This window comes from Azolla caroliniana, unplaced genomic scaffold (genome assembly GCF_043228905.1).
Source record: "Azolla caroliniana isolate FFs.n. ecotype wild unplaced genomic scaffold, voAzoCaro1.0.p SCAF_16, whole genome shotgun sequence".
NCBI classification, from domain to species: Eukaryota; Viridiplantae; Streptophyta; class Polypodiopsida; order Salviniales; family Salviniaceae; genus Azolla; species Azolla caroliniana.
In genome coordinates this window covers 2706325-2850010 of record NW_028230451.1, presented here as the reverse complement: position 1 = coordinate 2850010, position 143686 = coordinate 2706325, and the positions used below count along the sequence as shown (strand labels likewise).

General features: G+C 41.9%; 11 protein-coding genes across 13 annotated transcripts; 6 read left to right on the top strand and 5 right to left on the bottom strand.

Moving 5' to 3' along the window:
- The first annotated feature begins 33897 nt into the window (after window positions 1–33897).
- Window positions 33898–45883, top strand: LOC147853584 (PH, RCC1 and FYVE domains-containing protein 1-like). 2 transcript variants are annotated; one of them, XM_087332056.1, is made up of 11 exons: window positions 33898–35445; window positions 35559–36337; window positions 36935–37021; window positions 37141–37230; window positions 37370–37450; window positions 37586–37780; window positions 37925–40042; window positions 42753–42899; window positions 44820–45280; window positions 45360–45499; window positions 45598–45883. In XM_087332056.1, exons 2-11 carry the CDS (start codon window positions 36290–36292, stop codon window positions 45603–45605), a joined length of 3375 nt encoding a protein of 1124 aa, XP_087188182.1. In that variant the 5' UTR covers window positions 33898–35445; window positions 35559–36289; the 3' UTR covers window positions 45606–45883. The 2 variants fall into 2 exon arrangements, with proteins under 2 accessions (XP_087188182.1, XP_087188181.1); XM_087332055.1 differs by having other exon boundaries at window positions 33898–36337.
- Window positions 45884–49508: 3625 nt separating this feature from the next.
- On the bottom strand, window positions 49509–55604 carry RID3 (Transducin/WD40 repeat-like superfamily protein). The gene is made up of 9 exons (XM_087332416.1): window positions 55569–55604; window positions 54835–55086; window positions 53783–53896; window positions 52297–52430; window positions 51633–51795; window positions 51130–51332; window positions 50764–50891; window positions 50235–50530; window positions 49509–50140 (listed from the first exon to the last, which is right to left on the bottom strand). The coding sequence occupies exons 1-9, from the start codon at window positions 55602–55604 to the stop codon at window positions 49898–49900; spliced, it is 1569 nt and encodes a 522-aa protein (XP_087188542.1). The 3' UTR covers window positions 49509–49897.
- Window positions 55605–57050: 1446 nt separating this feature from the next.
- Window positions 57051–66385, bottom strand: LOC147853582 (DNA polymerase V family). Its single transcript, XM_087332008.1, has 7 exons — window positions 65890–66385; window positions 64455–64580; window positions 64181–64375; window positions 62071–62298; window positions 59334–60461; window positions 58976–59248; window positions 57051–58756 (listed from the first exon to the last, which is right to left on the bottom strand). The coding sequence occupies exons 1-7, from the start codon at window positions 66307–66309 to the stop codon at window positions 57290–57292; spliced, it is 3837 nt and encodes a 1278-aa protein (XP_087188134.1). The 5' UTR covers window positions 66310–66385; the 3' UTR covers window positions 57051–57289.
- Window positions 66386–68768: 2383 nt separating this feature from the next.
- Window positions 68769–70282, top strand: LOC147853581 (uncharacterized). The gene is made up of 2 exons (XM_087331867.1): window positions 68769–69012; window positions 69688–70282. Exons 1-2 carry the CDS (start codon window positions 68815–68817, stop codon window positions 69859–69861), a joined length of 372 nt encoding a protein of 123 aa, XP_087187993.1. The 5' UTR covers window positions 68769–68814; the 3' UTR covers window positions 69862–70282.
- Window positions 70283–71803: 1521 nt separating this feature from the next.
- LOC147853580 (uncharacterized) lies at window positions 71804–76384 on the bottom strand. 2 transcript variants are annotated; one of them, XM_087332207.1, is made up of 8 exons: window positions 76022–76384; window positions 75508–75603; window positions 75017–75127; window positions 74629–74938; window positions 73812–73902; window positions 73348–73699; window positions 73010–73158; window positions 71804–72806 (listed from the first exon to the last, which is right to left on the bottom strand). In XM_087332207.1, exons 1-8 carry the CDS (start codon window positions 76349–76351, stop codon window positions 72299–72301), a joined length of 1947 nt encoding a protein of 648 aa, XP_087188333.1. In that variant the 5' UTR covers window positions 76352–76384; the 3' UTR covers window positions 71804–72298. The 2 variants fall into 2 exon arrangements, with proteins under 2 accessions (XP_087188333.1, XP_087188332.1); XM_087332206.1 differs by having other exon boundaries at window positions 74629–75127.
- A 5914-nt stretch (window positions 76385–82298) lies between these two features.
- On the top strand, window positions 82299–108871 carry LOC147853579 (alpha,alpha-trehalose-phosphate synthase [UDP-forming] 1-like). Its single transcript, XM_087332599.1, has 17 exons — window positions 82299–83072; window positions 86025–86122; window positions 87261–87649; window positions 88847–88967; window positions 89637–89738; window positions 89880–90030; window positions 95431–95519; window positions 99324–99372; window positions 102297–102397; window positions 102506–102693; window positions 104739–104856; window positions 104970–105140; window positions 105369–105491; window positions 106798–106885; window positions 106970–107100; window positions 108026–108124; window positions 108214–108871. The coding sequence occupies exons 1-17, from the start codon at window positions 82346–82348 to the stop codon at window positions 108661–108663; spliced, it is 3195 nt and encodes a 1064-aa protein (XP_087188725.1). The 5' UTR covers window positions 82299–82345; the 3' UTR covers window positions 108664–108871.
- Window positions 108872–110929: 2058 nt separating this feature from the next.
- Window positions 110930–112594, top strand: LOC147853578 (pentatricopeptide repeat-containing protein At4g39530-like). The gene has a single exon (XM_087332415.1). It carries the CDS (start codon window positions 110930–110932, stop codon window positions 112592–112594), a length of 1665 nt encoding a protein of 554 aa, XP_087188541.1.
- Window positions 112595–113651: 1057 nt separating this feature from the next.
- LOC147853577 (pentatricopeptide repeat-containing protein At2g33680-like) lies at window positions 113652–116479 on the bottom strand. Its single transcript, XM_087332600.1, has 2 exons — window positions 116301–116479; window positions 113652–116202 (listed from the first exon to the last, which is right to left on the bottom strand). Exons 1-2 carry the CDS (start codon window positions 116379–116381, stop codon window positions 114160–114162), a joined length of 2124 nt encoding a protein of 707 aa, XP_087188726.1. The 5' UTR covers window positions 116382–116479; the 3' UTR covers window positions 113652–114159.
- A 688-nt stretch (window positions 116480–117167) lies between these two features.
- Window positions 117168–118421, top strand: LOC147853576 (aspartyl protease AED1-like). The gene has a single exon (XM_087332414.1). It carries the CDS (start codon window positions 117168–117170, stop codon window positions 118419–118421), a length of 1254 nt encoding a protein of 417 aa, XP_087188540.1.
- A 1801-nt stretch (window positions 118422–120222) lies between these two features.
- LOC147853575 (serine/threonine-protein kinase Aurora-2-like) lies at window positions 120223–121529 on the bottom strand. The gene has a single exon (XM_087332601.1). The coding sequence runs from the start codon at window positions 121515–121517 to the stop codon at window positions 120288–120290; it is 1230 nt and encodes a 409-aa protein (XP_087188727.1). The 5' UTR covers window positions 121518–121529; the 3' UTR covers window positions 120223–120287.
- A 6269-nt stretch (window positions 121530–127798) lies between these two features.
- LOC147853574 (hydroxycinnamoyltransferase-like) lies at window positions 127799–129505 on the top strand. Its single transcript, XM_087331937.1, has 2 exons — window positions 127799–128313; window positions 128449–129505. The coding sequence occupies exons 1-2, from the start codon at window positions 127843–127845 to the stop codon at window positions 129400–129402; spliced, it is 1425 nt and encodes a 474-aa protein (XP_087188063.1). The 5' UTR covers window positions 127799–127842; the 3' UTR covers window positions 129403–129505.
- Window positions 129506–143686: the final 14181 nt, after the last annotated feature.

Sequence of the window (143686 nt, the reverse complement as noted above, 5' to 3'; positions counted from 1 at the left end):
AAAGTGGAGCTGTCACTGAGGGAAGTGCTCGGAATCGCCAAGAAGGAGTTCCACGACTCCATTGTGGACTTGGTGAAGCGGAAAAGGCTTTTGACAGAGCCGGAGCTAGAGAAGTCGGTGGAGGTGAGAACGACGCACCCAGAAGACATGGCTCTAGAAGACGAGTTGGCGGAGAGCCACTATTCAAGGCCACACTGGACCAGAGCAACCACGGAGACCCCTGTTAAGATCGGAGATGTTCAGGAGCCCGTGGTGGCGTTGGTTGACCACAGTTCAGAAATCAACTTGATGTCCACAGACTTCTACAAGAAGGGGAAGTGGCCGATCAACACCAAGCATGGGTGGAAAATACGGGCAGCAACACGCGCCACAGAAGAGCTGCATGGAGACTGCCCGAATGTACGAGTGAAAATCGGCGATGTCGAGATCGATCACCACTTCTTCATGCAGGAGACGTCCTCGCATCCAGTGATACTCGGGGAACCGTACATCACGGCGGCACGGATGGAGAGAAAGGTGTTGGATGACGGTTCGGGATATGCACGAGTCAAGAGCCAGGATGGGTGTCACTCGGTCCAGTTCCTGACAGTGCAACCGAACCATGAGCGTAACCGCGAGACTCTCGGTGGCGAAAACCGAGGGGATTTTTAGAGAGGGCTATCAAGGCGTGGGGCCGCGATAGTTTGGACACCCCGGAAAAACCCCACAGATGTACTATAGGCAAAAAGACTTGTACCATAGGTAGGAAATTTTGGTTCTCCAATAGCAGAGGTTGTACGATAGCCGGCATAGTTGGCCGGGAAAAGAAGCAGGCGGAGGAGCGACTTCGGGCATGCGGAGTCCTCGGCCCTGAAGAGGAAATCAACGGAGCCGTGGAAGCGGTCTCTTTCGATGACACCTTAGGGAAGTTACGGGAGGTGTTCGGAGAAGGCCTTAATGAATACCAGACGATTCTGGTAAGTTCAGAAAGGATGTACGAAGTCATCGCCTACTTCGGTAAGGGACTCGAGTCGGATCGGACGGCCCGAGTGGATACGAGGTAGAAGACTGTGGACCGGAAGGTGAGGCTAGTCGCGGCACCCTTGCCGGAGGGCAGCGAGTTACGGATAAAGGGGGTCGCGTGGGACGCGTGGGACCCAAGTTTGCAAGATCCGGCCAGCATAGGACACACGTTGACCGACATAACGCTACGGGAGCTCAAGATAGGTGGGGTTGGCTTTCTACTGTCGGCGGAAGAGGACCGGTTTCGGAGAATGCTCGGGAGGCACGGGAAGGCTTTCGCATTCTCACCGGACGAGATCGGGTGCGTAGACCCGACGGTTGTGGAACCAATGGTGATCTTCACGGTACTGCATGTGTCGTGGAATCTCAAACCGATTCCGGCACCCAGAGCTCACATCCCGACGTTGATGGAGCTGTTGAAACAGAAGGTGGAGATGGGCATCCTCGAACCGTCGAGTGCCCCATACTCGAATCGGTGGTTTACCATGCCAAAGAAGAACCCATACAGGACCTGCAGCCGGTCAACAAGGTGACCATTCGAAACACAGGTATCGGATCAACCATTGATGAGTTCGCGGAGGCCTTAGGAGGGAGGTCGATCTACTCGGTCGGGGATCTATACTCAGGGTACGATCAGTTCCAACTAGTCGTAGAGAGCAAGCATATCACGACGATGCGGACTTCTCTCGGCCTAGTTCGGATGTGTACCCTACCGCAAGGGGGAACGAACTCACTGGCGCACATGGTGAACGCAATGAACAAAGTGTTGAAGGATTGTATCCCGGACATCACCATGCCATTCTTGGACGACATCCCGATCAAAGGATGCCCGATGGAGGAAAAGGACGAGACAATCGGACCGGTTGGATGTTGGAAATTCGTGGTGGCTCACGTCGATGACTGCGAGAAGGTACTGCAAAGACTAGAAGGCACAAGGCTCACCTTCTCCAGGGAAAAATCGGCCTTCGGGCGATCGGAGATCATGGTCATCGGACACCTATGCGGGCCATACGGTCGGAAACCGTCTCCGGCCAAGGTTGAGGCCATCTCCGCGATGAAGCAAGACTGCAATTCGGTTACGGAGGTTCGGAGATTCTTGGGAGCATGTGCATTCTACCATATCTGGATCCCGCATTACACCCACGTTGCGGAGCCGCTCTATGGGTTGCTGATGAAAGGGCGTAAATTCGAGTGGAGAGACGAGCATAAGGAATCGGTCCGGAAGATGAAAGAAGCACTTGCCGCAGTTGTCTATAGCAAAGACACTCAGATTTACGTTGTCGCGATTTTACGCAAGTGCGTGTGGAAACGAGGCGGGACCGCGGGGGTCTCGAACCAAAGAGCAAGCGAGGGAGGATAAAGAGGGAGAACCGGCTACGCAGGACCGGGGGGTACACAGGGACACGGCCCTTCAGCACGGAGAACGCGAACGGACACCGACACAGACAGATGCGAATGACTAAATATGTATATTAAGAAAAATGGCTAGCACGACTACAACCCCCGGTGGGGCACAGGTTGGTTACAACCGAACAGGCCGGCGAACAGATGCCGATGCCTGTTCGCTTCAACGCACGAAGGGGGGTAGCAGGTCGGAGGTGCTGCCGGAAGCACTCGGGCGTTCCTCGAAACAGCGCGAGCCTCCTCGGAACCCTGCACAGAGAAGCTATGGAGCTCAAGAAGGAAGGAAACAGAGAGAGAAGCGTCCAGAAACGGTCCGACAGCACTCTCTCCTCTCTGCGCGATCCCCCGTCCCTTTCTTTCCTGCTCCTTATATATATCTCGACGAGCAGGCCGTCATGTCAGCTTTATCCCCTGTCCCTTTCGAACAGGGATCCGCCCCGTTCTTCACGCATAAGCGTAGTTACGCCGCCGACTCGTGCCGTCCCTTAGCTCGCGCGCGCGACCGAAAAGACTGTTCGCGCGGTCTTTGTCTCCACTCGTGTTAGGGCCCGTTCCTGCCGGTTATCCTCCTAACTCGCTTCTATGTTCGACTTGGAGCGTGCGCGCGTGAGGAACCGGTTCCCACGCCTCGGTCTGCCGATTTCGCTTATGGACGGTTTTCTTCACGACATCCGCCCCCACCTAACCGCGCATCCTCCGGTATGCGCCAAGAGAGTTGGGACGGAGAAAACCGGCCCGTCTTCATTCCTCGCCCGTCGGTTCTTCCTCGTTTTCGGATCGTTCGTCACTGCTGACCAGGAGAGCCGGGTCTGGCTCGTCGTCGTGTCGCTTCTTGAACGCTTTGATCCGCTTCCCTGCAACCGGTATCGCCATTCTCGTGCCGTCGAGTTCCGCCAGGTGATATGTCCCGTTGTCATTGGCGCTCCGTACCACGTAAGGCCCGAACCACCTTCGTGCGAACTTCCGTGTAGCTCGGTGCTGGTTATCGAGGCTGCTGTCGTAGACGAGCACCCAGTCACCTTCTTCGATTTTCTTCGGTCTGAGCCGGTGCGTTCGGTCGAACCTGGCTTTGTTCTTTTTCCTCGCCACCCGGAGCTTCTCCGCAGCCAGTTCCACGTCCTCCGGTCTCCGCTCGAGCTGTCGTATGCGCGCGGCCAACAACTCCTCCCGGCTCATCTCGTCCCTCCAGTCGACCGTTGCCCACGAGGAGATCGTCCGTTCCATCGGCATGATCGGCTTCTGGCCGAACATGAGCTCCGTCGGCATGTACCCGGTTACCGAACTGTGCGTGGTCCGGTCTGCCCACAAAGCATAAGGTAGCAGCCGCGGCCAGTCACCGACTCGGCCTCCGCATGCCCGAACCAACGCCTTGACGATCGGTCCGTGTCCGCGCTCCACCTTTCCATTCGCCTCCGGATTGTACGCAGTGGTGAGCGAGAGCTTGACTCCCAGCCGGTCGAACAGCTCCGCGGCCTCTTCGGCGTCCAACTCCCCTCGGTCAGCCACGATCTTCCCGACGCACCCGTACCGGCATATCACGTCCTCGATTAGGAACCGGCATACGGCCGCGGTCGTTTTGTTCGTAAGGGCCCGGCCTTCCACCTGGTTCGTCAGATCCTCCCGCGCTAGGACCAGGTACCGCATCTGTCCTACCCCCATTGGCATCGTCACCAGATCTACCATCCATTTGAAGTGGATGGTCGGAGGGTACGTGGGGTGAAGCTTGTCCCGATGTCGGACTATGGAGTGCATCTGACAGCTCTCGCAAGTTGTCACGAACCGATGCACGTCCCGGTACTGCCCCGGCCACCAATACTTCCCCTTCAGTTTCTCAAACGTAGCCCATGTTCCACGGTGTCCAGCCCAAGGGCTGTCGTGGTAGGCCGTCAGCAGCTCCTCCTGTTCTTCCTTCATCGCCACCACCCGGAGCGGAGCGCCGTCCCTCTTCTTCGGGTGCTTCCATAGATAGCCATCCCGGAGAAAGAACTGGTACGCTTTCTTCCGGATCCGGTTGGCCTCGTCCTTCGTCCATGACGCATTGGGCGTCATTGTCTTCAAAAACCCACCGATCTGCAGCCACTCCCCGTCGTACTTGCTCGCGTCGAAGTCGTTAAGCGCCGGAGTGCTTGTTCCGTCGGTTGTTACATACGCAGTCTCGAAGAAGTCCACGCCGACCTCTTCGTCCTCCGAAACCATGCCGCCCTCGTCATCGAATCTCGCCCTTGAAAGCATGTCGGCCATGGCGTTGTCTTTCCCGGAAATGTGTCGTATTTCCGGGTTCAGGGACTTGATGTACGCTATCCACCTGAGCATTGCCAGGTCCGGCGTCGCGCATCCGGAAACCATGCCGAGAATCGGCATGCAATCCGTCTCTATGATTACCTCTGTCCCGATCAGATAGTCCTTGTCGGCCTTCACCGCCGAAACGATACCCCAGAGTTCGCGTTTAACCTGGGCGTATCCTCGCTGCCGTTCGTTGAGGACCTTCGCGCCGAATCGGATCGGAAACCGATTGCCGTCCCCGTCTTCTTGGTTGACGACCCACCCGATTCCGGTCGGACTCGTGTCAACCGTTATGTACATTGGGGTGCCCTTCCCGTAGACGGCCTTTCGGAGCGCCGGTGCTGCCGAAAGAGCCTCCTTCAGCTTCCAGACCGACTCCGTGTGCTTGTCTAGCCATTCGAACCTTCGCCCTTTCTTCAATAATCCGTACAGCGGCTCCGCGACGTGCGCGTAATGCGGGATCCATATGTGGTAGAAGGCGCATGCCCCCAAGAATCTTCGTACTTCCGTGACCGAGCTGCAATCAGGCTTCATCGCGGAGATGGCTTCTATCTTTGCCGGAGACGGTCTCCGGCCATATGGTCCACATAAATGTCCGACCACCATGATTTCCGACTGCCCGAAGGCTGACTTCTCCCCCGAGAAGGTGAGCCTCGCATCCTCTAGCCTTTGTAGCACCTTCTCGCAGTCGTCGATGTGCGTTACCACGAATCGCCGGCATCCGTCCGGCCCGATCGTCTCGTCCTTCTCTTCTACCGGGCATCCCTTGATCGGGATGTCGTCTAGAAACGGCATGGTGATGTCCGGGATGCAGTCCCTCAGCACCTTGTTCATTGCATTCACCATGTGGGCCACCGAGTTGGTCCCTCCTTGCGGCAGCGTACACATCCGCACTAGGCCGAGGGGAGTTCGCATCGTCGTAATGTCTCTGCTCTCCACGGCTAGCTGGAACTGGTCGTACCCTGAATATAGATCACCGACCGAGTAAATCGACCTTCCGGCGAAGGCCTCCGCGAACTCGTCTATGGTCGGTCCGATCCCTACGTTCCGAATGGTCACCCTATTGACCGGTTGCAGATCCTGAATGAAGCGCAATGATCTGTTTTTCTTTGGTACGGTAAACCACCGGTTCGAGTACGGGGCGCTCGACGGCTCGAGAATGCCCATATCAACTTTCTGCTTCAACAGCTCCATCAACTTCGGGATGTGAGCTCTCGGAACCGGAATTGGCTTGAGATTCCACGGTACATGCGGTACCGTGAATATCACCATCGGCTCTACGATCGTCGGGTCTACGCACCCGATTTCCTCCGGTGAGAATGTGAAGGCTTTCCCGTGCCTTCCGAGCATCCTCCGAAACCGGCCTTCTTCCACCGGCAGCAGGAACCCGCCCCCACCGATCTTCAGCTCGCGGAGCGTCTCGTTGGTGAAGGTGTGTCCTATGCAGGCCGGATCCCGTAAGCTGGGGTCCGATGCACCCCCTTTGATTCGGGATTCGCTGCCCTCCGGTAAGGGCGCCGCAACTGGCCTCACCTTCCGGTCCACAGTCTTGTACTTGGTGCTAACTCGGGCCGTCCGTTCCGACTCGAGCCCTCGACCGAAGTCCGCGATGACTTCGTACATTTCTTCGGAACATACCGGTATCGTCCGGTCCTCGATAAGGTCTTCTTCGACTACCCTCCCCAGCATTCCCAAGGTGTCGTCGAAGGAGACTGCCTCCACGGCTCCGTTGATTTCTTCGTCAGGGCCGAGAACTCCGCACGCCCGAAGTCTCCCCTCCGTCTTTGTTTTCTCTCGGCCGGTGATACCGACCAACGTACATGCTCCGCTGTCAGAGAAGCAAAATTTCCTACCTATTGTACACGGTTTTATCGTACAGATGTGGGGTCTTCCCGGAGCATCCGGACTGTCGCGGCCCCACGCCTTGGCAGTCCTCTCTAAAAATCCTCTCGGTTTTCGGAACCGAGGGAGTCGCGGTTACGTTCGTGGTTCGGCCGTACCGTCAGAAACTGGACCGAATGGCGCCCGTCTTGGCTTTTGACCCTCGCATAGGCCGAACCGTTGTCCAGCACCTTGGTCTCCATCCGCGCCGCCGTGATGTACGGCTCTCCCAGTATGACCGGATGCGAAGATGTCTCCTGCACGAAGAAGTGCTGGTCAATCTCGACGTCGCCGATCTTGACCCGCACATTCGGACAGGCCCCGTGCAGCTCCTCGGTGGCGCGCGTTGCCGCCCTTATTTTCCACCCGTGCTTGGTGTTGATCGGCCATTTGCCCTTCTTATAGAAGTCCATGGACATCAAGTTGATCTCCGATCCGTGGTCCACCAAAGCTATCACCGGTTCCTGGACATCGCCGATCTTCATCGGGGTTTCCGTGGTCGCTCGGGCCCAGTGTGGTCTCGAATAGTGGCTTTCCGCCCACTCGTCTCCCAGCGCCATGTCGTCTAGGTGCGTCGTCCGCACTTCCACCGGTCTTTCCGGTTCTGTCTCTGTCGACAGCCTCTTCCGTTTCACCAAGTCCACGATGGAGTCGTGGAACTCCTTCTTGGCGATTCCCAGCACCTCTCGTAACGACAGCTCCACCTTGCTGTCGAGGATCCGTTCCTCCAGGACCTTTCGTAAGTCCGTGGTCCTTTCTATCTCCGTCCCCAGACGGTACCCGCCCTTCTGGGGTTTATCTTTCGTACCGGCCCCGCCGGCTTCGTCCCGTCGTGGCCCGGACCGGTTCTCGTATCGTTGTGAGGGCCCGGTCGTCCCGGGTTTCCCCACCCGCTTCTCTTCTACCAGAGCCTCGTAGTTCTGGCAAGCGGCTTCCACGAAGCCCGTCCTCTCCTCGACCGGGTCGCTCCACCCGGTTATCTCCCGTACCCGTTTCTCCGCGCGGTCCGATTCCTCCCCTTTAAGCCTTGCACCGGCAAGGCCTCCCAGCATCGTCGGCCAGAATCCGGCTTTGCTTTCCCTTCGGGCCTCGCCGCCCCCGACTCGAATGCCGGCCGACGCCGAGTAGTGGACGGTTTCCGCGTGTCGGGCCGCCGCCTCTTCCATCAACCTTTTCATACCGCCTCGCTCGTCGTTTCGGCTCAGGGCCCTTCGGGTGTCGCTGGCATGCACCCGCCCTTCCCACAGGTACACCACCCTGTCCCTTAGCGCCTCCGCGAAGTCGCCGCAGTCCTTCCGAATGTGGCCGACTTCATCGCACCACATGCACCTGTTTCCTGCCGCCGGCCGTCGGTCACGAGCCGGTTCGCCACCTTCCCCTCGGGCTTGCGCGATTTGGAGGTCCTTTACCGCCCTCGTCAACTCCTCCAGCGCCGCTCCTCCGGTTGAGCCTCTGACTACGCCGGTCGAAGCCGAACCGGTTTCCAACCACTCTCGGGTCTCTTCCTTTCGCACCTGTGGCGCTGGTTCGAACTTCCTTGCTGCGACCGAGCCCGACCCGGTTACCCCGTTATCCGCCCATTCTCGCCGTTTGTCGAAACGGCCACAGACCTTCTTGACAGCCGCCCAGTCGGTAGTGAGCCCGTCTTCGGTTTCCAGCAAGAGGCCCACTTGCTCCCGATCCCGCTCGTCGACCGACTTGACAAACAGCAAGACCCGGCTCGTGTCCAGGATGGTTCGGTCGAGCGCCGAAAGGCGCGCAAAGTTTTCCTCGAACTCCCGGAGGAGTGCCGACGCGTTTCTTCCCTTCCCCGGGGACTCCACCCATTCCATGAACCTTCGCTTCGAAAGCCGGAGCGCGTCGTCCAGCCCGTATTTCTCTAGGAGCCGACCTTCGAACTCCTCCCAGGTACGGCTCTCCGCCCGCACCTCGAGCACCTCCGCATGGATGCTCGGCATTGCCACTCGGGGAAATCCGGCAAGACGCCTTTCTTCCGGAATGTCCCGCATCAACATTTCTGCACCGTAGGACGCCAGATACTTCGTGGCGTCCCTCCCATCGAACCGGCCGATCGTGCCGACGACCGCCTCAATAGCTCTGTCGAGGGCACCGGTGCCCTCGCGCGCGTTTACAATCCGATCCACGGCCGAAGCCATGGCCTCTGCAAGATCCGACCCCCTCATCTTCTGCTCTTCTGCCGCCTCTTTCACGTCGGGTTCACCAAAGATGTCGCGATTTTACGCAAGTGCGTGTGGAAACGAGGCGGGACCGCGGGGGTCTCGAACCAAAGAGCAAGCGAGGGAGGATAAAGAGGGAGAACCGGCTACGCAGGACCGGGGGGTACACAGGGACACGGCCCTTCAGCACGGAGAACGCGAACGGACACCGACACAGACAGATGCGAATGACTAAATATGTATATTAACAAAAATGGCTAGCACGACTACAACCCCCGGTGGGGCACAGGTTGGTTACAACCGAACAGGCCGGCGAACAGATGCCGATGCCTGTTCGCTTCAACGCACGAAGGGGGGTAGCAGGTCGGAGGTGCTGCCGGAAGCACTCGGGCGTTCCTCGAAACAGCGCGAGCCTCCTCGGAACCCTGCACAGAGAAGCTATGGAGCTCAAGAAGGAAGGAAACAGAGAGAGAAGCGTCCAGAAACGGTCCGACAGCACTCTCTCCTCTCTGCGCGATCCCCCGTCCCTTTCTTTCCTGCTCCTTATATATATCTCGACGAGTAGGCCGTCATGTCAGCTTTATCCCCTGTCCCTTTCGAACAGGGATCCGCCCCGTTCTTCACGCATACGCGTAGTTACGCCGCCGACTCGTGCCGTCCCTTAGCTCGCGCGCGCGACCGAAAAGACTGTTCGCGCGGTCTTTGTCTCCACTCGTGTTAGGGCCCGTTCCTGCCGGTTATCCTCCTAACTCGCTTCTATGTTCGACTTGGAGCGTGCGCGCGTGAGGAACCGGTTCCCACGCCTCGGTCTGCCGATTCCGCTTATGGACGGTTTTCTTCACGACAACGTGACCGTAGACACGAGTCCGACCGGGATCGGATGGGTGATCAACCAAGAGGATGACAATGGTGCGAGGTTCCCCATCCGGTTCGGCGTGAAAGTTCTCAATGAGCGACAACGAGGATATGCCCAGGTTAAATGCGAACTCTGGGGTATCGTTTCGGCGGTTAAGGCCGATAAAGACTACCTGATCGGGACAGAGGTGATAATCGAGACGAACTGCCTGCCGATTCTTGGCATGGTTTCCGGATGCGCGACGCCGGACCTGGCAATGCTCAGGTGGATAGCGTACATCAAGTCCCTGAATCCGGAAATACGACACATTTTCGTGAAGGACAATGCCATGGCCGACATGCTTTCGAGAGCGAGGTTCGATGACGAGGATGGCATGGTTTCGGAGGACGAAGAAGTCAGTGTGGACTTCTTTGAGACAACTTACGTAACAATAGGGAAGGGGAGCACTCCGGCGCTTAACGAGTTCGACGAGAGCAAGTACGACGAGGAGTGGCTCCAGATCGGCAGGTTCCTAACGACAATGACACCAGACGCGGTGTGGACGAGGGAAGAGAGCAACCAGATTCGAAAGAAAGCGTACCGATTCTTTCTACGAGACGGGAGCATATGGAAGCACCCGAAGAAGAGAGACGACATCCCGCTCCGAGTGGTGGCGAAGAAAGAGGAATAGGAAGAATTGTTGACGACGTACCACGAGAGTCCCTGGGCCGGACACCGCGAGACGTGGGCCACATTGGAGAAACTAAAGGGGAAGTACTGGTGGTCGGAACTATACCGGGACGTGCATCAGTTCATGACAACTTGCGAAAGCTGTCAGATGCACTCCATAGTCCGACATTGGGATGAGCTCCACCCGACCTACCCTCCGACCATCCACTTCAAGTGGATGGTGGATCTGGTAACGATGCCGATGGGGGTAGGGCAGATGCGATATCTGGTGCTGGCTCGGGAGGACCTGACGAACCAGGCGGAAGGCCGAGTGTTGCAGAGCAAAACAACCGCGGTCGTGTGCCGATTTCTGATCGAAGAAGTGGTATGCCGGTACGGGTGCATAGGTAAGATCATGGCCGACCGCGGAGAATTGGACGCGCAAGAGGTGGAGGAGTTGTTTGACCAGCTAGGGATTAAACTCTCTCTCAACACAGCGTACAATCCGAAGGCTAACAGGAAGGTGGAACGTGGACAGGGGCCGATCGTCAAACCGTTAGTACGGGCGTGTGGAGGCCAAGTCAGGAATTGGCCGCGGCTCTTACCCTATGCGTTGTGGGCAGACCGAACTATGCACAATTCGGTAACCGGGTTCATGCCAGTTGAGCTAATGTACGAGCAAAAGCCGATCATGCCAACGGAGCAGACAATCTCCTCATGGGCCATGGTGGACTGGAAAGATGAGATGAGCCGGGAGGAGCTGTTAGCGGCACGGATTCAGCAGTTGGAGCGAAGACCGAAGGACGTGGATCGAGCCACGGAGAAGCTACGAGTGGCGAGGGTAAAGAACAAAGGATGGTTCGAACGGACCCACCGACTGAGACCGAAGAAGATCGAGGAAGGCGATTGGGTTCTAGTGTATGACAATAGCCTCAACAACCAGCATAGGGTAATGCGGAAGTTTGCATGAAGGTGGTTCGGGCCTTATGTGGTGACAAGCGCCAACGACAATGGGACCTACCATCTCGCGGAGCTCGATGGGACAAGGATGGGGGTACCGATGGCGGGGAAAAGGATCAGAGCAATCAAAAAGCGGCACGAGGCGAAACCGGACCCAGACGACCTAGATAGCGACAACGATCGGCTCAGAACGGATGTCGATCCGGAAGACGAAGGATAAGCTTGGGCTGGTCTTCTCCGGCAAGAGTCTAATTTTGGCGCATACCGGTGGATGCGCGGTGTCGAGATATTACGCAAGTGCGTGTGGAAACGAGGCGGGACCGCGGGGGTCTCGAACCAAAGAGCAAGCGGGGGAGGAGAAGGAGAGAGAAGCGGCTACGCAGGACCGGGAATACACAGGGACACGGCCCTTCAGCACGGAGAACGCGAACAGACACCGACACAGACAGATGCGAATGACTAAATATGTATATTAACAAAAATGGCTAACACGACTACAACCCTCGATGGGGCACAGGTTGTCTACAACCGAACAGGCCGGCGAACAGATGCCGATGCCTGTTCGCTTCGACGCACAAAGGGGGGGGGTAGCAGGTCGGAGGTGCTGCCGGAAGCACTCGGGCGTTCCTCGAAAACAGCGCGAGCCTCCTCGGAACCCTGCACAGAAAGCTATGGAGCTCAAGAAGGAAGGAAACAGAGAGAGAAGCGTCCAGAAACGATCCGACAGCACTTCGTCCTCTCTGCGCGAGATGCCTGCAACAGCTCTTTCCTGCTCCTTATATAGGCCGACGAGCAGGCCGTCATGTCAGCTTTATTCCCTGTCCCTTTTGGACAGGGATCCGCTCCGCCCTTCACGCATCCGCGTAGTTACGCCGCCGACTCGTACCGTTCCTTCGCTCGCGCGCGCGACCGAAAAGACTGTTCGCGCGGTCTTTGTCTCCACTTGTGTTAGGGCCCGTTCCTGCCGATTATCCTCCTAATTCGCTTCTATGTACAACTTGGAGCGTGCACGCGTGAAGAACCGGTTCCCACGCCTTGGTGCGCCGATTCCGCCTATGGACGGTTTTCTTCACGACATCCGCCCCCACCTAACCGCGCATCCTCCGGTATGCGCCAAGAGAGTTGGGACGGAGAAAACCGGCCCGTCTTCATTCCTCGCCCGTCGGTTCTTCCTCGTTTTCGGATCGTTCGTCACTGCTGACTAGGAGAGCCGGGTCTGGCTCGTCGTCGTGTCGCTTCTTGAACGCTTTGATCCGCTTCCCTGCAACCGGTATCGCCATTCTCGTGTCGTCGAGTTCCGCCAGGTGATATGTCCCGTTGTCATTGGCGCTCCGCACCACGTAAGGCCCGAACCACCTTCGTGCGAACTTCCGTGTAGCTCGGTGCTGGTTGTCGAGGCTGCTGTCGTAGACGAGCACCCAGTCACCTTCGTCGATTTTCTTCGGTCTGAGCCGGTGCGTTCGGTCGAACCTGGCTTTGTTCTTTGTCCTCGCCACCCGGAGCTTCTCCGCAGCCAGTTCCACGTCCTCCGGTCTTCGCTCGAGCTGTCGTATACGCGCGGCCAACAACTCCTCCCGGCTCATCTCGTCCCTCCAGTCGACCGTTGCCCACGAGGAGATCGTCCGTTCTATCGGCATGATCGGCTTCTGGCCGAACATGAGCTCCGTCGGCATGTACCCGGTTACCGAACTGTGCGTGGTCCGGTCTGCCCACAAAGCATAAGGTAGCAGCCGCGGCCAGTTACCGACTTGGCCTCCGCATGCTCGAACCAGCGCCTTGACGATCAGTCCGTGTCCGCGCTCCACCTTTCCATTCGCCTCCGGATTGTACGCAGTGGTGAGCGAGAGCTTGACTCCCAGCCGGTCGAACAGCTCCGCGGCTTCTTCGGCGTCCAACTCCCCTCGGTCAGCCACGATCTTCCCGACGCACCCGTACCGGCATATCACGTCCTCGATTAGGAACCGACATACGGCCGCGGTCGTTTTGTTCGGAAGGGCCCGGCCTTCCACCTGGTTCGTCAGATCCTCCCGCGCTAGGACCAGGTACCGCATCTGTCCTACCCCCATTGGCATCGTCACCAGATCTACCATCCATTTGAAGTGGATGGTCGGAGGGTACGTAGGGTGAAGCTCGTCCCGGTGTCGGACCACGGAGTGCATCTGACAGCTCTCGCAAGTTGTCACTAATCGATGCACGTCCCGGTACAGTCCCGGCCACCAGTACTTCTCCTTTATCTTCTCGAACGTGGCCCAAGTTCCACGGTGTCCGGCCCAAGGGCTGTCGTGGTAGGCCGTCAGCAGCTCCTCATGTTCTTCCTTCATCGCCACCACCCGGAGCGGAGTGCCGTCCCTCTTCTTCGGGTGCTTCCATAGATAGCCATCCCGGAGAAAGAACCGGTACGCTTTCTTCCGGATCCGATTGGCCTCGTCTTTCGTCCATGACGCATCCGGCGCCATTGTCCTCAAGAACCCGCCGATCCGCAGCCACTCCCCGTCGTACTTGCTCGCGTCGAAGTCGTTAAGCGCCGGAGTGCTCGTCCCGCCGGTTGTTACGTATGCTGCCTCGAAGAAGTCCACGCCGACCTCTTCGTCCTCCGAAACCATGCCGCCCTCGTCATCGAATCTCGCCCTTGAAAGCATGTCGGCCATGGCGTTGTCTTTCCCGAAAATGTGTCGTATTTCCGGGTCCAGGGACTTGATGTACGCTATCCACCTGAGCATTGCCAGGTCCGGCGTCGCGCATCCGGAAACCATGCCGAGAATCGGCATGCAATCCGTCTCTATGATTACCTCTGTCCCGATCAGATAGTCCTTGTCGGCCTTCACCGCCGAAACGATACCCCAGAGTTCGCGTTTAACCTGGGCGTATCCTCGCTGCCGCTCACTGAGGACCTTCGCGCCGAATCGGATCGGGAACCGATTGCCGTCCTCGTCTTCTTGGTTGACGACCCACCCGATTCCGGTCGGACTCGTGTCAACCGTTATGTACACTGGGGTGCCCTTCCTGTAGACGGCCTTTCGGAGCGCCGGTGCTGCCGAAAGAGCCTCCTTCAGCTTCCGGACCGACTCCGCGTGCTTGTCTAGCCATTCGAATCTTCGCCCTTTCTTCAATAATCCGTACAGCGGCTCCGCGACATGCGCGTAATGCGGGATCCATATGTGGTAGAAGGCGCATGCTCCCAAGAATCTTCGTACTTCCGTGACCGAGCTGCAATCAGGCTTCATCGCGGAGATGGCTTCTACCTTTGCCGGAGACGGTTTCCGGCCATATGGTCCACATAAATGTCCGACCACCATGATTTCCGACTGCCCGAAGGCTGATTTCTCCCCCGAGAAGGTGAGCCTCACAGCCTCTAGCCTCTGCAGCACCTTCTCGCAGTCGTCGATGTGCGTCGCCACGAATCGCCGGCATCCGTCCGGCCCGATCGTCTCGTCCTTTTCTGCTACAGGGCATCCCTGTTGGGAATCAGCGCTTGGATTCACCTTCTTCAGTCGGCCACAACCGATTAATCGCGGATCAATGTAGCAGAAAATAGGAAGTACAGAAAAAGACGCGATACACACGGATTAACGTGGAAAACCCTATACGGGAAAAAACCACGGGAGTGCGAGACTCCAAACCAAACTATGCACAGAGAAATATACAATGGCGAGCTGCAAGGCAACGACCTTGAGCTCGCTGTCCTCGCCACAGGCGGCGGAAATACACAGAGGCGTCTACCTCTTCGTCTCTCTCTCGCGCTCTATATCTCTCTCTCTCTCACGGCTGCTCTCTCTTCACTCCTCTTGAGTGAAAAACAGAAAAATGAGTAGCAACACCAAAACAGTTTGCCCTAAGTCATATTTATACTTATATGACTTTGGGCTATTTACAACTATAGCCTCAGGGGCCCATAGCGAACATATTACGGGTATGTCCCTGCATCCGAATCGCTCTCCGGGTACATTCGTCATCCGGCACCGAAACCGGGGTCTTCGTCATCCGGATCCGAAACCGAAACCGGGCTCGTCGTCATTCATCTCCGACTTCCGACCATCCCATCCGAAGGGACCGTAATCCCAACAAACTCCCCCTTCACTTCGGCATGGGATGTCTTTCCAATCCGATCCTCTTCCGGCATGCTTCGAGCTTGTCGGGTGTGAGCACCTTGGTCAGCATATCCGACCCGTTCTCGTCCGTGTGGATCTTCGTCAGCACGAACTCCTGGTCTTCTATCCTTTCCCGGATCCAGTGATATCTTCGCTGGATGTGCTTCGTCCGGGAGTGATAGGCCGCGTTCTTCGCAAGGTGGATGGCACTCTGACTGTCGCAGTAGAGTCAGTACTCCTCCTGCCGGATACCGAGCTCTCTAATGAAGTCCTTCATCCATATCATTTCCTTGCCGGCTTCAACAGCTGCCATGTACTCAGCCTCCGTGGTTGACAACGCAACTGTCTTCTGCAGCCTCGACTGCCACGAAACAGCTCCCCCTGCATACGTCATCACATACCCTGATGTGGACCGGCTGGTATCTGCATCAGCCGACATATCCGAATCGGTGAAACCGTCGAGTTCGGGTTTGCCGGAGCCGAATCGGAGGCACACATTCGTTGTGCCCTTCAGGTATCGGAGTATCCACTTGACCGCGTTCCAATGCTCTTTGCCGGGATTGCTCATGTATCGGCTCACCACTCCGACTGCATATCCGATGTCCGGTCTCGTACACACCATGGCGTACATCAAGCTCCCGACGGCTGAGGCATACGGCACTTTCATCATATCCTCCTTTTCAGCCTTTGTCTTGGGACTTTGCTTGCTGGACAGCTTGCAGTTTGCCGGGAGGGTCGATCCGACCGGTCTTGCCTCCGACATGTTGAACCGGTGAAGCACCTTCGTCACGTACTTCTCCTGTGACAGCCACAACTGCTTCTTCTTCCGGTCCCGGATGATGTGCATCCCTAGTATTTGCCTCGCCGGACCCAAGTCCTTCATTGAGAAGGTTCGGTGAAGAGCCTTCTTCAGCATTCGTATCTTGACCTGGTCCCGTCCGACGATCAACATGTCGTCCACGTACAGGAGGAGTATTAGGAAGTCTCCTCCTTCGAACTTCTTCACAAACACGCAGTGGTCGGACTGCGTTTTGAGGTACCCTTCGTCGGTCATGAAGGAGTCGAACTTCCGGTACCATTGCCGGGGAGCCTGCTTCAGTCCGTAAAGGCTCTTCTTCAACCGGCATACCAGGTGCTCCTTCCCTTTCTTCTCGAATCCTTCCGGCTGCTGCATGTAGATCTCTTCATCGAGGTCACCGTGAAGGAATGCCGTCTTCACGTCCATCTGTTCTACCTCGAGGTCCATGCTTGCCGCTATGCTCAGCACCGTCCGGATGGAGGTCATCTTCACTACCGGGGCAAATATCTCGTCGAAGTCGACGCCCTTCTTCTGCTGAAACCCCTTCACCACGATCCTGGCTTTGTATCTCGTGGGGTTTCCGGCATCTCCCGGTTTCAGCTTGAACACCCACTTGTTTCGAAGTGCCCGCTTTCCTTTCGGCAACTCCACAAGTTCATATGTGTGGTTCTCATGCAGGGAATCCATCTCGTCCTGCATGGCACTCAACCACCTGCGGCTCTGGGTGTCGTGCTTTGCTTCTTCAAAGCTCTCCGGCTCCCCCTCGTCGGTTAGCAGCACGTGCTCTGGATCCGGAAATCTCCGGGGGGCCCTCCTCTCTCTTAGAGGATATCTCCGTTCGGGAGCTTCGGTAACCGGTTCTTCCGATTCTTCTTCATCCGAATCCATTTCGGGATCGGGGCCGGTTCCGGTATCGTTTTCATCTTCTTCGGCCGGTTCTGTTTCTTCACCGTCTTCGGCCGGATCCTCGACTGCTAACCGGTCCCTTGCCGGTCGGGACTGCTCCTCGTAGAGTTGATCCTCACCGGTCGACTTGGAGCTCTTCATCTTCTTCTCCGACTCCCAGTCGGCGAGTGTCTTGTCCTCCATGAAGATGATGTCTCGACTCCTGAATATCTTCTTGTCGACCGGGTCCCATACTCGGTAGCCGAACTCGTCGTCACCGTAACCGAGGAATATGCATGGCCGGGTCTTTGGATCTAGCTTTCCTCTCCGGTCCTTTGCCACATGCACGTATGCGAGACACCCGAACACCTTCAGATGCCGGTAGGACACTTCCTTACCGGTCCACACTTTCTGCGGCGTGTCTCCGTCCAAAGGTACTGAGGGTGATCTGTTTATCACGTATGTCGCCGTCGACATTGCCTCAGCCCAAAACCCCTTGGGTAATTTCGCATGCGCCAGCATACTCCGGACCCTCTCCATTATGGTCCGGTTCATCCTCTCGGCCAGCCCGTTCAGTTCCGGCGTCTTCGGCACAGTAAACTCGAGCCGGATTCCCTTCGAGCGACAGTACTCCTGGAACTGCCCCCGGTATTCCCCTCCGTTATCCGCTCGTATCGCTTTCAGCTTCTTGCCGGATTCCCTTTCCACTCTCGCGTGGAGTTCTTTGAAGACGCACAACACTTGGTCCTTTGTCTTCAGCGGTGCCGTCCACAGCTTTCGGCTATGATCATCGATGAATGTTACGAAGTACTGGGCTCCGCCATGTGACTTCGTTTCTACCTGACACACGTCAGTGTGCACCAACTCCAATGGTGCGCTACGTCTCGTCGGTGGCCTTGAGTGGAAGGAGGTTCGGTTCTGCTTACCGGCCAGGCAATCGGTGCACTTCTCCAGGTGCACATGCTTCACTGGGATAAGGTTGTCTTCTGCAAGCCTCTTCATCCCCTTCTCACTCATGTGGCACAGTCTTTTGTGCCACAGCTCACCGGCAGTGTCGGCTGCCACATTCAACTCTTCCGGACATAACCGGGCATTCATCAGGTACAGTGTGTTGTCCTTCCGGGCCCGAGCCACTATCAGGTTCCCCTTGCTGAACTTCATGACACCGTTCCGGATGCTACCCGTGTAGCCTTCATCATCTAGCCTCCCGGCTGAAATCAGGTTCAGTCGGACCTCCAGAACGTGTCGGACATTCTTCAGCAGCATTTTGCATCCGGTCGGGGTTGTCAACCACACGTCTCCTATGCCGGCAATCCGGCACGTACCTTCATTTCCCATCCGAACACAGCCATGCTGACCGGCTGTGTAGGATGAGAAGTATCTTCTCTCCGGGGTCAGGTGGAACGATGCTCCGGAATCGACCACCCAGGTCGTCTCGTCGCCGGCAACGTTTAGCTCCCCTTCTTCGGTGATGAGCATCATTTCTTCCTCACTTGCCGCTAGTGCCGTTGTTCCTTTCCGGTCCTGCCCTCGCCGATCCGAACCTCTCCGGTCCGTGGCTCCCCGGTATGCACCGTTTCTCTCTGGTGACTTCTTCGAGTCGGTGTCGTCGGCTCCGTTGTCTTTTCGGTAATGCCGACAATTCTTTCGGAAGTGCCCCGGCTTCCCACAGTGGAAGCATGTGGGTCTTCCTCTTGACTGCGACCGGGTCCCCGACTTCTCCCGTCTTTGCGGACTCCGGTTCCATTGTCTTCCCCGATCCGATTCGGTAAACAGCATCTTCGGGTCGGAGGCCGGTTCCTTATCTCTCCGACGCGCTTCTTCATTCAGAATACTTGTCTTTACAGTTTGTAAGGACAAGTTATCTTCGGTGCACGAGGTGCTGAGAGTCACCACCAAGTTCTCCCAGCTTTCCGGCAATGTACACATCAGGATGATGGCTTGCATTGCATCCTCCAACGGGAACTTGATCGCCGCAAGCTGATTCACGAATCCCATGAACGTGCTTACGTGTTCCACCATACTCTCGCCGTCCCGGTACTTGAGATTCACTATCTTCCTCATCAGGGAGGTCCGGTTCAACGCATTCTTCCTCTCATAGAGGCCCGACAGCTTCTTCCACATCTCGTATGCGTTGGTGTCGTTCGCCACATGTTGTAGGACGCTTACATCGACGTATTGTCGGATCGTCGCTACGGCTTTCCGGTTCAGGAGCTTCCACTCCGACTCAAGTACCCCTTTCGGTATTTCCGACCTGTCAATCGGTTCGTACAGGTCCCGAACAATCAGAAGATCCTCCATCTTGATCTTCCAGTCGGCGTAATTCTGTGCATTCAGCACCATCATCATCGGCTGCCCGCTGCCGCCGCCTTCCATTTTCTGCAACAGTTGCTCTGATACCAGTTTGTTGGGAATCAGCGCTTGGATTCACCTTCTTCAGTCGGCCACAACCGATTAATCGCGGATCAATGTAGCAGAAAATAGGAAGTACAGAAAAAGACGCGATACACAGGGATTAACGTGGAAAACCCTATACGGGAAAAAACCACGGGAGTGCGAGACTCCAAACCAAACTATGCACAGAGAAATATACAATGGCGAGCTGCAAGGCAACGACCTTGAGCTCGCTGTCCTCGCCACAGGCGGCGGAAATACACAGAGGCGTCTACCTCTTCGTCTCTCTCTCGCGCTCTATATCTCTCTCTCTCTCACGGCTGCTCTCTCTTCACTCCTCTTGAGTGAAAAACAGAAAAATGAGTAGCAACACCAAAACAGTTTGCCCTAAGTCATATTTATACTTATATGACTTTGGGCTATTTACAACTATAGCCTCAGGGGCCCATAGCGAACATATTACGGGTATGTCCCTGCATCCGAATCGCTCTCCGGGTACATTCGTCATCCGGCACCGAAACCGGGGTCTTCGTCATCCGGATCCGAAACCGAAACCGGGCTCGTCGTCATTCATCTCCGACTTCCGACCATCCCATCCGAAGGGACCGTAATCCCAACAATCCCTTGATCGGGATGTCGTCCAGAAACGGTATGGTGATGTCCGAGATGCAGTCCCTCAGAACCTTGTTCATCGCATTCACCATGTGGGCCACCGAGTTGGTCCCTCCTTGCGGCAGCGTACACATCCGCACTAGGCCGAGGGGAGTTCGCATCGTCGTAATGTCTCTGCTCTCCACGGCTAGCTGGAACTGGTCGTACCCTGAGTATAGATCACCGACCGAGTAAATCGACCTTCCGGCGAAGGCCTCCGCGAACTCGTCTATGGTCGGTCCAATCCCTGCGTTCCGAATGGTCACCCTATTGACCGGTTGCAGGTCCTGAATGAAGCGCAATGATCCGTTTTTCTTTGGTACGGTAAACCATCGGTTTGAATACGGGGCGCTCGACGGCTCGAGAATGCCCATATCAACTTTCTGCTTCAACAGCTCCATCAACTTCGGGATGTGAGCTCTCGGAACCGGAATTGGCTTGAGATTCCACGGTACATGCGGTACCGTGAATATCACCATCGGCTCTACGATCGTCGGGTTTACGCACCCGATTTCCTCCGGTGAGAATGCGAAGGCTTTCCCGTGCCTTCCGAGCATTCTCCGAAACCGGTCTTCCTCCGCCGGTAGTAGGAACCCACCCCCACCGATTTTGAGCTCCCGGAGCGTCTCGTTGGTGAAGGTGTGTCCTATACAGGCCAGATCTCGTAAGCTGGGGTCCGATGCAACCCCTTTGATTCGCGACTCGCTGCCCTCCGGTAACGGTACCGCGACTGGCCTTACCTTCCGGTCCACAGTCTTGTACCTGGTGCTTACTCGGGCCGTCCGATCCGACTCGAGCCCCCGACCAAAGTCCGCGATGACTTCGTACATTTCTTCGAAACATACCGGTATCGTCCGGTCTTCGTTAAGGTCTTCTTCGACTACCTTCCCCAGCATTCCCAAGGTGTCGTCGAAGGAGACCGCCTCCACGGCGCCACTGATTTCTTCGTCAGGGCCGAGAACTCCGCACGCTCGAAGTCTCCCCTCTGTCTTTGTTTTCTCTCGGCCGGCGATGCCGACCATCGTACATGCTCCGCTGTCGGAGAAGCAAAATTTCCTACCTATTGTACACGGTTTTATCGTACAGATGTGGGGTTTTCCCGGAGCATCCGGACTGTCGCGGCCCCACGCCTTGGCAGTCCTCTCTAAAAATCCTCTCGGTTTTCGGAACCGAGGGAGTCGCGGTTACGTTCGTGGTTCGGCCGTACCGTCAAAAACTGGACCGAATGGCGCCCGTCTTGGCTTTTGACCCTCGCGTAGGCCGAACCATTGTCCAGCACCTTGGTCTCCATTCGCGCCGCCGTGATGTACGGCTCTCCCAGTATGACCGGATGCGAAGACGTCTCCTGCACGAAGAAGTGCTGGTCAATCTCGACGTCGCCGATCTTGACTCGCACATTCGGACAGGCCCCGTGCAGTTCCTCGGTGGCGCGCGTTGCTGCCCTTATTTTCCACCCGTGCTTGGTGTTGATCGGCCATTTGCCCTTCTTATAGAAGTCCATGGACATCAAATTGATCTCCGATCCGTGGTCCACCAAAGCTATCACCGGTTCCTGGACATCGCCGATCTTCACCGGGGTTTCCGTGGTCGCTCGGGCCCAGTGTGGTCTCGAATAGTGGCTTTCCGCCCACTCGTCTCCCAGTGCCATGTCGTCTAGGTGCGTCGTCCGCACTTCCACCGGTCTTTCCGGTTCTGTCTCCGTTGACAGCCTCTTCCGTTTCACCAAGTCCACGATGGAGTCGTGGAACTCCTTCTTGGCGATTCCCAGCACCTCTCGTAACGACAGCTCCACCTTGCTGTCGAGGATCCGTTCCTCCAGGACCTTTCGTAAGTCCGTGGTCCTTTCTATCTCCGTCCCCAGACGGTACCCACCCTTCTGGGGTTTATCTTGCGTACCGGCCCCACCGGCTTCGTCCCGTCGTGGCCCGGACCGGGTCTCGTATCGTTGTGAGGGCCCGGACGTCCCGGGTTTCCCCACCCGCTTCTCTTCTACCAGAGCCTCGTAGTTTTGGCAAGCGGCTTCCACGAAGCCCGTCCTTTCCTCGACCGGGTCGCTCCACCCGGTCATCTCCCGTACCCGTTTCTCCGCACGGTCCGATTCCTCCCTTTTAAACCTTGCACCGGCAAGGCCTTCCAGCATCGTCGGCCAGAATCCGGCTTTGCTTTCCCTTCGGGCCTCGCCGCCCCCGACTCGAATGCCGGCCGACGCCGAGTAGTGGACGGTTTCCGCGTGTCGGGCCGCCGCCTCTTCCATCAACCCTTTCATACCACCTCGCCCGTCGTTTCGGCTCAGGGCCCTTCGGGTGTCGCTGGCATGCACCCGTCCTTCCCACAGGTACACCACCCTGTTCCTCAGCGCCTCCGCGAAGTCGCCGCAGTCCTTCCGAATGTGGCCGACTTCATCGCACCACATGCACCTGTTTCCTGCCGCCGGCCGTCGGTCACGAGCCGGTTCGCCTCCTTCCCTTCGGGCCTGCGCGATTTGGAGGTCCTTTATCGCCTTCGTCAATTCCTCCAGCGCCGCTCCTCCGGTTGAGCCTCTGACTACGCCGGTCGAAGCCTAACCGGTTTCCAACCACTCTCGGGTCTCTTCCTTTCGCACCTGTGGCGCTGGTTCGAGCTTCCTTGCTGCGACCGAGCCCGACCCGGTTTCCCCGTTATCCGCCCATTCTCGCCGTTTGTCGAAACGGCCACAGACCTTCTTGACAGCCGCCCAGTCGGTAGTGAGCCCGTCTTCGGTTTCCAGCAAGAGGCCCACTTGCTCCCGATCCCGCTCGTCGACCGACTTGACAAACAGCAAGACCCGGCTCGTGTCCAGGATGGTTCGGTCGAGCGCCGAAAGGCGCGCAAAGTTTTCCTCGAACTCCCGGAGGAGTGCCGACGCGTTTCTTCCCTTCCCCGGGGACTCCACCCATTCCATGAACCTTCGCTTCGAAAGCCGGAGCGCGTCGTCCAGCCCGTATTTCTCTAGGAGCCGACCTTCGAACTCCTCCCAGGTACGGCTCTCCGCCCGCACCTCGAGCACCTCCGCATGGATGCTCGGCATCCCCACTCGGGGAAATCCGGCAAGACGCCTTTCTTCCGGAATGTCCCGCATCAGCATCTCTGCACCGTAGGACGCCAAATACTTCGTGGCATCCTTCCCATCGAACCGGCCGATCGTGCCGACGACCGCCTCAATGGCTCTATCGAGGGCACCGGTGCCCTCGCGCGCGTTTACAATCCGGTCCACGGCCGAAGCCATGGCCTCTGCAAGATCCGACCCCCTCATCTTCTGCTCTTCTGCCGCCTCTTTCACGTCGGGTTCACCAAAGATGTCGAGATATTACGCAAGTGCGTGTGGAAACGAGGCGGGACCGCGGGGGTCTCGAACCAAAGAGCAAGCGGGGGAGGAGAAGGAGAGAGAAGCGGCTACGCAGGACCGGGAATACACAGGGACACGGCCCTTCAGCACGGAGAACACGAACAGACACCGACACAGACAGATGCGAATGACTAAATATGTATATTAACAAAAATGGCTAACACGACTACAACCCTCGATGGGGCACAGGTTGTCTACAACCGAACAGGCCGGCGAACAGATGCCGATGCCTGTTCGCTTCGACGCACAAAGGGGAGGGGTAGCAGGTCGGAGGTGCTGCCGGAAGCACTCGGGCGTTCCTCGAAAACAACGCGAACCTCCTCGGAACCCTGCACAGAAAGCTATGGAGCTCAAGAAGGAAGGAAACAGAGAGAGAAGCGTCCAGAAACGGTCCGACAGCACTTCGTCCTCTCTGCGCGAGATGCCTGCAACAGCTCTTTCCTGCTCCTTATATAGGCCGACGAGCAGGCCGTCATGTCAGCTTTATTCCCTGTCCCTTTTGGACAGGGATCCGCTCCGCCCTTCACGCATCCGCGTAGTTACGCCGCCGACTCGTACCGTTCCTTCGCTCGCGCGCGCGACCGAAAAGACTGTTCGCGCGGTCTTTGTCTCCACTTGTGTTAGGGCCCGTTCCTGCTGATTATCCTCCTAATTCGCTTCTATGTACAACTTGGAGTGTGCGCGCGTGAAGAACCGGTTCCCACGCCTTGGTGCGCCGATTCCGCCTATGGACGGTTTTCTTCACGACAACGGTTAGGTGGGGGCGGATGTCGTGGAGAAAACCGTTCCTAGGCGGAAACCGGGTATAACGTGCATAAACCGGGCCTTACACGTGGGCACAAGTTTTGTTGTATAGTAAGTAGATAGGTACAAGTCAGCTGAGGTGAAATCCTAGGTAGCACGCATTCATTGGGGAGAAAATCGAGGCGTAACATGATGTAACGGGTGGTAACGGCCTCCCTCCTTGGGCTATAAAGGAGAGGGAGAGGTATTGTAAAGGGGTTGCGTTTTGTGGAGGACGAAGTGTTGTCAGACTGGAACCAAGCTCTTCTCCTCTGTCTTCTCCATAGTCGTTTTGTGCAGGTTTTCGGGAGGCTGACTCTGCTCCGTAGAACGCCCGAGTGCTTCCGGCAGAGTCTCCATCTCGCGATGTGTGTGTGTGTGCGTGTGCATGTGTGCAAGCGTCGGAGCCTATCACTCGCCGGCTTGCCGGTTGTAACTCCTTGATTTGAATATACATATACATTCGTTTTGTCTCCATTGTTCAGAGTTAGTTGCAACTCCTGTGAATCTGTGTGTATGTGCGCATGTGAAGTATATCGGTAGTTTCCTTCCCCTCTTCTCATTCGGTTATTTCTCGGTCCAAGGCCCCCGTGGTCCCGCCTCGTTCTCCATGCACGCACGTAACAACGCGACACCGCTCCGCCTAGTTCTCGTCCAGGTCCGTCCGTCATTCTCTGGATTGTCGAGTCTCATTCTCATGCCGCCACCATCAGTATCTTGGTCTTACGTCGAACCTGGTGCCGACCGTCGAAGTCTCTAGCCCAGTGTGAGGTGACCCATAGGACCGGTCTTCGCTCTCCTCTTCGTCCCTTGTACTTTTACCGGATTCGTCGTCACTCTCCTTGCTGCGTTCCCGCCTCCATCTTCCATCTCTTTCGGTCTCACGTTGCCACGCCGACCGAACTGCCGAAGTCTCCGGTCAAGATGTGGGGACACCGATTTCGTAACGACTCCCGATGACTCATCCGGGCCACCGACCCTGTTAGTGGTGTCGGTGGAAAGCATCCGCTCTATGATTGATCAAGCCCCACCTGGGCTCGATTCTCCAATGTCCGGAGTTTCGGCTCCGATGCCGATCCTGCTGGACTCATTCCGCACCCTCCATCATTTCCCTTTCGTTTCCCGACCTTCGCCTGGTCGGTCTTTCTCCCCATGTAAAAGAGGGTGGCTCGTTCCGCACCCTCCCCCATATCGGCACCTTCATGCCGATTCTGGCCCCAGTCGAACAATCCACGACTGGATCGCACTCCACCCGAATTGGAGCGTCGCGCGGTTCGGTCTCCGGTCGGGTCGTTTCTTGGATTCTTCATCGACCTTCTCGCGGGCCATTTCCCATCCCTCTTCGTTGGCATCGTGCAAGGACTCCTCAATACTGTCATCCATCTCCTCGGTCTCACGTGGGTGTAAGGGCCCGAATGCCGAGTTCTCCGGAATCGGTTCCGAGGGCTCTTGTCCGTTCCTTCCCCGTATCGTCTAGCCGATGATTCTCGGTCTCTCGCCGTCACCTTCCTCCTCTTGGGACTCACGTGGGCACCCGGGCCCGACTTCCATTGTCTCGGGAGCAAGTGTCGGAAGACGAGCAGAATCGCCCATCCTATTTACGCCCTTGTCCGTAGCCACCGGCTCCTCGTGGTTGGTGGTCGTCTTCTTACCGATCATGCAAGCCCCGCATGGCCTTGCTTCTCCAATGTCCGGAGTTTCGGGCTGACGTGCCCGAAACCGCTAGTCCCAACGTTCCGATTCTACGATCGGTATCTCGGCCTTGTCCTTGGCCGTTCTATCTTCGCAAGCCGAGAGGGCGTTTTGTTCCGCACCCTCTCCCGTGGTACCGTCGTACCGATCTTCCGCCATCTCGTGGGGCAAGTCCGTCTCCTCGGCGTCGGCTTGCGGCCTCGATCTTTCCTCTTCGTCGAGCATTGCCTTGAGAGTTGCATACGCCTCCGCAATCCTGGCCCCGAAGCCGAGCCTTGCTGACTCTCTTTGTCGTTCGGCCTCTTCCCGCTGTGATGGCACGCCGTCACACACCTTCCTCCTAGCCTTCTCAGCTCGCTCTTCATCTAGCCGTTGGCATACCCTTCCGACCTTCAACTAGTCCTCTATAAGGCCATTCGCTCCGTCCTCATCTTCGAGCTCAATCCCGATGGCCTCCCATTCCACTCGGTCGATTGACTTAACGAACAACATGACTTTGTCTATCCCCACCAAACCTTGTTCCCGCTCCGGGAGCCGAGCAAGTCGTCGCTCGAACTCTCAGAACGCCTTCGTTGCGCCTCAGTGGGTCTTCGTTGATGCCACCCACTGGTTGAAGCCGCGTTGTCCCCGCCTCTTCCGTCGTCCTCCATATGCCTGCAGGAGCGCCTCTTCGAAGGCCTCCCACGAACTATGAGCTTCTTGGAGCTCCTTCACTTCTGTGTGCATGCAAACGGTGACGACCCGACAGAAGAACTCTAGCCTCAACACCTCGTCTACGTCTCACTCCTCCATTTCCGCGTTGTAGGCTTCCAAGTAGAATGGGACTTTGTCCCCGTTGAAATGACCGACTCCTTCGACCACTCGCTCAACAGCTTGTTGCGTCGTCTCCCTTGTTGTTGTTGCTCGTCCAAACTCCCTCACCGCTTCGACAAAAAGTTGCGTGAAGTCGTCTTCTTCCAACTCCATTCTCCCTCGCTGCCCTTCACGTCGGGTTCACCAAATATGTCGCGGTATTCCGCGGGTACGTGTAGGAAGGGGCGGGACCACGGGGGTCTCGGACAAGGAAGAGATGGGTGTCGAGAAGCCAACTTCTCTCCAGTCCCGGCTGCACTGGTTGTGGCGCAAACCAGAGCGATTCCAGACGCGTACCGGCGGCTACCGAACACGAGAGAGACCACACGCGCAACACCTCCTATGTACAAGAAACAAAAGGGGTGGAAACATCCAACACTACCAGAGACGTGGATGTGCACAACCAAACATATTATATATATATATATATATATATTACAATGGAAGAGACAACCCCGGCTTCGAGCCGGACCAAGGTAGGGTAGGTTGCAACGGTAGTCCTCTACCAAGCCGCCGATCGGGGAGCTCTCGGGCTCGTCGCGTCGAGTGGGGTCTTGCACACGGGACCGAGCAGAAGCAAACCCTAAACAGACACGAACTCTCAACCCACACGACAACGAAGAAGAAGAAGAAGAAGAAAGAAACTACCTAACCCTAAATCTAACGGTATACCCTCCTAACTCAAAATGGGCAACCCCTCTACAAGGGACCATCCCTTCCTTTTATAGAACAAGGAGAGGGATGCGTTACAATGTGGGATAAATCCCGATTTACATGAGATTCTTTGTCCCGACTTGACTCCCACTCGGTGCCATAAAGGCACCCCTATTATTCACACGTTTATACAAGGGTGAGTGCACATGATGCACTCCACTGATTCTTCCGATATTCCCCGGTTTCTCACCATGGCCCGGAATCTTCACGACAACGTTCTTCCTTTCGTACAGACCCGACAACTTCTGCCACATCTCGTGGGCATTCCTGTCGTTTGCCACATGCTAAAGGACACTTACATCGACACATTGTCGGATAGTGGCCACCGCCTTTCTATTCAGAAGCTTCCAGTGTGACTCCAATACCCCCTTGGGTATTTCTGCTCTGTCGACTAGCTCGTACAGATCTTTCACTATGAGAAGGTCTTCCATCTTTATCTTCCAGTCTGCATAGTTCTATGAGTTCAAAACTATCATACCTAGGAAACCGCTAACACCTCCTTCCATGCTTGCACCTCAAGCTCTAGTACCAATTTGTTGAGAAATCGTTGCGGAATTTAAATCACAATAGACAGACAACGTTGAAATACGAATACACAAAAAAAACAAGATAAACAAATGTACACAGAGATTTACACGGAAACCCTAAAACAGGAAAACCACGGGTGAATAGATTTATTCACTATACGAAGTGGATATACAACACTGAGAGGAATACAACACTCTGTCGAGTGTATCAACCACACAGGGCTCTTCGTGTCTGCTGTTACTCACACAACTATGGCGCGGCTCACACTTCTCTCTCACTCTCACTCTTGCACAGAGTTTTCGACTACTTCTGTTCCTACATCTCACATACAACATGTTTGCCCTAGTTGCATTTATATACTTACGCAACTTTCTGGTTATTTACATACGTAGCCCTCATGGGGCGCACACTAAGACTATTTACAAATATAGTCTCTCGAGTTGGCTATTTACACGATTCCGGTTTCGGCTGAGGCCGAGTTCCTCATCAACTCGGCTCCTGTTTTCCGACTCTTCGATTGTCGACTTTCCGAACATTCGGATCATCCTCCCACTGGAGGGACATATTCCCAACATACAACACATTAGTGTATTGGGTCATCAGTGCTTTATGACAGTGTCTCCCTAGAGAGCATTGGCTTGAGCAAATCAAATCTATTTGTGATGGTGGCAACGCAATGATGTTGAGGTGTCAACCTCACATCATTGTGGTGTCATCTAGGCCAAATGTTATACTCCAGAGTGATTAAGATTGGAGTTTCGGATGACAAAACAAGGTTGTTGTGGCCAAATCATAAGGGAATGTCCAATGTCACGTCATATAATGCATTGTACATTCTTGAGAGTTAGAAATTGAAAAAGACATCAATGTTAATGTGCTAAAGTGAAATGTGAAAGCATTGCCTTTAGATATCATTGTTTAGACTCATTATATTACAACAATATGATTCAAGGTCCTAAAAACACATGTCTATATTAATAAGTTTGATACTGCATCATTCCAAAATACTTTGTATTTTTTGTTTGGATTTTTACACATGTAAGAGTTTGCCTAACTTTATAAATCAATCAAGAGGTTGAAAACAAGACATTACATGCACTATGTCAAAGCATTGTCTTTGTCTACTTATACATTAAAGGTTACATTGTTGAGATTCCAAATATTATATCTATAAAAATGATGTTGTAATTTTAAAGCTCGTGCATAGTAACTAAGAGTCACAAGCAAAGGACTTGATGCACTTCAAGAAACATAAAGAGCTAATCGACACGTTAACATCCTTTGATGTATATATGATTGAAATACTTGCAATATCTTAGATTTTCTATTGCTAGATTGTTTATTGATGGAGATGGCCTCTTTTCCACTATCTAAATTATTATTAAAAGCATTACCATAATATTGTTTGTCAACAAAGATTGACCCAAGGGATTTGATGTTTCGATTCATCATAGTATTTCTTCATCAATTTAGTTTATAATCATGTACATTACCATTTTGCTCCTAATTAATGAACTCGCAAAATCATAAGCCTCCATGTGGGCAATAGTGTTTTGAGGACGGAGAATGGTCTAGAACCAACCCTATATGTACATACAAAGTGCATTGGCCAAGAGGATACATAGAAACATGTTGTATAATAATAACAATATATGTGGATGGTACACCTACTATTTTCTCATTTTGGTTTGCAATTGTTCTCTTGAGTGAGTTCATCGATTAAAAATGTCTCTTTATAAAAAATTCGAGGAAAGAGAATCAAAACTCAAATTGGTATAGACTATATATTTCTTGAAAACCAAAAACAAAGGCCGGCAAAGGAGGATATTATGGAATCAAATGCCACAAAATATGAGTGGGCCACCAACTCGTTATAAGTTACATTTCATTTGGATGTTATGGGAACATTTTTAATGAAGCCTATAGTGTGAAAGCATTGCAGACGAAGCTTGGGTGAGGCCTAAACCTTGAGAGGGAGGGTAGGAATAAAATAGCCATATGGAATGCCACGTGACCATGAGTTGCATGCAATCAAATGTTGGTTTTCAATATAGAATTGACAACCCGAAGCCAAGTTTGAACAAATCTAAACTTTGGCTTTATATTCCGTACACTAAATTGTCGAAATGCATTTCGACAAAATGTTTCGAATCCATGTCATTAACATTTGAATTCTCAAGTTAATTGAAGCCTTGTGCCTATCTTATTATAGTTTGAAATATCATTGTTGCCATTAACTATAGTACTTACCTTGGCATTACATATTATAATGTCTCCGTTGTTATTGAGCACGTATTATTAATTAGATATTTGCCATAAGGTCTTCCTTGGTATTGCCTTGCATGTGTGTAAACTTCGTAGCCTTTTCAGTCAATGTTGCGTGCATGGCACATCAACCAAGTTTTTAGACATATCCAACCACTTGCACAAGTTTTCAAATATATAACCTCGTATTCTTGTGAATAGGATGGCAACTCACAGACCGATAGTTACCAACCTCCACTACCACTAACCCACAACAATAGAAGTAGAAGACAAAAGCATAGAATCTAGAAATACCATTGTTTAATCAAATTTGCATACCATTAGACGTATCCAAAATGTATAGATCCTAGAGCCCACATCATCTATATGTACCAAAATAGACCTTGCATTCTTTTCCCCCACTTCACATTGTGCATAAAGAATTGCCAAAAAGGGCACTAGGCCAAGATTCAATGCCATTTGCATTATTTTTCTAGCCCCACTTTGTAAAAAGAGAAGCATCCAATGTTCCCCACGATTCTAGATTCATGCTCTGGCTCTAACCTTGCCATGTTGCATCATCTCAAGTTAGAAAGAGTCGCCCATAACATGAATCCAATTACATATGCATATAAGCTTGTTTTCAATAAAATCTTTTTACTGTTCTTGTAGTCATGAATCCGCACTTTGTTGTGGGCACCCCCTGGGGTTTGAAGTGAGGAAATAACAAATGGTTAGAAAGTATGCCTGCTATAGCCCATGTTTATGAGGGATTGTAATTGTGCACCAAAGCCTTCCCATCACCCTCAAAGCATCTGTGAAATAAAGGTAACACCTCTCAATCAAGGCTACAAAAATGTTCCTGCGTTACAATTAAGATCAATGAATTGTAACGTTATAATCTTCATGAGTTGGGAATTATAATTGAAGCACGTACCTAATTTATGAATGACTTAAAATCGAAACACAATTTTACAACAACAATAAGGGATTTTATGCAAGGTTGATGGGTTTGGCAAGAGTCTTGTTGTCTCCCATGACTAAGTAGAGATTGCACAATTTTATTCCATCTCATTGTTGCAAATCTTCCCACCCCAACCCAAAAATGTGGAAAATGGTGAATTATAATGCTTAAGATGGTTTTAAAGATGTAGCATGTATTATTGGCACAATGATGTTGCCAAGAACGTAAAACACAAGATAATTTTATTGACTTTACGACCAATAAAGTCTAAGAAGGAGCTTAAGAGTTCTATCTTGGGCTTTGAGGTGGTCAAATGGAAGAGCTTGCTTCCTCCAATGTTGGTTTTGATACTCTATGCATACAATTCATTACTCGTGCATGTGGAAATGTTTTTGAGTATGTGTCAGTGTGTGTTCCGAGATAGAGTCACTCGCGTGCCTTGATCATGTTTGATGGTGCATTTATTTTGCACCTTGCACATACAATAGACATTCGGTTAAGTGTGCACTTTGAACACAAGGAAGAATTTCGCACTTAGGGGTTTTTGGAAATTTTTAGGGTTTTTTGAAATATTTTCCTTCTATGCTCTAATCATACAATTATTGATAAGAAAAGCGATCAATTTACGTGATATAATTGACCTAAAATATTTATGGTTTCAGCATACATACTCTTCAGTTTCTTTCTCGATTCTAGATTACGTTTAGTTTTCGCCGTTGTGCTACATTTGAGGAATACATCCATTATGCAACAAAACTAATGAACTTCCTTGGATGCGATGAGTTTTTTCTTGCATTTTCTTCCTAGTGGCGGCAGGTTTGAGGAATCGAAGTGCAAATGGAGGAGACAAGAAAAGAGAGCGAGGGAGCAATGGACAAATCACAGGCTGCAACTTTTGTCATCTTTGAGAAAGAACAAGATGCAAAAAAAGAGAGAGGGAGGGAGAGAGGCTTTCTTCATGCAGGAAAAGAGCACGCACACACGTGGCACAGACACACACAGAAAGAGAAGGACAATAGAGTTCACGTTCATGACCGAACTTGACTATTCACCATCATCAAGAATTGTTTGCCCTTCTTTGCTTATGTTCTTCAATCAAGAATAAAAAACACATACTCGTAATCGTAAACACACACGTGCACGTAGAACACATGACATACACATACACATACACACAGAAACTCCTTTTGTTGTTTCTGAATGTTTGGAACATAGTTTCAATTTGGTTTAATTTAATTTGGTCATGAAACAATCCAAACTTTTTGATCTGGATTTTGACCTCTATAAAAAAAAAACGCACTTAATAGAATGGTGCATTTAAGTGGCCACACACTTAACCAAATGTCTACTGTATATGAAGGTATACAACGTATATGCATGCATGTATGCTTGTATAGGTGAACGCCTACCTGTAGAGATATATGCGCGTGTGAAACATGAATGTGCACACTCTTTTCTCACAAATGGTTGTATGTAAGTGCATATGTACGCTTAAATGTGTGCATACCCATACACATACAAACATATGTTGTATGTGCAGACATATAATCTAAGAATAAATGTGACGATGATAGATGATACCACAATTGGTCTCCGTTGAACCTGAGTATGGATGATGATGCTATGTACCTCACTCAAATGGCACATCCACTTGGACATATGTGCATAAGACAAACATGTTTGGGACCGACAATGCAAACGTTTGAATGATTGACTTGTGTGGTTCTAAGGTTTTATTCCATCCCACACATTTTGGGTCATCTCCAACGCCTCTCTCGTGCACGCAAATTACGTGTCTTTTTGTTTTTTGTCTAGGTTTATACACAACACAAACCACTTCCCTCGAGAAGGTGGCTTGACTCTCTCAGACTCCCCAACCCTAGGCAAAGCCCATAGATTGAAGAGTTGGGGGGAGGAGGATAAGGTTTTGAGATGGTTCGTTCGTCCGTCTGTCAAGCCGAAGGTGTGTAATCAACGGGGCCGATCCCCGGGACCGAAGACGTAATTAGCCGTAAAAGATTCGATGAGTGCGGGGCCACTTACTAACCACGCCCTGAAGTTGTAATCCGTTGGCTTTAATCACAACCCGGAGGTGGGTGTCATTAGTGGCTAAAGCAAAGATTAGTGTATGCATGTGAGATTTAGCGGGGTTAATCACAGATTAGAGAGCATGTATGTGAGATTAGTGGGGCTAATCACAGATTTGGAGGGGTTAATTAGGGTCTTGATAGAAACCCTAACTATCCTGTTCTGTTCAATCCATTTTTGTATTTGTAACATTTGATTTTGGTTTGAATTGAATTGAATTGAATAAATGTGTCAGTTCCTTGTCTGCTTCCTGTTCCCGACAGTCCTTGGCGATGGCGATGGCTATGGCTATGGCGACGAAGACAGAAGAGAGAGAAGATATATATATATACATACATATATATATATATATGTCTCTGTTGTTAAGGCCGAGGTTCCTCTGGTCTGGGCCTACGAGACAAGCCTAAAGTTATAGAGCTCAGATTCCTTGCACAGACAGATCGACGCAGAGAGATAGAGAGAGATAGAGAGAGAGAGAACACAGAAGAAAGAGGAAAGAATCGAACAGAGAAGAAAGGAAGATAGAAATACTGTAGCTGTATCGTACCCCCTCAGAAACCCTAGCTGTGCTAAAGAATGGATAATATTGTATGGACTGATCTATTGATAGACAGAAAAGTAACAAAGGAAATACCGTGTTTTAGATATATATATATATATATTGTACGTCCAGGAATCAGAAACCCTGAACTGTGTTGAAGAATGTACATAACCCACTCAATCATTCGGGAACAGTTTTTTTTGTTTTTCTTTCGCTTTCCTTAGTCTGAAGTTCGCCATATCTCTGTCTCTGTCTCTGTCTCTATGAGGGTGCCTCCATAACGGTGGATTAAGAAGAAGAAGAAGACGGAAAAGTGTCAATTGAGTAAAAGAAGCAACATATAATAATTTAACTGAAAAGACAGGCAGGCAGCAGAAGAAGAAGGAAGGAAGAAGTAAAAGCAGAAGCTTTTTCTGTAAGATTCTTTGCACATTATTCTGTAAGAAGAAGAAGAAGAAGAAGAAAAAGATGAGCTTGACCCGCGTTTTATCACCATATCTTTAACCACATCGTTATTGATACATCGCTTCCTTCATAATCATCATCATCATCAAGTTTTCTATGTCTTCAGATCTGCTTAATAACAGATATTAGTCTGCTCAATATATGGATATTGGTTTGCTTAATCACACATTCTCTGCTGTTTATCGGGCAGTTTGGTCTGCTTGAGTGCTTAATAATGCATTGTTGTCTGCTTAGTCAGGCACGCCAATCTGTTTAATGATGCATTCCTTCCCCAACGCACGTATTTTGATCCGCTATCACTCATTCTCATCCCCTTGCATCTGAGTTCGATCCCCATACTCCCACATCCTGATCCGCTTAATCACATATATTGGTTTACTTAATTCTGATCTGCCTAATAATGCATTCTAGTCCCCTTAATCGAGCATTCTGATATGCTTAATCATGAGTTTCGATCCACTTAATTGTCTTTCTGGCTCTCTTAATAAAGCTTTTCTCTGTTCTAATAATGGTGCTTTTTTAATTCTTGATCTGTCTCTGACATGTGGTCACCTCTCTTTATAATTTAATTAATGGTGTCTCCTTCATCGTTGTCATCATACTTATCATCTCTGATCGGAGGTCTCAATCATCTATTTCTTCTTTACCAGGAAAAAGAATATCAGAAAAGTACGTTTCTTTCCTCTCAGTCGGTACTTTTCTTTTCTTCCTTCTCAGAAGGTTTAGTTATATGCCTCATTTGATCTCTCTCTCTCTCTCTCTCTCTCTCTCTCTCTCTCTCAGATAACCCTAAACTTCCTGCGGTCTGTTCTTTGATGTTCAGCTGTGATCAGGGAGCACAAGGTTTCCATCCCTCCCTCGTCTGTGTGTTAATCCTCTTCAGAAACTATTTCTGATTCTGCTTCTTCATACTCTAAGATTCCCATCGGTCTGTGTGTTTATTAACATTCTCTCAGCATCTCACAGCAAACGATCAGCACTTGATTACTTCTTCTTCATTTTATAATCCATTCTTCTCTAAGCTTTCCATCTCAGCATCTCATAGCAAAAGACAGTTTCTTCTTTTCTGTTTCTGATATATCCGATAAGGTTACCATCGCTGTGTATGTACCAAATTTCGCAGCATCACAGCGAATGCTGGGCATGACTTCTGCTTCTGCTTCTGATCCATCATTCTTTACAGTTTCTATAGATCTATGAGATCCGTCTGTACTTTCCTCAGCATCAGCGATTACTTCGTCTTCTGATTCATACTCTCGAAGCTTTCCATCTCTCCGTGTGTCTATTTCTGTAAGGACTACACAGCATAGTCCAGCGATTGCTTCTGCCTCTGATCCATTAAGCTCTAAACATTCACACGATCACGAAACAAAATGCCACTGCTTATTTTCTCCGTGTGATCCATCCACTTCAGGTTTCCATTGCTCTATGCGTTCTTTCTCTTTCTCTGCATCACAACTAACGACAGGGCCATTAATCCTCCAGTTTTGTTTAAAGTTTCCATGGATCTCTGCTGAACTAATACTCCTTGCTCCACACAACGAAGGCTAGACGTTGCGTTTTCTACTTCGTCATTCTCTGAGAAGAAGTCTCCATCATTCTCCTGGTATTCTTTTATTAATTTTGTCTTCTAGCTTCACTATATGACAATATGTTCCCCATCCTTGCCAAAAGATCAGATGTCTGCAAGCTTTACAAACTTGCAAATCTATTCATGTCATCTCTGTTAACAAGAAGTTCTCTTTCTGCGAAAAGCTATGTATATATATCCACTTCTTTCGGTGAAAATCATGGCCTTTTGGAATGCAAGACGGATTTCTGCAACCTCTGAACTTGTGTAGCTATTCTGTCTCAATCTCTGTTGACAAGTTCTTTGTTGGGATTTGGATACATATATATTGGTTCTGGAAGTTGAAGTCTTTTAAAAGGCAAAAAAAGACGTTTTTCTACAGAGATAGGTCTCCTGATGCGGAATATGGATATAGATCATCGAGCTATAGTACCTTAAGCTATTTGGATTTCGTAAATGGCAGATCAATTGCGCATCCTTCCAGTAGAACGTGATGTTGAACAGGTATTCTTATTGGATTACCTATTTTATATCGTCTGTTGATTTCTTTTATTCAGGCTCAGCTTCTGTTGTAATTTGCTTGCCCTTGTGTGCCTTAGGGAGTATTTAAGAAAATAGCCTCTGAGGTAGAGGCGCTGTCATAGAAGAGAGTTTGCTTAATCTGAGTAAACCTTATTGATCAAATCTAGGTCTCATCCTGATGAAAAGCCTTCAGAAAACTACCATCTCATGGTGACTTTTGGATAGGATAAAAAATGATGTAAAGAACAAGAATCTCACATGATGAGAACACTGTAGTGTCTGTGTTAACAGGTTCGACATAGGCATGGATTGCCCCTCCTGATGTAGACTTCATAGAGACATAATTCCATTTTCACCATTGAAATAGCTGTTGCTGCTAATCCTCAAACTCTCTTGATCATGTGCATTATTTTAAGGTTGAAACCAGTTGCTCCCTTTATATATACCCAAATTATGAGCATTCAATTAATACACAGAACTCGTGACTGCAGGCATGTGACATTGTTTGATCCTCAATTGTGTTTGTTCGATTTTTGCTCAATGATGATCTTCTCTTTTGCTTTTGATGTTCTGTTAAAGGCAATAACTGCTCTGAAGAAAGGAGCATACTTGCTTAAGTATGGACGTAGGGGGAAGCCTAAATTTTGCCCATTCAGGCTTTCAAATGTGAGTACAAAATGAGCAACTGTAGCAGTTTGACTTTCAGATGAGATTGTGCATGTTTAGAATTTTGATTTTCTGTACGGATTAGATTTTCAACTTCTAAATGCGTAGTTGTATTTCAGGATGAAACATCTTTGATTTGGTACTCAGGGAAAGAAGAGAAGCAACTTAAGTTGAGCTCAGTATCTAGAATTGTACCAGGGCAACGAACGGTGTGTATCCTAGGATAAATTTCATATTACTGAAATTTCTTCAACTTTTAGGCTTTTTTGTACCTTTTGTGAGTGTAGACAATACAAATATTCTCTTGCAACATTTGTAAAAGTTTTTGTTTTCTTTTTGGGATTGTAGGCTATTTTCCAGAGATATCCTCGACCTGAGAAAGAGTATCAGTCCTTCTCCTTGATTTGTGAAGATCGCTCCCTTGATTTGGTATGGGTTATCATCAGGCTTTATCGGCATTACCTTTTCTTTCTCTATGCAAATTCTTTTAAGTAAGAAATTAAGATTCATGCACAGTGGCAGATACCAAAGACAATGGGTCACTCAAGCTGATTTTCGTGACAGATTTGCAAAGACAAAGAAGAAGCTGAAGTTTGGTTCACTGGTCTCAGGGCACGGATATCTCGCAATCAAAACCGGAGGTGGAAGTTTGATGCCAAAAGTGATGCAGCATCATCAGATGCCAACAGCCCAGTTGGTCATACCAAGAGGAATTCACCATTTAGTTCTCCCTTTGGGAGTACTGACAGCTTGACCCAGGTGCATGCAAATTTCTTCCCTTCAGTTTGGAATGTTGTATATAATAACAATATTTGTTTCTTCTTTGAGTTGTTTTCATTCCTATTGCTATCATGGGTGTACTGTGATACAGTGCCTTTAGCTATGGTTGACATTTAATTGCAGGATATTGGAGAGACACAATGTAACCCGAGTCCCTACGGTTCACCCCCCCGCCCTGGTCTGGGAAAACCTTTTCTGGAGGATGATTTGCCGTCAAATCCTAAGGCATTCTATGAATGCAACTATGCTGCTAGCTCGATACACTCTGTTGGTTCGGATGTATGCTCAGATAGTGTGCATTCACAAATGCGTGGAACATCAGTTGATATTTTCAGAGTAAGCATGTCAAGTGCTGTAAGCTCATCAAGTCAGGGTTCAGGACAAGATGATACGGATCCCTTAGGGGATGTTTATATGTGGGGGGAAGGTATTGGAGATGGAATATTGGGTGGTGGAATCTATAGAGTAGGTCAAACTTTAGGAGCTAAGATTGATGCTCTTTTACCAAAGGCCATGGAAGCAACAGTTGTTTTAGATGTAGTCCAGGTTGCATGTGGTAGTAGGCATGCTTCTTTGGTTACGAAGCATGGGGAAGTATTCTGTTGGGGTGAAGAAGCTGGAGGTCGTCTCGGTCATGGAGTTGATGCCGATGTATTACATCCACAACTGGTGGAAGCACTTGCTTATACGAGCGTAGAACATGTTGCTTGTGGTGAGTATCATTCTTGTGCTGTGACCTTCTCTGGTGAACTCTTCACATGGGGTGATGGGACCCATAAAGTTGGTCTTTTAGGACATGGTAATGATGTGAGTCATTGGACGCCTAAAAGAGTAAATGGTCCACTTGAAGGTTTGCGTGTTGCTTTGGTTTCATGTGGTCCATGGCATACTGCATTAGCTACTACTTCTGGGCAACTTTTCACTTTTGGTGATGGGACCTTTGGGGTGCTTGGTCATGGTGACAAGTCTAGCACGTCCATTCCTAGGGAAGTAGAGTCTTTGAAGGGTTTGCGAACTACCAAGGTATCCTGTGGAGTTTGGCATACAGCCGCAGTGGTAGAAGTGATGTTTGGATCTGTTGGTGCTACTATTTGTTCTGCTGCGAAACTGTTCACATGGGGTGATGGTGACAAAGGCCGTCTTGGACATGGAAACAAGGAACAAAAGCTAGTTCCAACTTGTGTAGCTTCCCTTGTTGAACAAAATTTCCGCCAAGTAGCTTGTGGTCACAGTCTTACTGTGGCACTCACTGTTTCAGGACATGTCTTGACCATGGGCAGCACAGTTTACGGGCAGCTTGGAGATCCGCATGCAGATGGAAAGATTCCTAGACGTGTTGAAGGTAAGATTAAAGACACATTTGTGGAAGAGATTGCATCAGGTGCATTCCATGTTGCACTGTTAACTTCAAAGAGTGAAGTCTATACATGGGGTAAAGGTGCCAATGGACGGTTGGGACATGGAGATTATGAGGATAGGAAGGTTCCAACACTAGTGGAAGCGCTGAAAGATAAGCAAGTGAAAAGTATCGCCTGTGGTTCTAATTTCACTGCTGCTGTTTGCCTTCATAAGTGGGTATCTGGAGCTGACCATTCTCTCTGTTCTGGATGTAGACAACCTTTTGGGTTCACTAGAAAGCGGCACAACTGCTACAACTGCGGGCTAGTGTACTGTCATTCTTGCAGTTCCAAAAAGGCATTAAAAGCATCCATGGCACCAAACCCTAAAAAACCTTATCGTGTATGTGATCCATGCTACATCAAGTTGAAAAAAACAGCAGAAACAGGCATGAATTATACTGGTCTTGGAAACAGAAAAGTGGGAACCATGAAACCCCCTCTTGATAATAAACAAGCCAAGGGGGATCCAAGAGTGCCTCGATCTCATCCAACTGCTTCCAAACTTGCAGCCCTAGAACAGTTTAAGATTAATGAATTCAAATCGTATACAAAGCGGAATAGGAAGTCAGAATCATCAAGTAATCGGGTTTCTCCTGTTAGAAATGGTTCATCCCAGCATCCAGGTTTTGGGCATTCTAGAAAATTAGTTTCTGCTTCAGTTCCACACTCTAGGATAGTCTCAAGAGCCACTTCTCCTATCCTTTCCAGACGGTCAAGTCCTCCTCGTTCAACTACCCCCACTCCAACTATGATGGGTCTTGCATTACCCAAGTTAATTGAAGATGATACAAGGAAGACAAATGAGAGTCTTACACACGAAATTGTAAAGTTAAAGACACAGGTAAGGTGCTTCTATAATAAGGTATTCTTTTGAGAGTTTGGAGAGCTTGTTTCAAATTTGCGAAATTGAATATTCAACAAATATCTGAATTGCCCATCGTGTTTATTTATTTATTTCATAAGATATAGTATGATGCTGATGTTGGAAATAATTCAGAAGCACCTAAATATAGGGCCTAGATTTTTGAAATATGAACAGAAAACTAGGAACTTAGTGTCAAACATAAGATATTTTGGTAAATTTTCTTTTCTGGTTAAAGTATATCCTACCGTACTTTCACTGATTCTTTGTCCTTGGGTGTACTAGCAAGCAGTTAACCTAAATGTTTATGTTGACTTGCATGCTTCTGCTCTGTATGCTTTGCATTTGATATTCAAGAGAAAATTTATGCTTCTCCTTTTCATGTGAATATAAATGTGACTTTCAATGAGATTTCTCAGATATAGTTGGGGTGAAATCTTACTTACTGTCTCATCTATAACATTAGTTCCTTTCATGTTTTGGGTTTGGTGCATTGGCGAAGCTCAAAACATCTTACACAGAGACTTCTCATATCTGTGAGAGTGACATATTGTTATCTATAGCATTATGATTTCTTTTATGCTTGGGGTTCAGCACACCGAAATAGAGAGCTGACTTTTATTAAATCTTCCATCAAGTGACAATGATACTCTGTGGGTCTTGTTATATGTTTTCAGCAAGTGCCATAGTTCCAACCACTAAAATAGCTCCAAATGGCATGTGGTAAAGATGGACCAAGTTCAAAACATGAAAACTCTCTTTTAATCTCTCTTTATACTGAAGTTAACTTGATAACTTTATTATTTATTAGCTTAATCCAAGAAACCTAAGATCTGACCAAAGAAACCTCTATGATCTATGAAGTATCATAGATTAGAAATTTCATTGGTCAGAGATTAACACTAATAACATACTGATGATGCATAGCACAATAGAAGAGCAATGCAAGTATAAATGCAATAGAATAGTTGTTGTAATTTGATGAGGGTGCACATTATTATACAGGCCACAGATAAATGGAGTTCATTGGCTTTCAATGTGTCTGTTTATATTCCTTCTAGTAGTGCTAAAATTACAACATTGACATTGTGATTAGTGCTTTAGCTATTAGATAGAAGAGGTGTTAAGTTAACTGAAGGCGGATACAGCCAAATGGTTGAAAACGAGGGGCGTTAATCTATGCGAGGGTGTAGATTTATAGGGTCCTATTAAGCTACAAGATGTTTAAGTCACCTCTAATTATAATTGATTGATCCACACTGTACTAAGGGTTTCTACTAAACTCTTGCCCAAGGATTTCTTGTTTCTATTGTTGTAATCTTGTTTGTTACTGTTCTCTCCTGGTCCAAAACCTCAGCGGTTCCACTTTGGCATGCATGAATCCTTATCAACTTCCTTTGTGACAACGGCTTGAAGACTTCCTGTATGACTATTGTGGCTGCTCTCAACTCAGCTCTATCTCATGTAATACCGACGTTTTCCCCTTATGATGCAGCTAATCATCATATTAATGACCTTCCGATATTTACAATCACTATTTTGTCTCCATGGATTGCCCAATTTTACTTTTTCCTTGCTTGAAGCTCGGTGGTATCTGCTCTCTATGGTGAACCATTTTTGCCCGTATAAGATCCTCATCAAGTATAGTTTTTCTTCCTTGCATTTTCCTTTTAGACAGAAAAGCCATGTTTTACTCCATGTTTCGAAACATAAGATGACTGCTTTTCTTAGTGATCTATTGTTTTCTGCGTGCCATTCTGACGCAATGGGTATTTCTGATGGCCAAAACTTCATTCCCAATGATTTTGCATCAGCTAGTGCAGTTCCCTTTTCTTACTATATAATAACTCTGATGTGAAGGTTAGAGGAATTCCTTTTAGCCTCCCTTTTCTTACTATCCAATAACTCTGATGTGAAGGTTAGAGGAATTCCTTTTGGCCTCTTATTCCTATGTTCCATTCATCACTTTCTGGTCCATTGTGCTTCTTAATTACTCCCATTGAACTGAAATTTTTTGAGAGAGACACTAGTAGAACTTATTGTAGCTAGAGAGAGAGAGTGGTATGCACTAAATGGTGCATAGTTAAAAATATTCATATTAATGCATGTTTCTCAACATTTGATCCAATTCAAAATTTGAATTAGGCACAAACTTTATCAATCAGTATGAGTTCTTTCATTGGATCAACAGAAGGTCAACTCCATGAAATGAATATGTAGATTCCATTATTGGCCTTTCATACTCGGACATCCTTAAGCATGTTGCCAGAATATCCTGTTTAGAATTCTCTGGAAGACACTTCACTCATGATGGTAAGTTTAGGAAGTTCAAGTGTCTTACCATTGTTGTGTAATCTGACCCTAGTAGGACATTGTGAAGTTTTATTCGTATACCTTTCTCTTGCATAGAAAGAGAAAATGTTAAACCAATGAGATGATTGTTAACGTGTCCACTCATTGATTTCAAACTCTCAATCACAAATCCATAGTGTTAATTGCACACATCGGTAAGAATGACTGAAGTGACTGCTATGAAAATACCAAGGTCTCGATGCTAAAGCAGTCATTTCTGTCATTATTTGCCTCTACTTGATTTCTGTTCTAGCATCAAGACTGTAAAAAGTATTCCTTCAGTAGAAATGGGAACACTACTGCCATCAGCTTCATCTCTATTGACTTTCTTTATCAGGTTGAAAATTTAACGCGGCGTTGCCAGCTTCAAGATGCAGAGTTGAAACACTCAGCAAAACAACTTCAAGAATCTCTTAGGATAGCTGGAGAAGAATCGGCAAAATGTAAAGCTGCAAAAGATGTGATCAAGTCACTGACAACACAGGTTAGTATACCTGCTTTATATGCGGTGCACTATATTTACAGATATAAGATGTCAGAATATCTTGTAAGTAGAAGAATAGAGATTGTACATATCATCCTCAAATGTGTTTTTTCTATATCATGGTGGCTTCTCTCAATACTTATACATGGTATAGAATCTTTGGGTTCTTTTAGCATATATTTTTCTCTGTTGTCAGCTCTTTATAAATTTAGAAGACACCATTATATCTCTTTTGTTCTACTGTTTCAAATAAAATCTTAAAAATGTTAATATTTCTTTCTTTCTTTCTTTCTCAAGTTTAGCATACTCTCTGCACTTGCTTTCAAGTTTAGCCCTTGATGCCACTAATTCCTATGGATCTTATCAGAAGGAACATGACAACATCTCTGGACATTTGATTTTCAGAAGTTTAGATAGTTCCAGTGCATTTGGTTTTGTATTGCATATGGCTTATTTAGTGAATTGCAGGCGGTTGAAACCATTTATAGTACAAAGAAGAAGATTCAAGTCCTCAATCCTATGAAGCTCATAGTTTGTTGACCTGGATTCTGTCTTACATCTGCAGGGAGTTGCCCTTTCAATGTTCTGCTTGTAAAGGAAATGCAACTGTGAATGTGTTTTTACTGAAGGGACTAGTATGTGAAATTAGTAGCAATTTCACCACTGGGGAAATCTCATACAAATGAATAACCAACTCAAGAGTTTGGGCTTAGTAAGACTTAGGGTTTCTCCAGGAAGCTGGATTTCTCCTAGACATAGTAAGACTTAGTAAATTGGCACCCTGATAGCCCAATAGATTGGCTTCCCTTATGGTACTTTTTTTTACTGATAATTAATTGAAAAGGCTTCTGTAAGAGAAACCATCCCCTAGAAGCACATTCAACAGTTTACAACTATTTCAGCAACGAAAATGCACAGTATTCTCTCCTTAAGCACAGTAGAGCTTCTACAGTGTTCTCCACTGAGCGTAGTACAGAAAGAGAGCAAATAAGCTATGAGATCGTTAGGTTTTTCGGCAATCTAAAATAACTCTATATCAGCTGTAAAGCAGAATTTTCAAATTCTACATCAAAACAGGTTTATTTGAAAATTTCTGGCTCGTGCTGCCAAGTGTCACCTCTGCAAACAATATTGTAGCAATATCTTATGCACAACTTTTTGTGACTTTGTGGGTCCAAACATAAAGTGTCTTTATGAGGTGCAACTTCTGACTAGACGCATTAACCGCACCTCATATAGTGTTCAGCCAGTTGATCAGGAAAATCTGGGGTATGCTGCCAAGTGTTGGCTTGACCCACTCGCTCGCAATTTTGAAGTAGCATTATGGACTTATCCTAAAGTGACATTATATGGCACAACTTTAAATTAGAGAAGCCCCCAACCCCCCTCCATAAACATCAGAATATAATTAATGCAACTAGCATGACCAACCACAAGCTTACCCTGGTCCTGTCAGTATTCTGGTCTAGGAACCATTGGCCCTCTCATTCCACTGTCCATGCAAAGTTGTCTTGCATGATTCAAGATATTCAAGGAACCACGTAGAACAAAGAAAGAAACGAATAAAGCTATTAAACAATGGCAAAAAATGAAGTACAAGAATAATGCATCCTGTTGACTGTCATTGTATGAACAAGAAAACTAAAGTAATGAGATGATGTTCTAAATGAATGATCTTTCATCTTTACATTTAATGCAGCTAAATGTGATGAAATATTTGATGGAATCTGTGATAACACAGAAGTCTAACAAATACACAGTAGCCCCACATCTGTAACTATTTCTGAGAGGTTTAGGTATAAGCAAGGAAAAACCTAGATCAACTTAACCTTAGTGTATCTGGAGTCTGTTCACCATCTGAAATCATTTTCCTATCCTTTTAAAGTAAAATTAAATGAATTTATTTTACTATGCACACAGCTGAAAGGTATGACAGAATGGATGCCTGGAGATATGCATCGTTATGGCAGATCTGCAACAGTATGCAGTTCTCAGACAGATCTGTCATCCTTGTCACAAATTCCAGCACATCCTTATGTTTCAACATCACCACACATTCATGGGAACAATCCGCAACATAATCAGAAAAGTGGTTCGCCTGTGTTAAATGCAATGACTAATGGTACCACCCCCTACTTAGTTGATGATCGACGAATCCATCATGCCAACGGAAGAGGTATGCCAACTCCAAACAGACTAACACAGGAAAGTAATGATAGCCATTCTAGAATCGGGGAACGGTCTCAATCAGGGAATACTGTGACAATAGAAGGCGAGTGTGAACCAGATGTAGAATGGGTTGAGCAGGATGAGCAAGGAGTATACATAACACTGGTGTCTCTACCAGGTGGCGCAAGAGATCTCAAAAGAGTTAGATTCAGGTAAATTTTTGAAATCCCCTACTGAAAGCTTATTGTACTACTCTGATGGCATCTAACTATTATTTTGTTGAATTTTCAGTAGGAAACGCTTTAGTGAGAAGCAAGCTGAACTATGGTGGCAACGAAATAAGGCTAGAGTTCATGAACAATATAATGTGCGTGTTGCACACAGGCCAACAACTGGGTCATCTGCTCCATCAAGCATAGGAGAAGGTGAACCTTAGGTGTTGGTTTGGTAAGAAGTGTGTTGATGATTTGGTCCCAAATCCAAATATATTTTACTGTTTTGCAACTAAAGAGGTCTCTACAAATGTCACCATATTGAATACAAAACAGGGCAGAAACGTCTGGATAACAGATACATATTATGACTTTGTGGAGGAGTAGAGTACTCTGCTCCTGTGATCACAATAACCCCCACCCAAACCATAGTCCATGGAGCCATTGTATGTATAGCGGAAAATGTCTTTCAGTTAAAAAGGCCTAGCCTTTGGAAAATGTCCACAAGCAACAGTTTTTCTTTGTGATCAGGTACACTCTACTTTGTGTAGTTACATTACACACTTCCTAGCCACGTATATATGATACTTCTTTTTTCCTTTTTTTTGACATCGTAGTACTTACTGAAGGTGTCGTACATTAATAAATTTGAGGACGCTTTGTTATATTTTCTCATGAATTCAAGCAGTGCAAAACAGTTGTAGGGACAAACATAAAAGAAGCTTATTTATAGTATAGCATATTTTCGAATGCGACTTGGGATCAATGGTTGGAGATTGTAAAAGAATTGATTCATTCCGTCATGTCTGTAAGAAATCCAAAACTAGATTTAAACTAACTGAGCTAACATAACTCAAAGTTATTGAAGTGTTTCTATATCCCTCATATGGATACCATTATGTAAAATGGGGTATTGTTTTGCCTTCTCAATGGACTTATGAATCAAAGAGATTTTGTAAGAGTCAGGATATATTCACTTTTAAATTATCCACTTATTCACTTTTGTGAGGTTCAGGATCAGGACATGGACATGAACAATTATAAATTCTCTTTCATTTTTTGTACAAATAAGGTTGTGCTCTAAAAGTAAGTAATGTTTCATCCAAGAAATGGAGCACATCCCCATTGCAGAGATTTATCGATTAAGTAGAGCATAAGGAAAGGGTTATTAGATGTATTTGAAGGTAAACCAAGATAGACAATTATAAACTTCAGTTTATTGGGTTGCTACATGATGGTGGATGAATCGAAGGTTGGGATGTGCAAGAAGTATTAGCCAAAGAAGAAAAACGGAATAAACTCAAAGACCGATAAATAGAGTTTATGAGGCTCTTCTTTTGATTACCTATGAGATCCACGCTCCATCGGAACATCTTGCCCTTAATTCTGGAATAAAAAGGAACAAATCCAAGTTCATTAACAAGGTTGGTGCTGTCGGGCAAGCTTCCTTTGTGATGGAGGAGGTTAAAACTGTGGGAGTCATTAATAAACTGTTGTCTTCATTACTAATTTTTCCATCTATGCTTGAAGGAGATGACAGAAACGCTGTGAGAGTAGTTTCCATGCCTCAATCAAGTATTCAATAAGTGGAATTTATGAAAGCATCGCTCATTTTACATGAAATTTCTAAAAGGTCCTTATGGTGAAGAGAATTGCCAAATTCCTATCATTGTAACTACCGAATTATACAAGTTCAATTATCACAAGTACAGGTCTATAATGATTAGAAAGCATTTGCATATACTCTTGCCAAGGGAAATGTCTTTTACTAGTTTCCAGTATAAACTTTTTGCAACTCTAAAATATCCTCCTTTTTTAGACAGTAGGGTATTTTATCACTTCATAAGGAGAATTGAACATTGTTCCCACCCTTATTATTTGGTATGGATTGCCTAATGCTATTGAATCTTAGTGGGATGCCATTACTATAATTAGTTTACTCTATTTATTGCCATATCCATTCAAGTAAATCTTCTCGCAAACTTATCAAGGTTGTCTCACATCAATTGTGATTTGTTGTATCCACATGAGAGAAATTAACTTATGCTAACATATCAACAAATCATGATTACAAATATGGGGCATCCATACTTGATTAGAATAAAACCACTTAATGCATGTGGTGGAATGATTCTAGAGATGGTTTACAAGCTTGATGTGCGTAACTACTATGTATGGGTTGATAGTTGTGGTTGGACATTGTATCCAAGGTTGATTGCTTCAGTGGAATGAACTTATGAAGACATGAACAATGTGCAATTCAATGAACCTTAGTGCATCAAGCAAGTCAAATAATGATCTCCAATGTCCATTATCAATGTATAATTTCTATTGCAACCCATACGTTTTAAGCGTTTCCAATTGAGGGTGGTAGGCAACTACACAAAATGTTCCTTTTTCTCAATAAACAATTTGTGCCTCGGTGGACATCACACACTTTGAAACTTTGATCTCCACGAGTAGGATGTTTTGTTCGTTCATTTTCAAGAGTATATGGTATCAGAAAGGTTGGCAAGTTCTTGATGTCGATGCTAAGAATTCATCACCAATAAGTAGTGCAATCATTTTGTAATTCTTTGAGATGGCATGGTTTGGATTAGATTGATGGGGGGGTGCAAGCAATTCAATTTGGATGATTGGGTTGGTCTTCACAAGTGATGTTAGCACATTGAGTAGTTTCTAAAGAGTGGCATTGTGGATTCACAAGGTGGTGCTTGTGATGACCTCAAATTGTCGCTTTGGCTGTTAAGTTTGTCCCAACACTCTTTTATATTGTGCATATATCTCCAACCGAGTCCTTATGGGAGACATTCCCTTGGTATAATATCTACAAAGCATCCACACAAATAACTTCTTTTGTGCCTATCTTTGTAATCCTATGTGGTCAAATGAGTCCCCGTGTGGGAAGAAATTGGATGGGGGTGAAGATAGTAGTGGTAGTGGGGCAAGATGCTATTGATCGTGTCATTGGAGTTTCTACATAAGAATGTCATAGTTTTTACTCATGATTGGCATAGTTTCTACTCATGATGAGGTGGTATAAATCCCAAAGTTGTTCTTCATCATAGGTGCATCTTTTGGTATGAATGGGTTCTCATTTTCTTACATGCCATACGTTATGTAATATCCCCTTGGCTTACATTCACTCGAAGTTGCAAATGTGTCTCATTACATTCCTTGTGATACCAATTATTTTGAGGATGCTATTGGAAAAAGCAAAAGATTTTCTTCATTTGGATGGTGTAGTTGTTTCTTAGGCGAATCTACAAAATCTCAAACACAAGGGTTTTCTCTTTGAAAAGAGAGATTATTTGCTTTCATAAATGTTCCGTATTTGATAATTCAAAATGATAGATGTTGGTATCACACAAACTGGACTTACAATTTGAGTGTACATTCATCATTATAACAAATATAATATAACAAACATATAGTGTACATTCTCCATTAAGAGAGACTTTAATATGTGACCATTGAGATGATTGGTGTTGGGCATGCACTTGACACCAAATATTTGTATAGGCCTCTCATCTCACAATGTTTATGAGAGCCTTTGTGTGATTTTGGACTAGACATATTAAATTTCTATTAAAAGTAACCAAATGCATGATTCACAAATGATGGTTGTGAAATTATTTCATTGGAAGTACAATTCATCGCGTGTTTGCATTGGATATGTGAAGCAAAAGTGTTTGGTCCATCATAACAAAGCAATGTTTAGGTTAACTCACATGTGCATGAATGGCCATATAAGAATTTTGCCGATCTTTAACAAGTTGAAACCATGGTTTGCATTGGATATGTGAAGCAAAAGTGTTTGGTCCATCATAACAAAGAAATGTTTAGGTTAACTCACATGTGCATGAAGGGGCATATAAGAATTTTGCCAATCTTTAACAAGTTGAAACCATGGATATCTGCATTATGAGATACATTGTCATAATATCCTCTCAACCTCAAGTAATATACCAAGGCTTGGGGACCAGCACAATATCCAAATATTTTGTTATCATTATTGATCAATTTTAGCGAATAACTTGGATATATATATATATCGAGGAATATAAGAGTGATGTGTCGCACAGCACAGTGCTCAAAAGTTGGAGTCACTGAACAACTACACTGTTGGGTTAGAGGATCATTGTGCAACAATTACTTCTACATGACAATGGTTTTGGATATGAGAGGTTTGTGGACAACTTTATACAACAGATGCTATACAAGGATAAAAAAAACACAAAAAATGTTTTATGAACTTCCATTACATGTTAGGCTTCTTCTCATTGGCATTGCTTTCTCTCGAACCCTCCTTTGAGAGACCTTTACAAAATTACCAAAATATTTGAGGCAGGAGAAAGCTTCCCCAAAAAAGAGTTCTATGCATTTTGAGACTCTTTTGTAACTATTTCGGCCGTAATTGCCATGCGGCATTTTTGCTCATATTAATCATTTAAAGAAAGCTAATAAGTTGCTTTTTTGTTGTCAGTTGTTTTGCTTTTTTATCCTACCCTAAACAAAATCCAAGAAAATCAATAATTTATGTTCATCTTACATGTGATGCCGGCACTTCATCTTTCACAAGACGCCAACAGCTTCACGATTTTCCCTTCTTTATTTTCATCGTGGCTTCACAGTGACTACTTTATTATTCCGCCCTTTCTTCCCCTTCTCTCGTTCTCTTTCTTTCTCATTATCATCCTCTCCTTCTCTTTCCCTCTTGCCACCCATCAACTCTTCCACACAAAAATAGTAGAGATCCTGGTGAACCTGCTGCCACTGCTGGATCATGATGAGGGCACGACGACGATCTGACCGCAGCCTCTCCAGCTCCAATTGCATCGCAGCCGTTGATCCTTGTTGCTATGACAAAAAAACCCGACAAGTAATACCTATAATAATGCTCTGGCAGTACCAACATATTAAAGGGAAAAATATATATAGTGCCAGTGCACACCTCGAATTCTTTGATTTGATTTTCCATTGCTTTCAGACTATGTGTGAGTTGATCCAAATCAGTGTTTCTGTCCCGATTATTGCAATCTGATGGAAGAGCCACGATTGGTCCCTTGTATGAAGCAGATGAAGAATGTGTCATTAAATCTGTGGATGCCGAATCAGCTGCAATATACTTGTTTAATGGTGCGATCACAAACGATGAGCGTTTATTCGCAAAATTAGTTTGTGAATCGACAATCAATCCTTGTTGTAAACTTGAGGGTCTCGGTAAAATTAGCAAGCTGCTTAAAGGTCCTACAAAAAATCAAAACTACGAATCTGTCAACTCATATATTATGAAAAGGAAAAATAATAACTATACATGAGAATTTGGGATTTTCAACGGGTCTATATAGAGAACCCTTTGCTCTCATTCTATTAAATGACCTAGCTCTAATATGCTCTGGGAGACATTTTTAGAGAATTTGGTTTTCTTGAACTGGTGCGTTAATAAACAAGATGTATCAAAAAAGAAAGGAAAAAAATACCTTTGTTATGTTTAAAAACACGAAGTGTTTGGCAGCTAGCAGTATCCCAAAGACATACTGTGCAATCTTCTGATGCTGAAGCTAAAGAAAGTCCATCCATGCTGAAAGCAAGTGCCGTTACAGGACCACTATTGCAACACAAATTAACAAAAAAATGAAATAGAGAAACAAACCCACCCTAAAGCCTATTTAAAAACTATAACACATAACACAAATCTACAATCAACTCTACACAGTAAGTACTCTTTGATATAATCTATACATGCATACAACAAGCATGATTCACAAGTCAGTATATGATGGATATGAGCAAAAGACTATTAAAGACAAAGAAACAAATCAAAGAAAGGAGAAATAATCCATTACCTATGGCCAACAAGGAAGGAGACCATGCCATCTGGACTGATCCCTGAGGCAGATGGTACCCCAAAATTTAGAGCAGTTACAAATATCCTGCCATCACTACTGCCTGCATATAACGAATATTCGCCTGGATCAAGAATAACAGTGTTAATTGCACTGGGAAACTTGATGGTCCGGAGGAGACTTCCCAATGCTAAACTCCATACCTGAACAAATCACAGCAATATTTCACATCTATAAAATAATAGACTTATATAAATACAATACTAGATCTTCAAAACTTCAAAAACACATCTACAAATACACTACCAGAACTTTACAAATCCAGAAGACCATCTATAAATAAATACACTAGTAGGTCTTCAAAACTCCAAACCACATCTCTAAATAAATACACTACTAGATAGACATTCAAAACCTACAAAAGCCCAAAAAAATATCATGATTATGTCTCATCCAGAAAAATGATTACAATAAGATATACATAAGCTAAAATTAATGTGTACCTTACAGAGAGTATCAAGCGAGCATGATACTACAATTGCACTGGATCCACCGCATCCACAAAACAACCCTGTTACTCCCAAGGTGTGACCTGACCATGTATACAGGTAATTAACTTGTGTTTTCCCTTGAGCCCCTCCTCCATCTTCTGAAATATCCAAGACCCTGATAAATGAATCATCATGTTCTTAAAACATGTATTAGGAGACAATTAAACAAGCACAAAACAAAAACAAACAAACATGAAGCACCCATTTCCTTTTTAAATTTCCTCCATCATCCAGAAGTGCCCGATTACCGAAACACCTATACTACTAACAGAGTTACCAACATCATATTACAATAAACTACACTTTCTGAACTTTCTCAGATGTGTCAAATGCTCTGAATATCATTTGCATATCATGTTTTACAATCGAAGTTTTAGATATTATAATGTGTAGGTCTCTTGAGTTTATACATATTCATCTCTCCATCAAACCATGCATATGTCATTTGCCTTTTCAATGTTTCATTTAAGTCTCCTCTACTAGAACTTTCTTTTTTCTAAATCATGATCTTCATGGTAGATGACAAATTTACAGCTTATGAAACAAACAAACCCTTTTAACATTACTATCAAATTGATTATTTGCGCTCTCTATGAACTTCCATTAAAATTCTTACCTTAACAGAGGCCATACATTTACAAACCCATCATCTGCTCCAGATATTAGCAAGGATTCATCCTCGGAAAAAACAAGACATGTCACAGGCTTATAATGAGCAGACCAAACTCTGAGAAGTCTCCCAGTTGAAACCTGAGCAAAACAAATGTTGGAAGCATAACCTATATAACCAAAAACATGTAGATGCCTGAAAATATCACACATTTGCACATGAAAACACTTAAGACTAGCTTTTAACATTTGCCTGCGTACTATGTTCTCACACTATCTATCGATATTAGCATATGGAAAAGAGATGTACTTAATCCATGACAAAGATATGGACTGTGATCTTTCTTGAATTTCCATAGACAATCACCATAGGAAGTAATTGGTAATTTGACTTGGTTTAACCATGTGAAATTAAAGAGCTTATACCAAGAGTTTTCTTGCCAATTCACACAAAGTACTCAAGAGTGGAAATGTTAACGTCTTCTGCATTAGTTAATACGTCAATGTTTTTCTACAATCATCAAGCCATTCCATTAATATTTAATCTTGCGTAAGTTATGCTTGTATTAATTTTCATCATTAAAATGAGAATCCTTTGAATCCCTATTCAAACTGCCTGGTGAGACTAAGTTCGCAATTCTGTCAATTCAGGGCCAATGCTTCTAAATAGAAGCTTATCAACTGAACCATGTTTTTCTAGATATAAATATTGATGAGGTTTAAAGGCAGGATCATGAATTCTACACCAATCAAAAACATGAAAGACAAACATGCTTTCATGTTTTTGATTTAATAAAATGAAGCTTCCTTGATATACTTCTAAATGCAACCATATAAATACCTGAAACAATAGTTCCTATAGATGTCAGAAGTCAGCCATTAACTTGACAAGGATAATGGATTTAAAGTTATCATCATAAATTCTACATGTAATCAATAAAAATTATACAGAGAGTGGCAATTTTCGTAGTATCAGTTTAAATGACTTGAGATTGCATTCACAATTTCAAACATCCACCTTCAAATAGTAATAAAATTGCATTTACATGCATTTTCCGTAATCCACACGGTAAACACATTTTCCAGCAGCATAGAACATCCTCTAATGACTTATTCAATCATCCAAAAACAACAGGAAACTTACAAAAAGTCCAAATAGGAATAGTTTATGCACTTATTACTAAAGAATTGAAAATTCATTGTAAAGCTTCCAGTGATGGGGACATTAACACACATGAAGCACACACAATCACTAAACACACATAATCATACATCAACGCAAAATATACACATTACACATAAGCACCACATGCATATATGTGCACACATACACATAAAATACATAGAATGCCCATCTAACAAGTCATCCTATTCAGCGACCATGAGAATGTTTTTTATCTACCATTTACTTTCACTATAACAAAAAGAGAGTTCCTAAAATATATTAAGCAATGATCAGAACTATATTTACGAAAAACAGATCTTGAAATTACCTCCCAGATATATATTCTTCCAGAAACACCTCCACCAACAATGTATGATCCATCACCTGTACATGCAAGAGGTCCTACAGGTTCCACAGGATAGCTTTTGAACTCAGGTTGTGGCTGCAAGAAAGAGCAGAGCTTAGTTCTTGCCACATATCCGCATTCATAAACAAACAAGGAACACAAAACGAATCCAAACTAAAATATCGTTGAATGGTATATAATTATCAGAATACTTCACATCCAATTTACTCAAATCTTTAAACATAAAAATTATAGTGTGACATCAGTGTGGCATATACCTTTTTGCTTCAAAATTCATATATCCGCAAGATAGTTTCAATACAAATAGGATAAAGAGATTTCTCAAAAATGCCTATATACAGATTTTAGGAAGTAAAAATGTTAAAATATAAAACATGCCTTAAATTCGTGTTCAAGGAAGCCCATTTAGCAAACTAAGGAGTATGGATGTCTGTCAATCTCTACCCAAATCATATCAGATTAAGTTTGCTGTCATCAACCACAAACTCAATGCATTAACCTTACGCTGGTGGAATGTTAACCCATTGATTCATCAAAAGCTTCTTCAATTGGGTTTTAAGATAAATGCAAATCTTCTCATATTCGGCCTTTAAAGTTGCATTCAAAGAATACACAAAATTTTCATCCAAATCCAATTTGATTGAGTGTTCAATAGCCTGTTTTACTTACTGCTTTATACATAGCATATAGATTTTCATTCAAATCCAATTTGATTGTCACTATCCGATAGCTAGTTCTACTTAATGCTCATAACAAACACAAAATTATACAGAATACAAAAACGGTTCATATCATCAAAATCCAATTTGATTGAGGGGATTCAAACAAGTAATGCCTACAAATGACTATTACGTCCGAGAAAAATAAACGTTAGTAATAAATGCATAAAATGCCTCCGATCATTCAACATAACCAAATGAAAATTCAACTAGATTGAGATAAATTGGATCACTAATGAAAGTTGTTATTCTGAATGCAAATTATGATTGATTGGAATAGAGAAAGAATGAAACCTTGTTCCAAGCCCAGAGGAAGATGGCACCACCGCCAGATGTTGAAGAAGAAGAGGAACCTGGTTGCTTGGAGACCTGAGAGGCGGCGATGAAAGAGTGTCCGACAGGGGCGAGGGCATTGCGATGAGAGGCGCATGACTTGAGATGTGCAACCTCGGCGCCTGAACCCAAGTCATAAATAGTGATTCCAGCATCCACAGGAGAAGAAACCACGACCACTTCTCCTCCTCCTGAAGAAGCCAGTTTTAATATCTATATATACTCTCAACCTCTCGCTCTCTTTGACACCTTCCCTGGTTCTACCTTGTTCTTTCTTCTTCTTCTTCTTCCTCTCTCTCTCTCTCTCTCTCTCTCTCTCTCTCTCTCTCTCTCTCTCTCTCTGTGACCTCTCCTGTTTCTTATTTTCTTGTACTGGGACCTCCTCTGTTTCTTTCTTCCTTTCTCTGCGGGTTCTAGGGGCCGTCTCTCTGTCTCTCTCCTTCCCTCTCCTGTGGCCTGCCTATGGGCCTGTGGGTGAGGGAGGAGGAGGATGAATAGAAGGCAGGCAGGTATAAAAGAAGGAAATGGGCGTTAGAAAAAAAGGAAGCACACCTTCAAAAACCCTCTTGTGTCCTGCCCTGCCTCTCTCTCTCTCTCTCTCTCTCTCTCTAGTGTGCCACACAAAGGTCTCCATATCACTCTCGCTTGCTTCCTTGTTCATGTGTGCATGTGCGTGTGCGTGTGATTGTGCAGACCTTGTGTAAAGATCGTTGCTCGTAACATATCGCCATCATGGTGCATTGATCTGGATGTTTTGCCCATCCGTATTACTCGCTTGCTTGATGCATGTGCAAGGAGGGGACAATGCATGTTAACTTACCATGGCTAGCTGAGCTAGCCAAGCCCCCCTACCACCCTAGCGTGCTCATATTTGTATGGAAACCGTAAAGTTCGGACTAATGGTTGTATTGCATTACCTGGTGGCCATTATTAGGTTCTTGAGTATGTTTGTACCTTATAATTCCTCCAATATGTGTGCTTTGTTATTTATTTGTGTGGAAACCTTTACGAGAACGGTCTAGTCTTTTTCAACATGGTCTTTTTCTAAGAACTTTGCCAATTGTATTGCAAATATTGATAGAGCATTGCTACATATTATTGGCCAAGAAGGGTCTCAAATCATTCCAACAATTATATCTATGAGTTTGGGGCCTTTATCCATTTTTCTCTATTTCAATATCTTTTGACACTTACTCACGACTTCAATGGTGCACCATTGAAGTTGAATGTCATGGTGCTAATGCTTGAAGTAGTGAACCAAATATGTATAGCAAGCCAAGCAACTAAAACATATATCTTCTTTAACAAACAACAAATTAGATTGATGGCAATTCCATAACAATTGTTCGTTATGGTTACTCTATGACATTTTTTTACCTTAACACTATGGTAGAATCAATGAGCAATACAGGTATCCAAAGTTTTGTTCATTTTCAAACCTTTTTTGTGGAACATGCCTTTGTTTTCTTAGAGCTACTAATATCTTCGTTGGAGTATTGTCACAACTTACAAGTCATCCAAAAGCAATGTCTTCCCTATTCACAGTATTAATGCAACTATTACTATATATAATCACAATATCTAGTAGTGCCCATTATGAGAATACTTTGCACCTTTTCACTTAGTGATAATTGGGGACATATCAACCCCTCAAATATAAGGGTAGACGAAAAGCATTATGCCATCACAATATTGAGTATACAACATACTCAATCAATTGGACAGCCACCTTCCAAAAAGGATGTATTTCTTGCAATTGGATAGACATATTAAACATGAATGATGAGCACAAATGCAATGATTCATTGTTGTGTAGCTCTTAGTATGATAATCCCAAAATTTCCCCTTAGTTCATGTTGATTATTTCATGTCACGTTAGCTGGAAATTTATAAAAATTGCACTGTCAAAATATGATGCATACAAAATATAGGGATAAGAAAATTGCCAACAATTAACCAATTAAAAATACCAAAAGCTCATAATAAATTGCTTAGCAAGCCACATGTAAGGTTATTTGGCTGCTGCCTTTATTTCGCATCGAGGAAAGAAATGACACATTGTAGATCATTTACCGATCTGTTGCATTCAAAATTGTCAACGGAAATATCACTAGTCTAAACACTCACAGACTGTCATGCAAAAACTACAAGAAAGCATCGCCATCCTACTGTGCGGCAATAATAACAGTTCGCATCATTTCTTTCTCAAATAAAAGATCTTCAAATTATGTGACCTCGAGAATATCCAGGAAAGTAAAAAATTCCAGAAAATATTACTGCAAAGTAATACGTACCTATGTGAGGACCAGGCTATTACAATTCTTACCAAAATTTTCTTGTAGAGAATGTTACAAGAGAGATTCCTAATCTCCGAGCAAAACTGCTTCTAAATGCTCCCTATAGAAAAAGAAAAAAATCATGCCTTTGATGTAAGATCTAACCGTCTCTTCTTGGATCGCTTCTTAGATGTATTCTTCTTAGATTGTTTTTCTGATCCAACCCCTGTTTTTTGTGGTTCTGATTGTGGCAATGACTTCAAAATGTTCTCCATGAACGGTGCGCCAAAATGATTTACACATAGATTATAAGCAGATTTTCCTATCACTTTCTTCATGGGTTTGTCTGGCAATATCCGTGAAATGACTCTCAAAAGAGTGTGGCAGAAGTGACGACCTTCAACTTTCCTCGCTCGTTTGTTAGGAGGCTTTTCTATCAGAGAGACCAGCAACTTGCTCAACATCTGTATGTGTTCCTTTAAGCATGCTTTGAATTGCTTGATCTCCTCCTTGCGACTGCTGTTGTGCTGCAAAACTGATGTCAATAAAACTATGGCTTGATGTTTAAGACATTCGGATCGTGAATCCTCACATCTTTCCAAAAGAAAACCCAGGCTAGATGACCCAAGGCCAGGAAACCGCATAAAAATCTCTTGGAAGAAAGATAACTTCAGAAAACTCTTTTTGTGATTGAAAAAATCATTCATAGATTCCTGAATTACTTTTCTCAAATCATCCACAGTTTTCTTTATGGTTCCTTCCATATTTACACTCCCTTCAGCTGTCTGAAATTGCTGGCTACTCAAAATTTTCATAAGCCAAAAGCTGCAAGCCTGAGCCAATTCTCTTACACTTTTGACCTTAGACCTTGATGACAACTTAAGACATTTTTGAAGCAAGGGTTCAAGAGTACTTTTATCCAGCTTTGGCCCTTTTGGGTATTTCTTTGATTTAAAAAGCTCGGTTTTGAGTATCAAACTGATCTTATCGGCAAGTTGTGTGCTTCCACCTACAGAAGAAGAGGCTACAAAAGCTTGAAGCAGGTGAGGCACTGCCATGACACATAAAGGATTATCACTTTCCTTGTGGAAAAAGAATTGTAAAAGTGAAAGCACTCGAAATTTAAAATGCATGAGCTGTGTCTGCGCATCCTTCCCTTCTCCCTTCTCCCCTATAGCTCCTTTCTGCTTTAACAGATTCACCAAATGTTTGTCAATTCTAAACATGGCCTCATCATCCATATCAGAATCGCTGCCACTGCCACTGTTTTCAGGATCATCTTCTGCTGCATCTGGCTTTTTCTTAGAAGACTTATCGGCAGTCAAATCTGAAACAGAGTGCTCTTTTCCTTGACTCTCATCTTCACTATCATCCGTACCATCATCATTGCCCTCAGTAGCTTTTTCGTCGTCGTCGTCGTCGTCGCCATTGTCATCGTCATCGTCGTCAGTTTCTTCAAGTTCAAGAATATCATTGACCTCATCTTCATTGCCCGTGTCTGGAATAATAGATGCATGTCTCCTAGCATATCCAAGCTGTTTTTCAACAACTCTTAACAGGTTCAGCATAGATGCCTCTGTTAAATCAGAGCAAAAACATCTAAAGACCTGCCAAATCAGGATTCACAAAGCTATTAATTCAGGTTACAAGCATATGTATTTGCATTGAGCTGAATGCAAGTGAGATGAAAGGTGAGCAGAAAACTATCAATTAGTATTCAACCTTCACAGATTCAAAATACCATATTTCTACAATTAAAAAATATTAGTGACAATTTCTATGTTATATTTTTAAAATAAAGATGAAAATGGAGAAAACATTCACACCTGCTCAGCAGCAGCTCGTATTGGCGCAGATGTTTCTGTCAATAAGGATAGTAAGATGTCAATCAGGACATCGATGAAGTTTGGAAGCTCTTCGCCATTATCGCTGCCCTCTGTGTCCACATCAATCAGATCCCCAAAAGCCCTTTTACAGCACATAATAAGATCTGCTGCAATTTCAACAACTTGAGAAGTGACAGAGCGTAAGAGAAGTTGCATGAGCAAGGAGCACATGGCTTCAATTTTTTTCACTTTCTCACGTTCACATTCCTTCACCTGTAAAACAATGTAAAAATTGTTTTTGTCACATGAATTTGACGAGGCTGATTGCCTCAGATCTAGACAGGATGACACAGCTTACCACGGCAAAGAGTTGGGATATACATGACTGAAGAGCATTAATCGCATCTCTATCATCTTTTGAAATGGGTTGAACTCGTGTGACACCTGGGATTTGTTCAAGCATATTACATAGCTCAAGAAAAAAGAATCTCAGATCAGAAGAATTAGGTACTTTCTTTAGGAGCAAATCTTCTGGATTCATTTTCTTGTCTCTTGATATAGATGCTGATGGTGAAACATCCACTAACAGACTTTGCAGACGAGCTAAACAGACATTCCTGATATCTTCAGATAAAGGTGCTGGTGGGAAAGTAACCTCTTCATCTAGCCCTTTAACTTTACATTTTGTTCCCGGAGAGCCAATGAAAAGTGCATTCACAGTTAGAAACTTCACGAGTTCTTTCTGTAAGGATAGCCGAACTGCCAATTCACCCTTCATTTGCTTGACAAAGACACAAAGCTGATCAAGAACCCAATGCTTTTTAGGTGTGTTAGGTTTCGGACCCTCAATTTTTGGCATTTTGCTTCCCTTCACATCATATAGCTCGCATCCACTTTCATCATTAGTCAGCCACATATCTTTTGCATTGAAAAGTTGTATTAGTTTCTCATATAGCAAGAACGATCCCTCTTCAGATTTCAACATATCCATGAGCTGCTTCACAGTTTGTGTCCTTGTGAGTGAATCAAATTTCCCATTGCTACAACACTGCAAAGACAGGATAACTGCAGGAATTCGCTTTTCATCAGCTTTAGCCCATTGACAAATGAAGTCTATGCATCTCTGTGCGGATTTATGGAGAAGGTTCCCCTTGGCTACAAGATTATCAATGAGGCAATGCACTAGTGTCTCTGACAAAATCCAGCGAGTAGAATGAGCAGAGGCTCTTGGGAGAACCAACTGAAGCAACTCCATTACCAAATACTTTCGCTCATGGGAAGATGGTAAGAGGGATTTATTAACCACAAGTTCCCAAAATGATGCTACTCTCTCTTCAACTGTTTTACCTAACCCATTTGCTTCTGTTTGTGGTCTCTTTTTCTTTTTCTTAGGTGTCTGCAGAGCCTGGCTGTTTGTTTCCATAAATAACAGATCTACTAAGATAGTCCAGACAGGGTGAACTCGAGGATGACAACTAGATGAATCCTACAATTTAACATTAAGAAAGTCAAATACTTAACATAAGAGGCAAACTTTCACACAGCTAAGTATAGAAGATAAATATTATGCAAAATATATGCATCAAGCTAAGATTTCTTTTTAATACTAGTATATACTCAAAGAAGGTACTAGAGAGGAAAATAAAAGACAACACTGAACATTAGCAGAGATGAAGAGATGTTACAAATCTCTACAAAAGCAAGCCTGATGAGACTCGAAGATTGTGCAGACATGTCAAAAGAGAATCCAGACAGCTTTTCAATAGTATCAGTTGAAAAAAGCAAGGTAGATATAATAAGACAAAATGATTCAAAGACAAAAAAATGATTAACATCCCAAACTTGGAACCATTAATTATCAATACCAGGTGCAACCAGATCATAAAAAGAACGAGCCAAAGCATTTAACACTAAACGTTTTTGGTGAATGTTTCTAGTAGTAATTCCTAAGCTATAAGTAGAATAGTGCCCAGCTATTGTATAAGCTGAAAGCCAGCGGTTCATTGCTGCTGTTTTCGTTCCGATATTGGACAGTGATGAGGCAAAATTCCAGCATAAAGATCACTTGTCAAAGCAAGACATCAACAATTTACAACATAATAGGAGGGGTTCAAATATCATATTGTGGTGTATATACAGACACATCGAATCTACATTTGATGACAAACTTTTATCTCCATTTTATTTCCATTACCAATACCTCTTAGTTTCTGCTAATTGCCATTGTAGCTAAGTGTAAAGCATAGAACTGGATAAATACCAAAATCTTGGACATGTAAGCTTGGTATTAAGTTTGAACCTTCGCAAATAGTCGAATATGAGATTTATCTTAATGATTATTGTTCATGTCGGCCTTCAGACTGTACAAACTATAGTGGCTTTTGCTAGATTTGATTTTCCTTTCTTAATGCGGGACAATCAAAAACATCATGTCATATGAAATACTACTTAGGATAATCAACTACAATGCTCACATTGTTGTGAAGCAATTGCCCCAGCAGTTCAACACATCGGGCACGAACTGTATGACACGTAAGCTTCTTTGCTTACAAAAGGTATCATTCATATGGGCTGAACGTGTTCAACAATTCATAAAGATATCATTGCCAGGAAAGGTCATTTTAACCCTAAATGGAAAGTAACCCTGTAAAATCATAGAAAGGAAAGTATACTCGTATTGGGAGAATGAGTACTCGATTGATGGGTGGTATGGCATCAATAGTTGTGCATGGACAAGTCAAAAGAACATAATAATGCAATTTGTGGAATTTGATAATTGACTTTGCCTTCATTCATTCCATGACAGTGTACTTGTTTGGTCATAATCATTTACATTGATGATTCTTCATTAGCCAGACAACAAAGGAAAATTATGTCCCCTGCCAGATCATCTGCAGAAATCCAGTTTGCTGAATCACTAAGTTCAGATTATATCAGTAAGACAAGTTCTTCGCATATTTCACATGTGATTTTGGAGAGACATGCAAACTAAAGGTTTCACGTACTAGAGGGAAGAAATCAAGTGCAATCCCCCGTGATAACAAAAAACCAATCTGGCAATAAATTTCCTTCTTAGATCATATTGCTCATCATACCTTCAAAACTGGAAGTAAAGAAAGCACATGATCTGGTTCAAATAATGCATCGATGCTATGTGAATTGGGTAATAGTGGACAAGAATCGCGAATAGATGTTGGAAGCTTTTCCCAAAGTCGTAAAGCCAATAACAATGCATCCGCATTCTGGTTCTCTGTATCTGCAGTAAGAACTTCTTGGAAGAGTGGACTGCAGAAAATAGTGTCTGGCAAACGACTTGACGCTAACTGCATTCAAAGATGGCCATCAATAAGCACATACTACATTGAAAACTCAATTGAACACAAACATGGCCTTTGCTCATAATTGTCTACACATTGTTTATTGCACCAATTTCTTTATAGAGTAAATAGCATTTTACTTTTGAGGCTCTGAAACTACCATTAAAACAAACAATAATCTGACCTTCCACATATGGCTAGCTTTAACACAAATTATAATGTTGTTCTGTGTTTGAATGCAAATGATTTCTACCAATGAAATGCCTTGTAGGTAAAACGTTAAGTAAAGATCTAATTTTGCTTATCCAGTATCCATATCAACGCATGCAGGTTGCCTCAAATTTTTAAGAAAATATAGCAAAAAACCAGAGTGCAACATCAAAATCAAGTAGGTTAAATCAGAAACATTTGTATTCCAAGATCAGAATGTATAAACAATTAAAAAGAAATCTTAAGACTCAAATGAAGATCCCAAGGGAAAATAACAACTGGAAGTAACAAAGAGGCAAAAAACCTTCCAAGGATACAACCATGAAGCTCAACTACTTCACCACTACATTGCCAAAATATGACTCTGATCCAAGGTCAGCATGCCAACTAAAGTCAAAGATTTATGTACATTCATAATATCAAGCCAAGAGTTATATATGATCATAAAAAGTAATGATAACCCCCACAAAAAAAAAGAGAGAAAAAGGAAAACAAAAAATACACAATGAATTTTTGTACATATGAACAGGGCAAATTTTTGATGGGTGTCATGCCCATCAAAGGCCATTTTGCCCGTTTAGTAAAAATGCCCGTCAAGTGACATACTAAAATTCTATTTTCCATGTCATATTATCATATAAATATATGTATGTACTATGAAGTGTATATAATAATATATTTATATTGTATATATTTTTATAACACACTTAAAATAATATCATCATCATGTAATAATGATATACATTTTCATTTACTAATAGTATTAATTAAAATTTGATTGAAATACTCTAAGAGTGTAAATTCTAGGTTTGATTTTAATGTTTTAAGTCAAGTTAAAACTTAAGTTTTTACTAACCTTTTTTTTCGATAAAATAACCATTTTTTTTTTAAAATTATCCATTTTTTGTAAGAAAATAACCACTTCTTTTCAAAAAAAAAACTCTGTTTTTTTCCAAAAAAAGCCTCTTTTTTCCAAAAACATTTCCTCTCTCTTTTTCCAAAAAAATAACCTTGTTTTCATACTTAATAGTAAAAACATTAACACGATATTTATTTTATGTATTTCATTATCGTTGTGAGGTAGTTATGTTGATTTGTGTTATAGTAATGACATCTATAACAATGTAGCATTATATATAGTTTTTCATTTAAAAAATTTGTATGTCAAATGTCAAATGTCATGTTAGTTTTTGCAATCTTATGTCATATGACATACATCTTTAAAAAATGCCCGTCAAAAAACTTTGATACTAACCCGTCAAATTTAGGCCCTGCATATGAACACAAAAACCATGTGTGCAATCTGCACCTCTAGCACGCCCACACCAAACAAGAATTGTGAGATTATCTACTTCATCATGAATAGCCTAGAAAAAAGGATTTCATCCGAGTTTTCATTACTCGGATAGGCATAGGTTCATTAATGACCTAGTGAACCTAGTTTCTGCTCAAATAAAAGGTAACAGCTCAGTCCAGCTGACAAAATCAAAGAGTTTAGAGCCTAGGTGATGCACCAATGACATCTACAGAGGATATTTATTCCCAAAGAATTAATCCTCAGAATGACCATACGCAGATGGAAATATGATAGTAAGTACATTGGCGTCCTGTACCAATACTTGCGACAAGTAACATAATTTTTCCATTTTAATTTGTCGACATAAAAGAATAAAAATACCTTGTCTATTAAATGTAGCAACACTGTGATGGCAGGTTCACGAAGGAACACCTTCTTTTTTGCCAAAGAAAGCAAGTGTTCCGTGATCTCCAAGGTTAGCTCTGTATTTTCTCTGGCTTCATCATCAACTGACACTTTCCCCGTTACAATAGCACTTAAGGCAAATAGTTGTCCAAGAAGACCGTCTCGCTTCTCCTGTATTCATTCATCATAAAAAAAAATTCAAGAGATGATCAGATTATAGACCTAGTTGTAAGGAAAGGCACATACTAACCTGCCCTTTCATAGATGATGTCACATCTAAATTCTTTTTCATGAGCTTCATGACAGATTTTACTGTGATACATGGAAGTGCTTCGAGTAAGGATGCCAAAGCCGTTGCAAACCCTTGCCGTGCACTCTGTAAATACGCATCACATAATTTCTCATTGTCGTCATCTTTGAGCAAAAACTTTAGCAACAAGTGGAATATGTGTGTACATCAGGAAAAGCTTACAAAACCATATTCTTTCCCAAGCAATAGGTAGTCATGGAGCATAATTTATACACATCAAAAAACACTTTATGACAAACTGTATACATTCCAGAGTAAAAAGCTTTGTTGCAAATCAGTGAGAATCACAGAAAAAGAATGGCGTAGAACTGAGATATAATTTATTCAAAGTTGATACAGAATACACAGAGGAATTGGCAAACACTTACTTAACATCTACCGTCATCATAAATGCAGCTATTAAATGTTATGAAAGAAACATATTCAGAAGGTAAATAAAACAAAACAATTTATTTGAGAGGACCACTATAAAATGTTTGAGGTGCTCTAAATACTTTGTAGGAAGGTGGTAGTACCAAATTAATGTCTATCCCAGTCTCAAGAATGAGTTCAAATTTTCAATTTCTTTTTTAGCATGTACAAAGCTGTTCCTTTTGCTAGTCTTGTGGGAAAACCCTAGATTGTGAAGGACAATAATCAATAGTGCCTTCATGATTAGATAAGTAAAAATATAACTATGTCTCGCTCATGTGCGAAGTAGCTTCACCTTGTGTTCAAGGTCCATTCTGGTGAGCAATGTAGCCTACAAATTTTCCACTTGAAATTTACACAAACACTTTCGACACTGAACCAACAATTATCCATCATGATGACAGAAATAGAAAGAACACTTTGTTTCAACTCATGGTCAAGACATATGCAATTTATGTAGGAAATATCTTCATCAGATGATCATCAAAAGCAATTAAATATAAACTTTTCCATAAAAAATAGCCACACAGATTCTGTCAAGGAAGAATACACAACTTTTCATCACAATTGCAGACTTAAAAGTAACATAATATCTGACTCTCTAATTCATGTATGGACTACCTAATGCACTTTATGGTCAATGAAATAAACAGAATTTCCATTCAGATTCTAAACATAATGAAAGACTGCCACGAATATGTACATAAAAGTTTTTCCCGGGAGACTTTTGTATGAACTTACAGTCAATGAAACATAAAAATCTTCAATTGAGATTTGACACAGAAAGAAAGACCTCCAAGGAGTGAATTACGGATGAAAAGAGAGAAGCAATGAAGCTTTCATATTTTTCATTACGCATGAGGACATCCAAGAACATGAATGTACAAGTCTTTCCACCAAAATCAATAAGCATACATACAGCGAATGCATCAAACAGAAAACAAAAGGCAAAAATAGAACATACCTCTCTAGAGGACCCGACACCTCGAACAAGGCGGCGGAGTGCATATCGTACAGAAGGAGCACAGTTCTGAAGTTCTTCTTCTTCTTCTTCATTTTCTTTCTCTTTCTCTTTATCTTGTGCTGCTCCGTCGTCATCATTGTCGTCATCTTCTTCTTTTTCATCTTCAGAAACATGAGCAGAAGGAGAAACTTGCTCGGCAACACGAATATGAGGAATGTGAGGGTTACCAAAACCATTTCCATTGACACTGCCATTGCCATGAATTACCTTAGGAATGTTGCCGCTACTGTTGTTGTTGCCGCTACTGTTGTTGTTGCCGTCGTACAGGGATTGAGCGAGCCTGAGGTCATTGACGAGGGAGAGAGATGCTTCTTCCCTGACAGAGGGGTCTCCTGAAGACAACCTGTAATAGACCTCCATCGCTAAGCTGTCGAATGGCAGCCCGCTCTGGCTGTTCCTGTTTGTTTCTGTCTCTCTCTCTCTCTCTCTCTCTCTCTCTCAGGGTAAGCAAGTATTTAGACCTCCTCAACAAAACACACATTCTTCCTGTGTTTTCAGATATTCGGCTCCATAGCCTCCCCTCTCAAGCTTGAGGTTTTGGATATTTACAATAAATACCCCTGTCTGTTTCTCATGCCTTCTTCCTTTGCTTGCTTCCTGCCTTCTCCCCCCCCCCCATCCCCATATCCCTCTAGGCTCTATCCCAGGGTTTCACGAGGAAACATCTCCATCATCGGTCGAGTTCCGCCCGGAACGGTGTTTACTCCTCGAACATTTCGGTTATGCCATGTGTAATTGGACATTCGGTCCTCTCTACCCTCTCGCCAACGTTACGATAATTACCCGTGTGCTTTTTGTCGTCCCCTCGATATAAGGAAAGGTTTATTCCTGCCGATTTTCTTTTCGAAATAATCTTGAGAGTGAGGGATGCTCCTCTGGTAAATATCCAGATACTCGCATGTGCCAGATTTAGCGAAAAAAAACTATTTTATTACAAATCTCCCGTTCATGACATGTTATTGGATGTGGTTGCAATCATCATGAGGCAAAAAAAGTCGCGTATGTTGCTTGCACGAAAGAGAAACGACGTTTAGCCAGCTTTGTGTCTTACGATGAGCTTTGTCCAAATTATAGCAAAGAGTCAATCAACTGACGTGTTTGAAGCTTTCAGGGTTTTGTGTATATATGAACTTGTTGACAGGGAGTTTGAATCTTTACAATGACTCATTGCAAGTTTGTCAATCCATCTATTGCAAAATGCCTCTACCATTCAGTTCCAATTTTCCAAATAGCTTCACACTTCACAATGTTCAAAACTAGGACTTTCTCCATTCAATGCATTGCCTAATCCTTGTTTTTTATTTGTTTGTTTATTCATAAGTTAGATTGCTTTCATGAGAAATTGGCCTTTCACTCTATATTGTCACAATCATAAAAGCATCCCCAATGCAGTCCTCTCTCAATTCTACCATCAACGATATTTCAACTGACAATTCTAAGGTTGGGGACCTTTAACTAGACAAAAACCAATACCTCCAAGCCAACAAGACATACATAGGTTGACCTTATAATACATCTCGAAAAGCTCAAAATGCATTGCTAAGCTTGATGACCCCAAACCTATGTACTGTCACTTCGGCAACTTGATTCTCCTTTATTTGCACCACAATCTCATTGGGTGATTTTGCTTGCTTGTTGTGTCACTGATGGGGGTACCTAAGCGGTTAACACATGGAAGCAGTAACAGAGAGGGACACTAGTAGTGGGGTTGAACCATATGGAAGAGGGGATTGATGTCTGTTGTTAGAGATGATGAGCCTAGATGGCTTCGATGAAGAAGAGATCAATCAAATGAGAAAGGGGCCTTTTTGGAAATAATGAAAATGTAGTTCTCTCGAGCTTTAGCAAAACCTCTCAAAGTTTAGAGATGAATTGAAGGAGAAAGTAGCAATGGGCACGGTTTTGGCTCAAACCAAACCAAACCGTTAACCCATGCTTTAATGGTTTGTTTTTGTTTGGATTTTCGATAAACTGTTTGGTTTTGGTTCGATTCTAAAACTCGGTTTATAGGTTTTTGGTTAACTTTTTTTTAACCTTAATAGTTTATTAATCTAATGGTTTAATTGACAGTTTTTTATTGATTTAATAAATTTAACTTAAATGCTTATTTAATTTAATGCATTTTTGTTTATTTAAATGTTTAATTAATTTGACTTAAATGATTAGGTTTAAATTTTTTATGAAATGGTTCGGTTTGGATTCAATTTTTCCCTAAACGGTTTGGGTTTAAATGGTTTAGTTTAAATACTTGAGACTCGCATAATACGTAAATTTCGTGTTCATCTAGTATAACATTCGTTTTCCTACGTTGGAAAACGAATGCAAAAGTTATCCAAACATTCTTGTGTTTTTTCCCCATTTTTTTAATGTTTTTTTTTTCATTTTTAGGCTTTTCTACCTACCTCATAATAAATAGTTAATCCAAAAGTATAGTATTTATCATTCTTGGAGGGTGTTTTTCTTTCGCAAATGATTGAACCATTCCCAAATGCGAATGCATGTATGTTGCGTATGGTTCATATTATGCTTGAGAGTTCATAAACGGTTTGGTTTGGTTTTTGTTTTATATCAACAGTTCGGTTCGGTTTCTTTTCCTTTTAAACCGAACCGAACCGTGCCCATAGGAGAATGGGGCATTTTTGGAAATAACGAGAACCTGGTTCTCTTATGCTTTAGCAAAACCTTAGCGAGTTTAGAGATGATGAATCGAAGGAGAAAGGGGCATTTTTCAAATAACGAAAAACATAGTTTTCTCATGCTCTAGCAAAAACCCTTAAGAGAGTTTAGAGAGTTGAGAGAGACAGAGAGAAAGAGAGAGAGAGAGAGAGTTGAGACTCGAGAGGGAGCGCTTTAGAATTATAGGAGATGTGGGCGACTGCTGTAAGGCTGTTTGCCAGAACAAACCCTAACCCTAATTTTAGAAGCAGAAGTAGTCTCGGAAGAAAGAAGGCAATAGACCCTAAAGTGCCTACTGAAGAAGCTTTTCGATTGGCTGATATACTCCATAACGTTCTCCACAACAATGGCCCTCTTACCGTCTCTGCTTGCTGGTCCCATGCCCAGGTGAGTAATTCCGAATTATCCCTGTGCAATGCTTCTAATACTCTCAAGAATTTGATACTAGAATGGTGCATTACGCAGTATCATTAGAAGTAAGTCCCATCAGAAATGGAGAGTGTAATGCCCAAATCTGAATTAATTAGATAGATCCCGAATTTAATTGGTTCTTTGATTACTTTAACAACGTGTAAAGATGGCGTTGTATCTATACATGTATCTACCTGTATCTTTGTGTGTATGTTGATTCATTAAGATACTAGACCAGCAGCGAAAAGGGAAAGAACTTCTAGGATATTCAAAGGTTGAAAGGTCGGCTATGTTTAATCAGAGAAAGAAGATGGCACTGACGTTATTCTCTGATAGAACTACAAAAGGCAAATTTTGGTGGATTCCACTTCAGATACTTTAAAAAAGGAAGACCTCACGCGTGATCGATTTGATGATCTGGAGAAAATTTTATTTAAACTTGTACGTTGGTTTTGCATGCTAAATTCAGTGTTTGCTGAATTAAAGTTTGAGATATTGGCTACTTATAAAAGATAGTGATGAGAAAACAGGAAAGAGTTCTCCAAGTGATGGTTGCAAATGTCTTAAATTAAACCATCACATAGTTTGTTGACGATTATATCCGACAAAGTGTTCATCATTTATACTAAGTTGAAAATGGATTCTTATCAGGATTTAGGTTTCAAGAGCAAAAAACATATGAAGGTCATGTTGAGGTGGATGAAAGAAAGACATCGGCTCAAAGTTCTTGGTACATACAAATGTAAAAAGGTTGACGACGAGGACTTTTTCAGATATGCCACAATATTTTACAATGAAGCTTCAGACAAGCTCGAAAAACCATGATACACAGACATGATGTACTCACTGCCATTGGAGTCTTGTGAATATACAGAGTAATCAATATACTCATATTGCACCTAGTCTTGAATGATGGCTAGACGTGTTTGAACATCAATTGGTATTATGTCCCTGGTGGAGTGATTCCATCCTTTTTAGTTCAGATAAATATTCTGTCTTGTGGAATGATTCCATCACCCATTAGTTCATAAATGTATAGGCTTTCTTGTGGGCATGTCCTATAACAACAGATATACCGTCCTTTCTGCATTTGATAGTTTATTCCATCTATGAATATGAATGTCTAACATGGATTGTCAGACTGAACCTCTCTCACCCCAATATTATGGAGCGTAAGTATTGTTCTTTCTGCATAATGGTGATACTAGTTGTATGTCTATTGTTATTGTCGTAACTAATCATTTTTTCAGTACTTTTGTTTCTACCCTTATGGATCAAATTGTAAATCAGATTTATCGGCCTCAACTAACCATCTTACACTCTAGCACACTTCTAACCTGATTATGCTTTCATTGAAAATCCATCAATTTGTGATATTCCCCGTGCTTATACGTCTTAGATAAATTGTTTAGTCCTTTATTTTTTGTGAATATCTTACAGGGCTTGTAGGAGAATCTGAGGAGCAATTATGTTGTACTCTTTGATTGCAAGTAAATTAGAATTCCCTAATTTGTTAGTAGAAAGCTTAAACACTACCATCCAAATTTTATAATGTCTGTATGTGCTCGAAAAACAAAAATGGGCCACTGGAAGTTGGATTGTATTGAAAAATGAAATGAGTGAATAATGTGAACACTTCCATGCTCTCCTCAAACTTATAGATTATGTGAACCTTTTATCAGGAAGTAAATAGCCATACATGAATTATTATCTATGGTGAATATGATGTACAAACAGGTAATATTCACATTTAAATCGTTATTCGCAAACAATCATGAATATGGAAAAAAATGGTTATTCGTAGAGAATGACGCTAACCTTTCATTATGGATAATTCAAATGTACTTAATACTCCATTCTTTCTCCAGTTAATGTGGTAACTTGATAGCCGATATATACATCTTTGTTTGGTTACCTCCTCCACACAAACTCAAACCACCCTTCCAATTTAGAGATTTTAAGTGCTTTTACAAACATTATTGATTTTGAAAAGGATTACTTAATAGGAAGGTGTTTTCCATAAATACATGGGTACGAGCATTATATGCCAATCACTTCTACAGACATTACTTTGATCAGTTTTGTGGCTCATGAAGCATAATATGCATAATGGATAGAAAAATGCACTTAAGTCAGTTCTTTCTCCAATTAATGTGGTAACTTGATAGTCAATATATACATCTTTGTTTTGGTTACCTCCACACGAACTCAACCACCCTTCCAAGTTGGAGATTTTTAAATGCTTTTATAAATATTATTGATTTTGAAAAGGATTACTTAATAGGAAAGTGTTTCCTTAGGAGCATTCTTTGCATACTACTACAAACAAACTTCAATCAGTTTGTGGCTCATGTTAGCCTATCCATGCACATTTTATATTTATGTTGATTCATCTCTTAGTATTCCAATGCATATTGCACCACAACACAAACATTCCCCTAATCATTGCAAGTCCTATTGGCCAAAATGCAGAGGAACCAATAGGTTCATGATATTGATTTTGAAGATGTTTTGTTCACTACTGTTGACGTTAGCTAAAAGCATAGGACACGATTGTTTAGCACAAGTTTACCATAAACTACACCTGCAACATGATAACAGACATTAAACTACATTGATTATTGACTAAAACAGATTATTTGATAGGTTAATGATACTGTAACTATTATAGAAAAATAGATTGAAATATGAAAGAGAAATGAATCATCTGAACATGGTTTTTTTCTAAAACTTTATTTCTTAAACAAATGTTGCAGAGAAGTCCATAGGGTAGAAAGAATATCTTCCTTTTTAGGTGGCTCAAAATGGTACAACAATTTCACTATTTATTACTGGCATTCTATCAGCAAAACAACCAAATAGCCATTTGCTTTGCTTTTGTTCGGCAGAAGCAATTCCTGACAATTCGAATCAAAATCTTATCACATCCAAGGATCACTTCAAGATTTACATGTTACAGAACTCAAAATCTGTTTCCCTGCCTATTCTCTCAACATAATGACCTAAAAGGTCTGCAGTTCGTTAAACATCATTTCTATATTCTATCATGTGTCCTCAGTATTAAGGCCCACAAACGTGCTGTTGAACAGTAAAACCAAGGAGAAATGAAACTTCTTAATCTAAACCTATTCCCCACCCCTCAAAAAACACATATTCATGGACCTTGCTGCAAAGCCCTGTCTGTATTCATTCCTTTAAAGAAATTGTCTTCATAACAAAAATGTGGAAATATGGTGGCCTCTGACGCATTCATACACTTTGATTAGCCACTGCCTTTTCCTGCTAGTATGTGTCTTTGTTGGTGTTCCTTGACTTTGTAATTGATTACTTCCATAAACAAGTCTGCATCTAACTCTGCTCTTTTGCTGCCATAGACAGCTCCTTGAACACTTGCTAAAGTTTTTGCTATCTCGCGCCCTGAAAATCCATCCATTTTTCTTGCAGCTTCCCGGATGATATTATCAGTTATGCCCTTTAACTCAATTTGGTCTGGTTTACCCCAGATATTTGAAGTCCAACTACCCTTTTCCTTGGTGTGAGCTTGTGTGATGTATCTATCTAGATAAAGCTTCAATAGTTTTACACGCTCATCTTCACCTGGTAATGGAAATTCAATCACCTCATCAATCCGGTCAGTAATAGCTGCATCAAGGTCACTCGGTCGATTAGTTGCTAAAACTAAAACAACATCTCTAGATTGGTCCCCAGTGCGATACAATAGGGCGTTAAGTGCACTCCTTTGAGCTTCACTAGTAGTTTTGTTACTTCGTCTAAAACAAATAAGAAAAGGCAGGATCAAAACAAGAAGGGTATACAAAAATGAAGGACTTAAAAACAGCTGTTCCACTATTTAAGACAGTTGTATTCCATAAAAATGCACAATGATTGCTTTGACATCAAAAGAATGCATGCATACATCTCAAAAATGTAAGAGGTCGTTTTCTAAGTACGGAACAATATATTTGTTACTTACTTGCAAAGAAAAGCATCTGCTTCATCAATAAAGAGAAGTAAGCCCTTTCTAGAACCTGCAGCCCAATTAAAAAGCTCGTGTATTTTAGTAACTGCCTGAGGTCCAAGAGGTGCAACATCACCACCAGTCATAAGAGCATATTCTAAACCCTGTCAAACAAAATCACTGCACTATCAAAGAGAACAAATCTATAGGAGAACAAAAAACTTCATGATCATTTTTTGTTATCAAAAGCAAATAAAATTCTTAGAGAAGGGGGAAAAATCACGTTATCCATTTTGTTACCAACAAAAACAATAATATTTATGAGGACGAAAAATCACAATCCATTTTGTTACCGATTTTCTAGCAAGTTGTTTAGCAGCCATTGTCTTTCCTGTGCCTGGTGGACCATAAAAGAGCATGTTACGGAAAGGAGCTTCATGTAATTTGGTGTTTGCTGTTGCTGCAGCAAGTTTTTGTATCCTCTTATGTAACGCTGGATGTAAAATCACATCCCCAAAGCCGTCTCCACCTTTCATCTTCTTTGCAGATTCACCTGCATTGTCTTTTCCAAAAAGAGAGGTCATGCGCTTTTTCATGTCAGCAACTAATGGTGACCACGGATATTTTCCTCTTGACGACTCCCTGATTAATGAGGGCTGCCCTAAAATCCGATCGATATAACTCCACATCACTCGAGAGCCTTCTCTGATTATTATATAAAAAACTATTAGAAACTAAATCAGAATTGCAGATTGCTGATTTGCAATGCTAAAAAATGCTAAAATTTCTTTCATACTACAACAGAGCAAATTCAGACCTTGTAGTATAAACACCTGCGGCAAGGGCTGTTACCCCACCTACAGCAATAATCAGCTTCTCACGATCTGTTACCAGGTCCTTTAATCCACCTGCATAGAAACCAGACAATTCATTTAATGATAGCTCTCAGACACATACATGGTAAGGTAGTTTAAATTCGTTTCAAAGCAGCTTCAGATACTTAGACAAACAGTTAAAAAGAAGCTATTACTTAAAGACAAGCAGAGATTGTTCAAAAACAATCAATCCATAAAATTAGATTTAAGAGTGGTCATGGTTAGAAAAGCTTCATAAAAAAGTACCCACTCCCAGATAATGTCGTCATATCCCTGCATTGAGCACATTCCCATTCCTAATCTCGTGCCTATACTCGCTACGTGACTTTGATATTCTTTGCAAAAATGATGATGTTTTTGCTTTTGACAGCCTCTACTTGACACGCAAACTCACCACTACTATACAATGAGCTCCATCTATGCGCATGCAGAAAAGAATCGAGTAATGTCACGACACAAAATTCAATATGTTGAGCTAATGAAGACCCTAATGCTCCTTTATTGACTTTCTCTGTAGGCACCTCATTATCCAAAACGCAGACCAAAATATCTCCAACTGCAGATTTATGCCTTATTAACAGAAACATTGGTGTAATCCTGGGGAATGCTGGTGACGAATTTTCGAGAGGCCCACAGCACTTTAATTTCATGCTTGTACCTCCTACTACATTAACTGCTGCTATAGCATACTTAATCATCTTTGTTCATCAAAATATGATTCAGGAAATCAGCATAAAAGATAAAAGATGAGAAACATACTTCCTATGTGACCAAATGTAGTATTAATGGCAGCCAGCCATTTGTCCTTTTCTAGATTTGCCTGCTGCACAAGCAATCTTCGGTTTACATTCTCTGCCAGTTTAGCTTCATGGGCCCTTCCCTCTGCCTCAGCCATTGCTCTGATTCTGACGGTCTCTCTTTCCATTTCCGCCCGCTCCTTTTCTGTCCGCCTTTGCTGAGCTTGAATTTGCTCCTCTGTTTGGCGCCTTAACTGCTCTTGCCGTGCTGCTGCCTCTTCTTGCATTTTCACTAGTTCTTGATCCCTTCCTCTTTGAGCTTCGTGTTCTGTCTGCGTAAGAAATCTTGTTGTTTTAAGGAATTCTTGTGAAGCATTGTGATGTAAGAATAGGAGAGACCAGAAATATACCTGCATACGTTTTCTCGCTAGATCATCTTCATAACGAGCCATTTGAGCCTTTGTTTGTGCTTGTTGCTCAATAAGTTTCCTTTGATCCTCATACATTGCTTGTTGCTTTTTCTGACAGCAAGATTACAGTTCCTACAGTAAGCATTCCTTGCATTCCACTATTGAAATGCCAGAAAAAGGCCAAAACACATGTAGCAAGATAACAGTTCCTACAGTAACCATTCCTTGCATTCCATATTTGAAATGGCAGAAAAGAGCTAAAAATAAACATGTGGATAATATCTAGAACTAGATGGATTCACGTGAAGAATTTGCTTAAGAAGTTCCTAAAGACAATGTCATCATGAAGTCATTTCCCCTGTTAAGGGTTTTTACTATTTCGAGCATGAATAGTACAATAGATATACGGACCAGTGCCAATATCCGAAGTACACATTTCTCAATTAACTGAATGAAGTAACATAGACAGAACAAATGCGTGGATCACTTACAATTTCCTGGTGAACCTGAAAAGCCGCATATTCTGCATTGCGAGTTGCTTGTTGTGCAAGACGGGTCTCCTCCTGTTTCCGCATCAAGTCGAAAACCTATAGTGCACAACAATATAAAGCTGTTGTAATCACCAGGTGTTCTATAAGATTCACATAGATATAACATTTTGTTTCATTGACATCTTTGGCCAATTGAAGATGTTAATATAACATTTCTCTCTAACTGAAGAAGAGATACTCAGTTTATGCTTTTGTACTAGCTAACTCATTCATGAAAATAGGATAAGCTTGTTTCTCTATATGTTCACAGACAAGCTTTTCTTGCACCTCTTTCATGTAACATTGGTCACATTCGGGAGACGATGAAATCATTTTAAATGCTCAAGTGGACCTAATTTTTATATGTCGATTGTCGGTTTCATAGGTCGTATTTGACCTCCCAAGGGGGGGAATAAGATCAATATGTACATCAATTTATCTGTCTAACTAGCTCAAAAAGGTAGAATATTGAAACCTTTTTGGAGTTCGCCGAGTTGTTTATTTCTCGGAGGACTCGGGCACCGCGTTCAAGTGCCTCGGGATCAAACGAGACCTTCGATTCCTCCTGCTCCGCCTTCTTAATATCTTGGGGTGGAGAGCGCGGCTGCTTGTTGCTGCTTCTGCTGCTCTTTCCTCCTACTCCCTCTTCGTCTCCGTCTTCTCTGCCTTCAGTTGGGGATGGCGTTCTTCTGTTGGAGAAGAAAGGGAAGAAGAAGGAAGAGGGTCCTTCAGCCTGACCCGTGGCAGAGTAGGCAAAGGCAGACAAGAACCCTCCCGCAGCCATGGCGGCTGTCCTGCCCATCATCGACCCCGACTGCTCTGCCTCTGCTCTTCCTCTGTACCTATACCTCTTCTTCTCTATTTGCTTTTTGCTTTCTTTCTTCACGAATATTATACTTTCATTTACCAATCAATCAAAGGGAGGGAGAGGAGGGGTTTTATTTAGGTTTTTGGCCCCAACGTCCCATGTCTCCATTGATTCTACTTCACCCTTTTGGACACCCAATGTCCCAAGCCTCCATTGCTTCTACTGCACGCCCTTTTGGACACCCAAAGTCCCTAGCCTCTCCATAGGTTGCACTGCACCCTTTTGGACACCCCAAGTCCCAAGCCTCTCCATAGGTTGCACTGCACCCTTTTGGACATCCCAAGTCCCAAGCCTCAATTGGTTCTATTGCACCCTTTTGGACACCCAATGTCCCAAGCCTCGAAAGGAGGGGGAGGAGGGGTTTTATTTAGGTTTTTGGCCCCAACATCCCATGTCTCCATTGATTCTACTGCACCCTTTTGGACACCCAATGTCCCAACCCTCTCCATAGGTTGCACTGCACCCTTTTGGACACCCCAAGTCCCAACCCTCTCCATAGGTTGCACTGCACCCTTTTGGACATCCCAAGTCCCAAGCCTCAATTGGTTCTATAGCACCCTTTTGGGCACCCAATGTCCCAAGCCTCAAAGGGAGGGGGAGGAGGGGTTTTATTTAGGTTTTTGGCCCCAACATCCCATGTCTCCATTGATTCTACTTCACCCTTTTGGACACCCAATGTCCCAAGCCTCCATTGCTTCTACTGCATGCCCTTTTGGACACCCAAAGTCCCAACCCTCTCCATAGGTTCCACTACACCCTTTTGGACACCCCAAGTCCCAAGCCTCTCCATAGGTTGCACTGCACCCTTTTGGACATCCCAAGTCCCAAGCCTCAATTGGTTCTATTGCACCCTTTTGGACACCCCAAATCCCAAGCCTCCATTGGTTTCTATTGCACCCTTTTGGACACCCCAAGGCCCAAGCCTCCATGGGTTCTACTACACCCTTTTGGACACCCAAAGTCCCAAGCCTCTCCATAGGTTGCACTGCACCCTTTTGGACACCCTAAGTCCCAAGCCTCCATAGGTTGCATTGCACCCTTTTGGACACCCAAAATCCCAACCCTCTCCGTAGGTTGCACTGCGCCCTTTTGGACACCCCAAGTCCCAAGCCTCCATCAATTCAATCGATTTGATACACTCCCGCATCGTTACTCCATACTTCTTGTCTCCTGTTCGGTTTTCTATCAAACTATCTTCATTAGAGTTTCTTATATTTGAGACAATTCGACTATGTCGTTGCTCTAATACTTCTCTCATCACCTCGTCGTTCCATGTTCGGTTTCTCATCATCCTACTATATTTCTACCAGCCAATCCACTTCCATCAAGGTCTTGTTTTCTTATTTTTTAAACCCTAACCCCTAAATCATCTCGATTATGTGATTATGACATTGTTGTCTAATACATTTCTCATGGGCTTTGTCGTCGTCCAATTTGTTGGGTTGTCATCACCAAAGAGAAACGCGCTTGGATTATCTCTCTAGATGGGGAATCTCATCCATTACATAACATGAATCCATGACATGGTAACATGAATCCCATTAATATCCTCTTCTTTTGTGTGTCATTATAATCTTCATTAGGATTTATACCTTTTGACAAATTTGTTGCGAATAACAACATTGTTCTTTGTTACATCTCATTGCCTACTTATTTCGACATGATTTGTCCATGTTTGGTAAAAATATCATCACTAGAATAATGGTATTGTTTTCAATGCTTTTGATACCCTCGTTGTTTTGTATGTTCTCTCGTTTGGTTTATACTAGCAATGTTATTCATCAAGTGTGTCGCAACAAAGCAATGTCTTTATTTCACACTCTCATTGCCCCCTTGTTTCGATTTTGACACATAATTGTCCCATCTACTATCATCACATATATTTTTGTGTGGCGTCAATATGGATTTATAGTTTTTGCTACATTCTTTGTGATGACATCATTATTCTATACAAATTGCAACCTATTTCATTGTTATTTTATCATTACCTCGCTTATTTGATCTTAACCATTATTGCAATTTGCAACATCATTGTCACTAAAGTTAAATACTCGTCAATTAGAAACTTGGGAATTTAGGTTTTAATGTATTCCGTAATAAGATAACATTGATATCAAACATATACGTTTTCTATCATTTGATATTTTGCAATATTGTCTGAAACATCTTTGTGATGCACAGTGTTATCATCATGTGATGGTCCTCATAGCTTCCTTGCTACACATAAGACAATGATGTTTCCGTAAGGAATATATAAGATACGACAAAAACAAAATGTGGTGGCATTACACCACAAAGTCAACAACATAATATAAACTAGAGCAAATACCCTAATAAATAATGCATCACACTAGAAGTTAAATATCGACATATCTCGTAGCTTACAACATGATGAAATTTCATAACCAAATTATGTCACAAAGAAAAACAAAGTTTGAAGCATGCTTCTCGAATCCCAACTATGCTAGAAGTGAAAACACAATTACCTAAAACATATTCGCAAACTCAAACATCTACCCATGACAAAGTATGTCGTCAAATTAAGAAGGGAATCTCGGGGTATAATTAAATTGTCATGGACATCATTGCAAGACTTGAACATGGGTGAAATAATCATTGAATAAGAGTTGCAACCAATCAATGGTGAGTACAGTATGGAGGCACCAAACTGACCTAAGTTTAGGATTGATGTGGATTTGATAAAGAAGACTATATTAGGTTGTTGGAAGGAGATTCATGTCGTGTATGGTTTGTTTGATTGCACTTCAACCAAATTCAATAATGTATAGAGCCAATTAGATTAACATAATGTATAGAGAGGTAGGGTGTTTTGTGAATGCATGCATATTTTAGCTAGATATTTTGTTTTGAGGAGACAAGTGCCAATGGTATGAGAGTGAGAATGAAAGAAGTATTGTAATAGATGCCTTGTGTTGCCAATTACGCACAAGCTTTAACCTACCATCATATATCACACATTCTTCCAAATGTGTCGACCATGAAGACTAGCTAAGAAGTTTATATCATGATTGTCCCCATGTCCTAAAATTTTCCCAAACATTGTGATTCCCGTTCTTTTAGTCGAGAAACTACACGATGATCCCTAAAGTTGTTGTACACGTGCATGGTGGTGTTGTACATGCATAACCTACTATAATAACCCTTCCAATTTTATTATCTAGATTTAAATCATGTTATCGCTTCAGAATATAAGAAGATCAAGAGGGAGTTTGAAGCAAAACAAAAGGAAACAAGTGTTTAAGAAGCTATGTATGAAATTGCATGATTGTTTGTTAAAGCTCGTTACCATCGCAATGGCAAATGATTGATAGAGAGTAACAATTACCAACAGTTCAATTTGATTTGAGAGGGTCAAAATTGAACTGTTTAAATTTTTTGAAACTTGAATTTTTTGAAACCGAACCGAACCACGAAACCGTTAACATTTTTAAAACTGTTAAACCATTAAAACCGCGGTTTCATGGTTCGGTTTTGGTTTTCAACTTAGGTCAAATTTAAAATTTAAAATATTTCATTATAAAATGTTAAGATGTTCCTAAAACGTGAGAATAAGGTCTAAAAATGGAAAATTATTTAAAAACAATTGTTAAATTGCGGTTTCTGACTATTGAAACCAAACCGAATCGTTTTAACCATTAAGTCGTTAAGCCGTGGTTTCGCGGTTCAGTTTAGTTGCCAATTGTTAATAGAGAGTTGACAACAATAAAATAGTTAGAAAACAAGTGTTTAGCAAGGCTCGTGCGAGTTGCATGATTGTTTGCTAAAGTTGATTCCCATGGCAAAAGAACTTCAAATATCTTTGTACGGTAAAGCTTTCGTTGGAATGGATGATACCATGAGGTCCCATTGCCAACACATTATATCGCCTTCTTATTAATAATATATTATTTTCACAAAGAATAAAACATACAACGATGCGTTATACCCATATCAAATCTACATCTAAACATGATTACATGCTTTTAAAAGGCATGCCCACTTCCAAATTTTTGTCGCTTGATGATTGCTTGATTTTCTTTAGCAAAAGAGAAAAAGGTGACTCATGTGAGCTAGTAAAAATCTTCATGTCGTGTATGAGTATGAGTAGCCTTGAACATTATCCAACGACACAAAAGTATAATTGATTGTATGTATGGTCATTCAACCTTATCCATACATTATGCACAAGAATAACTAGATTTAGTTTCTTGTTTTGAATTCTAACAAGGTAGCACAAACTTATAAATATCCTTAATGCTACACTTAAAAAGCATTATGTTGGAGAATGTTCTCATGGCAACTATTTTTAATTATGTGAAAGAGAAATTGGTAGTAATGAAAGAGACGCGCGGATTCACGTAATCCTTTCAAATATGAAACCCAAAGCCTTTGTTTAATCCATTTTCCGTTTATATTCCCCAAGGTGTATGGTGCAAGTAAAAGTTCTATGAGCAAGCATTGGCGAGCTAGAACATTATGGACCTTCCGTTAGCGAGAAGCACGAGGTTAAAAAGTGTAATACAAATGAATGACACATAAGCTCATTAGGATCGAAAAAAATATCCTTGAGAATCACTTAAGAGAATATCATACTATAATAGTTAATCAATCATGATCTCCAACATTTGTTCCACATGTGTCGAAGACTCAGTTGTAAACAAGTGTAATTGATGAGCAAAGCGAAAAATTAACCTTTCTGATCTTCTCACGTCGTTGAAATAACAATGCAATGAAGACTGCTTCAAATTTTTTTGTTTGTTTGTACAAATGTACTAAGAGAACAACTTTCCCTTTCATGCATATGAAATAATAGGAAAATTGATGAAATTTATGTCAAGCTTTGGTACCTTAGATAATATCTCGAGCTTAATGACTCCAAATTTTTGACATTGAACAAAGGGGTGTGGGGGGGGGGTGGTGGTATGCCTGCAATACCTTGCTACGTGGAGCAAATCGATGCATTCGACCCGTTCACAAAGTGGCATTAACTTGCATCATTTGTGAGAAAAAGCGATGGGCAGGCAAAACTAGCTAATGTTGTTGCACCCTCTTTCAAGACTTACTGTATTGCATCGAATAGAGGGGTAGGCCACAAAAGAACCGGAGGACAGAATAGAAGGCAAACAGGAGCGGAGAAGACACATACGTTAACATGCGTCCTCCACATGGAACAATGTGAACGGATCGTTGGTTCATGAAAATGGGGCGGGGGGGGGATGCCGATCAACAAAGAGAGTTTGGTCACGCCTTGACTATGGTGATCATGTCGGAGGGGGATGCCGATCAACAAAGAGAGTTTGGTCACGCCTTGACTATGGTGATCATGTCGGTGTTTCCTCCTCCTCCTCCTCATCCTGGGGACACATGCATCCATGAGAACATATTGATATGCTATGATTTGATGTATGAAATCATTATCATGTATGTATTATTATGTTGTGTTGAGTACACATATGTATAATGTAATATATACATACAAAATTTACAATATCTGTGTAAGCTTTAAAACAGAATGTCTTGTCTCCACTATCTCTCTCTCTCTCTCTCTCTCTCTTTACTCTGCCTTCTCTCTGCTTCTCCTCCTTTTCCACACACACACACACACACACACACACACACACACACACACACATATACATACATTATTACATACAAACATACATACATACATACATACATACATACATACATACATACATACATACATACATACATACATATATATATGTAGCTCCGCCATCTCCATTTCTCTCTGTGTGTAACCCACAGAAGGGAAACTGAAGGCACAGGAAGAGTGTAGGAAGACAACCTACATCATCAATATAAGCTAAAGCTCAATCACCATCTCTCCTCACCCAAGAAGAAAGAAAGAAGAAAGAAGAAAGAAGGAAGAAGGAAGAAGCTCCCCCCCTCCCTTTTCCTTCTTCCTCTATGACTTACTCTCTGTCTTTGAACAGGAAGAACTCATCCTCAGAGAATCAAAATAAAAGCAGAGAAGAACCTACTCAGCTTAATCTCCCTCACCATCCCCATCCTCCTCCTCCTCCTCCTGCACCTCATCGGCGTTTCTCTCTCTCCACACCCGAAGAGCTCCGCTCTTCATTATTACCTCCAAGTTTCCCTCAGCTTTCTTCATCTCTCTCTGATGAAGAATACATTGCGTCTGATCACCACCACCATCATAATCAATATGACGATGCCTTACGAAGCAACAATAGTATCCGCGAAGGATCTTCGGTTTCTTCTTCTCCGTCGATTTCGACTTCTCCTTCATCGTCAGCTACAACCATCCGATCCAATCGGGTAGCAAGGCTAGTTCGACAACAGGAGCTGAGCCGAACACGCCGATTCTTCCTCGACAACAAACTTGTGTTCCCGAGTGGGAAAAGCACCAGTGATTCACCACACCCAAGGAGCTATCTCGAAGAATGGATCCAAGAAGATACGAAGATACCCTCATCTAATGGCCTTTCTTCTACCAACACTGCTACTGCTGCTGCTACTACTAACATTATCCATCATGGTCCCGAAGATATCGTGAGAAGTAGTAGACAACGTTTGCTTGTTGTTGCAAATCGTCTTCCTGTCTCGGCCTCAAAGTGTGGTCCTGATTGGTCCCTCGAAGTCAGCGCTGGTGGTTTAGTCAGTGCTCTATTAGGTGAGTGTTTTTTTTCTCTTATCTCTCAGTTTTTTTTTGTGCCTAATTTACTACTCTACTTGGGTATTCTGTTTAACAGCAACTACAATTCACAAGAATCTTTACAAAATTTGTCATGAATGAACTTGTGTAGTCATTATAGGTGGTGTAATTAGTCCTCCATTGGGAGAGTTTTTTCTCTCTAATTTCTCTATTGTTTAAAAAGTTTTGCACATCCCGCGTCATGTATTATTATCACATTCAACATGATGAGCTTGGTGGCTTAGAGAGTTCTCTGTTAGGTGAGTTATTACCCGTTTAACCGTTGAAGTCCAATGATATCATTCTCAGTCCTCGTGTTATGGTAAAATTTCAATGTTGTGAAAAACCATTTTTTCAGGAGCAAGCTGATTGAGTGCATGGTCTCAAACCAAATTATGAAGGCTTTTGATACTCAATACGATTATAGTTCAAATCCATTCCTTAAAACATGGACTGGGCAAAGCACAGGCTTTACCACCATGCTGTCTTGCTTCTATATTTGAAATTCTGAATTTCAATAACGCAATATCCTGAATCTTTTAGTAATACCACCATGCTGGAAAAATCACACTTTCCCTACCGTGTTCAGTATGGTATGGGATTATGCTGGACAGAATCCACATGCCTAGCACCATGCAAGGCAGTGTGAATCAGAGATTTGTCTGTCCGCAAGGATTGCAGGTAAATAAATAGGGGATTTAGTGTAAAAAAGCAACGAGGATGCAATTATGCCTCAGTAAATATTCCCAAGTTAAGGCTCATTTGTTAGAACGAACACCTGGAACAGAAACTCCTTTGTGATATGACATGTACCAAAATTTACCTTCAAATGGTTGAATAGTAATTCCCTCGTTAAGTAAGTATTTCCTCACTTATCTTTCATGCCATATATCTAACAAGAGAAATACTTCATGATCATTTGATCTCTGAGAATGATGCCTGTCTAGTGGAATAGGAGCTGTAAAGGAGACTAGAGAATAAGGCATTCCAGTATTGGGAGTTATTGAGAGTGGAAGTGAATAGTGAGTCACATTTGTTACTCGAGGATTCCAGCATTAATCAGTACCCATCTAAAGTGGTCCAGCCCTATCAGTTCTGTTGGTGGCAAGCAAACAAAAAGGAGGAATCTCCTCATGTGATAAAGCACTAACCACCAGAGGCAACAATGTAGCTCACACTAAGCACTTGACAATGTCAGCTCAAGGTAAGTGCAGGCATGTTGATAGCAGGGAAGCTGGGCCAACTCTTACAAAATCAGTGAGAAGTTCAATGAGGCAGCAAAGGAGTGAAAGGAAAAATATGAGGTGAACTCCATGGCAATGTTGACAAGAAACTTTTGGTTGTTCGTTGGGAAAAATCTTGGACTATCTTGAACATTGCTGGAAGGTGTCAAGGTTCAAGGGAGGCACACATCAGCAGCTTATGTTCATGAGAACAAAAGGGATCTGCGCAATAACTCATTCAGCAAGAAAGCAACAGAGTGGTACTCACATTTCAAGAGGATTTAGTAAATAATTCATCCAACAAATTTGAGCGAGGAAATCCAACTGAGTTCTGTGAAAATTTTGAGGGTATATAGTAGGAAGATAGGAATGCTGAACAATATGCATCCAAAATGCTGGATTTGGACGAAGGGGGTCAAGGATTCCATGAAATTCTCCAACAAAGAATAAGATTGATTTTACAGGGTTAAATATAGTGTCTCACACAGCAGTCACCAGAAAGATCTGGAATAAAGGAGCTGACCTAGAAATATTTTCTAGAGAGGATGCTATGGCGTCTTTCTCAGAGGAATATTCCACAGTGCGGAACATGCAGATAAACAATGATGAGTATCATTGCAGAAGTAAGAGCCTTAATGGAAGGACTGGGCAAGGACAAAACAAAGAAAGGGAATGAACCAATGATAGTCTATATGCTGGCAAGGTGCAACCAGTATGCTATGTACTTCATGTATAACCATTTTGCTGCCAATTGCCAGTATAACTGACGGGTAGAACTGTACCAGCAAAAAGTGAAGCTGAAGACCCATGGTTTCTCACAGAGGTAGAGATGATGGATGGCCCAGAGCATGAAGACTGAGACCCAGGACAATGGGGATAGGATAAGGAAGGCACACCTGGTTGGAACATGGAACAAGATAACAAATGCTGCTATTGTAGGAGGGAAGCCAGTTTGCCAAAAAATGCACCATGAGGGCAGAGTACATGCCAAAGCTCAACAAGTGATCTATATTATTCAAAGCAATTTATTAGCAAAACATCATATCACTATTGAGGTGGGGGTGGTTATTGTGTAACAAAATCACTGTTTTGGGCTACTTGTGTAAAAGTGGAATTGGAGTTTGTCTTTTCATAATTGGCTATTATATTGTCAATTGGATAATATGCAAAACCCATTAGTCGTGTCTCAGATAATCTGGTGATGCAAATATTTTTGATTACACCAGATTTAGTTATATTTGTCTCTTGGTCTCCAAACATTCTAATTGCTACAATTATTTCCCTTCTTTGATTTGTGACACCTGATTCTACTACAGCTGATTCGATGATGTTCAAAACTGCTAAAATTCTCGATTTTATGTTTTGGTCCCTAATACATCATTCTCATCTTATGGTAGTCGACACTATAATACCAAAGTTGCTTAACTATAAAGAACTTGAGATGAACCTTTAAACTAATTTATTCTGTGTGTCTTCTAGTAAAACTCTCTTATGACAGTGGGCAACTTAATAATAAAATGGATGAGCCATCAAGAACCTGACATGAACTTTTAGGTTGACAGTTAATTTCACTTCTTATAAAAGCCTTTATCTTCAATTAGATATGTTAATTTTTTTATCTTTCAATCTTATTTTAGGTCCCATTTTCCCCATAAATTATTCATGTATATTGATAATGATTTGAATATTGCTGGTGTGTACTTTTCAGGGGTTCGACAATTTGAGACAAGGTGGATTGGTTGGGCAGGAGTAAATGTGACGGATGAAGCCGATCAAATTGCATTGACAAAAGCATTAGAAGAACAGGTTTGTTGATTTTATTTCTCATCAATTCAATGGAAGATTTTATTTTCATTTTAAAATTAACATATACAAGCACTACAGAGGTCCATGTCTTATGAAAGCTGTCAGGTTTGGAATTCAGGCAGGCCATTATATTATTTAAATCCATCGTATGGTTTAGTGTTAGGTTTAAAACACACTTCTATTGCTACATCGCACCATGCTATGGCATTCAGCAACAGTTTGGTTTGGTTTGGAATCTCAAACTCAAACCGTTTTAGAAGTTTGAAACTTAAACCAAACAGAACCAAATCGCGAAACCTTTGAACCGAAACTGTTCAAACAAACTGTTTGAGGGATTTCCAAGCTTAAACAAAATTGCTCAAGAGATTTCAAACCGTTTTATCTCTTAATCCATGGTTTCGAAGTTTGGTTTCAATGCAAACCAATATTTTGTTTTACCTTTTGCACATTCTTTTAACGAAAAGTTTTCCAACCAAATATTTCCTACATATAAACTGTTGAAAGAAGAAAATATTGGATCTCAAGTTTTTAACTTATTATCCTAATAGGCTATAGCTCGTAACTTTATAAAGTTAATTCATATTTAATAAATATTTCAAAAATATTGTAACCTCAACCTTTTAAGTGATCTAAGCTACTGTTTGAAGCCGTTCAACTGCAAACCATTAGGACAATAAAGGCTCAAACTGAACCCTTGAACCATTTCAACCATTAAGCTGTTAAGCTGCAGTTTTTGCGGTTTGGTTTGCATTGTCAATTGCTACCATGCTATTTAAATTCTAGAGGAATCAGGTAGAAAGTGCAAATATTGCACAATTACTGTCTGTCGGCTTCTATACTGTAGATAGGGTTGCTCTTGTATGTAATAAATATTATGGTTTGTGTTCATGGAGTCTCTGCCATGCCTAATTAGGATACTTCATGATGATAATATGAATAAACTTGTCGAGGAAATTCTTGGACATGGGGGCCAGCTACAGTAGAGTCTGAATCCTTGAGTATCTTTGGAGTTTGAAACTTTTCTCAGTTCCTTTTGCAATCCTGTTTGAATACCTACTCAAACGTTCATACCTAGATTAACAATTTCCTGTGTTGTTATGCTTATATTTGATGTTTCTGATAATTGTTTTTATACCAGAGATGTGTACCAGTATTTCTTGATGAAGAAACAGTGCATCAATACTACAATGGTTACTGCAATAACGTCCTCTGGCCACTCTTTCATTATCTTGGTCTGCCACAAGAAGACAGGCTTTCCGCAACTCGAAGCCTTGAAGATCAACTTAAAGCTTACAAAAGAGCAAACAGCATGTTTGCAGAGGTTGTCTATAGAATTTATAAAGAAGGAGATATTATATGGTGTCATGATTACCACTTGATGTTTCTTCCAAAATGCTTGAAGGATCTTGACAGTAAGATGAAAGTAGGATGGTTCCTTCACACGCCATTTCCATCATCTGAAATATACCGCACTTTACCTTCACGTTCAGAGTTGCTTAAGGCAGTCCTTTGTGCTGATTTGATTGGGTAAGTCATTTACGCCATTATGTGATGATTCATTCACATTAGATTGAAGCTTGGTTTCTAAAGTCTTGGATGATGGAAATTAATTAGTTTTTATGAACCCAAGAATAAAGAAATAAACTTACTTCTGTGTGCTTGGATGGCAGATTTATTTATATTTGTGGTGAATGGAGTGTAAATGTAGTACCCTCAGTAATCTAAAATAAGATTAGCCTACATGATAAATCTGTTATACTCCGATGCCTCTTGGCTACAGTATCTTGGAAAGGTAGACATTCAAACAAACCTGATCCTTATCTACAACTGTGAACCAATAATGACACAGTGCTTGTGCATACACGAGGCAGTGGGAACATATGGATGCAGGTCTATGCTTGTATGATACAAAATACAAATAAGTTAACTAGAGATCATCAAATTTCTTATGTTGGATATATGAGGGGAGGGGGGGTCCTGGGGGCCACACCCCGCACAATTTCTGGGCTTACTATATTATCTGGAGCTTAAAATTCTTATGTGTACCCTGTCTTATTGCTCTTTTTAGAGAGTAATAAGGTTCTGAAGGTTCCAAAATTTAGCTTGATTTTCCTAATGAACCATTGTGAAGTTTGCTATCATGTTTCCATGGGGTTTTGGAAGTTGGAACTACACAGCAAGCTCCTCAAGAAAGAAAAACAAATGATACATGAGACGTAAGAGGTGTATTATCATGATGGTGGTATATATAAAGTAAAAGCAAAAGATCTTATGAGCTAAACTGTAGATAAATTGTCAACTGAAAATACTAAAGATGGCTCTATCCTGAAACATAAGCCTTCCATTTGTGGTACTCAGGAATCCAAAAATCAAAGCAATTTTTTTTTTAACTATATTACAGATGAATTTGTTAGTTGGTTGAGTTTTGATAGGAATATCATTTTTAACTGAAGCTTGTGATCATTCCGCTGTAGATCTTAGCTGTAAAAGAGTGATTTTTTATTGCTTTATTTGTATAGTTTCTATTTGACTATAATCACATTATTATTTTCTGAAAAGACAGGCACTAATCCACCGTTACTTTTGCCTTATTTGATACTTGAGCTAAATAAGTGCATCACACACTGTTTTCATTTAATATTGATGAAGTAAATAAGTTGATGAAATATAGGTTATCAGGACTTCAATTGCCCAAGTGGAAACTCATTGCTTTATATTCTGCAGATTTCACACATATGATTATGCTAGACATTTTGTGAGTGCATGCACTCGTATACTCGGCCTAGAGGGTACTCCATCAGGAGTAGAAGATTATCCTTTAGGAAAGCTTACTCGAGTTGCTGCGGTACCAATTGAGCATTTGTTCTCATTGATATTTATTTTTAAAATCATATAAGTGAATTTAAATCTAAGCATCATCTTTTATAGCTCGTTTGCTTTCTCTTCCCCTCCCCTCTTAATTAGATTATATATTTCATGAGGATAATAATATATGCGGCATTGCTGGTTGGTACTTTATCTGTGCATCTTGACCATGTACTGATTGGATTCGTCTTGAATGTGGATGGGTTGCTTTAATGATACAGCACAATATCCTTTAAAAAGGAACCATTGTTACTCCATCCAAATATGGTGAAGATTATGCTATTTTCCTATTTCACTCTCGTCTCATAATACTGTGATTGTGGAGGCTCTTAGAGGCAATAAATCCATTGTTTCCACCACAAAATTTCACTTTAATTTCCTTATTGTTGATGAGGTGACCAATTGTAGAGTGCACTCGAAAGGCTATGGGAAACTGTAAGTTGCTTGGAACTCCGCTAGGCTATTGTTGACTGTTCACCAGTGTTGCTGGATGGACATAAGTGCTTTAATATATTTCAGAAATGATTAGTTTCTCAACGGTGAAGTGATTGTAAGCAATGTATTTGCATACAAAGTAGCTATTTATTTCTTCTGAATTCTCCATGCTTGTAGTGATCTTTTATAAAGTGATTATGATGGTTATTCACAGTTTCCTATTGGCATCGACCCTCAAAGATTCTTCAATGCACTTGAAACACCAGAGGTGCAGATGTATATCAAAGAACTACAGGATCAGTTTGCCGGGCGGAAGGTATTAGTTTTTTCTAATTGTGTAATCTGGAATCTCATATACAATGATTACCATTTTATCCAATCACATGTATTACAAATGTATACCATGTAATTAGGTGGTTGCTACAAGGTTCTCATAAATTCGATTTAATATATGCAGGTGATGCTTGGTGTGGATCGTTTAGACATGATCAAAGGAATCCCTCAGAAGCTACTTGCCTTCGAAAAATTTCTTGATGAAAATGCTCAATGGAGAGATAAAGTGCAGTTGGTGCAGATAGCAGTCCCAACTAGGACAGATGTGCATGATTGTATGCTTATATATTATCCTTTCTGTTCCAAAGATTTAAAACCTGTTTTTAAAAGTTTAAGATTTTATAATTTAGAGAAATGAAACAAAATTCTATATTAACATTTTCAAGAGGCCAAAGTCACCTATGGAACCAAAAGTTATATCCATGTGAATCTTATAGAAGTTTGGTAAAATAAATAAACGTTAAATACACCTAAACTAATTAGCTGTCCCGTGTCTCTAGGCCCTGATTAAACTACAAGTAATATGGAGGATTGTTAGAAATATTGAGAATAGACTAGATATGTATATAGAGTTACACTCACAGATGTATGTGTGAATAAACTTTCTACTACATATGAGAGTAGCTCATAATGGTAGTCCTTCTGTGCACTCACACCTTAGAGTGGGAATTGGCAACAATGCAATTTTGGGTTAACCAGTTTAGCATTACTCATGCTGAACTGGTGAAGCCTTAACTGATTTGGAGGAGTTCAAACTTGAACTGAACTGAACCAAACTGAATCATTGGGCTTAACCGGTTACAGATTTTTTTTGGTTCAAATTTTGCTTTCCTCTGATCAGGCAATAGCAATTTGTTGTGCACGTAGGCCCCGGCCCCATGGACCACAACCTCAACACCCTTGTCATCGACAGATAAAGGTCATTATCTCTCGCCATCTCAGGTGCTTCCCTCGCTTTGGAGACCTTTCCATTCTGGATCGACCTATGCTAGAGATCTTTCGAAGACAAAAGCTACAATATATCTAACTTGAGAATCTCACATGTCCTGAAAACCAGATTCCCTCGTCACTTTTTATCTTATTTACTTTTATATTTATGGAGTAATATTTATTTTATTTTGATTTGTTGTTCTCAAAGACGAGACAACACTTAATATATAATCTCTTGTTTGGTCTTATAGGCCATTTTGGCCTCTTAAAAGACGTTAATATATCTTTCTTTCTTTATCCCCCCCTCTCAATTTTTGAGAAAGTAGGAATGTCGCAACTTTATTTCTCACTCTCCCTCAATTTTTGGGACAGTGCAGGAACCACAGGGTGATCATGCAGCAATTTACATCATAAATAAGATAATTGCGTATCCTCAGGAAATTGGAATGAGCCGAGTGAGCAGCTTGGTCAAGCAATATACTTCAATGAGGTGTTAGTGCTGCTGGCTCTGAGGTATCTTGGTATGAACCTCTGAAGAAACGGGACATCTGCCTTTGTACAATTCACCTCGGAAAAGACTCGGAGTTTAGGATCTCTAATAAAGATTGTCCCAAACATCTTTTATCATAGAATTCTATGACTCAAGAGAATGGTCCAAATCCATCCTGAAGAGGCAGTGGAAGTGTAATTGGTTCCTATATTAAAATATGCAGCAAAGTGTCTATGATCTTGCTTTATGGTGCTGCTAATCTCTGAGTTAGTGTAAGAGACGGTGCATCCAAATAGTATTGGAAGGGCGGTGGTGTATCTATGAGGAAACCATGGAACTCAAACCATGATGCTATGTGGGCATATCAACATGAAGTATCTTCCTAAAATGCTAGATGCTCACAAACAGGGATCCTGTTTTTCTTAGGGATTTTCCATCTGCTTGATTTTTGGTGGCCTAAAATCGCTTGTCCTTTGGTCAAAACTACGAGTGATCTAAAATCACCTGTCTTTTGGCCAAAACTACGAGTGCTCTAAAATCACTATTTGAGATCAAAAGCTTTGATTTGTGAAAGGTTAGGATTTGTTACATCCTATTTCCCAAGAAATTTGACCATGTTTTGAAAGTGAGAAGCCAACTACTTTGACAAACCTTGCATGGTTGAAATTGAATAAGAAAGCCATTACACACATTCAAATGATTGTGATAGATGAAATCCTTTTGAACCTGAAGAATTGCGATACTGCTTATGAAGTTTAGCAAAAGCTAATAGCAACGTTGCTTGTAAATCAAGTATTAAATTGTCCAAGGGTAAGAATATCATTCCTTACAGGTGGGCATATTAAATTAAGATGGTGGATGGAAAAGCTAAGTATAGAGCAAGGTTGGTTGCAAAAGGCTATGTACAAGTAAAAGGTGTTGAATTTAAAGAGGTATTCTCCTTGGTAGTAGAAAGAAAGAAAGATATATTAACGTCTTTTAAAAGGCCAAAATGGCCTATAAGACCAAATAATAGATTACATCTTAAGTGTTGTCTCGTCTTTGAGAACAAATCAAAATAAAATAAATATTACACAGTAAATATAAAAGTAAATAACATGAAAAGAAAATTAATGAGGGAATCTGGTTTTTCGCACATGTGAGATCCTCAAGTTAGGTATATTGTAGCTTTTGTCTTCGAAAGATCTCTAGCATAGGTCGATCCAGAATGGAAATGTCTCTGAAGCGAGGGAAGCACCTACGATGGCGGGAGATAATGGCTTTTATTTGTCGATGACAAGGGTGTTGAGGTCGTGGTCCATGGGCCCGAGGCCTACGTGCACGGCAAATTGCCATTGCCCGATCAATTGTAACCCCTTTGTTATGTCCTGGTTTGAAGCCCATTTGTGTATCCCGGGGTTGACTTCTAGCATTAGGAGTGATGGGGCTAAAGAAAGTTGTGATTGTTCTTTGTGGATGAGCTTGTGTGGTTGTATTCTTCAACAACTTTTCCCGATGTCTCGTGAGCTCTAGCAAGAAAAGTCCTAGGCATCGTTGGTCCTCATATTCCATTACCTTGTGTAGTGGGCCAAAGCCTTGTTTAAAGAGGCAATGGTATCTCCCTCTGATTTCATAAAAGACACTACAATGACAAACATAGTGTTCTTCAGATTCCACTCCATGATGACACAATTGGCAAATTCATTCTTCTAGAGGTATTCGTGTATATCTGCCTACCTCAATCTGTAGCTGATGTGATGAAGTTCGCAGCTGCCCTATCACACTACGCAACGCATAGGATAGATGTATGTCCATATAAGGTGGCTTGATGACAAATCCATCCTCCAATGTACGTAAGAAGTGTGTCTTATAGTGGGCCATCTTTGTACCAAGTGGTATTTTGGGGCTGATCCATGTTATCTTGTTTTCTAAGTTAATAATATCAGTTCGGATCACTCTATTCTTTTCCACTTTGGTCATATTTAGATGGGGACAGTCCAAGCTATATTGGAACGGGGGTAGTGCATTTATACCCATTACTGCATTTCAGCATACCAACAATGAGTGTCTCTCTCCATTTTCAGCCAGTTATTTTGATGACATAAGTGCCAACCTTGGGTACCTTCGTTTAAGGAGCTCCCAAAGACATTGGATAAATGTCACTGATAGGAACAACGCCTCGGTTATTATAGGTGCTGCTCCCATATCTGCCCGGATTATATCGTGGGGCACTGATGCTTTGCTCCTTATCATGCGAGCAATCATTGACACTAAAGGTCTCTCTAAATCTTTCCAATGATTTGCCTTGTTAAGACTCGGTCTCCATGTCTTTACTCCATAGATGATCACCTTGCGGGCTTTGTTTGCTCTTACTGCAATTTAACTTGATGCTTTGCACTAATGGATGTAAAGAACTACATTGAAGACATCGAAGAACTACATATGCAAAGACCAAGATGGGTTTGCAATTTCTGGTAAGGAACATCCACTGTGAACACAGGAGGAGTCTATATACTCTGAAACAAGCTCCGAGATTGTAGTGCAGAAAGTTTGATAATTTTTTGTTATCACAGTGATTTAAAAGATGCCATACAGATAATTGTCCTTACACAAAAAGAGATGTGGATGGCTGCCCCATCATCTTGGTGCTTTATGTAGGTGATATTCTTATTGCTGAAGAAAAGAAAAGTACTATTCATGCACTGAAAGACCAGTTAAAATGAGCAGGTGCCATGAAAGATTTTGATTCAACTGAACATATCTCGGGTATGAGGATTAAGAGGGATAGGCAGCAGCAGAGGCTTCATCTTGTAGTTCTTTGATGTATACATGGTTGCTACAAGATGATATAGTGCACATGCAGTGAGTTGTTAGCAGGTCCATGGCTAATCCTAACAAGGTACATTTGGAGATATTTAAAGGAGGAGAATTACATGGATTCTGTGATGTTGGTATGGTGGGTGATGTGGATACATGCAAATTCACGAGTGGATATATGCTTACTCTTGGTGTTGGTGGGGTTTCATAGTATTCCAGATTGCAGAGGATTGTTGCAGTATCTACTACAGAGGCTGAATATATTTCAGCAACTGAGGTCTCAAAGAAGTCATATGTTTGGCTCATCTTGACAATGAGCTTGGTCCACCTGGGAAGACACTGGCCCTATATAGTGTTAGCCAAAGTATCATATGCTTGGCTACGAATGCCATGTTTCATGCATGCACATGGTATCACTTTATGAGGGAGGTGATAGAAGATGGACTCATCTTGTTGCATAAAATTAGCACTATACACAATCATAACCAACACACAACATTGTCTCCAGCTAGTGGGAGTTACATAGCGTAAAGGAGCCTCATTGGCACTCTTAAGTGGGAGGTTGTTGGGTATAAATGTTCAAGAACTCGCCGTTTGTGCAGTTATAAAGGCCATCTACACTTGGTCAGTGTGAACTGGTTCAACTTCCCTAAAATCACATTCTAGTAAAACCATTTACTTTTGCCCTTTAAAACGAATTATTAAGGGGAGCCAAGAACTTGTGCATGTCCCCTCCCTCTCTTTCAGTGTTTTCTCTGCACTTCAACTGTTCTCTACTTTTTTTTTATTTTCATTTGTTGTTCTCAAAGACGAGACAACACTTAAGATGTAATCTCTTGTTTGGTCTTATAGGCCATTTTGGCCTCTTAAAAGATATTAATATATCTTTCTCTCTCTCTCTCTCTCTCTCTCTCTCTCTCTCTCTCTCTCTCTCTCTCTCTCGCTCGCTCGCTCTCTATTGTTACTTCTGCTAAATCCACCATTACACATAGGTGGTACCAAAAAAAACCTCATGGCCTCCTCCTTTTACTTTTTAATTATGGAGGGAATGGAGTCAATCATAGTCACTTGGGATGCAAATTTGAATGGGCAGTTGGCTCGGGTATTTTACCCATTGTTAGTAATGTGTTTCTGATGTGTTCATAACCTGTTTTCAACTCGACACTATCAACTAGCTCTCCATGTTGATTATTTTGGTGTGCTCAAATCTAATGGAATTATCATTATATTGGCTAGTGTAAATTTTCTATATCAACACAAAAATCTTTCATGGTGTGCTATGGGTGGCTTCAATGGACATATACTGGACTGCTTTCTTTTTCTCAATATTTTAGCCATGTATGTATGCACTTGATTACATTCTACATTCCATTCCACCCAAAATCTTGGCAAACTAACAGTGAATAGGCGCTTATCAAACATAAACTGATCTATGGATGATTTTCTTTCATGGATACAGATCAGCGTCTTACGAGTCAGGTGCATGAAATTGTAGGCCGCATCAATGGTCGTTTTGGAACGCTGACTACAGTTCCAATCCATCACCTGGTATGTGTCTTTTTGCCTTTTTGTGGACTAGTTTGGATCTCAGATTGTTAAATACATGGAATTCAGCTTTCTGAAAGATAATATTTAGTGCATCATCAAGTAGCTTATATTTCAATCATACATTATGGACTTCAGGGATCGTGAAGGCTTTCTCTCAAGGTTGTCTTTTCTCTTTGACATGGTATGATTTTTGAGTCTTCAAGAGCATGGACATACACTGTCTCTTCTCCTTAAATATTAGATGTGTGATTGGCCACTTTTAGGGTCCAAGATTCCATAACTTTCATCACTATCTATTAACTCTTCAGAGAGGATGTTGAATACAAAGAAATACCCATGTCTCTGCCTAGTAAGGTAGAATATTTATATTCTTGTTCTTGAGATGGGCGCTCTGTAAAAATTGGTGATCAGAAGATCAGTTCTAGCTTGGACTCTACCTATAAAGACGTATAAACTTAGCTTGAACTTTAGAGACATATAAGATTAATATTGAAAAAGTTGAAGAGGCTGAGAGGCTCTATGGAGTTAGTTCCATTGCAGAAAACTCCTACTATGAAGATCTTCCACCGGCACTATAGAAAGTTAGAGTTTGTCAAAGGTGGATTCAATCACAGACGAGTTTCAGTGATTTGCTGGATATCATTCCCAGTTTTAAACAATGCCTCCCTGAGAGATACATCTATGCAATAATGATCAATCAGATCCACCATTTGATAGATATCTTTCCTCTTTGCTATGGACCTTGTCAACATAGTCTCTTTGGATCACATATTGACCCTCTGGGCCCTTATTGAGGAGGGCAGAGCCCATAATAAAAGGATTTAGTGCTGCTTTGTGGATTTCCGAAAAGCCTTTGACACTGTACCACGTGCTCGGCTGGTGTTCCTACAGATATGCAATCGGGACTCTATGCACTCTATGAATCTGTGTCAGGAAAAGTGCGATCTTCCAAGGGTTTGTCAGAGGCAGTGGCTAGCACAATCGGAGTGCAGCAAGGATGCCCACCATCACCCACTCTCTATATAGATGAGGTATCACATTACATAGAGAGATTTGGGGTTTCGGGAGCACGCCTAGCAGGTATAGATATACAAATATTACTATATGCTGATGATATTGTGCTGATTTCTGACTCTCCAGAGGGACTACAAAGACATCTAAATGCCTTAAAACTATTTTTTACGGACAAAGGTTTGTCAATCAACATGGATAAAACTAAAGTGATGGTGTTTAACACCACTCAAGGATGTGTAACAAGATCAGAACCAGAATTCTTCTTGGGAGAGGAAAAGGTGGAATACACACGCTCCTACACATACCTAGGAGTAACATTTACATGGGCTATGTTCTCCTTACGGGAGGCTGCGTGTGCCCGACTTTCTCATGGATGTGCAGCCCTTGATGCTCTTGAGAGACAATGTGCACATTTGCAGTTCTAAGAGCCACAAACTAAGCTATGGTTATTTGATACACTTGTAACACCAACTCTTCTCTATGGAGTAGAAACGTGGGGACTGAGTCTTAATAAGGAAAATCATTGGAAAGATTTAGAGAGACCTTTAGTGTCAATGATTGCCCGCATGATAAGGAGCAAAGCATCGGTGCCCCACGATATAATCCAGACAGAGATGAGAGCAACACCTATAATCACCGAGGCATTGTTCCGATCAGTGACATTTATCCAACGTCTTTGGGAGCTCCCTAAATGAAGGTACCAAGGTTGGCCCTTATGTCATCAAGACAACTAGTTGAAAATGGAGACATTCATTGTTGGTATGCTGAAATGCAGTAATGGTTCCAATCACATGGCATGAGTTTAGATGTACTACCCCTGTTCCAATATAGCTTGGACTGTCCCAATCTAAATATGACCAAAGTGGAAAAGAATAGAGTGATCCGAACTGAGATTATTAACTTGGAAAACAAGATAACATTGATCAGCCCCAAAATATCACTTGGTACGAAGATGGTCCACTATAAGACACACTTACACACATCGGAGGATTGATTCATCATCAGGCCACCTTATATGGACATACATCTATCCTATGCACTACGCAGTGTGATAGGGCAGCTGCGAACATCATCACATCAGTTACAGATTGAGGTAGGCAGATATACACGACTACCTCTAGAAGAATGAATTTGCCAATTGTGTCATCAAGGAGTGGAATCCGAAGAACACTATTTTTGTCACTGTAGTGTCTTTTATGAAATTACAGGGAGATACCATTGCCTCTTTAAACAAGGCTTTGGCCTGCTACACAAGGTAATGGAATATGAGGACCAACGGTGCCTAGGGCTTTGCTTGCTAGAGCTGAAGAGACATCGGGAAAAGTTGTTGAGGAATACAACCACACAAGCTCATCCACAAAGAACAATCACAACTTTCTTTAGCCCCATCACTCCTATTGATGCTACAAGTCAATCAAGGGATACACAAATGGGCTCTTGACCAGGACATAACAAAGGAGTTACAATTGATCGGGTAATAGCAATTTGTCGTGCACGTAGGCCCCGGCCCCATGGACCATGACCTCAACAACACCCTTTTCATTGATAGATAAAAGCCATAATCTCCCGCCATCGTAGGTGCTTCCCTCGCTTTGGAGACCTTTCCATTCTGGATCGACCTATGCTAGAGATCATTCGAAGACAAAAGTTATAATACATCTAACTTGAGAATCTCACATGTGCCAAAAACCAGTGTCCCTCATCTCTTTTTATCTTATTTACTTATATTTACGGAGTAATATTTATTTTATTTTGATTTGTTGTTCTCAAAGACGAGACAACACTTACGATGTAATCTCTTGTTTGGTCTTATAGGCCATTTTGGCCTCTTAAAAGACGTTAATATATCTTTCTTTCTTTTCCTTTGTCTCAAAATAAGCCATTTCTCTTTAGATACATGATTATTATGTCTCTGTTGATGTTGGGAAAATTGGGTCGACATGAGGGTTATCATCTACCCCCGAGGAAGGCGTCAATCTATCGGTGTGATGTATTACTTTTTGTGTGGATGGACTTGAGTGTACATGGCTGAAGGTTCTTTTGTCCCTAATGACCATGTCTATGTGTGCATGCCTATTCTGGCTAGCTGTAAATGAAAAAATGTTCGTATAGTTTTGAGGAACAAAAACAAAAATTGATGTGAATCAAAACTATTTATTTAATGTTTTTTATTTTTTTAAATCTTTTAATTTTCTGCTGGTCAATTTGTTTTGGTTATTCTTTGAAAATGCTACGTTAGAGACTATCACATATCTTTCTTTTGTTATATTTTTATTTCTTCTTTTCGGAACAGAAGCAGGAATGTTGATGTCAATCAGAATCTTTTGTGTTTTTGGATTTGTTGGATATCCTTTAAACTTTATGCATTTTAATGTTTTTGGTTTTCCTTTGCAGAATATTTTCTTTGAAGATTTTAATTTATCTTCATTTTGGAAGAATGCATATTTAAATAGTATTCCTATAGTCTGGATCATATTATTTCTACTCACGATGATAGTAATTAGGAGTTGCATAAAGTATGCTATGGTTTATATGAGATTAAGTTTCATTGCCAACATTTCTTCCCCAATGTCAAGGTTGAACATATCATATGGTTGCACATTATTTAAAATGCAAACATATCATTGCATATAGTGTCTACTTGCACTTTGTACATCTTTCTTTGTTTTTTTGTGGGTTTTCACTTCACGTTTGGGGTTTCTACTATTAATATGATTACTACTAAAAAATAATGTACACAAGCATTTTATAGTGTGATGGTTATTAATACTTTTTACATGTGGCATGCAGGATCGCTCACTTGATTTCCACAAACTGTGTGCTCTTTATGCTATTACAGGTACCTATTTTTAATTTCTATAATGTGCATGCCAAAGTCTGCACAATTAATGTGTCACATGTCTAAATGTAGTACTCTTTGCGAGGAATATAATCTTGTCTAGTGCATAGCCAGTGAGAAAGAGAAAGAAAGAAAGAAATAAAGAAGGAATGGAGGAAAGAAAGAAATCTATATTAATGTCTCTTAAGAGGCAAAAATGGACTATAAATCCGAACAAGAGACCACATCTTTAAATGTTCTCTCATCTTTGAGAATGAACCAAAATAAATATAAGCTTCTATTAAAGAATCTAGATATTGAAGAACTAAAATTCTGAACTTAGATTGACTGGAACTTTTGTGTTTGGAAAATATCTAATATGGGCTTCTCCAATAAAATTCTGAACTTAGATTGACTGGAACTTTTGTGTTTGGAAAATATCTAATATGGGCTTCTCCAATATAGAGAGATCTCTGAAGTGAGTGAAGCAAAATAATTATGGTCTATGTTCATGAAGAGATCTCTTTTGGCAAAGACTCCACTTTTGTAGTCCTTGATTGACTTGTAGGATGAGTGATGGAGCTAAAGAAAGTCATGATAGTTCTCTGTTGATGAGGTGTTGTGGTTAGTTTATTGTCGTTGTTTGTCATATTCCAGTACATTGTGTAGTGAGCCAAAACCTTATTTAAAGAGATAGTGTATCTCCCACTTATTTCATTAAAAAAAGCACAATGACAGACATAACGTTCTTCTGATCCAACCCCTGATGGTACAAATAGCAGATCTGTTCTTCCTTGGACTTGCTTGCATTTTTTGTCTATCTCAATTTCAGAACTGTATCTTGTGATTTATATATGATGATGATTGGAGGGAACGCATGAACTCCAGCTATTTGACAAGCGTCTGCTTATCTGATTGTATCCTCGAAACCCCATGTTACTTACATAAATATACTACTGAAATGGAGATCAAGGATGACAGTAAAAAAACTGGGGCTAATAACTTCCAAGAATAAAAGATCACTCACTACTAAACTTGGAGAAAGGCTAACCACGTTCTTAGCCTTTTGGTGGATTATAATTGCAGAAAGCATGTTAAAAATTATGGCGAAATGGGGTCAAATGGTCATTTATTTAGCATTTAAACAGTGCAACATTGTATTGTGGGTCTTATTCTGCAATAAATATGTTTTTAGAATTGTCATACTTGTAGTTTCAATTTTTGTAATTGCAGATTTTATATATGTGCATGTGTGTTTGCATGCGTCTAGTGACCAGATGGCATATCATGACCTCTTGGTTATTTGAATTGATTTATTTACAGTGAGGTTTCACCTCAAATTCAAGTTCCTTATAATCCATCAAGTATATAGTTGAACTGATAAACAAATTATGAATGGCTTGGTAGGAGGCATCCTATTTTTGATGAGAAATTGTGATTTATATACTGCTATAAGGCTAGAGGCGATGCCATCATGCATCCTCTTCTTTCAAATACCTATCTTTCATCCAGAGGTAATCCCAAACATAGTGGTGTCACATTTCACGTGCTTTGTTAGTGCACCATGGGTCACTGGATTCTTGGCATTCATTATGTGACCTTGACTATTATAGAAAATCCACATTGGCTCTCCCCTCCAAGGAGACTACCAGGTCTTCCAATACACATTGAAGCCTCTGCTTTGCATCCAAAAGCTCAGCACTTTATACCCTATTTCCATTATGGAAAACAAGATCATTGTCTGTGTTTGATGAATCCATATCCATCACATGTCGATTCTAACAGAGACACAGGAGTCAGATATTGACTTCTGGTTTTGCACATGTCAGGCCTTGGATCACATCTTAGCTTATGGGGATGACTCAGGTCTTAAGCCACTGCACAAATCATTGTTAAGACTCCATTGGAGTTATGATCACCACCTCAGAGTTTGACATCCTGAACACCTTGAGGGATTTTGGTGCATATTTTTGTTGAGATAAATCTCTTCCTGTGTCTGTGTGACACCTTCAGCCAAAAGCAATAGTGCACAGCCTTAGATCGGCCATCTCAAATTCTGCACTTTATCTCCCCTTCATCGCATGCAGATACTCCGCATAGGAACCCATGAGGAACAGATCATTGATATAGGTGTCTTCTTCCTTGACATACACGTCCATGTTAGGGACTTAGGGAAATATGAGTCTGACATTGGAGTTGATGAGGTTTAAGGGCAATACTGTCAACATAAGAATACATGAAACAGGAAAGCTTCATTCACGTTCTCAGAGGTAGTTGTGAGAACCGTTTCACTTCTTGTGGAGCCTTAAAATACATTTGTCTCAACTGACACAACCATCCATACATAGCTCCTTAGGCCCCACTTTATAAGCTTGTTCTAACATATTCTTTGAGAATAGTCAGTCTGCAATACATTGTCAAATCAATTGTAAACTGGATATCTTTTAGCATATTGAATGTAGGAGATGTGGATGTGCTGATGAAAGGGTGAAACTTTAGTTCATTCACGTTGAATGCCTCACGCACAGCCACCTTACACTGAGTTGATCGTCAGTTGCAACTGTGCTTTCCTGCACGTAAGGCTAGTGAGTGACTTATAACCGGAAACTACGATTTTTTCTTCCGTAAATGCATGTTGGTTTTCTGCCTATCTTTTTCACACGAGTCAGATTTTATGAACAATATGGACATTCCACAACCATATTCCATGGTCAACGTAGTTCCATATTCAGCAACGTTCTTGCCATTCTCCATGGTCAAAGCATCATGAGCCATATCAGTAGTTTCTAGTCCTTTTTTGTGTGACTTCCCCTTATTCTGAGGTTTCCTGTCAGTAAATTATGCATTGCCAGGGGAATAATTGTTGGTCAAACTTGCCAGGGTAGTATGATTATCGAAGGATTTCTGGTATATGATATATTTAAAAATATTTCCATATTTTGCAGACGTTGCACTAGTTACATCATTACGAGATGGGATGAACCTTGTTAGCTACGAATTTGTTGCATGTCAAAACATGAAGAAGGGTGTCCTTATTCTGAGTGAGGTATATATAAATAGCAAAACATAAGAAAAGATTGAAGGTCTTTACCGTATATCTTGCTAGTTTCCAAGATACGCATCAGAGTATTTTGTGTTTTTTTGTTAATGGCAGCTTGCTGGTGCAGCTCAATCTCTCGGTGCAGGTGCTATATTAGTCAATCCCTGGAACATAAGTGATGTTGCTGCTGCAATAAAGGATGCGTTAGATATGTCTGAAGATGTTAGGGAAGAATGCCATCGGCATAACTTTGACCATGTCTCTTCACATACTGCTCAGTCTTGGGCCGATACTTTTGTCAAGTAAATGCAATGTCCGGCTTTTCTAGATAATGTGATGCACAATTTGTTTCCTTCATTTACACTTCTTGTAATTAACTGTCGTTGGTAATTGCATTATGCTGTTTTTTCAATTGAAGAGAACATTTGACCACATGAAACAGATGAAACAACATGATGATCTCTTTAAATTACGATAATGTAGGTAAAACCAAATATTGAAATGCTATTCTTTTTTTGGGAGAAATGAAGATTCTATTAAATAAGGCTGGTTCAGGATAGAACCTAAAATACATGATGTACCCTTAGGGTGTGGAAAGATAACTACATGCCTCACCATTGGCTGGTTTTTCTCATGGCAGTGAGTGTTACTCAAGGAGCTCAATGAAATTCCAATTTGGAGGGTCGTGTTGTCAGGCAAATATAGTTTGAAAGGACAGACTTTTGGCCTTAAGGGCGACAAAGGTCTTTCTTCTGTGAGCCATACTTAACCATTATGAGTTTACAAATTGTTTGTTACATGTATCAGATACATGTTATCAACTACTTAAAGTTGTAAAAGCCAACACATCTCTTGCTTAAGAATCATTCATGTTAAGTCTTTTACAGTTTTAGAAGAAGACCCATTTTACGTGAAACGATATTAATTTCATGGAAACATGAGATGTCTTCGTCAAACATGTCTGGAAAAATGCACTATGTATGTTTGAACTTTGTTTGTATGCGTGAATACATTTGTATACCTATAGATATATAGCCAATGTCTAAGGTTAGCGTTGATATCATCAATTCACAGCCAGAAGGGTTTGAACCCAATAGGATTCATTTTTTTCATGTGGTTTATTTATGGATGGGACCTCTACGCAGAGTTTTGGCTATGATATAGTATTGTGGATAATATTGACTAGAGTATTTTTTTCCAGCATTCATTGGTTCATTCTCTTCCAGACCATGGGGACCAAATTTACGGAAATCACAAATGGGAATGGTTTTCCCATTTCTGGGTGGTAGGTACAGTTTTGAATCTTGGAAGATGGTCATCAGATGGTTTTACATTTCTTCCAAATGTTTTTTCCAAGGCATACCCTATTTCTTTCATAAGGCAGAATAACCTGACCAGGGATCTGGAAAAGTTTTTGGGACGTTTAGTTTGGTTTGCAATGGGTCCTTAACAGGGTTTGCATTGAGGATGAGAGTATAGAGTTGGCAAGTTAGTGTGCTTGATCGAATCCATGAGGTTGTAGTGTTTTCAGCTTGACCTAGTTACATAGAATGTCATAATGAGGTTGTAGTGTTTTAATTATAAATTAGATTAACAGTGGCTATGTTGTTGAGATATTAGAAGATCACAAGGGAGTCCTTTAATTGTAACTACTGAGGCCCTAGGTTAAAGGTTATTATTATAGAGGATAGTGCCATATGTTTGAATGGAAATGATGTAGATATAGAGAATGCTTAGGTGCCATTTTCCTACCATGTAAGATGTAATGGAGACGAACATGGATCTCAAATAGGTATTTTGAAGAATTGTGCCCAGAATTGAAGATTTTCCAGCGAACACCCAGCTGAGCAGGAGGATCTGTTTATTGAAGTTTGCTACCCTATAGAAAGTCAAAACGATAACATCATCGCAGGTGGAGATTGATATTGCACTTTGATGCACTCAAAACAGCTTGCCAGCCTAAAGGATTGTACACTTAAATGCACTCAAGACAGTATTGCAGCATTGACAGTAACTAACCATGGGAAGCACAATCACTAATTTTTACATCAGTATTGCGGTTTACCGTGTAGGACAACTAGGCAGATGTGAATTTATTACTTCAGCAGTGTTAAAGAAGCAGTGGGAAACCACATTAAGTTTCTTTACTGCTCATACATACTGTGTAAAGAAGCAGCAGTGGTGTGGAACCCATGTTAGGTTTCATACTGTTCATTCATACTCTTTTTTTTTTTTTTCTATTTCAATGGCGTCAAACTATAGAAAGAGTTCTTTAAACTATTTTCCATCATAAGTTATTTGTCCTTTTAAGAGTGCCATGATGATTTCCAAAAATGCAACTGTGCAGTGAGTTGAATGATACTATTCTAGAGGCACAGTTACGGATTTTGCGCATTCCTCCTCATCTTCCTGTGGGTGAAGCTGTTACAAATTATCATAAAGCTAACAATCGATTGTTGATTTTGGTTTGTATTTAACTTGACAAGTTTAGGTTTTTAAATCTCAATCTTGCAAGGATTTAATTTGCATGACTAGTCTTCCTTTTCATTGGGCGCTCATTATGTTTCATATGTTATAGGGATTCAACTTAACATTGACTGCACAAGTTGAAGGACTAGGACGGAGAGCTCCAGATCAACTGAAGTTGCGACTGCATTCACACCTTCACGATGTTTTTGGGCTTCTTTGCAATGATCTTAAAACTACCATTATCATTCTTAGTGGAAGTGAGAGAAGTGTTCTTGACGAGGTAGCCGAGTTATTGTCCTTTGGTTCAATATTCTTTGGATTAGTCAAAAGAATGGATTATTTGCTGAGTTTTTCACTATTATCGCATGGTTCAATTATTTGTTAAAAGAATTATTCATTGGATTAGTTAAGAGAATCAATTTTCATCTTTTCCTTGAGTGCTTCAGAGTTTATGAAATAACTCATGCTCCTCTTCTAAAATATATTCAATTTTGAACATTTGTTGCAGGCCTTTGGAAACTTCAATTTATGGTTAGCAGCTGAGAATGGTATGTTTCTTAGGCATACTAGTGGAGAATGGAAAACTACCATGCCTGAACACTTAAACATGGATTGGATGGAAAGTGTGCAGGTAATGCCATGAAATCTAAGAGACATTATACCTTCTGCAATATATTGACAAGCATTTAAGCTATTTCGTGATGGAAGCTCACAATGTGATCTTCATATATAATTTATGGCAGTTCATGGTAGCGTGGGGGTTAAGTTACCTCTATAAAAATTCTGCCGTTCATGTTTTAAGTGCATATTCCTTGCATTTATTTTTCCAAGGCTGTCTCTGTATCCTGTAGCAGTAACTCGGTGTAGTATAATCACCTGTTGTAATTTCAAAGCATTTAGCATAAAACCAATATCAGCCTAGTGTGTATTAATAGAGGGTGCATGCAAATCCCTCCTCTTACAGTAGAACTGCCTTATTCTTTAAGGAAATAAGGAAATGTTGCCGATCACTATGTTTTTTCGACATTAGCATGCTGCCCCCTTGGGGGCATGTGTTGCATTGTCATTTTTCGTAGAAAATTCCTCTTCACAAGCGACATGACTGTCAGTATTATGGATCATGTTGTCCACACACACACACGAGCTTATGCCGTCACCTGGTGATTCTCCAGACTTGTCCACAGTATGTCTCTGCGATCTGTACATAGATTAACTCTATGATTTATTCTACATTGTGTGATGGGGCCTTCTCGACCATGGTTCCATCACCCTTGTGTTCAACAGGTAAAGGCCATTAGCAATCACCTATCACCAAAGGTGCTTCCCTCATTTTTGAGATCTCTCTATCTTAGATATTCCCATTTTGGAAATCTTTTGAAGGCCTTACATTTAGTTATATTTATTTTGGTTTGTTGTTCTGAAAGATGAAACTTAACATTTTAAAACATTATCTCTTGTTTGGTCTGAGAGTTCATTTTTTCATGTTAAAAGACATTATTATATCTTCCTTTCTTTCTTGAATTTTGCTCATTAGATTTAGGCACTTGTGTGATCACACTTTTGAAACTAAGTGTTGCCAGGTTCTGGACAATTTTCATAAAGTTTAAACAGTGATATTGCACAGTGAAGCTAGAGTCTCTGGTGTGGAACACAGTGATATTGCAATGGTTTGTGTGATGGATTTCCTGATCTCTTTTTATTTTACGATTTAAGTGTATTTATGTTTTGCTATTTTGCACTTTGTATTACTGCCATATCGCTTTTTGAAATTAGTATTCACATTATTAGGATCTTTCAGAGTATAATCTCTTTCAATATTTTTACCATAAGAGGCCAGGTCATTTTTTGCTGTCTATGGATTCTAATAATGATTAGTTTAGTAACCTCAGAAGCAAGTTTGATCTCAACATGTGTATTAAATTTATATTATCTTGCAGCCTGTTTTCGAATATTTTCTTGAAAGGACACCACGCTCCTATCTTGAAATTCGGGATACATGTTTGGTGTGGAATTACAAAAATGCAGGTTTGTTCTTAGAGATGTTCCTATCAAATCTCGGAATATAAGAGCATTGATTGTTTCTTAATATAAATACTTGACTTTTTGCAGATGTGGAGTTTGGTAGACTACAAGCAAGGGATATGCTGCAACATTTATGGACTGGGCCCATTTCTAATGCTTCAGTTGATGTTGTTCAAGGTACTCGATCAGTTGAAGTTCGTCCTGTTGGTGTTTCAAAGGTATGATATCCTGCCTCATAAACATATCCGTCTGCAATTTAGGTAGGTAACTTATGCAAAACAAGTAAAACGTTTCTGAAAACAAAACGGCAGGGCACATATGATGAAACCAACAAAACTTCCTACAATCTGAATGTAAACAATATCTAACAACAGAATATTGCGTATATTGTGCTAATAACCACATAATTTGGTGGATTCGTCTCTCTAGACTGATGTATTGGTAAAGCTTAGTAAATTTTCTTTTCTTCTCCTTTTCATGCCTAAGTCACCCATAAGGTTTCCAACCAAGCAACTGGATATTACATGAATCTAAAGCAATGCTGTTAATAGAAAAGATTGGTTTTCTTTGTTTGTGTTATGATTTTTTGGGATTCTTTTATGTGTGGATTTGACATATACATTTGTTATTTGACAACGAATTCTGTGATGTGCATAAATTATGCAGTCAATCGTGCATTTCCTGAAAATTTCAGTAGAAGCTTTTTGTGTGCATGCATTAAAGTTCCCACCTTTTCTGTATTGGTAAATTCAAACCGTGTTATGAAGTTATATATCATTGCCCTGTTCTATGTAGTGGATGCCTTCTTAATTGATGTCCCCTGTAATCAGTGTCAATTTAGCATGTTATAATGTCCACTGTCCAGGAAACCATTCTGTTTAAAACCCCTTATAGGCCAACAGACTCCCAAGTGATTGTATGGTAAAAAGCCAAATTCAACTTGAAAGGATGTCATTCTATCAATAAGTTTCTTGATTTGACCCAATAATATCAATTCTTTTTACCACCTTACCTTCTTTCTTTAAAAGGATAAGCACATCTAATGCCACTTTTTGTGACCATCCTTCATTCTAATTGTTAAGTATGAGTTTAAATGATTAAATATATATCGAACATATTATTGATTACCACTTTGAGATGCAGGGTGCTGCAATAGATCGCATTCTAGGAGAAATTGCACATAGGAAACGGATAACCACACCCATAGACTATGTCCTATGTATTGGACATTTCTTGAGCAAAGTAAGTCAATTCAAAAGTATTTCGAAAAACTTTTCCACACTATTTCTCTAGAAGAATGGAAACAAGCAAAGCTTCTGTTGTTGATTCAGGATGAGGACATTTATACATTTTTTGAGCCTGAGCTTCCTATGGCATTTGAGAGAGAAAATAACTCAGATGGAAGACATACTAGCAACAGGAGGACAGGGCAAAAGGCAGTTGAAAGAGCTACCAATAAAAGTGGAAGCAAATCAAGTGGGACGTCTACAACCAAACTGATCAATTCTAACAGCGCTAAATCGAACGGAGTGCGGTCGAAAGGAAACATCACCCAATCATCTGTCAATAGTGGCAGCCCAAGAAGTAGCAATAAGAAAGAGAAGTCATTCATAGAAGATGAGATGGTGAGGCAAGAAGGCTCATCTGTTCTCGATCTTAGAGGTGATAATTACTTCTCTTGTGCTGTTGGGCGCAAGAGATCTAATGCTCGTTATTCACTTCCATCCTCCGAAGAGGTTGTCTCTTTCCTTAAACACATTTCGGACAGTTGCAAAAAGTGAAGAGTAGCAAAGGCAGTTCAAAGTTCTGTAGTATATATTTAACATTGACCTATAGGTATGTAATATGATGCTCATTTGATTGTCTTTACTTCCTGTGTACCTTCAAATGGGGTTTTTCCTATTGTAAGGTCTTGTTGTATAGCATAATGGATATTGGAGACTTGCAGGGCCATTTGACGGGAATGCAATTAAAACTCCTCTTTCTTTATGTATTAGTGAGTGTTGGCTCTAATCATAAACTCAATCAACCCAATGATGCCAATGCATAACTCATGAACAAATATTTAAAATTCCCATGTACAAGGGTTCTTGGGTTGATTGAGCATCAATCAAAATAATACCTTGTTCCATTTCTTATCTAGAGTACTTTGTTTGTTCCCTCTTTAAATTTTATTGTTGAAGCTTGTTGTGCCTTTGAATTTTCCAAAGGTTTCAAAGTCTAAAGAATTGCATTAAACATGACTAAACCTACCATAACTAAAAGTACCTATGTTTTTGGCCCTGAAAATTAAGGATAGCCAAATTTTCATCATTAAGGATTCTTTGGCTTTACTTCATGAATGTGCCTGTTCTGTGTAAACGATTGGTCTTATTTGATGTATACATGATCCCAAATTACTACAAAGTGAAGGTTGGCTATGAAGGTGTAGTTTTTCACTATGCATGTCGCCAATGAATGTATCTAAAGCTATCAAATACAAGAATGCAGGAGTAAGGTCTTGTTAGTAGAAATTTGAACAATTGTGTGATTGTGTGCATGGTGCAAATTTTCTAGAAGTGAACGTATGTCAAAACATTGGGTGTGATCTTGTGGATTGATTATTGACAAATACATGAATGAAGGGTATACTTGCAACATGGTGCAAACAAACCTTTTAGAAATGATCTTATGTCGAAAAACTTTGTATGATTTTTTGAATAGTTTACTTGTGGCACAACTAATGATGTTGTGAATGCAAGAGAATATTAGCATTTGCATGAGGAAATTAAGTTCAAAGGTACAATGATTAAGATTAAGATTAAAGATCTTGATAAAATGGTCCTAAATGTATATCATGGATTTCTTCCGGGCTGAGTTAGTGCCAAATGAATTCAAGCGAAAGATTTCTATTACTGGTTGACTTGAATATATTGTGTACGTTTTCATGAGCCCTTTATTGTTGTTCTAACTCTCCAGGAGCATGCAAACTGCTAGTTTCTCCTAAAACAAATGGTTTGGAAACAATAGTAGGTGGACGCCATTTCCTTGTAGTTATTGAGATCAAAGAGGATTGTCTCCTTGGGAGGGGCAAGGCTTCTAGGTTAATGATGATAGTTTCTCATCGAGATGGTTGTCTCGAAGCATCGAAAAAGAAGAGAATGGAGATGGTTCGGCCGCACAAAAATATCCTTGTGATGATTGAAACAACGCATGAATGTTCTCTTCCGGCATATCAACGAAACAAAAGCTTTCGAGGTCTGGAAGGATGTTTTGAGGCTCCAGTCTTTCTCCATTTCACGGTCCTAGTTCTCAAGAGTTATCACCAAGGAAAGAAAGAAAGATATATTAACGACTTCAAATTTAGCAAAATGAGGCTTTTGGGAGATAATGAGAAATGGAAATACCCCTTCCATTTTTCTTGATCTCGCAGAATGCCCCCTCTCCCTGTCTTGTCAAAAATGTCCGTGTGTTCAGATAGGGAGGAGATAATCCCCTGTTAAGGTATTTCCTTCCCATTACAGAGGGTTCTACATGACACTAAGTTGTAGTGGTACCGGATCTCCTATAGTATCTTCGGATAAATACGAGCAGTGATTTTTTGATGGAATTATTGGCTTCTTAACATAGTTTGTTGATATAATATGAGGCATAATCTACTTGATGATGATGATCATCACCATCATCACCATCGACATCATTATGTTTCAGTATCTTTGTAATTCATAGTCAGAGATGTATCCAAAATTTGCTACTACATTCAAATTTGTGAAAGAATCCAAAACTTAATTATGTACATATCTATCACTATTATACTCATTTTTTTGTCAGGGAAGAGGGCAGTCCCCATTTCGAAAATATGCATTCATTCACATGTTCTCATTTCAGATGTATATCTTGATGCATCTCAGCAGAGATTAGAGTAATAAAGAAAGGTGGGATTGGTTTTGAAAGTGCCAAATAGTATAGTAAAAAACAGAACAAACTTAGCATATGTTTGTAATTCAGGATTACATCCATCTCCTTGTAAAAAGAAGAGACAAACCATTTAGTTGGAACCGTAATTTCATGTGCATTTTCTCCTCTCAGATACATAATCTCCATGCATGTAAACCTGAGATTGAAATTCTAGAGAGAGAACTGATTGCTTTTGAAGCTATAGTCCCGCTCTCTGTTGAAAGTTGTATCTCTATCTTGCAACGCTGCAAAAATGAGAAGAACTTAGCTTATGCTAAGCGAGTTTACAAACACATGTGTGATTATCATTTTGAGACAAAGAAAAAACTTGGGAGCTATATAGTGGCTATGTTTACAGAATGTGGAAGCATGACAGATGCTCGGTTGGTATTTGATGGGTTAATTTTACGAAATGATTATTCTTGGTTCTCCCTTCTACAAGGCTATAATGATTATGGACAGTCTGAGAAAGTTGTTGAACTACTACCTAAGTTGAGAGAGGATGGTTTATGCCCATCTAGCTATACGTTTCAAGCTTTACTGAAAGCCTGTGGAAGGCTAAAATGCATTGAAATGGGTAGACAAGCTCATGCTGAGATTGCCAAAGAGGGATTGGATAAAGACCCTTTTACTGGAAGTAATTTAGTTGACATGTATGTGAAATGCGGCTCACTTACTGAAGCAAGAGAAGTGTTTGATGAACTTCTTGATCAAGATGTTGTGCTATGGACGGCTTTACTATCAGGTTATAGTGAAAATGGGTTTTATGCTGAAGTACGTGCTTGTCTTGCTCAGATGCGTTATGAGGGTGTATCTCCAAATCCAGTTACGTATATATGTGGCTTGAAAGATTGTACAAGTATACCTTATATTCAAGAATTGCATTTGGAAATTGTGAAGCAAGGACTTGAGAGAGATTCTTCCTTGGGCAATGCATTGCTAGATGTGTATGCAAAGCAGGGTTGGCTTCCCGAATCGGTGCATATTTTTTCAGGTTTGCAGGTCCAGAGCATAGTATCATGGACTTCTCTCATCAATGGACATGCAGAGCATGATGCTGACGAGGAGGCTTTATACTTATTCGAGAAAATGCAACATATAAATGATGTTGTTCCGGATGTCTTTATATTGGCATTGGTGCTGAAGTCTTGTGGAAATGTAGGAGCATTAGAGAAGGCAGTGAAAATGTACTGTCAGGTTGTGAAGCTAGGGTTTGAAAAGGAGCCTTTTGTAGGCAATGCTTTGATCGATATGTATGGAAAATGTGGCTTGCTTGTAGAAGCACAAAAAGTGTTTGATAAGATGCCAATCCAAGATGTGGTTTTATGGAGTGCACTCATTGGAGGGGTTGCCTTTGAAGGTGAGATAATGCGCGTCTTTGATTTGTTTGAAACGATGCTAATGAAAGGGATACAACCAGACAAGATAATATTGCTCAGCATTCTCACCATGTGCACTCATGCTGGGCTTGTCAATGCTGGCACCTTATATTTTGTATCTATGAAAGAAGAATTTGGCATTTCTCAATCCATTGAGCACCATAATTGTATTGTTGATCTTCTTGGTCGAGCTGGTCGGTTGCATGAAGCTGTGGCTATGCTAGAAATTATGCCCATTCAACCCAATCTTATTACATGGGTTACTTTGCTGGGTGCTTGTCGGAATGAAGGTAATGTCGAGCTTGGGAGAAATGCATTGAGATGTGCACTCAAGTTACAAAGGAAACACTCGGGGTCACTTCTGCTAGCCATGCAAATGCTTAGGCATGAGAGATAAGCTGAAAATCTTGAAGCGATTCTTCTTACTGTTGTGGTTGCATCTCTTATCAAGAAAACAAATCAATGCAACATCATGATGTTCTCTACCATATTGTAAATGACTTGGAAATCCATTCCATTGTGGATAATTAGAAAGTCGATCACTAAATATTGTGAGATAAATAACAATAGAACCAACTTTTGTAGAAGGTCTTGCTTGGTCCTGATCCTTTATTCGCAAATCCTAGACATTACTCGAACCAAACTTTGTCTGAGATGGTTGCACATCGTTACACATCCACACTTTTGATCTTATCATCAAAATATCATATATCATAATGAATCCTCTTATACCAAGGATTTTATATTCTTAATGCGGGAATCACACTTATTTTAGTGATGACTCATGTCAAGATAAAAAAGGTCACAACATTTTTTTCCTTGGGTTATTTAAGTGTAGTTAAATACTGAGATCCAGATGTTGGACCTCATAATTAAAACTTCCTGATCAAATACCTCCATCTATTTAGTGATGACTCAAGTCTTGGATATTAGCCTTTCAGTGTCGGAGATTAGCCTTTCTGGTTAATGCATGAGGAAGAGTGAGTTTATTCAGAAGTGGGAGACAATATATTACATGTCATCACATTGCTTAGTGTAGATGCATGAGGTTAGATTAATCAAAGGACTAACCTAAAATGTAAAAATATATTATATGATCATATGCTAACCTTAAGTGTGTGTGTGTTTCAAGTGCCAATAAATGAGTATTCAATTTAAGGGTTTTAGTTTGAGATAATGCAATGAAATAGTTGTTTTGAAAAACGACTTTACAAATTACTTTCCAAATTTCAAGGATAAAAAAGATATAGCCTTAAGGCTATTCTAAAAACACAAAACATGATAAAAAAAATGTGGTAGCAAAAGTACCTAAACGATAATCAGGATGATATCATAATGCTGGTTTCACATATTGACTTTCATCTTGCAGCTCTGAGTGAGAGGATTGGTTGAAAACAACTATTATTTGATGTAATGTGTATCCAAATTTAATTACAATTGAGCTGAGGTGCATGTCACATAAACATGTCTTTTTAAAATGTGCAAAGCCTATGGTAATGTCCATATATACATGTCTAGTCCATAAATGAGTATGGACGAAGGCCCAAGAATAAATACCTGCCACAGTCTATAGACAAATATTTTACACCTATATACTAGTCTTGAAACTGTATCGTGAGACCTGAATGATGTTTAACACTCCCAACATGATAATTTGGTTTGGTTGAGCATAGACCTCTACCTTGAGGGTGGTTTCTATACAAGGTGAGTTATGATATCATCTCTTTCCTCCCTTTATTTCATATGTATTCCCTCAATGTATATCCATTAGATATCCAATTACGCTATGATTCCTTTGGCAATCATAACAACGGCATTCCTCCTGCTTGATATGCTCCCAATTGCTTTTGTGCCATTTAATCCCATGACCTCGTCCACTTTGAGGAATATGAATTATCTCTATTGTCATAAGATAAAATCAGCCATCATTACCTAACATAACAAAGCATTATTCATCATCTATCATGCCTCATTTTTCATTCTCAAAGCTTCTAGTTTATTGGCTTTTGCGTGCATGTCGGCAGCTGCATATATATTACTCATGCATACATATATGGAATCCGATTTTCCGTGCAACTGCAATGAACACTCGAATGCCCATCTCCCTAGCTCTACATTTACTGATTTTTGACAAGCACTTAAGAAGGTTCTTAGCATGTGCAGACGGTGGGAGTATGGTACCTCCTCAATAAACAACATTGCTTTATCAAAGTGCCCTGCTCTACTAAAAAGATCTACCATGCATGTATAGTGTTCTGGAGTTGGCCTTATACAATAGACATTGCTCATCATGTCAAAATACATTTGTCCCTCCTCTACTAATCCCCCATGACTACATGCATTCAGGAGGATGAGAAATGTCACATCATTTGGTACTGTACTTTCTACTATCATTTTGTTGAATAAATAAAAAATCACTTTGGTATGGCCTAGTTGAGCATATCCAGCCATCAATGTATTCCACAAGACCACATTCTGCATATGGAGCTCATCAAAAAGTTCATGTGCTTTATCTAGTGCACCACATTTAATATACATATCCATCAATGCGGAGGCAAGCACAAAACTTTTCTTCAATAAACCACTTTTTGTGACCTCAATATATATCTTTTCACCTTCTTCAACAGATCCCATATTTCCACAGGCTTTCAAAAGGCAAGCAAATGTGAAAGCATCCGCAATGAAACCAGCAGCTCTCATCCGTTTAAAGCATCTCAGAGCTTCGTGGCCAAATCCATGTTGAGCATATCCAGCAATTAATGAGGTCCATGAGATGACATCTCGTACCAGAAGATCATCAAATGCCTCTTGTGCTTTATCAACCAAACCAAACTTGGCATACATATCAACTATTGCAGTTCCTACCATGGGATTTCTTTCCAATAATCCTTGCACCTTGATCTCAGCATGTATTTCTTTACCTTTCTCGACAAGTCCCACACTCCCACAAGATTTCAAGATGCAAGAAAATGTGATCACATCAGGGCCAAAACCCTCTTCTTGCATTTGTTTGAAGCACTTTAAAGCTTCATCACCACGCCCAGATTGGGCATATCCAGCAATCAGTGCATTCCAAGATATGGCATTCCGTCCTGGAAGATCATCAAATACTTCTTGTGCTTTCTTTAACATTGCACACTTGGCATACATGTCTACCAATGTGGTTGCAAACACAATATTCATTCTGAGTAAGCCTTCTCTACATACCTCGGAATGAATCTCTTCTCCCATTCTTGACAATCCTATACTTCCACAAGCTTTTAAGATGCATACAAAGGTAATGGCATCAGGGAGGATACATTCCTCTGCCATCCATCTAAAACTATTCAAAGCTTCATCGATTAATCCATATTGCACATAACCAGAAATCAATGCATTCCAAGTGACCACATTTCGAGCTCGAGATTCGTCGAAAACTTCCTGTGCTTTTGCAACAGTTCCACATTTCATGTACATGTCTACCAATGCATTGGTGAGCATAACATCGTTTTCCAATAATCCTTGCTTTCTAAGCTCTATATGCATCTGCTCTCCCTTATCTACTGATCCGATAACAATACAAGCCTTCAAACAACAGATAAAAGTGACTTTATTTGGCGAGAAACCCTCTCTTTTCATACATTCGAAGCAAGTTAGAGCATCATGGCCAAGTCTATGCTCGACATATCCAGAAATAAGTGCATTCCATGAGACGACGTTTCGACCCAGAAACTCATGCAGCACTTGTTTTGCGCTAGAAAAAGACCCACATTTGGCATACATACTAATAAGGGCATTGTTGATATAAACATCTCTCTCAAGAAATTCACGTTGTTGGATGAGTTTTCTGTGCAGCGTGATACCTTTCTGCAAGTCTTTATGTCTACTGCAAGACTTTAGAGCATCTAAGAAAACACTATTATGTTGAAGCGAATCTGCCTTTCTAGGTTTCTCCTGTTTCAACAAGGGGACTTGATCTAGAAATCCATCTTCTGACAGAGCTTCCTTTCTGGGACTTGGATCCTTCTGCAGAGCAAACAATAGGGCTTCATCGTGAGTCTGGTTGAAAGAACAAGAAGAAGGAACAGTGAATTGAAGGTGGTCTGTATTGAGATGGTGATTACCTTGCTGTGGTTGGAGAAACAGGAAGGGGAAGAAGAAGAAGAACACAAGCTGTGGCAGGCGATTGAAGACCAAAACATCATTGAATTGGGAAGTATAGTGTTGGTCAAGGAGATTGGGGCTCTGTTCCGGCCTTTATTTACTTACATGGAAACCCCGGAACATTTGGAGGCAAAACAATCAATCGGGTTAAAGAGCTCCCATGCCTGTATCATGTATGTGTGGAGATAGAAACAGAGCATATGTATACAGTCTAATAATACATATACACATGCACATACATACATACATACATATACTTACACATATACATACATACATACATACATACATACATACACACATACATAAATACATATGGATGTATTTGTGGCATGTAAAAAGCAAAGGCAAAAAAGAAACAGTTAAATTTGAAAACGTCGATTCCTACTTTGTTTATTATGTATGAAGGAAGGAAAAATGAAACATAATTAAATCTTCACATATGTATATGATACAAATTTACAACAAAAAAAAAAAAGCAAAGGGGAAAAAAGAGAGCAAAGGAGACTACCATATGATCATATGAAAGTTTATGACAGAGAAAAAAGCAGAGTAAAAAAAAAGGAGAAGTTATGAAGAAAAATAAAAGATGTTGTATGAGACAGTTCTATGAAGAAGGGGGGGAAAGGAGAGAAAGGCAGAAGTTAATTTGTGACATAGGAAAAAGCACACACAAAAAAAAGAGCAAAGCAAAGCAAAGGAGACTAAGTAGCTCTATTTAAACGCTGCTCAATCCTGCACTGATCTTCCATTGCATTTCCTTCCACTCCACTCCAGCTACAAAGATCACAAACAAACACTCCACACATTCAACTAACAGAACATACATGGCTTCTTCATATTCATACACCACCACTTCCAGATCAGTAGCTCCACCCACCTTGCTGCTACTGCTGATTCAGTTCCTCCTCCTCCTGCTAGTGCCATCCATCATTATAAGGCCATGCTCCTCCTACAGCACCGGCATGCCCATCTCGGTGCCCGTGTCGGTCGCCCAAGACGGCCGCGGATACCTCGTCAATGTCACCATGGGCCGTCCGCCATCGGTCAAGCCGGCCACCCTCCTCCTCGACACCGGGAATGACTACACTTGGGTAGCTTGTGACCCCAACCACGCGCGCTCCGGCCCCCACGCCTCCGTCCCCTGCGAATTCCAGCACGTCTCCTGCCACTCCTCCCTCTGCAACTCTCTCCAATCCTACGGCAGGCAGTGCAATCCCGACGATTGTGTGCTGACCATGCAATACGGGGACGGAACCTCCCTATTCTCGTACCTCGCAATCGATGTGATCAACATCGGGAACCGCACGAGGGTTGCTGCGTTCCCCTTTGGTGCAGCCACGGTCGTGTCATCCGCCTCCATGGACGGCTACTTCGACGGCCTTTTGGGCTTGGGGAGGGGCCCCTTGGGCTTCGCCGCAGCCACCGAGCCCGATTTTGGCGGTGTCTTCAGCTACTGCCTGCCGTCCGCCCGTGCCAGATCTCAGCAAGGCTTCTTGCAGTTTGGTGGGGATGGCTACTATGCGGGCCGCAAGGGGTGCATCCGGTTGTCGGCCGTATCGCCCACGCTCAGCCCGGCCTTCTATGCTCTTGATTTGGTGTCCCTCGCGGTCGGCAACACCTCGCAAGCACCCAGGCGCCCCGTCATTGTCGACTCCGGCACCGTGTTCTCGAGCCTCGAGCTGTCCCTTTACGGGGCTATCCGAGATGCCGTCCGCTCGAGCATGGATCATGTCTTCCAGCAAGCGCCCCCCGACCTGTCCAACGGCCTCTACATCTGCTACTACAGTAATGGGCGACCTCTCGACAATTCCTTCTTCGACAATGCCAATGTCACAGTCCCGCGTATCGTGTTCGAGTTCACGGATGGTGTGTCTTATGGGCCCCTCACTATCGAGCAGATGTTCTTCCAGGAGGAGGCTGTTGCCAACACCACGAGTTCGGCCAAGTTTTGCTTAGCATTCTCGGGCATGAATGGCCCTTTCTCTGTCCTAGGGAGCTTTCAACAACAACACAATCTCTTCATCTTCGATGCCGTCAAGTCTGCTGTCTGCATCGACCAAAGTAGAAACTTGTGCTAGGATGCATAGGCCTCTGCATATATATTAGACTTATGTATAATGGATTGAATATTAGGTCTTGGTTAATTAATAATAGGGTTTGTTTAGAAATGCTCTTAGAGTTTTAGGGTATCAGTAGTGATCGAACCATAATAATACAATAGGTCATTTCATATAGGATTTACTCTTAAGCCAAAGAAATTGAATCATTTTGTAGTCTGTATGCTAGCAGCATTCAGACAATCTAATGAATAAATCTATTCGCATTTTATACACTGATCTAACAATAATACAATCCATCACTTTTGGGAAAAACCCCTTCCATTTTCATGTAATAATTTTCCAGAATGCCCTTAAGGTTTTCGTTATTTCCCTCACGTAGTACAACGCCTCCTCCCTCTCTTCATAAGCATGCCATAAAAGATCATCTATCCGAATGAATCTTCTTATATACATACCAAGCATTTTATCCTTAATGTGGAAATTTAGCAATCTTGGTAATCACACTTATTTTAGTAATGACCCAAATCTAGATAAAAAAGGATCACAGCATTTTGTTCCCTAAGGATACTCACACGTAGTTAATACTGAGTTGCACATACTGAAGCTTATAATTAACTAATAATGAAATAAATACATATGTTTGTGATGTCTTTCAGGTAAAGTTTTAAACCCAATGTAAGTAACATTCAGGTAAGTCTTGGATATTAGCCTTTGAGTTTTGGAGATCAGCTTTTCTCGTTGATGTGTGAGGAAGAGTTAGTTTTTAAGATTATATACTAGAAGTGAGAGAACATGGCATTATGTATCATCACATAGCTTAATATAGATGCATCAGCTTACAGTGAAAGAATTACGTTTACATTAAGTTTGGGGTTGTTCAAGCAGGCGTGCACATAAATGAGTATTCAATTTATTAAGAGTTTTAGTTGTCAAGATCGTGCAATATAATCATTGGTGCTTAAAAATATTACTTTACAAATTACTTTCCAAAATCCAATGCTAAAAAACACAGAAAATGACAATAATAATGCCGTAGCAAAAGTACCTCAACAAGAATCCTGATGATATGATACAAGCCAATGTTGGTGATAATATGTTTCACAAATTATGATTTGTTTATTGCAGCCTTGAGTGAGAGGATTGTGGAAAGCAACATGATGTCTTTTTTGCAAGTATGCAAAGCTTATGGTAGGTAGTACACATATACATGTCTAATATTTAAATGAGCATGGAAGACAGCCCATGAATAATTATTTGTCAGATTCTTTAGGGCTCTTCATATTTTTAGGGATGATGGAATATTAGGTTTGTTTAGGAATGCGCTTGGCATTTAGGGTATAATTATGGATCAAACAACAATATGTTGATAGAATAGGCACTTCATATAGGGTTTACTCTTAAATCAATAAAAGTGGATCATTCTGTAGTCGGTCTAGCATATTGACAGAGTATCTAGAAAAACTCTCGGCATATTAAAGATCATACAAATAATAACACAATAGGGCATTTCGTAAAGGCCTTATTAGTGAAAGTCAATCTTTTCGTGGCCTGTGGAGCAAACGAAGATTATTCATAAATTTGTAACGTACACCTTTTCATTTATTTGTTATATGCAACGAGCTCGACCAAATCGCAGTCATTCGCAGAGATGAAGCAAGGAAAATTAGAGAATCGAAAGGAAGTCATAAGCATATATGCATAATTTGATTTTGCAAGAGGGTCATACATGCTTGCTTGCTTGTTGCTCAAGAACATTAAGATGCTGCAATGTCCATACATTTATAAACCTAGATTTTAAGTATCCATATACCCAAATGGGCTGTTTATACAGAGACACACCCAAATAGCCATATATTTATGGAGTGTTTGTTCCCCCATGTAATGTTATTGCAGTAGCCATGGGTGATGGAGAAGCTCTTCCAGATGAATCCTCATTTGGGGATCTGGACACAGCATCCACTTGATAAGACCCCGCACAGGCTTCGACAGTCTTGTCCAGGCCGGGACGCGAGAGAGTCTCCGCCAGTGCGTGCCCATTAGCAAGCCGAAGGCAGACGGGTCCGCACGGCAGCCATACGGAGGGATATGTCCGGTTAACGCCTCGAGGAGGACCGCGCCCAAGCTCCACACATCGGAAGAGGTGCTATAGATGCCAGAGATGTCGGCTTCCGGGGCGATGTAGCAGCGGGTGCCTCTACCTGGGGCCGATTCGGCATAATGGGCACCCTCAGGAAGGACCAATCCGAGGCCGAAGTCCGCGAGGACTGCCGAGCCGAGGCAACCAGGCTCCCGGAGCAGAATGTTGCCGGGCTTCACGTCGAGGTGCAGGACATTGCGGTCGTGACAGAACTGGAGGGCCATCGCGATGGGGCGGACGAAGAGCAGGGCCTCTCTCTCGGCCATCCTCATGGATGGATCCATTCCTTTCCTGAAGTCCAGGAGAGTGCCACCATGGCAGAAGTCCATGGACATGGCTGCTTCACCTTGAGTGTTATTACTGTACTGACTGTAGCCATTGACAGGTCGAGAGAAATGGAAATGGAAGCCAAGGGCCTTGACGATGGGTGTTGATGGGGAAGCTTGTTTGGAGAGCATCATGCTCATCGCCATTTCCATTTGAGATTCAGGAGGAGGTTGGGGGCAGTAGCCTTCAGATGCTTTGTCTGCTGAGAAAGGTGCTTTGAAGACCTTAAGTGCGATGAATTGCTCCTGCGCATCGCCATGAACACCATTCCTTGTATTCTTCCTGTTTGATTTCTTCTTCGCCTTGTAGACTCGGCCATAGCTTCCTTCTCCGACTAGGCCCAGAATCTCGAACCCTGGGATGTGGAAATCTAGGGTTTCATCCGCACCACTACAGATTTTGATATGATCGCAACAACTTCCTGTTGCTGCTGCTGCTGATGATGATGATGATGATGATTGTTTGTGAATAATCCCATGATGATGATGATAATCATCAGTATCGCGATTTGAATTCAATGGATGAATTGGTCTCAGAGATGTAAAATTTACATCTGAATCTGCTTCGACATGAGCACCACATTGCATGGTCTTCAATCTCTTCATTTCGCCACCATGGAGCTCTTCACTCTGCATCACCATAGCCACCATGGTTTGCAGATCGAAAGAAAATGGGGGTAATGTATGTATGTATGTATGTATGTATGTATAGGATAGGATAGTACAGTAGAGATGGGAGGTCCGTTTTGCGTTTTTTCCTGTCTACTCAGTTTGCGTTTGCGTTTGCGTTTCCTTGGCGTTTCCGAGAAGCTCTGTTCCCGTTTCGCGTTTCCTGCTCCAAGAGCCACACATGTTTTTGTTGTTTCTTTTCAATGTCACTAGACCATGGGTTCTTGACCCTAGGCTCCAGAGTCCAGACTTTGCCTCACACATACAATTCCCCGTCGCACAATTTCCTCTTCCAACCTATACATTACTTTGTCTGTCTCCATTGCGAAAATCGGGTGTTACCCAGGCATGGGATAAGTTCGTTTGACTCGATTCTCCTTGAATCGTTTGCCGTTTCTTATGTATCTATCCCTGTTGTTCGATCAGTAAGAGAGCTTCACTTGTGGGAGGGCAGATTTTCTTGACCACCGCATGTATGGCTCATGATACTTTTAAAGGTGTGATTTTTCTTCCCATCGAGCGAATTGTGCAATGACTTGATTTCTGAGGACACGCTTATATAAACCCTTCATCGGATGTAGTTATTGCCTATTCATGACACATGATATGATGCGTTCCTGATCGAGGCAGGGTCAAGTAAAATATTTTAGGAGGTTTTTATTGCGATGAAGTTTGTAAACACTTCTTCAAGGCTTGCGTGTCAAGTGGAAGCCCGAAAGCTACCTCTGGAGTTATGTTAGAAAGGGGCTCATAAGCCCAAATTACTTGCTTGATCATGTGCATCCTCCTCTCATGTGTATTTGGGTACCATTTTACAAATAGGAGCGGACTTACCATGAGAAATGTGGGTGTTGTGTCATGGTTTGTTGTTGCCCGTTCTATTACTATGGCTACCAATGAGCACATTGCTTGGCATAGAACCACACTATTTGGATGAGAATGTTGTGGATCTTGGGGTGCCACTCCTTGTGTACATCATGCATTGGTTAGTATAATTTGAGTGGTTTTCTTCATGTGATTAAGAGATCTAAGTTTGGGATGGGTATGATTATTTAACTCCAGACTCTACCCCAAGATTTGTGAATTGGGCCTAGCAAATTAATACTCATATGAAAATTGAGGCTAGAATTGTTGGTTAATTGTCTCTCATTTAGTATATTTGCTTCTAAGAGCCCTCTCTCAATGGTGTCTTTCATCTAACCCTAGCTAGTGGGCATCGTGAACAATTTGCATTGAAAGTTTCTATTTGGCTACCATATGCTCCGTTGCACTAGCTCTTTGCTTATACCTTTCAATTCTAGGAGAAGGTCTTGCCTTTGCATATCTAAGGTGCATACAACATTGCCAAAATCTCTAAAGGTGGATGTCGCTCATAGTCTAGAGAACAAGTGTCTTGGGATTCCTAACTCAAATTTACTCCCTAAACCCTTAGTCATTGGTAAACAAGACTCTTCCTGCTGTGGTTCAATTTTTGTGGTCTCAAGGTTAACTGTAGGCATTGGGTAGTCCATGAACAGAGTTGTTCATGATGTATTGTATCAAGCCATCTTGACAAGGACTTGTCAAAGTTGTGAAAAATGACAATTAGTCATAGAAATCACGAGTTGTACTAGAAGTTGTCCACAAAATTTGTAGAATTGCCACTTGTTTACATTGTGAATAAATGACGACTCTCTGAAATATCCACTTGCCAATGTTGTCAACAAAGAGAGATTCACCATAATCACCGGTCATCAAGATTGTGAAAATAGAGATTAACAATCTTGACTTTGACAAGCTGACCAGCCTCGAGGATTGTTTCAACTCTTTAACTTTAACTCTTTGACGAGGACAAGGGATTACTTAATAACAAAATGTAAGATTCCAAGACCATTAGATTATATTAGGAATATTCCAAGAGTAAAGTGAGATGTGCCTAGTTCCATTACTTGAGTCTCTTGAATATGAGGTGGCCCAAGTTACATAAGAATGGGTGGTTTAATGATATCGTTATATTTGAATAGCCATTAGATGAATCATGAATGTAGTGAGTATAGATTGACCATCTTTTATGCGAGGTGGAATTTCCTAGGATCAAATTGTCTCAACCTTTTTCTAACTTTGGTGACATCGATTGGGATACCGCATGACAAAGAATTCTAACTCTAGTCAAATTTACATTTCTCAAACTTTTGATATTTTAACAAAGTTTGGTGAGGATGAGGCATGCATGGTCGTTTTCTTCTTGATTTTACAAGAAAATAGATATTATCCAAATACATTACAATGAGCTAATCTGTGTACTCTTAAACAATATTCATGATATGTTGGACAATGGTAGGAGCATTGAGGAGGGCATTGTCATATACAAATGTCCATTGCGTATGTGGACTGTAGTTTTCCATTCATCTCAAGGTTTAATGCAAAGTAGATTTTAGGTGCCATTAAGTATGATGTTGGAGATGACTTGTCTAGTTAATTGCACTTATTGATATTGATTTGTTGAATAGGGTGGAGACCCCCACTGCTAATAAATAGGAGTTGACAACAACTTGGCTCAAGCCGAAGTTGGCTCAACTCGATGAAAGATTAAGCTTCCTTAGCCGATGTGAGTTTGGTGTGGTTTGGCTTGAGCCTTGCCAAACTGGTTGGGCCAAACTTGTTCTGAAACCAATTGAGGGATCATTTCGGTTTAGGTTCGAAAGGTTCTAAACCAATTAATCGGAAACCGAACAATTGTCAATTCCTATTAATAAAGACAATATGAAACAATGTGATTTGCGTATTTATAGGTTTTGGGAGCATGCCCCTTTCTTGAATCATGATAGGGATGAGCGGAGTACAAAAGTGGTGTATTTATTATAAATCATCATTTTCAAAGTTTGTGAAAACCTAGAGCCTAACTCTTATAAAAGTATGTATTATTGATTACATAAGTGTATAGAACTATGTGAATCGAGTTCCCTAGAACGACCAACACAACTTATAAACTTGGAGTGATACTTTCCCAAGGATCACCACTAAGTGTAAGGGGTCAAGTATGTATTATTGATTACATAAGTGTATAGAACTATGTGAATCGAGTTCCCTAGAACGACCAACACAACTTATAAACTTGGAGTGATACTTTCCCAAGGATCACCACTAAGTGTAAGGGGTCGCCTTCCTCTCAACGAGCTAACAGAAGGATTTGTAGATGTCACTCCCCAATGACAAAGACCATGTCTTACTTCAACATGTTAAAAGCATTTACCTCTTCACTCCATGCAACTCTAGAAGCCTCAAAGGTTGGCTTCTTAAGTTAAACTAAAATTAACACACATCTAATCACTACATCAATTAAGAAATGTGTTTATGTTTATTCAATATAAAATTACTAATAAGAAACATATGGGGTGTCTTAATAAAATTTACACGTGCTATGTAAAAGCAGATGTCTCAATACCCAAGCGATAGATAAGGTTGTTGATGGATTAGGTAAGTTGAACATGAAGAGAGGCAGTTTGGTTAGGTTGGTTTGTAGGTGAGGGTGATGCACAACTTATCCGTGGTAGGTGCTCAACTAACGAGGAGCGTTTGTGGGGTAGCCTAGGTTCATTACCAAAAGGATGGCAGGTGGTTGGCAATGCGGGCGGCAGTGTTGGAGGGTAGGAGGTGGCAATTGAACCCGGACCCTAAGACACTTGATCAGGATTGTAAAATATGGCTTTTTGACAACAAGTCCTGATATGATTTGGAGTGGGATCCATTGGAGGTACGGTGGCAGACATTGAGAACAAACAACATAAAAAAAGTTTTTGGGTACAATACTAAGCTAGGAAGACGAATCATTGGCTCCAAAGCGGTGAGTGTTGTAATGATTCACAATAGTTGGAGGGATAAAGACATATCATATGATGATATAAAGTCATTTTGGAGGAGACTATGGGCATTGGATACACTTAGTAAAAATAAAAGCTTGGTTGTGGCTTCTTAGCCACAAGGGGGTAGCTATAGGGGATTAGTTGAGTTCCTGTGGTGGTGAGGTTGGTTGTAAGTTATGTGGACATGCTTTGGAATCTATCTCTCACAAATTCTGGAATTGTACTAAGGCGATTAACATTTGGAGTAGAAGCCTTCGAATCGTGGCAATTGGTGTGAATGGGAACGTTGTGTGGGGCTCCATGCAAAGACTCCCTAAAAGGGGAATGTTGGGTGAAACAATAAACCCGTAGGGACATGGATTTATAGTGCAGGGTGGTAGCGTGTTCCAATGTCATGGGGGTGAGACTTGCCACAAATTCTGAATTTTTTGAGGAGAGTTGGCTTATGTTTGCGTGCTTATCGGTCTGACACGTTTGCACCAGGTGTTGTAAGTTTGTTTTTTAGCAGCAAAAGCTCTCATGCAAGGAGGTGGTGTTAAATATCTGGTTTGAGCATGTGGCTTGGTTGCGTAGACGGTATATCTCGATTCAAGGGGAATGGGATGAAGGAAGCAGAAAGGGCAAGGTCAAAGTTCTTGCCTGAAATAGGGTGGTTCTACCATGATGGTCAAATCTTTGACAAGGCCTAAGTGAAAATACCAAGCACCTAGGTTGTTTCCGTCGATGGCACCCAATATTGTACATGGGATGTAATTATGTATGTGTAACTGACGCACAAGTGGGTTAACATAGTCGTGTGATCCAGATAACTTTGTTATAAAAGAGTTCGTTGAGAGAAGTAGAGTCAGGGTAAAAGGGGTTTTATTTCAGTTTTGTTGTAGTTAAGGGTCGTGTGAGTTTTTTTTATAGTTTTGGAGTTGTTGCTCCGAGTTGTATATGTTGAATCTTGATCCCACTATGGATTTGGGTAAACTCTGTTGTATTCTATTTGCTAATTAATGCGAAGTAGTGTTTTTTTGGAAAAAAGAAAAAGATAAAAAGAACATATGTCTCAATCAATTATTATTGAGAAATTATAAGGACAAAAGTGGGCCCTCTTAGTGGATGCAAAGGCGAGATAATGAAAACCATGGGGTAGCCCAATGCTAAGGGGCCAAAGGCCCTTTTTACACAAGCACTCTTTGCCTTCTTAATGGATACTAAATAAGAAACATATGCCTTAATTAAATTTATAACTACCACATAAATTTTTTTTGTCTCGGTTAATTATTATTGAAAAACTATAAGTGACTCTTAGTGGATGAAAAAGTAATGAGGACCACATAGTAGCCCAAATGCGGGGCCCAAAGGCCCTTTTCACATAATAACTTGCGGGCATTAACCATTGCTACCTAATAAAGAGTAGTTCTCCACAAATTATAATATGGCCATGTTTCTTGTATCTATTTGGCATTGTGACTAATATTCTGGATTGCCAATATTAAGCCACATACAGTTGATAATAATTGATTTAGACATGTGTTGAATACTAGGAATTGGCAACGGTTCAGTTTCGACTTAACCTGTTTGGTTTGGACAAGGCCAAACCACTTAAGCCTTAACCTATTTGAGAGTTTTCAAACTTGAACCGAACCATTTCCTAAACCATTTTTTGGCCAAACCGTTTAATGCTAAATTGGTTTAGCCCTAAACGGTTCGGTTTGGTTTGAGCCTTGCTAAACCATACTCAAACCAGTTAAGGGGGCTCAAGCTTGAACCAAGCCGAGCGAGAACTCCAAACCGTCTAAAAACAGTTTAACGGCTCGGTTTAGGCTTGAGTCGAGCCGTCACAGGTTCCTACTAAGTACATCCCTAATTGTTCAAAAAGATCTCGTTCTATCGATTTCCCAAAATTGCATGGGAAGCAAGTAAAGAAACCGAAATGGCCAATGGGGAGCAACATTCGAAGGTCCCGATGGGTGCGTGATGTGAAGAAAATTAGTATGTACGACAAGACGGGATGAAATTACAGTGAGTGGCATGAGAGAGAGAGAGGCTATATTATTTTCTTTTGCAATGCCGATGATTTAGGGGTTCCCGAAGAGGATGTTAGAGGCTCACGATTTTCGCAAATGGTTATATACATACATATATATACATACATACATATATATGTATGTATGTATGTATGTATGTATGTATGTATTCACATGAAGCTATGGAGGCCCGCTCGCCCGCCTGCCCGCATGTAGCAGAGCCGATTGGCATGTCCGCCGCAATCTACAGCTTCCATGTGTGAAAGGAGCCCACGAGAGTGGTCCAGAGTCCATCGAGTCCATCCATATCTGTAGGCAGCAATGTGCTTTTTTTCTTTTTGTACCTCTTGTAATTGTTCTCCATACGTTGAATTTGAAGACCCAGAGAAACAGAGTCTGCGTGTGTTTAGTTTGTACGTGTGTTTGAGAGAGACAGAGAGAGACAGAGAGATGGGAGCTCCATCTCAGAAACACTTGGTGTCTGTGGTACAGAGATCCAGCATCATCACGCCTGCCTCTCCTTCCAGTAGACGACACCTCTTCCTCTCCTCTCTCGACATATTTTGGCAAGACCTCCACTACAATAAGAGGCTCATCTTCTACCCCACCACAACCCCTTCCCATAACATCCTTACTACTACTACTGCCTATGATGATGCCATCGAAACCCTCAAGACCAGCCTCTCTACCGTGCTAGTTCATTACTACCCGTGGGCGGGTCGTTTAGCCCTAGATCCCAATAACCGTCTCGTCATCGATTGCAACGATGTGGGGATCGAATTCATCGAGGCCTCGATCGACACCCCAATGAGCGAGATTAGCCGAGAAGGCTTCCCGATGATGCCCCTCTACGAGAGTCTCTGCCCGGTCGTAGATCACAAGGGGGATCACCTCTATACAAGCCCTCTACTCGCGGTCCAGGTACTTAAAAACCTAACCCTATGAGATCTTACTGAAGTACATAGTGACCTCCATCAATCCCTATACTATGGTAATCATGATGCTAAGCAAACATGTGGATGTGGTGGGATGTGTTGGTCTTATTTGGACAAGTAGGTGACACGGTTCTCGGATGGGGGTATGTCGTTGGGCGTGTCACAGAGCCATGTCGTGGCCGATGGGCAGTCATTGTGGAATTTCATGGTCTCATGGGGGGAGTGTGCGAGGGGTCATGTCAACATCACACTGCCGCCGATTCACGAAAGAGAGAGGCTAGCACTCAAAGGCCCTCCGTCCGAAGAGAAAGCCAAGAAACTTGTTGAAAGGCTGTTGTGGAGAAGCCCAGAAGAAGAAAAGGTTCATAGGGAGGAGCTGGGAAAGGAGCCGGTGCCACCACCGCAAGTAGTGTTAATGCAATGTGTGTTCGATCTATCTGCATCATCCATCAAGAAGCTGAAATCTGAGGCTGGGGGAAGCTTTACCACATATGAGGTTGTATGTGCCCACTTCTGGCAACGAGTGAACGAGGCGAGACAATCCCCGCCCAAAACTAAGATCCGATTCACGGTGCTAACCAACCTTCGGAGCAAACTAAACCCCCCCCTCCCTTCTGCCTACTTCGGGAACATCATCGGCTTCGGTCTCGCGGACACTCAAGTGGAGATTCTCCGTGGCGAGGATCTAGGCACGATCGCGGAGCGAATCCACAGGGCTGTACTCAATGGCAACCAAGAATCTCTTCTTCTCGAATGTATGCACTGGTTGGAGCTTCATGGGAACCGATACACAGACTTATGGGATGGGTGGTTCGGGATGGAGCAGATGAATGTGGCGAGCTCTCCGAGGTTCCCAGTGTATAAAGTTGACTTCGGATGGGGTTGTCCAGCTGCCGTTCGATCACCGAAAGTTCCCGGAAATGGCGAGATGGTTCTTTTTGGGGGCCGTCCCGACACCGGCGACAAAGATATGGAGATTTGTATGGCTCTTCCGACTCCGGTCATGAAACGCCTCCTCGATGACCCATCCTTCTTGGCTAAACCTATTTCAAGTCCCTTTCTCTACTATGACTAAGGAATATCAGCATATGTAGTGTGATCTTGCATCTTTCTGTGCTATGCATCCTGTTCTGGTTTGGCCTTTGTTGAGTTAGGAGAGTTTAAATGAAACACTCTCACATTACTGCCAAATTATTTTTCTCTTATTTACGTAGGTCATTTTGTAGTTTTTATATTAGAATTGCTAGTAGTCTTAATAACACAAAATGAGTCGATGTTCCTTGGCAAGGAGCCATGTCAATATTTATTTCGAAGAACATGAAAGCCAATTTGTTTGTAACACAAAACACCAAGGTAATGTTTATTACTTGTAAGGACATCACGGGCAAATTTGAATCAATATAGACTAATGGATTTCTTATTATCCAGGTGCTAATAACATTTGCTACATTTATAAATTTCACCCCTTCGCTGATATTGAGCAATAAGTTAATGATAGACATGCACAAATTAGATGTTGTTAGACTCTAATGCTGAAGGCAATCAACCTTAACTTTATATTATTATCATGGGCATAGAAAGAGCAAGCAAGAAGATATATAGGTGTGTTGTTAGGATGGCAAGATGACGAGATGAAGGGTTTATGAGCAAAATGATGGTTGGGTAAACGTATTCCATTAGGGGAACTACATGACCTGAAATAGACAACATAGCTGAATGTGTCATGTAGGATGATAACATTGGAAAAATAAGAGGACAAAAGGAAGATGCTTGACAAATAACTTCCCACAACAAATAATAAAATTGTTGCTAATATACTTGACATGAATTGGGAGGAACCCCCTTTCACACATTACATGAGATCTATCATAACCTATTCTTTTTCTCTAAAATGAAGATATGACTTTTCTCTAAAAATAAAAATATGTTTCTTCCCTAAAAGTAATGAACCTCGAAATAGGCTATGCAATCCAACCACACGATCTACACACACCTACCACACAATCTTCTTGGTGGCCATGACATTATTCCCCTTCTATTGATGACTTTAGGAGTAGGTTCATATGAACACCAAAGATGGAACTTCTAGATGGTATCCTTGGTGTTATGGATATTGGGCTAAAAGTCCTACTCCTGCTATTGTACTTCTAGTGTGAACTCTCCTTGGAGTTAGGGCTAAGTACCCTCATGTATAAATGGGAGGTATTCCTCCTTGTATAGATTGACAATAATGCAACGTCTCCTTTTTCCCATATAACTATTTTTGTGTATATTTGTGTTCTCTATACATTTTGTATAGCACTCTCAAATTAAGAAGAAGAAAAGACCTCATGCTAACTCTACACTTGCTTGATCCACAACAACAAGATTCATACTCGCTTTCGCAAAGCTAACCAGAGTTAACTAACCGACTACACACAATAGTTGACCAAACACTAAACAAGTGCCAACAAGTGGTATTAGAGTCAATTGGAACCACGCAACATAGGTATAAGAAGAGGGAGAAGTCTGAAGTAAAAGACTAGGCCAACAAACACCTCCAAAAGAAAAAGGGCCTCAACATTCAATATAGGTTGCGAGATCAGGAAGTTCGATGGCAAATTTTTTGCCCTATGGAAGGAGATGATGCAAGATGTGTTGATCATATGACGCAAGATCGAAACGATCAGGCACAACAGCAAACCGTCAACGATGACGACTGAAGAATGGCCGTCACTCGACGAGATCGCGAGATCGACCATCCGAGTACATTTGGATGAAAACATCTACTTCAACATGGCAAAAGAATCAATCGCATTTGCCCTATGGGATAAGCTTCAAACTATATACGAGAAGGAGTCGAGCTCCTCCAAACTCATCTTGATTCGACAGTTGTCCAACATGAAGATGAGGGAGACAGAGCCGACGACCTCCCATATCAACACCTTTAGCCTGGTGTTGACAAAACTCTCCTCGCAAGGTCTGAACTTTGAAGAAGAAGTCAAGGCACTTGCACTCCATTCGAGCCTCCCTGACAAGTTGGGAAGTATTCTGCATGACCGTCACCAACAACTCGACGAAGCAATCAGGGCGGTGTTATTAGAATAGCGTCGAAGAAAGTCAATGGACTCGCCATCGATGATAGTGCCGAAGCTCACTTCTCTAGTGGAATGGCTCAGAGGTCCAGACTCGATCAAACCAAGCTGAGGTATGATGGATATAAATATTTCACATAACTAATCAAATGTTATTAGAAAATCAAACAATAGGACAAAATCTTCGTTGGATTGCTTAATGCCTCCTTCACTAGGTTGAATGTGGTATCTCTAGAGATAGATGATGATCCCCAAGTAATTATTGCAATTATATTCAACATTGAGTATGCATGTGTCATCTCATAATTACGAAACATTTACGACTTGAAAGAGAAGGGAGGGCATTAGATCGTGGTGACCTTGGAAGTACACAATAAAGATGGGGTTTAATAAATATGCGAAAAGCTTAGGTTGGGAATTGAAACACAATTAGAAATGATATTTTTCCATCTTTTGTTGAACTTAAAGTGCCTTGTCAATATTTATTTTAAGAAATGTTGAGATTGGGTAAGATGTCCAATTCACTAAAAGTGAGTCTATCTTCTCTCCAAAGTATCATAAATGAGTGGGTTATATAAGTTTCTCACTAGAGTAGTGGCAATCAACTTACAAATGTGTTTGTCTTCTCTTTTCCATCCCATACAATATATATTTATTGTGGGAAAAGCATCCTTCATTATATTTGGAATGAGCAAATGGATATGCATTTTGTTAACACAAGAAACAAATGGCCCCCTTTCACATTTCTAGTCATGATGGAGGCTCGATCAAAGTAATTAGAGTAAACCACATCCACGAACTTTGCTCGAATATTAAAATCAAGGAGAGGTACCATCTTAGATTGTGGCTTGACAACTTCATGACCATTCCATAATGCTTCCTGCCATCAACCAAGGGATGCAATAACCACACATATCTCCAAGTTGGACACACCAAGTGACAACTTTTAGACACAATTGTGTGCCCTCTATTCAATCATATAAGAGTAAAATTCAAAACTCATATGGGCCCATGGATAGTATACCTTCTAGAGTGATGGAGGAGATTTCCTAGTGATGATTTTTTTTAGGTTTCATAGTCAATGTTTTTTGGATCTCAACAAATTTTGGTAGTAAAATAGCTTTTCTTGCCAACATATGCAACTGCAAATTAAGAATATTTAGCCCGCCACACAATCATGGAGTGCATATCTTCTCTAGTGATAGGAGTCATACAGCTCTATGCGACTAATTAGAGCACCAAAAATTGTCTATGATTTCTGAGTTAATCTTTTGTATCATGTGTTTCGGCCAATCAATCATAATTAAGTAATATAACATGTAAGCCATGAATATAGATTACAATATCCCCATTCTGATATAGAGTGACCATGTCGCAATCTTCCAATAGCTTAGCTTAGCTTAGACTAGGTAGGTATATCTTAGAGCTAAAACAACATAGGGAGAATAAATTACAAAGTGTTAATCATAGCCATTTTACTATTCATCAACATGTAACTAGTGTCATTTTTCAGGAACAAGGGGAGACAATGAATGTGGATACACTTATGCCGCTCAGCCTCTCTCTCGAGGAAGCAGAAATACAAAGAACAACCAAACGCCCTTGGATGTTGGGCTTCAAAACAAATCGACGTGGAGTAGAAAAGATTAAGAAGATAAGGGAACATGAGCTACGTCGACTAGAAGCTATGGTTGGGGTACCTTTTACATTGGAACCACGGGCAACATCCACATCGCAATCCTTTGACCTCTCGCTTCTTTTCGAGAGACTTGGATGGAAATGAAATTAGGCCTAGTATAACATCTTTTCATTGTAGAACATGTTTTTTTTAGAACTATTTTTTATCTTATTGGGATTTTTTTACTTTCGATGAATGGGTAAATATCCCATTTTTTGTAAACCATTTGTCTCATGGGCCAAATTTGGCCTTAGAAGACGTTAATATATCTTTCTTTCTTTCTCATTTTTTGTAGAACCCATTCAACATTTCCTTTCCTCGTTGCATTCCATCCCAATGGATAGCCAAGATGTCATCTAGACTACTCACAAAACTTGAAGTTGAACTCAAACAATAGTGCAAGTTCAAGTGAAGGTTCCAAAAAATAAACAAATTGAACATGAATATGCCTTGAACGAGGAGAAAATAGACACCTTGTGGTTTGCACCTTCTTTGAATGGCACTCCATGGAGTTCATGCAACAACCACCATTTCTTATACTACAATTGTACCATAGACTTCAATATCGAAGGCAATCAAGCTTAACGTTATACGATTATCATGACCATAGAAAGAGCAAGCGAGAATATATGTGGGTGTGTGGTTAGGATGGCAAGATGACGAGGTGAAGGGCAAATTAGCAAAAGGATGGTTGGGTAAACATATTCTATTATGGGAACTAGAGGACCCGAAATAGACAACATTGTCAAATGCACCATGAAGGACGATAAGGTGGGAAACATAAGAGGATAAAAGGAATACTCTAGACAAATAACTTCTCATAACAAATAATAAGATTGTTGCTAATCTACTTGACATCAATTGGGAGGAACCCCCTTTCACACATTACATAAGATCTACCATGAATTATTCATTCTTAGCGGTAGGAATGATGGATATAAATATTTTGCATAACTTAATCAAATGTTATTAGAAAATTGAACATGAGGATAAAATATTTCGTGGATTGTTTTTTTTTCCAAAAAAAAGATATTGCATCAGTGTTAAGAAATTGCCCTAAGGTTATACATACTGAATCCTGATACAAGATGTACCAAAGAGCCCATTTTTCTAAATTGTAACCATCGGCTTAAGTAAATACTTAGGACCTCTCCAATCTTCCATGGATTGCTTAATGCCTCCTTCATTGGGTTCAATGCTCTCTTTTTTTCAAAAAATGAGCGACTTTCCCATTAGCTAGAAGATTTTTACAAAAAGATTATACAAGAAATCAGGGAATCACACCTTGCTCGAGTTCAAGAATATGAGATTGCGTACAAATCCTCTCTTACTTACTACTTAATGTAAGTAGGTATCTAGAACTATAACATAGTGGCACTGGCCTTCAACGGAGAGAGGGTGGGAGGTTGAGTAGGAAACAACCAGCTAGGGGGGGGGGGTGGTTGGTAGTCCCACCTCAGATTGTTTCCACTTTGCGTCACCATCGGCGTGTTCCTCCATTTTTGCCAAAAGCGAAAGCGGACAGTGGCCACACCACATTGTCGGAGTGGTTGGGTTGAATGTGTTATGTCTAGAGATAGAGGGGCATGATAAATTTTACTGAGAATTACAACAAGTCAAAACAAATCCAAAAAGTGAGTTGCCCAGTGGATTTTTTTCTTGTCAAGATGAAGTACATACTTCTAGGGCACATACACATACATACATACATACATACATACATACATACATGCTCGTGACTAACTGCTACCAAATATTAAAGAGGGCAAGTGAGGGAATCGCGGAGAGGGACGGTGCAGGTCGCACCGTTGTTGGCGCATTCGATCTCCACCGTCCAAGATGGATAAAAAGCTGACAACGTCTGTCACAAGGAGCTCGACTCTGTGAAAGGGAGCCCGACTCTGTCAAAAGGAGCCCCGCTGTCAGACAGCCTCTACAAGAGGGAGCCCGACTCTGTCAGAAGGAGCCCCGTTGTCAGACCACATCAGTAAGAAGGAGCCCGACTCTGACAAAAGGAGCCCGACTCTGTAGCAACAAACATAAAAAACTCCACAAAATTGTAAGTGTACAACAAATATTTGCCATGAAACTGATCATAAAATTTCTCAACAAAACCTAAAGATTCAAATAACAAGTCTTACATAAAATATTAAAATGTCAAATGTTGACAACCCTAAAATGAAATATGAATATACACGTTACATATTAAGATTATGGCTCATGTCGGGATGATTGCAAGATGCAACCACAATTTTTACAGCATGTAACATTTGAGTCCCTTGAAGTCAAGGTCAAGCCATCACAATGCAAACACCGAACCTTCTCATGGTCAACCAATGGCAATCTCCTCCTAGCCCGACTAGCACCTCTTTGTAGTTTTCCGGAGTGGGATTTGGAAGTGTTTGGGGAGCTGCCAATAAGTTCTTGCGAGATGTCTATTGTTGCACTTCTTTTGGCACCGATTTGTTGGTTGCGACTTATTGATCTACCATCTTCTTCATTGGTTGATTTTGGTGCACCAACGCGATACACCTTCTCAGCCACATCTTCCAATGTTTGTATACCTTCGACAATAGTTGCACGGTCGAAGGTTCCCAACCCTTGCTCGAGACATTGAAGTGCTTTCACGACCGTTTGTATTTTGGACTTGAATGATTCAATCTCGGATATTGTGGGGTTTGTCTCCTCTACTTGCTCTACCTCTGCCTCCACTTCTATTTCTGTATTATGGTCCATTCGCATTTGGGTTGCATGATCTATAAAAGGCAATGAGCCACATAAATGTGGCATATGCCTCTCAATAATCCTTCGGATACCTAGTAAATGCTTACATTTACTCACAATGTCTTGGCAATCACAATATGAGCATTGGAGTGAGACATTATACCATAGAGTGGGAGTCGTCATGCTCAAGATTCTAAACCAATATCGGGCCTCGTCGACAATTTCAATTGTGGAAGTATTGTCAACATACCTTTCCAATATTCTCTCCGCTTCTTTAAGTCGGGACCTTTGATCCCTACAATTCGCACGGGGTGCAAACCGACCACTCTCACATATTTCTTGTCGTTGCTTGTACCACTCTATTACTGTTCCTCCTATGCAAGTGCCAGTTTCACTGTCCCCGATTAAGACATGCAGAAGGTCGGTAATTGATCGGTTTATTCTTCCCCTCAAGGCAGTATACTTGATAAACTGCCAATGTCTTTCCACAATATTGGTAGTGTCAACATGTCCATAGTTGAACATTCTACCAAACTTGGGCCAGAGTTTCCTCCACACACATGTCAAGCCACACCAACATGTCAAGCCACACCATCCTCCTTCTATATATTGCTAAACACCGGGCTTGTCCACATATTCTAACTTTAACTCCTCACACATTGCATTGAATGATGATTCAGTAATGCATTGCATCAGTTGGCACATTCGTTGATAAAGATGGATTCTCTCATTTGCACTTACTTTTGGCAACAAGTTTTCCACCCATGACTTTTTGGCGTGAAACTGACACAACAAAAGTCGACAATGTGTTTGGGACTGTTGCCCATTTACAACAATCCAAGATTGACGGTCTGTTGCAACCACATTAGTTATGGCATTATATGATGTCCAACATTTATCGATCACTATCGCATTTGGCCTCACCATGGGCATCCTTGCGAATATGACTCTCAAACAAGTTTCTAATGCCACTTGCTCATGGTTTGACCCCTTATCAGAACTACAAAGCATGTACCATAATGGGATCCCAATTCCCATGGCGTTGGGGGCAACTGCTGCATATAATGGTAGCCCGAATTGGTTTGTTTTAAATGTAGAGTCGATTGCCCAAGAGTTGTTTAGGGTCAACCGCTCACACATTTCCAACATCCATTGATCTTGAAGTATCAAGATAAATGGTTGTATGGGGGGAGATCCTGGTTCACCAGTCAAGTAGGGTTGAACATGAGCAACTTTCCCAAGATCTCGGAGTGCATAGGCATCTTGCATCATCAAAGCCCAATCAACCTTAGTCATGGCACTCCCGATTTTTAACCTATTTGCCATGTTATGGACCTCCTTTGGTATCATAAAGAACCGATAGGTAACAAGCTCTAATGGACTAGCCTTGGACTTATGATATGCTTCCTTACGCATGCTCATTCGTGCCACATGCCTTGCATACCCAACATCAAATAGGTCATCTTTGCAACAACTTATGACATTGGGGTGTACTGGCAAATGGTACACATCCGACGTACTACATGGTACATGACCACTATGAGGTCCATATATTGAAATGGTCCGCCTCATCCTCACGATCGGAATCTGATGACTCAAAAGGATCCTCCAATTCGTCCTCGGATGCATTGGATGACCATGACGTATCCTCCAATTCATCTTCCGACATGGCGAAGACACCATGATGCATTGTGCTCTCCATAGCAAATACAATATGATCAAGAATGCCAATGATTGAGGTGAATGAAATCAAATGAATTCAAGCGAATGAATTCAAATAATTCACATGAATGGAGTAGATTAATGATCGAGAATGAGAGTGAATGAAATCAAATGGCCTACAATATGATCAAATGAAATCAAATACAATATGATCAAGAATGCCAATGATTGAGGTGAATAAAGTGAATGAAATCAAATGAATTCAAGTGAATGAATTCAAATAATTCACATGAATGGAGTAGATTAGAGTGAATGATATGAGTGGGAGTGATTAATAGACTATTAAGGAAGGGAATGGGTTAATTGGGAATGATGGGAAGACTCTTAGTGCATGCTACTGAATTTGGTGAATTAATTTACTGTAGTCGTTAATATGACTGTTGAGACGCCATCATTACACGTAGTTGGGCACTTCCCTATTACTGTGTCAGGCTCCCTTTTTTAATGAGTCGGGCTCCACATTATCAGTCGGGCTCCCTTTTTACCAGAGTCGGGCTCCCTTTTTTAATGAACATGAATGAGTCGGGCTCCCTTTTTACCAGAGTCGGGCTCCCTTTTTAATGAGTGGGGCTCCCTTTTTTAATGAACAAGAATGAGTCGGGCTCCATATTAATCAGTCGGGCTCCCTTTTTACCAAAGTTGGGCTCCCTTTTTTAATGAACATGAATGAGTCGAGCTCCACACTAATCAATCAGGCTCCACACTAATCAGTCTTGTTATGTCTTTGAAGAAGATTGACATCGAGTCTTGTTATGTCTTTGAATAAGATTGACATTGAGTCTTGTTATGTCTTTTGTATTGTTTACAACAAGGACCGAAGCACTCTTTCTATATACTTACTCTTTCTACAACAACATTCTTTGATTACAACACTCTTTCTATATACTTACTCTTTCTTGGCCTTTCTCAAAAACCATTGCCGTAACTACTTGTCAATAAGCTATTAGTTTTATTCTTTTGACACCCAAAACATACAACCAAATATACAACCAAAATGAGATTCAAAATGAGATTCAAAATGAGATTCAACTATTTACCAGATATTACAAAATGATTTTCAGATAGAGTCCACATTGAGTCATTTACAACCAAAATGAGATTCAAATATTGATTTGATATTACAAAAATGAGAATGTACATCAAATTGAGTCATATACAACCAAAATGAGATTCAAATAATAAGACTCACAACCAGAATGTACATCAAATTGAGTCATTTACAACCAAAATGAGATTCAAATATTGATTTGATATTACAAAAATGAGAACAATCCACATGAGATAGTAAATCGAGATCATATGTTTGATGTTACAAAGTACAACATGCTAGTGATTAAAATAACCCTATGCCCAGAGTCCTTCGTGTCCATTTTGCCATGATTTTCCGAAGGAGTTGCACATCTTCGAATCCAAACCATTGCTCCTTACCCTACACCACAAGATGCCATCAACCTAAGCCCAAATTCAATTCTCATAAATTCAATTCTCATAAATACTTACAAATTGATCAGACTCAAATCCTTGAATGAACTCCTCGACCAACATTCGAATGGTTTGCATCACGTAATACCCACAATCCGTCCCATTAGGTTGGGTTGGGAAATGCAATACCTAGAACCGCTCGTTGTTGATGATGCAATGGTCGTGTGTGGCGCTAGAGATATGTCGTACAACCAAATCACCCAATGTCTTCATGTCGGCAGTCGGATGATGATTTAGTGGATCGCAAAAAATAATATGGCTCCTCACCTTGGCATTGAGACCTATAGGAGTCTGTCGCATCTTCAACCAAAGCACCCAATGCCGTGAGTGCAATATCGGAATGAAGACATATTCCCGTTCAGGGACCCGAGTGAGTATGTCTTCACCCTTATCACTTTGGCCTTCTGTTGGCTGACGAATTGGGCAATGAAATCGGCCTCCTTGGATGTTTGAAGTGCGTTCGGAGTGGCTTTGAAGATCTTAATCGCTCTTGTCCTCAACTTCCTCATGTGTGATTGGCGTGACCTGTTGTACTTTAGCTCCGGATCCAAAAAACGCTTTATTGATCGTTGTCTTTCGTAGTGGCTAAAGAATGACGTGGTTGTACTCCTCATGGAGGTCGACTGCTCTTCTTCTTCTATCTTTAGCCCTCGAGGCAGTACTACACGGATGCCATGTGCCTTTTGTAAGTGAGCCTCCATGTCAACTTTTTTGCGAAACCATCATACCTCTTTTCTACATGAATCTCCAACGATACATGTGCGACATTTGATACCTGTTGAGTCTCTTCCCGCCTTGAAGAGGGACATGGGGTCCACTACAACAATGGTGTGACATTTGCATTAGAAAAACCCAATATATACTTACTTCAATAATGATTATAAGAATGTACATCAACTCACCATTTACATTGATATCTTCAACACCTGGCCCCACGTCATGTATGGGGTTCGTATCCATGTTCGAGTCTTCAATAATGATGTTTTCAGCATCCATATTGTTGGATTTGGGGCACCTAGCACCCTTTCTTACAAAAACCCTAAACCATCATTCAAGTTAGCACACAAACATCACTATTTATACACAATATAAAGTTGAGAAATGATTCATGCCATACCTCCCTTCATAGGGTATTGTTTCACCCCAATCCGCATCAAAGTCTATGAAGGTCTTGGATCGACTAACCATCTATACAAAACACATGCCAAAACATTACCATATGTTTGTCTTTAAATTCAAGAATTCTTGAGTCTATCCTATTGTTTCTACACAATACATTAGTGTTAAGGATTTTGAAATGGACAAAAATTGTCAATGATTTCAAAAAATAGATCAATCTTAACAAATTCTAACATATCAATGTCAATAATTTAAAATTCATGAATGCTACTTGCAATTTTTATTTTAGTTTTTGTAATATATATACATAGAGGGCACATTCTAAATTAAGGGAGATAGCCATAATAATAATACGTATTTAAATCATAGTCATAGTTCATGAGTTCATGACAAATAGTTGGTCTTCATGGAGAATCCTAATTTCATTCAGCAAGAATTTATCATTTATCATTTAGAATACTATAATGTGTTGAGAAGCAAGCTCAACATGGTATGCGATGCTTATTGGGAAATAAGCTATAGTAGTTATTTAGCTACTTGTGAACATAAAGGAGAAACAGCTAATTAGCTACTGACAGCTATTTAGCGACTGACAGCTAATTAGCTACTGACAGCTATTTAGCGACTGACAGCTAATTAGCTACAGGCAGCTAATTAGCTGTATACGTAAGTAACTTATTACTTAGGTAGAAAGTAAGAGAGTAAGATGAGAAGAAGACATACAGGAAGTAGAACTCTGAGAGAGAGATAGTGAGTATAGAGAGAAAGAACTCAGAGAGTGAGAGCAAGAGAGAGAAACAAACAAGAGCAAGTAGAGCTCTGCGCATAATGAAATAGAAGAAGTTTTGGCTGCTACAGAGGTAAGTCTCCTTCCCCCTTCCCTTCTGTGTTTGAGCACTAAACGATCTAGCACACCACGATCCGCCGCGCACATAAGAAGAGCCCAAGTGCCTTCTTCACGTTTTCTTAACCTGGTATTAGAGCAGAGTTGCTCATAAAGAAGAGTACAAAAGTGCATAGATCTGAGAAAGGTATTTCTCTGTTTGCTGATCTGAATCAGAAAGTTACTTGTTGAAGTAATCGTAGCAGAAACCCTAGTTTGGAAGAGATAATGGCTGCAGAGAATGCGGGCCAAATAGTTACAAAGAAACTAGATAAAAACAATTTCCCGGCGTGGAAATTTAGAATGACAAATTTCCTAATGGGGAAAGGATACTGGGATTACATTGAAGGAGACCTAGAAGAGGCTCCGGAGATCCCAGAAGAAAATGCCACAGCAGCACAGATTAAAGCATTCAAAGATTGGAATCAAGGGGCAAGGAAGGTAATGCATTGGCTCTCACTTAGCATCTCAGATTCGATGCTTGGGCACATACAGGATGCTATGCTCCCAAAAGAAGCTTGGGACAGTTTGGTAAAACTGTTTGCAGTAAACACAAAAGCTAGAAAGCTACAGTTGAAGACTGAGCTAAATACCTTAGAAAAAGGTAAGATGTCAATAAATGAGTATGCCTTAAAAATAAAGAGCATATGTGAATCACTTGCTTCTATCAATGTAAAGATAGAAGATGATGATAAGGTAGAAATATGCTTGAGAGGCTTGGGACCCCAATACAAAAGCTTTAAAACCTCTATGCTTACAAGGGATAGTATCCCAAGTTTCTCAAATCTGGTTTCAATGCTTGTAGTAGAAGAAAGGAATCAGATGGATGATGTAAATAAAGGAAATCTTGAGAATGAGGGGCAAGCCCTATATAATAGTGCTGGAAGAGGCCGAGGAAGAGGCCATGGAAGATTTGTCTCAGCAAGAACCAACAATAATGGTTATCAAGGAAGAGGACAACAAACCATTAGAGGAAGAAACAACAATAGAGGCAGGGGGAGCAACCAAGGTAGAGGTAAGCAAACATATGTAAATGATGATGGCTGTTGGTATTGTGGAAAACCAGGCCACACACAGGCTGAATGTTACAAGAAGCAAAATGATGAGCAAAGAGGAAAGAGACAGCAGAATAACTATGCCCAAACTAGTGAAGATTGTGAAAAAGATGGTGCATTTGTGGTACAACATGAGATAGCAGCAATGGCTGAAAGCTCACAGAAATGTAATGAAGAGTTTACATGGTATGTAGACTCGGGGGCATCTAACCATATGACTGGACATGCAAACTGGTTTGAAAGGTTGAGAGAACCAGAGATTCCTGGCTATGTACAGACGGGTGATAATAGTACTCACCAAATAGAACATGTTGGAGATATTCCATTGTGGGAAGAAAAAGGAAAGACTAAGTATATGTTGAATGTAATGCATGTTCCAAATCTTGCTAAGAATCTGATTTCTGTTGGACAGATAGTAGAGCAAGGTATGCAAGTAAAGTTTAAGCAAAGTGGATGCTATATAGAAAAGAATGGGAAGCTCATTGCAAAAGGAAAACGACAAGGAAGAATGTTTATTTTGGATGTTGACATGCCTAGACAGATTTCAGCTATGTTTGCAAATGGAATGAGTGTAGTCTCAGATGTGGAAATGTGGCATAAAAGGATTGGCCACATAAGTATGCAAACCCTAAAGAATATGTTGAGAAAAGATGCAGTGGCTGGACTGCCAAAACTGAAAAATTGTGAAATGGGAAAGATATGTGAAGCATGTCAATATGGAAAGCAAAATAGGTTGCCATTCCCTCATGAAAGACATGTAAGTAAAAATTTGTTGGACTTGGTACATACGGATGTATGGGGACCAACTAAGAATGCATCTATCGGTGGCTGCAGATTTTATGTAACTTTTATTGATGATTGCTCAAGGAAAACATGGGTGTACTTCATGAAAGAGAAAAGTGAAGTGTTTGAATGTTTTCGTAAGTTTAAATGCATGGTAGAAAAGCAGGCAGGTACAAGAATAAAATGTTTAAGATCTGATGGAGGAGGAGAGTATTTCTCCAATGAATTTTCTGATTTTCTATGCAATCAGGGAATAAGAAGACAGTTCACATGTAGATATACTCCACAGCAAAATGGAGTTGCTGAGAGGAAAAACAGAACATTGGTGAACATTGCAAGGGCTTTGATGACAGAGAAGAATATGCCATTGTACTATTGGGCAGAAGCTGTAAATACAGCAAATTATATTCTAAATAGATGTATAACATCGGGAGTACATGAAGCAACTCCTGAAGAGTGTTTCTATGGAAGGAAACCTAGTATAGAACACTTAAAAGTGTTTGGATGCCTTGCATATGTACATGTGCCTGCAGAAGTAAGAAGTAAGCTGGATCCAAAGGCAGAAAAATTTATTTTTGTTGGCTATTCAGAAGAACAAAAAGGGTATAGATGGTATAACCCTGTAACAAAGAAGATTGTAACAAGTAGGGATGTAATCTTTGATGAGTTAGCCAGCTGGTATAGTCCAAAACAGAATCCAGAGACTGATGAAGACAATGAGATTGAAGACAGAGACAAATCTGAAAATGTAGAAGACTGCCACAGAGATGGAAGCAAGGTTGGACAGCAAAGTCCAACATCAACAGAATGTTCTGGACCATCAAAAAGCTCAGATGGTA

Bases quoted from the DNA above. Each gene is read 5' to 3' on its own strand.
- LOC147853584 (XM_087332056.1), top strand. From the start codon at position 36,290: ATGGCAGATCAATTGCGCATCCTTCCAGTAGAACGTGATGTTGAACAG. The intron at 37,022-37,140 runs GTGAGTACAAAA...GTTGTATTTCAG, and splicing joins GCCCATTCAGGCTTTCAAAT to GATGAAACATCTTTGATTTG. The intron at 42,900-44,819 runs GTTAGTATACCT...CTATGCACACAG, and splicing joins TCAAGTCACTGACAACACAG to CTGAAAGGTATGACAGAATG.
- RID3 (XM_087332416.1), bottom strand. From the start codon at position 55,604: ATGGCGATATGTTACGAGCAACGATCTTTACACAAG. The intron at 51,333-51,632 runs GTACACATTAAT...TGATTTGTTCAG, and splicing joins CGCTTGATACTCTCTGTAAG to GTATGGAGTTTAGCATTGGG. The intron at 50,141-50,234 runs GTGTGCACTGGC...TTTTTGTCATAG, and splicing joins ATCAAATCAAAGAATTCGAG to CAACAAGGATCAACGGCTGC.
- LOC147853582 (XM_087332008.1), bottom strand. From the start codon at position 66,309: ATGGAGGTCTATTACAGGTTGTCTTCAGGAGACCCCTCTGTCAGGGAA. The intron at 60,462-62,070 runs GTATGATGAGCA...GTTAAATTGTAG, and splicing joins CTTTACTTCCAGTTTTGAAG to GATTCATCTAGTTGTCATCC. The intron at 59,249-59,333 runs GTAAGCTGTGTC...ATTGTTTTACAG, and splicing joins TATCCCAACTCTTTGCCGTG to GTGAAGGAATGTGAACGTGA.
- LOC147853581 (XM_087331867.1), top strand. From the start codon at position 68,815: ATGTGGGCGACTGCTGTAAGGCTGTTTGCCAGAACAAACCCTAACCCT. The intron at 69,013-69,687 runs GTGAGTAATTCC...GATTCTTATCAG, and splicing joins CTTGCTGGTCCCATGCCCAG to GATTTAGGTTTCAAGAGCAA.
- LOC147853580 (XM_087332206.1), bottom strand. From the start codon at position 76,351: ATGATGGGCAGGACAGCCGCCATGGCTGCGGGAGGGTTCTTGTCTGCC. The intron at 75,128-75,507 runs GTAAGTGATCCA...TCTTGCTGTCAG, and splicing joins TTCAGGTTCACCAGGAAATT to AAAAAGCAACAAGCAATGTA. The intron at 73,903-74,628 runs GTATGTTTCTCA...GTTTCTATGCAG, and splicing joins TACATTTGGTCACATAGGAA to GTGGATTAAAGGACCTGGTA.
- LOC147853579 (XM_087332599.1), top strand. From the start codon at position 82,346: ATGACTTACTCTCTGTCTTTGAACAGGAAGAACTCATCCTCAGAGAAT. The intron at 87,650-88,846 runs GTAAGTCATTTA...TATATTCTGCAG, and splicing joins CTTTGTGCTGATTTGATTGG to ATTTCACACATATGATTATG. The intron at 105,492-106,797 runs GTAATGCCATGA...ATTATCTTGCAG, and splicing joins ATTGGATGGAAAGTGTGCAG to CCTGTTTTCGAATATTTTCT.
- LOC147853578 (XM_087332415.1), top strand. From the start codon at position 110,930: ATGTGCATTTTCTCCTCTCAGATACATAATCTCCATGCATGTAAACCT.
- LOC147853577 (XM_087332600.1), bottom strand. From the start codon at position 116,381: ATGATGTTTTGGTCTTCAATCGCCTGCCACAGCTTGTGTTCTTCTTCT. The intron at 116,203-116,300 runs GTAATCACCATC...TTTGCTCTGCAG, and splicing joins GTTTCTCCAACCACAGCAAG to AAGGATCCAAGTCCCAGAAA.
- LOC147853576 (XM_087332414.1), top strand. From the start codon at position 117,168: ATGGCTTCTTCATATTCATACACCACCACTTCCAGATCAGTAGCTCCA.
- LOC147853575 (XM_087332601.1), bottom strand. From the start codon at position 121,517: ATGGTGGCTATGGTGATGCAGAGTGAAGAGCTCCATGGTGGCGAAATG.
- LOC147853574 (XM_087331937.1), top strand. From the start codon at position 127,843: ATGGGAGCTCCATCTCAGAAACACTTGGTGTCTGTGGTACAGAGATCC. The intron at 128,314-128,448 runs GTACTTAAAAAC...TTGGACAAGTAG, and splicing joins GCCCTCTACTCGCGGTCCAG to GTGACACGGTTCTCGGATGG.